This window comes from Carcharhinus amblyrhynchos, chromosome 14 (genome assembly GCF_965287045.1).
Source record: "Carcharhinus amblyrhynchos chromosome 14, sCarAmb.v2.hapA, whole genome shotgun sequence".
In the NCBI taxonomy this organism is placed as follows: domain Eukaryota; kingdom Metazoa; phylum Chordata; class Chondrichthyes; order Carcharhiniformes; family Carcharhinidae; genus Carcharhinus; species Carcharhinus amblyrhynchos.
This window is the reverse complement of record NC_137337.1, coordinates 34,140,795-34,261,243: the sequence shown is the minus strand read 5'-3', so window position 1 is coordinate 34,261,243 and position 120,449 is coordinate 34,140,795. Positions and strand designations below refer to the sequence as shown.

The 120,449-nt window shown below is 41.5% G+C and overlaps 1 protein-coding gene and 1 pseudogene across 6 annotated transcripts; one reads left to right on the top strand and one right to left on the bottom strand.

Annotated features, from left to right (window-relative positions):
- Nucleotides 1-4,653: 4,653 nt before the first annotated feature.
- On the bottom strand, nucleotides 4,654-95,860 carry cep170ba (centrosomal protein 170Ba). 6 transcript variants are annotated; one of them, XM_080202621.1, is made up of 20 exons: nucleotides 94,963-95,860; nucleotides 88,328-88,471; nucleotides 81,910-81,999; nucleotides 81,026-81,104; nucleotides 78,776-78,834; nucleotides 78,542-78,692; nucleotides 65,564-65,680; nucleotides 52,694-53,176; nucleotides 47,025-47,839; nucleotides 43,673-43,870; nucleotides 36,291-36,411; nucleotides 34,317-36,203; nucleotides 28,718-28,934; nucleotides 21,896-22,028; nucleotides 20,005-20,043; nucleotides 19,743-19,883; nucleotides 13,696-13,784; nucleotides 11,418-11,511; nucleotides 8,328-8,379; nucleotides 4,654-8,094 (listed from the first exon to the last, which is right to left on the bottom strand). In XM_080202621.1, the coding sequence occupies exons 2-20, from the start codon at nucleotides 88,430-88,432 to the stop codon at nucleotides 7,805-7,807; spliced, it is 5,160 nt and encodes a 1,719-aa protein (XP_080058747.1). In that variant the 5' UTR covers nucleotides 88,433-88,471; nucleotides 94,963-95,860; the 3' UTR covers nucleotides 4,654-7,804. The 6 variants fall into 6 exon arrangements, with proteins under 6 accessions (XP_080058747.1, XP_080058746.1, XP_080058749.1 ...); XM_080202620.1 differs by lacking the exon at nucleotides 94,963-95,860 and adding an exon at nucleotides 89,736-90,062; XM_080202623.1 differs by lacking the exon at nucleotides 94,963-95,860 and adding an exon at nucleotides 89,736-90,062 and having other exon boundaries at nucleotides 28,718-28,829.
- A 12,104-nt stretch (nucleotides 95,861-107,964) lies between these two features.
- LOC145352846 (U2 spliceosomal RNA) lies at nucleotides 107,965-108,167 on the top strand (annotated as a pseudogene).
- Nucleotides 108,168-120,449: the final 12,282 nt, after the last annotated feature.

Here is a 120,449-nt window from a genome sequence, read left to right as displayed (position 1 = left end):
TCAAAAACCCATCAACCCGCGTCTTAAAAATATTTAGCGAGGCAGCCTCCACCACTTCAACGGGCAGAGAATTCCAGAGATTCACCACCCTTTGAGTGAAGAAGTTCCTCCTCAACTCCGTTCTAAACCGCCCCCCCTTTTATCTTGAGGCTGTGCCCCCTAGTCCTATTGTCTTTTTTGAACGGGAAGAGTCTTTCCACCTCTATCCTATCCATCCCATTCATCATCTTATACGTCTCAATGAGATCTCCTCTCATTCTTCTAAACTCTAACGAGTACAAGCCCAGTTTATTCAGCCTCTCCTCATAGCTCAACCCCCTCAACTCCGGTATCAGCCTAGTAAACCTCCTCTGCACTCCCTCCAAGGCCAAAATATCTTTGCGCAGGTGCGGCGCCCAAAAATGCACACAGTACTCCAGTTGCGGCCTCAACAATGCCCTATACAGCTGCAGCAAGACCTCCCTACTTTTATATTCAATCCCCCTCGCTATGAAGGCCAGCATCCCATTCGCCTTCCTGACCACCTGCTGCACCTGCAAGCTGGGTTTTTGCAACTCATGCACAAGGACCCCGAGGTCCCTCTGCACCGTCGCCTGCTGCAGTTTTTCGCCTCGTAAGTAATAGTCCTTTCTACCATTTTTCCTACCAAAGTGGACCACCTCACACTTGCCAACATTAAATTCCATTTGCCATTTCCTGGCCCATTCGCCCAGCCTATCTAGATCCTTCTGCAGACTCTCCACACCCTCCGCACAATTTGCCGTTCCCCCAATCTTGGTGTCATCAGCAAATTTCGACACTCTACACTAGGTTCCCTCCTCCAGATCATCTATATAAATGGTAAAAAGCTGAGGCCCCAGCACCGACCCCTGGGGCACTCCACTAGTCACCATCCGCCAATCCGAATAGCACCCGTTGACCCCCACTCGCTGCCTCCTATTTGACAACCAATCCTCTATCCACGCTAACACCCTACTCCCAACTCCATGTCCCTCGACCTTCTGCAATAACCTCTTGTGAGGCACTTTGTCAAACACCTTCTGAAAATCTAGAAAGACCACATCCACCGGCTCTCCTCTATCCACCGCCCTAGACACATCCTCATAGAACTCCAGTAAATTTGTCAGACACAACTTCCCTTTAATGAAACCGTGCCGCGTCTGCTCTATCAAGCAATTCCCTTCAAGATGCCTCGCAATTTCCTCCTTAATGACAGATTCTAACATTTTACCTACCACAGACGTTAAACTAACCGGCCTATAATTCCCCGCCTTTTGCCTGGCACCCTTCTTAAACAACGGCGTAACATTAGCCGTTTTCCAATCATCCGGCACTTCCCCGGAATCCAGCGACGTCTGGAAAATAACCACCAAGGCATCCACTATCACCTCCGCCATTTCTTTCAGAACCCTCGGATGCATTCCATCCGGTCCTGGGGACTTGTCCACAATCAGCCCCTCCAGTCTGTCGAGCACCGCCTTTCTAGTAACAGTAATGTCATTAAGACCCTCCAGTCCTACCACCTTTCTATCGCTAACACCCGGCAAATTATTCACGTCCTCCTCCGTGAAGACAGAAACAAAAAAGTTATTCAATACCTTAGCCATATCCCCATCCCCTACCACTAGGTCCCCTTTCTCATCCTCTAAAGGACCAACATTCACCCTAGCCAGCCTCTTCCTTTTTATATATTTATAAAAACTCTTGCTATCCTTTTTTATATTAAGCGCTAGCCCAGCTTCATAGTTTCTCCTACCCTTCCTTATCAACTTCTTTGTCAATCTTTGTTGACATTTAAACCTCTCCCAATCCTCTTCTCGCCCACTACTCTTAGCTACTCTAAATTCCTCCGCTTTTAGTTTAACACTTTCCTTCAACTCCTTTGTTATCCACGGCTTATTACCTCTCCTCCTACTATCCTTTTTGACCATCGGAATAAATTTCCGTTGAGCACCAAGAAAGATCTCCTTAAAGATCCTCCACTGCTCCTCAACAGACCCTCCCTCCAACGCGCTCTCCCAGTCCACATTTGCCAATTCTTCTCTCATCCTACCGTATTTCCCTCTATTCAAACAAAGGACGCGTGTCCGGGAACCCACTTTCTCCTCCTCCTCCATCTGCACCAGAAACTCCACCATACAATGATCACTCTCCCCAAGAGGATCTTTACTCAGTGATTCTGCATTGTTGTGCATCAAGAAGGCTGCCTTGGAGAACACTTACCCAAAGATCAGAGGCTGAATGTCCGTGATTGCTTAAGTGTTCCCCAACTGGAAGGGAACACTGCTGCCTGGTGATTGTTATGCAGCATATCAGGTAGATAACGTTGGCCAAGTCGCAAGAGTACATACCGTGTACCTGGTGGATGGGGTTCTCACGTGAGAAGACAGCATCTGTGTCAATGATCTGCCATGCCTTGCAGAGGTTGCCATGGCAGAGTTGAGGCTGCAGGAAAGGCTGTCCTGCGACATGGTACATTGGGGAGACTATGCAGACACTACAACAACAAATGAACACTGCTCAACAATCACTAGGCAGGAGTGTTCCCTTCCAGTCGGGGAACAGTTCAGTAGTCACAAGCATTCAGCCTCTGATCTTCGGGTAAGACAACACAGAATCGCTGAGCATAAACTGATAGCCAAGTTCCACACGAGGACAGCTTCAACCAGGATCTTGGGTTTATGTTACACTATCTGTAACCCCCACGATCTGCCTGGTTTTGCAAAATCTCACTAACTGTCCTGGCTGGAGACAATACGCATCTCTTTAACCTGTGCTTAACACTCTCTCCACTCACACTGTCTATACCTTTAAGACTTGATTACCTATAAAGACTTGCATTCCAACCATTATCTTGTAAACTGATTTTGTGCCTTTACATGCCATTTGTGAACACAAATCCTCACTCACTTGAAGGATCTTGAGGCTCTGAAAGCTAGTGCTGCCAAATAAACCTGTTGGACTTTAACCTGGTGTTGAGAGTTCTTACTGTGCTTACCTCAGTCCAACACCAGCATCTCCACATCATAACATTTATCCCCCAAATGACATCACAAAAATGGATGTGAATTATCACATTCATATTTGTGGGAGCTTGGCATCCTCATTTCTTACATTACACAACAGCAACAAGAGTACTTCTTCATTGGCTGTAAAGCAGTTTGGGGCATCCTTCAGTCACAAAAGTTGCTTTAGAAATGCAAGTCTTTCTTTTCATTAATTTCTAGGCTTTCCTGTATTATTAGTAACATGAAGAGTTGTACAATAAAATCAGAAATCAGAGTCTAGCAAATAGTGCATACATTGGTTAGCACAGCTGCCCTCAGCACTAGAGACCCAGGCTCGATTCCTGTTTGGGTCACTGTGTGGAGTTTGCATGTTCTCCCCGTGTCTGCATGGGTTTCCTCTGGGTGCTCCAGTTTCCTCCCACAGTCCAGAGATGTGCAGGTTAGGTGGATTGGCTAAGCTAAATCGCCCCTTAGTGTCAGGGGGACTAGAATCATAGAAAGCCTACAGTACAGAAAAACAGGCCACTCGGCCCATTAAGTCTGCACTGACCACAATCCCACCCAGGCCCCCTCATATCCCTATATATTTTACCCATTAATCCCTCTAAACTATGCACCTGAGAACACTAAGGGGCAATTTTTTTAGCACGACCAATCAACCTAACTCACACATCTTCGACTGAGAGGGGAAACCAGACCACTTGGAGGAAACCCACACAGACACGAGGCGAATGTGCAAACTCCACAGTGACCCAAGCCAGGAATCAAAACCAGGCTCCTGGAGCTGTGAAGTAGCAGAAACTAGCTAGGGTAAATGCATGAGGTTGTGAGGATAGGGCCTGGGTGGGATTGTGGTCAGTGCAGACTTGATGCACCCTCCTGCACTAAGATTCTGTGATCTAAATGTACCTTTTTTAAAAATAATTTAGAAAACATGAATATTTAACATGCCACTTTCAACTTGGATGGGAAAATAAGCCAAGTTTTGTCCCATGTTCAAAAATATCTGGGTTAAGTTGATTGGCTATGCTAAACTGCCCCTTTGTGTCAGGGTGATAATAGGGTAACTACGTGGGATTACCAGCTTAAGGACTGGGTGGCATTGTTGTTAGTTAGGTTTGATGGGCCAAATGGCCTCCTTCTCACTGTAATGTTCTACGGTACTGAATGATGCCAATATCTAGGCTTGCAGCTGACATAAACCTTCTAAAAAGGCCATTTTTAAACACCCCATGGTGCAACTTTCCACTATCTCCTGCTTCATCCAACATCCTTGGTTGTCCAAAGGTTGCTAGTCATGGCTCTCTACACATCTTCATGACTGGGGCAAACAGAATCAGCAGATCCAAGGAAACCTTAGCAGGTACGGGGACCAAACCCACAATTTTAGAGTTGGTTATTCTACATAACATCAACCAAATGAGCTGCGTGGACTACTTTCTCTACCTGCTGACTGCAAATGGATGTGGATGCACACGCATTACAGTTGAGATATTGAAAATATATGCAAATAGGGCCAAGTTCTCAGGCAGGGGCAAGTTATTGCATTAATAAAACTAACATGGGACAGTTATTTTATAACTGCAAAGTTTTTCCTTGTGTAGTATTTGCAGTTAATATTTATTGCCATGACACAGACATTTCACTGCTATGAAGAATGGTTTATTATAATCAACTTCCATGGAAAAATTAAATAGTAATTCAAAATTATATCATGATGTGCAAAACAATTTAAAAATCAGGAGTACTTTCATCCGAACAAAATTTACACGTCGTTCATTATAAGGCAATGAAATAAATTACAACTTTGAAACCAGCCAAAAATGGAAGAAAGCTCATTATATATTCAGCTCTGTGTAACTGCAAAAAGTGAAATATACACCATGTTGAAAGCTGGACAGTGTACAGAAATACAATAGTATAAAAATGGCATGTTCCAGCTGGAAATAAAAAAGCTGTACGCTTTGTATTTCCCACACAAATACGGTTTGTTACAAGCAAAATAATAAATGAGCCACTGAAGGAAGAAAACAGCATCAGCAGGCTAGCTACAAGTGTTTCGACAATTCAGCACTGGACACCACTTGTGAACAGAGTACAGTAATAGTGAAGGAATTACATTTTCCTGCATTTGTGGAAAATCTAGCGTAAGCAGACTACTTTAAAATTTAACTAATCATTTCAGGTATCTGCTTCGCACTCAAGTTCGTTCAGGTTGCTTGGCAACATTATTATCAGTCAACCATTAAAAGAGCAAAGTCCTCAAAAATTTAAATTATGAACTTACAAGAGGCTTTTTTTTTAGCAACATACATTGAACGTGTTCAGAAACTGCTGCAATAGATTTGTAATACTAGTAGCAATATTAACTTCTCACTTTAAAGCAGCTGACAATCATCTATTCATATAGATCATGTGTTTACTGTGAGTATTCAGGCAAGTCAGGTTCAAGCCAAAGAGGCCACAATTTGTTTTCATTTCAGTCTAATGGGAAAGCATCAAAATATCTGTTGCACATAAAAATCAAAAACGAACCAAGGCCTGAACAATAAACTTCCACAAGGTAATCACTATTTAACGTAAAATAAAAAATGGAAAATACAAAAGGCAGCATCACCCATTTTAATGCAACACCCTCAACATGATGACTTCTTGTATTTATAAACTCATGCCTCACAACATAAAAGGTAATATTGGTAATACAGGATATACACTGAGGAGAGATGGGGAAGAATCCACATCATACGTATAGTAGCTATACGAACGTAAAATGTTAGACCTGAATAAGTATTGTCCTCCATGCCACCCAAAATAACTTGCTCCTACTCTCAAGTACCAGCTCCTATGCCATGATAGGGACACAAAGTTGTTTTGATGCAGTATATGTGCAGCATACATATATAAGAATTGACAGAGGCATACACAAAGATGCCATATATATGTTCATATTTCTATGTTCTGCACTATAGGTAGTCTCACATTCTTTATTCAGTTAGTGTTAGAAACTGGTATATGAAGATGCATAATTACTGCAAGGACTATTCCATAAACCTCTGGAAGTCAAGTTAAGTCAACTGATTTGAGAGGCAGACTGATTTAAAAAAAAACAGATGGAAAGCTAAGAGCACGTCATTTGATCTTTGGCTCTAGTACTGTCTCAGGTGGATTGATCAGCTGTAATGACAATCCTTCGTAAGAACCAAACATTTGAAATAATTGTGCCATAGTAACAATCAATGTACGTACAAATTATCATTCAAATTATCACATTTTTTGCTGCAGTTTACACAATATATTAATACCAGGCATTGTTAAAGACATCCTGAGATATTTGTATCCAATTATACTGTACCTTTCTCCAGCACAAAAAACAATGCATTCGTTTCATTTTTTCTTTAAACAATAAACACAAAAGACATTTTCATATGCTCTGCACAGTTCAGCAGCTTGAAGATAGCACACTGATTTCCTGAAGTTCACCAACACAAATGTTAAATGTTAATTCAAACTTGTGTGCTTCTGCCCATGAAAGGAAATGTTTCCATAGCATAATTTAAAAAATAAAACTTATCCAAGGTATATATCAATTGTTACTTCCCAAACATGATACTTTGGAACAGTAAGTTAGCTCTCATATGCCAGCACTACATTTTCATGTGAGGTTACCCCCAACTTCAAATGTCATTCAAGCAAACTCTTCCCAAGAGTTGAGAGGGAGTCCTGTGATTGTAGGCATGGGAATTAGCAGAGAAGCCATGTTGTGCAATAAAGCAAGTTACCAGTTAAGCAAAGATAGTGCAAAGCAGTAATGGCGAAGTTCGTAGACCAATGCGCGGGCTCTCCTAGCTGAAGGAAAAAGTAGTACAAGGTGACAAAACTAGTGGGAAAAAAAAAATTGACTTTTTTTGTCACACACAAATGTTAGGGCATTTTGTTAGTTATACATTGACATTTCAAAATGTGATCTATATATGTGTGCATCACTATTTCTAGTTGGGATGTGTCTATTTTTCTCTCTTTTAGAATTGATTGGCTGCATAAGTCATGCTTGTTTGAACTGGTTACATTTCACTGTGAAGAATGGGGTGGAAGGTTTAAAATTGAAGAGATGCTGGTGGGTTTCATTTCTCAAAACTGAAGCCAATTTGCCATCATAAAGGGTTACAAAAACCTTAAGCATGCATAGTACTGGTTTGACAAAAGAATACCACAGACTTGACCTGAATACAGCTAGTCATCTATTATATAAATACTGAAGTAAATAGATAAAAGTTTTGATAAGAGGAAAATGACTAATTTCTCCATCCCAGAATATTTAACCAATATTTAAGTCACCCATGGAGTTAAATATTAGGCTGTCCCTGTCATAACATTGATATTTAAAGAAAAGCAAAAAACTAAGAATGCAACCACTTGCTAAATATGCAGCCATTGTTCAATCATTAAGTTTGTGCTGAAACCCGGCATGCAAAATTACAACCTGTGCAACTAGTATATTCAATCAGTGCATGACGCGATTATAGTATTCAAATGGCACAGCTTGGCCTAAAACTGAAATGTTCTTCTCAGTTTAAACTGATTTTAACTTGCCTCTATGCTGAACGGATGTTGTGAAAGTGTTATGGAGCTTTACTAAAATAAGTTTTTCTTGCTAACTTCCATTTTTTCAATAAGCCATTCTGTACAATACATCAGTCACCTACAGCATTATTTTATACAGCTTTTTCACAATCACCCTCACATAACAACTATAACAATGCACATTGGTCTATTATGGCTAAAAATAAATAATTCTTTCAAAGCATAGTGACTGTATTTTCCATTTTTGGCTCAATCATGGTACACTGAGTATTGCACTCAGAGTCAGAGTCAATGCTGTCTGCATCTGAAGACAACTGGGATGGTTTGGAGCTTAGGTGGGCACATTCATTCAATAACTGTGCTGACGATTTTGGCAAATCTTTTGAGGAGACTACAGCATTAGTAGTCCTTTCTTTCATGTTCATTGTTGAAGTGGAAATTGGCGAGATTTGATTACCAGTCAAGGCATCCAGAGATCCATCGGGATCTATGATTGTATTGATTGCTGTGAAAAGAAACACATTTTAGTGCATCTACACCTCTTGAAAGATATAAAATTTGTGTCTGAAGTCAATCAAGTACTCTTGGTATGCATAACTCTGTGCATCAGACTGAATATTTTTAAGGCAGTTTTCAAACTAGCTAAGTAGCTTCTCCATGAATGCCAATTAATGGAAGAAAATCAGTTAATGTAGCAAACCATCAATTACATCAAGAACTTCCATTAATTTTACTAACCGTCTAATTGTTTCTGAACTCTTCTCAAGTCTTTAAAAATTGAGGATATTTCCTGGAGTAGGAATTCAAATTAACAATTAGAACATTTGTTACAAACAACAATATTTTCATAATACTTTTGATTTAGCAAAGTTTTTTTTAAAGAGGTATCATTCATTATAATCTACATTCCAACTGTACAGGTTATTAAATTGGATCAGTTTTGTTTGTGACACATGCAAGCTCTCACAATATACATTTGAAAAACACAGCAATGATATGCAAGTTTAATGCATTAATGATGAAAAATGATCCTGATCAAAATACGTGACTGATCAAACAAAACACTACCAATCCTAACAAACAAAGAGGTGACAACAGTAGAAGTCAAGAGAGATATTACAAGTGCGAATAGAAAGAAGTTAGATTAAATGTTAGAATGGTTACTGCAGAGATGATCATTCAGCCTTATTCTTATACCAAAGTGAATAACCTCACTTCCCCACATTATACTCCATTTGCCACTTTGGCCCCATTTAATTAACCTATTTGTATCTCTTAGCAGTCTCCTCTTGAAATTTGTCACTATCCTCTTCTCAGTCCCCTACATTTCCAAGGTTTATGTTATCTGAAAATTTTAAAATTGTACAGTGTACACCCAAAGCCAAATCATTGATATAGATTAAAAAATGATGTAGAGACACTGGCATTGGACTAGGGTAAACACAGCAAGAAGGCTCACAACACCAGGCTAGAGTCCAACCAGTTTATTGAAAATAATCTCACAAGCTTACGGAAACAGTGTTCCTTCATCACACACCTGACGAAGGAACACCATTTCCGAAAGCTTGAGATTACTATCAAATAAACTGGTTGGACTCTAACCTGGTGTTGTGAGACTTCTTACATAGATTAAAAAAAGCAGTGGTCCAAACACAGATCCCAGGGAACACACCGTACATCTTCCTCCCATCTGAAAAACAACGTTTCAATACTGTTTCCTGCCATTCAGCCCACCTCAGTTCTATGTTGCCACTTTCTCTTTTACTCCACAAGCTATAAAATTTGCTGACAAGCAACTTTATCAAGTACACTCTGGAAGTCCATGTAGACCACATCAACAGCATTAACTCCACCAACATTCTTTATTACCTCATCAAAAAACTAGACTAACTGTTTGAGCACATGGACAAAATCATGGATCAGATGAATCGGACCTGTGGATATGTAAGGAAGCTAAAGAGGATATGACAGAGACCAATGCCTCTGCTTTCTCAGAAGACTAAGGAAATTTGGTTTGCTCTCACTAACCTTCATAAATCTACTACAGAAAGCATTTTTTTCTTTTAATATTACAGCTTGGTACGACCCTTGCTCTATCCAAGAAACTACAAAGGGTCATGAACGAAGCCCAGTCCACCACTCAAACCAGCCTACCACTCACTGACATTATCTACACTTCCCGCTGCCTTGGAAAAGCAGCCAGCATAATTAAGGACCCCGGACATAATCTCTTCCACCTTCTTCTGTTGGGAAAAAGATACAAAAATCTGAGGACAAGTAAATACTGACTCAAGAACAGCTTCTTCCCTGCTGCCATCAGACTTTTGAATGGATGTACTTCGCTTTAAGTTGATCTTTTTCTACATCCTAGTTATGACTGTATAGTCATTCTGCATTCTCTCGTTTCATTCTCTATGAATGTATGCTTTGTCTAAATAGCACACAAACAATACTTTACACTGTATACCAATACATGTGAAAAATATAGGATACATCATGTGGAACAAAAGACTGCATTAACTAATTGGGCTGAATAGCTAGTTTCTGTGCTACAGATTTTATATATTTCAACGTAACAATGATGTCCGCAAATTGGACACTAATAAAACAGTTCCAGTATTTTTGTGAAGCATTTTATCTTCAATTGTCAAAAAATACTCCAACCCTTATGACACCACGAGGACTCGGTGGCATGGGGTAATGCCACTGGACCAGTAATCCAGAGGCACAGGCTAATACCCTGCAAATAGGGGTTCACATCCCACCATGGCAGCTGGCGAAATTTGAATTCAAATAAAGTCTAGAATCAAAAGCAATCATTAAAAACTCATTTGGTTCATTAATGTCTTTTAGTGAAGGAAGTCTGTTATCCTTACCCAGCCTGGCCTACATGTGACGACAGACCCACTGCAATGTGGCTGACTCTTACTTCCCTCTTAAATGGCTTAGAATTAGAAACTCAGATCATGAAAAGGCTTGAAATTCTGACATGGACCAAGTTCTTGGCAATTAGGGATGGGCAATATATACTGGCCTTGCCAACAATGCTAATATCCCATGAAAGAAGAAAGAAAATAAATAATGAGACATTAGTCTAATGAAACATGAAATCTACTCACATTAAAGAAATATTTAATCTCAAACTGTTCATTATAAACTAGTCTTTTAATGAATAATTGTTTAAAATAGCTTACCCAGCCTATTCACGCCTTTACCTGTGCCATTCCAATTTGCTATTCCATGTATATATATTCTAGCGTACAACAAATTAAATGGCTACATCTATTCTTTAAAAGCAGGTAACAGTGTTGGAGCGAAACCGCCCTTTGCTCTGATTCTTTACTGATTTTAATTAATATAATATACACCAGTCCTTTAATATGCAATATTTGGAGTTCTCCTAATGGTTAATTGATTAAAGGAGCAAGAAACTAGATCTGACAGAACAGAAAGGCCACAGGTTTGATCATCATTTTGTGCTTGGTTAGCTGAACTCAGCCACAGTGGAGGTTGGTGTGCTCGCTGAGAATGGAACATGTCAGTTGAGGAAAGGATCAAGTACAGCTTTAACAGCATTGACATTTGTGGGATGTATCAGAGTTAGCCAGTGCGCCAGTGGAATAACAGAAAAAGTCAGCCCCTTCTCAAAAGGGAGTACGAGGGCACAAATGCAGTATTAGAAAATGAATTTAGAAACCAGATCATGAGAAGGCTTGCAACTTTGATGTGAACCAAGATCTTGCTTCAGCTGCTCCTCTGAATAGCGTATAAACATGAAATAGACATGAGCAAACGTGGAAACAGAACATTACATGTTTGTGAGATTACCTTATTTGATGTTTTGAGAATTGGCACTTCATTTTCAGAATTTATTTTGGCCTCAATTTCGTCCCAATTTCGATCCTTGTTTTGGAACAGAATTCTAAAAGTAAACAGAATCATCTTTTACACAAGACATTAATGATACCAATATTAAGACATTTACAATCAGCATATACACAATAATTTACGACACTCCAGCACTAAAACGTATCCCTTGTAAAATGCCTTTCAAATGGATGTGTAAGGAAATTTAACTAGTTCATCCAGCAGTGGATATCAAACTGAAGTTTTTTACTGGGCTATTAACTACAATCAAAAAGAAAATTGAACTGCATCTGAAGTCAAATTTCATCTTTCAAATCTTACCCTTTTTAAAAACTAGCCACTCAAGTGGAGGAGGGGAAAGGAGAAAAATTACCTGCCTCAATGTGGTCTACAGAGAGGCAAGAACTGGTAGAGAGAATGACCATATTCTGCTTCACTTGGTGTTTCTCCTAAAACTTACATGGAAACAACTGACGTTTAGAAAATCGGAAAAAAATGCAAAACATGTGTTGCCAAGGGGCCCACAGCCTGAATAGCTAGGCCAAATACAGAATTGGATAATTCAAATTAAATAGAAGCCATAAGAAGTTTCAGTTTCATCAGCAGCATCCGAAAGCTTGTGATTCCAAATAAATATGTTGGACTTTAACTTGATGTTGTGAAATTTCTTACTGTGCCCACCCCAGTCCAATGCTGGCATCTCCATATCATAAATAGAAGCCAACACTGTACACTACCAGGGTTGATGGGAATCTGAACAGGCCAAATTGAAACCCAAAGAAAGGTCAGAGGCGAGCAAGGGCAAGTCTGGATTTCCCTGGAAGGCTGGAACCAAAGGTGCTCAGCCCTGACCAAACAATGGACAGTGTGCTTACGTATTCCTCAGATCAGGCCAGGCTCTAGGTGGCACAGTGATTAGCACTGCTTCCTTGCAGTGCCAGGGACCTCGGTTCAATTTCCGGCTTTGGTCATTGTCTATGTGAAATTTGCTCATTCTCCCCTTGTCTGCTCCGGTTTCCTCCCACAGTCTGAAAGATGTGCTGGTTAGGTGCATTGGCAAATTCTCCCTCTGTGTACACCCAAACAGGCGCCAGTGTATGGTGACTAGGGGACACTAATTAATAAACTTTAAAAAACTATGTGCACTTTCTGCACCTGAGGATGGACACCTAGGGGGCTCTGGTATCTCCTCTATATGGAATCAACAATTCCACTGGGTGCTTCAAACCTGTCCGATTAACACACTGGCTGGAAGCCAGAGAATCTTTCAGAAAATAGTGAAAAGGGGGAGAAGATTGTGTTGGCAGTGGAGACGCAGTGAGGAAGCAGAAAAGACCCAAGTCAACCTTTGCCAGATGGAGTTCAGAACTCAGCGAAGATCCAAGATCAAAATTCACACTTGGTTGAACTGGCCAGGTTCATTCCATCTCACAGGTAGTATTCAGGTCTTGGATAAATTAAGATCAAACTGCTTATTTGAGTTAAGAGTGTGTGGTAAGAAGTTCGGTCCCAAAAGTATTGTAATAAAGATGAAGTTTATTTAAGTATAATCGCAAATCAATTCTTGTCCTTTGTCTCATGAGTTATGGGCATCCAGGTAAACCAGTTTTAGTGCAAATTAATCAAAATGTCTAATTTCCAGACAACACATGTAAAATTAAATATCTAATAAGTATCAATTTCCAGCTTGAATCATTGTCTGTGTGAAGTCTGCACATGCTCCCTGTGTCTGCTTCAATTTCCTCCCCCAGTCTAAATGACGTGCTGGCTAGGTGCGTTGGCAAATTCTCCCTCTATGTACCCAAACAGGCGCCAAATATCCAATTGAAAAGTCAAATGTGTGCTAGTGAAGGATCAGCTTCTGATACTAGGTCCAGGAGTTACTGAACTATTCAGACACGGTTACATTATGTAAGCTTCAGGAACTCACGGTGTAACTTTGTAAGGGAATAGCTATGAATAACAATTGAAGAACAGTCTGTAATTTTTGGCTTGTGGAACAACCTTCCATCCTCTCAATTTTCTATCATAGAAGTTAGTTTAAAAGAAAGCACACTTGTCAGATATGCGAACGTGGTAATAACTGCTTCACCCAGAATCATCTCAATGCTGCCTATAAGATTATGTTATCAAGCTAAGAAGTTTGGAGTATAATTACCTGTAAACATATAAAGCTTAAAATCTTTAAAATTCCTCATCATAAAGAATAAATTGCCAAACATGGCAGTAAATTACTCACTTTATCTTTGCTGCAGTTTGCTCCATATTTTCTCGTATGAACTGTGACAGTTGGGATACAGAGTTCCACATCAAGTTATCTAGTATGACCTAAAATGTGACACATGCTTAGTATGTCTCAAACTAAAATATTCAATATCCGTCAAATAACAGAGAAAAAAACTGCAATTACTAAGAACTATAGTTTAGTTTGATAGGGGTTTTATATATTCAGAATACCTTCTTATAACACCATGTAGCTTTCATCATACCTAACAAGGATATTACAAGGACAGATTCAACCATAAATACACAGTTAACACCTGCAACTGAACATATACAGGCTAGCTCAAGAGAATACACACAGAATACTGTACCCTTCAGGTGTTTTACAGTCTTCTCTGAGAGGAATGGTGGCCAGTCATACAAATTATTGCCTGCATTTTGGTCTTGATTTAACATTCTAAAATGCAGTTGAAGATACAGTCAGCGTGGGGCACCTCAACTTCTGATGAACCCAGGCATATGCCAGCAGGGCCTGATTACTGAAGTGTGAATCCCTTCTGCAATGCACATGTTAGCACAACCGCTAGCTGCAATTTGCATTTTTACTCATAACAGACAGATGGTGAAAAGTATGAATTTTGGCAATGAGTCAAAAATGGATTCAACTTTGAACTCAAACGATATCCGAAAGTGTGCAACCACTTCCCAACAGTTTACACAACTAGAACAGAACGGAATGGCAAATTATTGATTCCTTCTCGACAATCCTCAACCAGCAGCAACACTGCCTTGCAGGTAGGCAGGAATTCCTGATATTCCCTGAGTCAGCCAAATTTCCGGGATTCTTCAAGTTACAGACACCCTATAAAATATTAAGTTCCCAGTAAGTGTAACTAAAAGCAATAATCCTAAATGTGTTCACCTGAACGTACAGTGCGTCAAAATATACAATTAACCCCCATAGTATCTCCCTCTTTCAGAAGGTTGAGGGAATAATTCAAAATCTGCAAAATATAATTTGAAAATAGTCAATTTCTAATGCTCTTTTTACACAGCGGCACAGTGGTTAGCTTTGCTGCCTCAGTGCCAGGGACCAGGATTTGATTCCGGCCTTGGGTCACTATCCGTGCGGAATCTGCACGTTCTCCCCATATCTGCATGGGTTTCCTATGGGTGCTCTGTTTCCTCCCACAGCCCAAAAGATGTACTGGTTAGGTGCACTGGCTATGTTAAATTCTCCTTCAGTGTACCCAAACAGGCGGCGGAGTGTGGCAACTAGGGCATTTTCACAGTAACTTCATTGCAGTATTAATGTAAGCCTACTGTGACATTAAAAATAAACTTTAAAGGTAGTGGACATTAAATATAGTGGTACAGATGTGCTCTCGTCTGGGTTCTGTTTGTAAGCCATTCTCAAATCTGTGCTTTGCACTATTTTATAGAAGAGGATTCATTCTCACATTTTTATTTGCTATTAATACTTCTCAACCAGAGAGAAGAAAACTTAACCACAGTTTGATCATATATAGGTGGTATTAAACTGTACCTTCAAAATATAAAAGGTACTTCAATTGCTCAGATAAGGAATTCCTAACTACAAAAAGTCTAAAGACTAATAGTTTTAGTCATGACGGATATTTTAAAATGGGAAATACCAGCATGAAGTTTAATTAACATTTAGTCAATTAAATTTGAGCAATTAAAAAGGTATATTATTCAGATGGAAGTTCCAAAACATAATCTGCTTTTCTTCAGTGACATATGCAAATTGAAATAAATGTGCACAGTTCTAATATTAAACTGAAATTTAAAATTAGACAGTGACAATCCACAAAACATTTCTCATATTGATAAATTAATCATAAGCATTTTCCATTCTGGCACAGAAATCCTGAAACATTCACCAATGATTAGAAACACAAGTACAAGTAATATTTGGCATACTTCCTTATTGGAAAGTAATCATAGCACTAACTCTTTGCTATGTTAATAACCACATTCAGGAATGACCTGGTCTTTACCACAGTCATGATGCTAAGTCCTAATTTGCTGGGATAAAATAGTCACTCATGTCAGTTTGCAAACAAAGTTTATCTTGCCTGATTTGGAATCAATCTTCAAAATGGATGATGGGACCTCAGATGACTCAAAATATAAAAATTATGAGCCATATTTTATTGAAAAAAGATGGCATTGGAACAATGCATGCCATCATTAATGGTCAGATTGACAAATAATTTGTGGTGAGGAACAGCAACCTCGCAAACTGTGAATCATAATTGATTGCTAATTGATTTGCTCTGCATCACCACTAACTCTTAAAAACTCGCTCTCAAGCTTAAATCCCCATGATTATCATGAAATTTGGACATTAATTACACATTAAACTTGCCATAGGAAGTAACTCTCTCTCTTTTTTGTCACTTGTAATCTTTGTTTCCCACTCTTCCTTTATCATTCTAACTCATATTTGGCATAAAATTCACCTGCTCTAATTAGTTGCTCCTCATAATCCTTTTTCTGCTTACTTCTCAATCATTTAATTTTATGATTAAAGACAGACATTGTTGGTCCCACTGTCGCCAGGGTACCTAGATACATCTACCCTAATGTACCATTATCAGTTCACAACTCCAGTGACTTTACGTGCAAAGGCTTTTTTTTAAAGCAAACTAAACAAGCAAATTAAGTCCAACTAACAGGAAATATGGTGAGATTTCTTGCAAAATCTGGGCCTAGTGTGAAGGTCTAGAATAGACAGTAAAGAGACATCAGACAGAAAAAGTAGTTAAAATAAACAGAGAATGGAAACAGAAAAGATATAGAAAAAACGTTAATTCAAAGTGGTACATATTGTGTGCATATTTGTATTATTACAATAATGTTATTATCCCATTTACATAACCGAGGTTAAAATCTAGTCCAACTTTTTGGAATTTAAACACACGCTGCCTATTGCTTATTACAGCCTTTCAAGTTAGGAGGCTGGACAACCTCAATCCATGATGGCCATGGGCCGATAACAACAAACTGCCTCGGATTTGGCAACAATTGGCTCTTGGTGGTCACCAGATGGTTGGTGCAACAAATAGAAAGTGCTGTTCTGAGATCAAGGCTAACTCAATTTTATTTTACATTTGTTCTTGGGATGTGGGTGTCATAGCAAAGCTTTCATTTATTTCCCACTCCAATTTGGGAGTACAGTAAACAGGGAGGGAGATAGTAATAGGCTCAAAGAGAACACTGGCAAGTTAATCAAATGGGAAGACATATGACAGATGATAAACAACGCAGAGAAGTGTGAGGTAATATATTTTGGTAGGAAGAATGAGGATAGACAATACAAATTAAATGGTATAATTTGAAAGCAGGTGCAACAAACACTGTTTCTGTAAACAGATTTTCGAAGGTGGCAGAAATGATTAAGAAAGCAGTTAACATATAGAATTCTAGATTTTATAAATAATGGCATGGAGTATAAGAACATAAGAAATAGGAGCAGGAGTAGGCCAACTAGCCCCTCGAGCCTGCCCCGCCATTCAATAAGATCATGGCTGATCTGTCGTGGCTCAGTTCCACATTCCCACCCTCTCCCCATGACCCCTAATCCCCTCTCCCATCAAAAACCCATCAACCCGCGTCTTAAAAATATTTAGCAAGGTAGCCTCCACCACTTCAACGGGCAGAGAATTCCAGAGATTCACCACCCTTTGAGTGAAGAAGTTCCTCCTCAACTCCGTTCTAAACCGCGCCCCCCTTTATCTCGAGGCTGTGCCCCCTAGTCCTACTATCCTTTGAGCAGGAAGAGTCTCTCCACCTCTATCCTATCCATCCCATTCACCATCTTATACGTCTCAATGAGATCTCCCCTCATTCTTCTAAACTCCAACGAGTACAAGCCCAATTTATTCAGCCTCTCCTCATAGCTCAACCCCCTCAACTCCAGCATCAGCCTAGTAAACCTCCTCTGCACTCCCTCCAAGGCCAAAATATCCTTGCGTAAGTACGGCGCCCAAAACTGCACACAGTACTCCAGCTGCGGCCTCACCAATGCCCTACACAGCCGCAGCAAGACCTCCCTACTTTTATATTCAATCCCCCTCGTGATGAAGGCCAGCATCCCATTCGCCTTCCTGACCACCTGCTGCACCTGCAAGCTGGGTTTTTGCGACTCATGCACAAGGACCCCGAGGTCCCTCTGCACCGTCGCCTGCTGCAGTTTTTCTCCACGTAAGTAATAATCCTTCCTACCATTATTCCTACCAAAGTGGACCACCTCACACTTGCCAACATTAAATTCCATTTGCCATTTCCTGGCCCATTCGCCCAGCCTATCTAGATCCTTCTGTAGGCTCTCCCCACCCTCCGCACAATTTGCCTTTCCACCAATTTTGGTGTCATCAGCAAATTTCGACACCCAACACTTGGTTCCCTCCTCCAGATCATCTTTATAAATGGTAAATAGCTGAGGCCCCAGCACCGACCCCTGGGGCACTCCACTAGTCACCATCCGCCAATCCGAATAGCACCCATTGACCCCCACTCTCTGCCTCCTATTTGACAACCAGTCCTCTAACCACGCTAACACCCTACCCCCAACTCCATGCCCCCTTACTTCTGCAATAACCTCTTGTGAGGTACCTTGTCAAACGCCTTCTGAAAATCCAGAAAGACCACATCCACCGGCTCTTCTCTATCCACCGCCCTAGACACATCCTCATAGAACTCCAGTAAATTTGTCAGACACGACTTCCCTTTAATGAAACCGTGCTGCGTCTGCTCTATCAAGCAGTTCCCCTCAAGATGCCTCGCTATTTCCTCCTTGATGACAGATTCTAACAAGGCTACAAAGGCTAATAAGGCTACAAAGTTACATTAAACCTACATGAAACACTTGTTCAGCCCTAGCTGAAGTGTTGCGTCGAATTGTAGGCACTTTTAGAGGGCATGAAAGCTTTGGAGAGGACACAGAAGAGGTCAACTAGAACTATAATACTGAAATGAGGATTACAGTTACATAAATAAACTGCAAAAACAGAAAATAAGGGAATGCTTCACAGGTCAGGCAGCATCTACAGAGAGAGAAACAGACCCAAGTTCACTGGCCTGAAACATTTGGCAGGATTTTACAGCCTCGCTTATCCCAAAACTGTAAAATCTCACCTGAGGTCAACAGACCTTCTGACGTTTTGCCCCTCGCCCTCCGATTCCCATGGCAGGCTGGGTAGGGCGGTAAAATTCCAGCCATTGACTGTTTCTCCCTTCACTGGGGTTGCCTGAGCTGTTGAATATTTCCATCATTTTCTGTTTTTATTTCAGATTTCCAGCGTCCTGGAGAAAGTGATGTTGTATTCCTTAGAATAGAGGAGGCTAAGGCAAGATCCAATAGAGGTGTTTTAAAATCATGAAGGACTTGAATAAAAAGGGAACTATTATAATGGCTGAAGAGTCAATAGCCAGAGGGAACTGACTGGCAAAAGAACCAGAGGAGGCAAGAGAAAGAAAAAAACATTTTTATGCAATGAGTAGTTGGGATTTGGAATGCCTAATAGAATGTTGGAAAGAGATTTCATTGTAGCTTTCAAAATGGAATACTTGCAAGAGAAAGAAGGGAGGAAAAAACAGTGAGCAGAATGAACTAGGCTGTCTTTGGAGCGAGGCTGGCTGAGTGTATAGCCTCCTGCTGTGCTATACTATTTTTTAATTTGATGCTACAATTTTCCACAAGGTATAGATATATCTATATACTCAAAACAAATCTAAACAGTTGTATCTATAGCTACACATTATTCTACATTTCTCTAGCATATTTCATGATTAATTGCATGTGTTCCATTAAGCTAGAACTCGTATCAGACGTCTACACTTATAAAACATTCAAGTTTCATGTAACATACATTTTATTAAGACACATTCTCTTGTAATAAACATTATAACTAGCTTTACAGTGCCTTGCAAATTTATCCCATCACTACAGCAGCGAATATAAAAAGATGCACCCACACTTCTGAAAAACAAAGGCAACTCATGGCATTTCTCAAATAGAAAGAAAATATAGATAACCTCTTCTCTGTTCCAGCTTCTTCTTTTTGAATCTGGATCTTTGCTATCATTCATATTTTGATCCAAATCTCTCTTAACTCCTGAAGATTCTGGGGGAACCTTCTGGAAATTCAGACTTGCTTCAGGAATGTGCTGCACCAACTAAAAAAATGTGTAAACTACATTTAAAATCTTAGTTTAATGATGTGTGTCTAAAGTGCGTAAACATATGCATAAAATCACATGTTTGATAATAATGAAAGATGGAATCTGAATGATGCACCTGTGATTTATGGGATGTCCGTGGTGATAATTTTGGAATCTGAGTTTAAGAAAAATTAAATAAAAGACAACAACATTATTTAGTGAGAACTTCTATTAAAATTCAACAGTAAAAACACTCAAAATGAACCAAAATACCTCAAAATTTGAAACGTACATTCAAAACAGAGACTGACTATAAAGAAGCTTTCATTCTTCAAATGGGAAGAAATTCAACAGTAAAGCAAACAAGACAAACATCTAATAAATAAAAGTCACCCATATGCTTTTTCACATTTAGAAATTATATAAAAACAGCCCGTACTTAAAGATTTTTAATGTCAACAAAATACTGGCAAACGCTTCACTTAAAAAGATTAAAATGCTTCTATATCAGAGTTGTTTTGTGGGTTGCAGGTTTAATTCAACTTCATTATTAATTTGATTTTTATTGCAAAAAAATTTCCATAGCTTCAACGGGCAATGTCTCAATTTGTTTATTTCCCTATATAACGAAAAAAAAACCAGTCGATATTGAGTATTACAAAAAGATAATGTCACACAATGTTTCTCAGTGAAAAGTATAGTTGATGCATTATCAGGTGAAAATTAGTAAGCAACACTTTGCATAATTTAGGTTTCACTTAATTTTTGAAAGATGTCTTGAGAATTTGGGCTTGGTTTTCATGGAGTTGAGATGACTCCGGAGTCTTTAAAAAAAATGGTGGCACGACCTAACTCTAGTGTTCCTGGTGCTGGCAATTTTCACTGGCACCGGATAACAGTTCAGGTAATGAATCGACTTCCTGCACTCCCAATTTGGTTGGTTCCATTGCAGAGTCAGAACAGATTCTCCATTGTCTGGATTTGGGTACCTTTCAAACGGCGCAAGTTCAAAAGATCCTACCCATGCTCCCTAGCCATTTTCCACAGCTCCTCATACTCTCCACACCAATTCAATGTCAACTCACGTCACTTCCAGTCCCAGTCACCCAGTATGCACTATGTACAAAAGCAGTCAGAATGCAAGGCTGAGAGCCAAGACAAGTTAAAAACACAAGCTCAGCACAGATTCTGTTTTGACAAATCAAGTTAATTGTTGACTTTGCTTGATTGACATCTTTACATGGTCATAATAAGTTGTTCTGTGATTGAATTTCTCAGTATTTATTTGGCCCTATTAAATGTTGAAAGCCTCTGATATTTTTACGGTCTCGGATTTAGAAGGTTATTGGGGCAACAGTTCTTTCTCAAAGAACATTTATGAATGGATTTTTCTCCCCTCAGCAATTCCCCACTTGCCATTTTTATTATGTGGCTCACTGCTTAAGTACTGGATAAATGGGTGTGGGCTGGGAGTGAGTTGCCATGATGAGCGTGAGATGCCAGAGGGGGCACAAATTGGTGTTGCTTTGGCATGAGGAACCTTGGAGAGCAAATGGTAGGTGGGGGAAAGAGTGGCAGTAGGACAGCTTCATGACTGGTACAAAATCCCAGAAAATCAAGCTACATCTCATCAGATGTCTCAGCACATGCCTGACTCCATGGCCACCTCGGATCTGTCTGTAGGGTCACCTCACTGACTCGCAACCTCTCTGCCGCTAAAAAGTGCGATTCAGGACCTTTTAAATCAAGGCAGGCCTGCCTATTTGCTGGTTAGAACTACCACCCTTAGTTGCAAAAATCCTGCCCTTTGTATCATGTTTCTGGAATCCTTGCACCAAATACTTTTGTATCTGTGCTTTACAAATCTTCCTTTCATCTTACTTCCAAATTTAGCATCTCTCCAATAATGACTATCCTTTAATATACAAAATACAGGCACTTTATTTTTATTATGGCTTATATTTGTAATATACTTATCTGCATCGCTGCTAGAGAATATTGCAAGTAGTCTAAAACTGATTGTTTACCTCTTCCCGGGCTGAAATTGTGGAGCCAAGGGTTGAAGTCGGTGGTAAAGGACTAAAAGAATCTCCATCTCCTGCCACATCGTGAATCTCCCTCGCAAGGATAGCCAAATCTTTGGCTAAATCTTGGCTGAGTCTGAAATGAATGATAATGATACTTAATACTGATGTAAAATTTTAAGTAAATATCAGATTATGAATCTATCAAAGAAAAACAAAAGCTTATATTTGTAATGTGCCTTTAACATAATAAAATGTCCCAAGATGCTTTAATTCACAAGAGTATTATAATACAAACTTTGACACTGAATTAAATTAGACAGTCAAACATGTGTTGAAAAAAAAGGTTTTAAGGAGTATCTTAATGGAGAAAAGTGAGGTAGAAAGGATGAGAGGTGTAGATAGTGAATTCTACAGCTTAGAGCGTAGCAGCTGAAAACATAGTCACTACTGATGAAGCCATTAAAATCAGAGCTGCTCAAGAGTCCAGAATTAAAATGAGCCCAGATATCTCAGAGGGCTGTGGGCTGGAGGAGATGAAACAGATAGGTAGGCCCAAGACCAAGGCAGGACTTGAAAATAAGGATGAGAATTTCAAAATCATGACATTGCTTGACTGGGAGCCAATGTAAACCAGCGAGCACAGGAGTGATAAGGGAACAGACTTGGTGCAAATTAAGGCATGTGCAGAGTTTTGCATGACCTTAAGTTTATGGAAAGTAGAGGTGGGAGACCAGCCAGGAGTGCGTTTGAGCATCCAAGGCTAGAGGTAACAAAGGCATAAATGGGGGTTTCAGATCATATTAGCTATGACAAGGGGTAAAGTCAGGCAGTGTTACAAAGGTGGAAGTAAGGGGTCTTGGTAATGGCATGAATATGTGATTAGAATCTCATCTCAGGGTCACATATAACAAAGATTGTGAACAAAGTTGTTTAGTCTTAGACTTTTGCCAGGAAGAGGGATTGAGTAGGTAGCTAGGGAATTGAATTTGGAGTAGGGACTGGGAACAATGGACAAAGAAAAGTACTTGCATTTTTACAGTTTTTGCACGACCATTGCATATTTCAAAAGCACTTTGCAGCCACTGAAATACTTTTGAAGTGTAGTCAACCTTGTGATGTAGCATTGTAGCTAATATGCACACATCTTCGTACTTTCTAGTATTTAATTGGAAGACGTTTCTGCTCGTTCAGTTCTGGATTTCTGATAAGCAGTTTGATAATTTAGTGACAGTATAGGAGTTAAGAGAGATAGAGGTGGGTCTCATCAGCAAATATGTGAGAACTGATGCTGTGCTTTTGGATAATGATGTCAGGGGCAGCATGTAGTTGAGAAATAGAATGGGGTCATGGATCGTTGAGGACACCAGAACTAACAGTGCGTGTGTCAGAAAAGAAGCCAAGTGATAGCAGAGAGCAGTCTCACCCAGCTGAACCTTTGTCAGTCACACTGGATACTATTTGAGATTTAAACGCCTTTTTGGTGCTGTGGCAAGACAAAACCTAACTGGAGGGATTCAAACATGGATTTCTGGAAAGATGGGAACAGATTTGGAAGGTGACAATACGTTCAGTGATTTAAGTAGAGGTTGGAGATAGATAGTTTGCAAGTGGGCCAAGGGTTAATTTTTTTCAGCAGAGGAATGGTGAAAGCAGATTTAAAGGAGAGGGGGTAGCAGCTGAAGGGACAGAACCGTTAACAGTATCAATTAACATGGGGGCCAGAAAGGAAGTTGGGTGGTCAGCATTATAGCAGGAATAGGGCCGAGTGAGCAGAAGGTGGGTCTCATGGAGTAGATGAACCCAGATGACATGAGAGTTAATAGGAAAGAAACTAGAGAAAAATGAATGTGCAGGGCTAGGATAGCTGGGGAACTTTAGAGGTCATTTGGCCTAGTGGGTGGGCTAGTGGAAGGGAGGCATAGCAGAGGCAGCTGCTCAAGTGGGGTTTCAATTTTAGTGACAAAGAAGTCAATGAGCTCCTCACATTTATCATTGATGAGGGTGGAGGAAAGATTTAATTGGTTAGAAGTTGAGAAAATAAAACATGGGTTATCTTTGTGTTCCAGGTGATCTACAATATCGAGCATTTGAAGCAAATGATCTGACAACGCTGCATGCTATCTAATCAAATGTGGCAAACGATGGCTAACTCATATGCCAGACATACCCTTTCAAGCCCTCATTCATTAAAATTAAAAGAGCTGAGATGAGGTCTACTGAGGAGAGAAATGTCCAGGTTGAAAGACAACGATAGTTTTATTGGGAGTTTGGTCATCAAAGGTAAAGATAAAAATGCAGTTAAACAAATCAATAGCTATAAAAATACTGGGTGAACAGAGAACCAAAAACTAGCCATTTGGGCTGATGGAAGTGCTACTGTAGGTGAATTGGTGGAACAGTTTTGTCAGGGGTGGATTTTGAAGGAAATCAGGTTGAGACATGGAATGGGGTGTCGGTGGTGAGTGATACAAGGAAGGGATCAGAAATGGCCATTTTTGTGTTTGTTAATATGGGACTAGCAAGACCAAGTGAGATGCTAAGGCCAAGGATGTGACCTTGAATAAGAGCAGTTTACATGGAAGGACAGATTTTGGGAGGATAAGAGGGCAGTGAACTCAGAGGAGAAATGGCATGAGGAGTTGAGATCAGGGTTGAAATCACCAAGGATGAGAATTAATTTGGTGTGGAGGCTGAAGGAGAAATACAGTGAAGATATCCCAGGGATATAGTGTACTTGAGAACATAAGATGGGATATTCAAAGGAGGAGAAAGTGCCAGAAGTGTAAAAACTCTGAGGTTTGGTGATAAGTGCCACAAGATCACCCTGGAGAAAATGGCAGAGGAGCCAGTTGGGGGGAATTCATTAAGGGAAAAGGTGTCATCCCAATTCAGCCAAGTTTCTGTTAAGGTCATGATATTGATACAATCATCCACAATAAATTCATGGATGGCAAAAGTTTCTGTCCGTGAGTGAACAGATATTCTGAGGGGAGATGTGGCGTGGGGCAGAGAGAGAAGCACTGGCAAGGTCCACGCGCTGAGAGCGGCAGAGTTCAGTTGGACAAAGGAGACTGGTGCCTGCGTAGGAATGCTAACAAGAGTGAAATGGGAAAATCGGGAATACCGATCATAATGAGACAGCAATGAATACCCGATGAACCCTTCAGAGGTGCCAAGGGCACAGGGAAAAGTCAGGTTATTTAAAAGGAAGTTAAGCCTGGGACTGCAGTTAGAGAGCCAGAGACCAAAGAGTATTAAAAGTCTGGGGTAGGGAAATGGGAAAGCAAAGCACCTGAGTGCGAAGAAGTGAAAGGAGGCATGACAATAATGAAGAGAGGGGTCTTGATGGGATTAAAAAAGTAATGAGGAATAAAGGGAGCAAAAATGTAAATAGAGTGATGGGTTAAGGTACTAAGCAACAACCAAAATGCACACGCAAATGGACTCAAAAAATCAGAAATCACAATGAAACTTAAATAATGTTTCAAAATTATTATTAATTCCAAGGTCATTACTAAAGCCAGATTGTGACAGGCACTTGTTCAAATCAGGTTCCAGGGGTTCAGGTTCCTAGACTGGCTCCCAGTGTTTATATTACTAAATCTGGATTAATTCTTCCATCAGCAAAATCAATTTTGCGTCATCTTACAGTTCTGACGTTGGATAAAGGAGTTGGATTTAGTGATGCATATAGTGGGAGCTGCTCACAATGTTGGTTTCCTGGAATCCAAATGAAGAAAACTGCAGTATGAAAGCAACAAGGGCTTATTGCCAGGTTTCCCAAATACTTCAAAACTCAATTCTCTCTTGAGATGTAGCCCAAGTTCAAAAGTCTGAAATCAGATTTGGTATTGCTGCATTTTTTTTTTAAACACTGTACATAAGCAGCAAATGACTGCTTGCATCTCTATAGTGGCATTTTAAGTCAGAAGGTGCTTCAATGCAAGGAAAAATGGATACCAAGCCAGCATGAGGAAGGGTTATCAAAACTTTAATTAAAGAGACTGGTTTTTCTTAAAAGTACATGAAATAGATGTAATAAGGAGAGATTTCAGAGTGTAGAGCCTAAGCAGGTTGAAAGTATGGATGTCTATAGTGGGGTGAAAAGGAATAGTAATGCACAAGAAACCAGTTAGGCAGGAACAGCGAGTTCTCGGACTGTTATAGAGCTGGAGGAGGTAACAGTAATAGGGAGGCTTTTTGTCTTGTTACCACGTTACAAAATATGCAGCCAGGCTTAAGCCTGATGCAGCACAAAATGGTTTGGACTTTTGAAACAATGCCAGGGCTGCAGTAATTTGAAATTCAGCTGTCCCTCTCCTGGAACAACTTGTTTCCCCTATTTCATAAAACAGCCAATAGTACTGATCATTGCATTGTGGCAAATTAAATTTCTTTGTGGTTAAAAATAATATTGATAAACATGTCATCATTTATTAAACTGGATTGTCAGCCATGCATTATATTCATTTCTGAAATCAAGTTATAATTGGCATGAGTCCAGAAATTAGGTTACAACAAGAAAAAGATCACTGTATACCTGTTTCTCTAGTACAAAAGTTAGCCCAACATGACCAATAATTATTTTTCACACTTCACAAAAGGCCATCTCATTAATGAAATGATCTTTTCTTTATGTTTAATTTTTAAAAAATGTCCACATATATAGCATCTTCAAAACGTATCAGAAAATGGATTAACTGATCCTAATTGTGTTCCAATGGATATCTCTCATCAGAAAATCCCTGAAAAAGGATTTATATTCCATTTGAAGTTCTGACCTTAACTTGCATGTTATCTACAAATCCCACTTGTGAAGTATTAGGAGCCATTTTAATACAACTGTACAAAAGAGCACAATGCCTGAATTATTTCTGAAAGTATGAATAATGTCAAATATGTCAAAAAACAGTTGACTGGATAGCTGGTTAGTGATACAAAGCGACACCAACAGCGTAGCTTCAAGTCCCATATTAGCTGAGGTTCTTAATGAAGGTCTGCTCTTTCTCAACCTTGTCCCTTGCCTGAGGTATGGTGATCCTCAGATTAAATCACCACCAGTCAGCTCCCCCTTCAAAGGGGAGAGCAGCCTGTGGTCATCTAGAACTATGGCGACTTTACCTTTACTGTCCACTACCTGACGTCAATAGGAATGTCTCCAGTGGCCAAAACAAGACATTAGAACAGAGCTTATTTTCTGATGTCACAAACCAGAGGATAATACGACAGATGATTTTTTCCCCTCCCTTTTATAAATATATTTCAAACTACACCATTTAATATTATTCTCCAACCTCTGCAGGGAAAGCCTTCAAAGCCTGGGAAAATAAATTTGGGAAAAGAATTGAGGCAGAGAGATTCTTTCCGCTTAGAAAGGAAAACAGAACTAGAGGACACAGCCTCAAAATAAGGGGGGGATGCAGTTTAGAACGGAGTTGAGGAGGAACTTCTTCACTCAAAGGATGGTGAATCTCTGGAATTCTCTGCCCATTGAAGTGGTGGAGGCTACCTCGTTGAATATATTTAAGTCACGGCTGGATAGATTTCTGATAGACAAGGGAATTAAGGGTTATGGGGAGAAAGTGGAACTGATCCACTTCAGATCAGCCATGATCTTATTGAATGGTGGGGCAAGCTCGAAGGGCTAGATGGCCTACTCCTATTTCTAACGTTCCTTTGTTCTTAATTTGAACCACCATTGACTGAACTTCATTCAAGGGTTCTGCAACAACTTACATGGCAAGTTCCACCCAGGGTCAGCTGACCCTAAGAATACACCAAGAGCTAGAGACAAACCATGCTCCAGTCCAAATCTAAAGCATTAGTGACTATCCAGAAAAGATTACGGGTTGTCTGCTTTCCTGATCAGACTCTTAATAGGAGACACATTTCGAGGGTGGGAATATTTTTTGTTCAAAGTACTCCCTTTATAACTGAAATCACTTATATAGAGAAAATGTCTGAGAGGCACCAATAAAACAAAGGTCACAACTTCAAATAGGCATGATAATCAAGAGTTCTGACATCCCACAAGAAACCACTCTATTGACCAGTGCAGGTAAAGTCATTTTCAGTCATGTTCAAAATTACAGCCTTTGGCTTTTATAACACAGCTGTCCCAGGACATCTTCTGTAACTGACACTGCCAAAAAGGCCGTGCACTTAAGGGTCTCAATACCAGCAATAAAATTGTTAAAAAATCTGTTTCACAGCCAATTGTCACAAATTTTCACCTCAACTCTTAGGATTTTCCTATCTTTTGGGACCACCTGTGACAATCAAAGGGACACAATATATATCCAAATGAAAGGAACTCACCCCATAAGCATTGTGCTCTTTTGTACAATTGTTAAAAACTATATTAAAAAGTCTACTATTACTTTTTTTCTATAAAATGAATGTTTTAAACAATAAGTACCAAACTTAGCCTTTCCTTGCCTTTGAAGTAGGTATGGTTTGTAAGTACATATAATTATATTTGTACCGTGTTCCTACTTTTATCTACAGTTCCTGAAGTTGAGCTTCTGATGTTAGCCTCGTTACTGGAGGAAGAGATCAAGGAGGTTGACATTTTCTCAAAGAGGGGGATATCAAAAAGCAAGGCACCGTGCACATCTCTTAGAAACTGAATCAACAGCAATGTTAGCAGCAAGTTCAGAACAGGTCATTAATCTGCAGTCTTGACTTCAGTCTGGTGCACAATAATGATCAAGACAATAAAAAAAGGGAGAAAAACACATCTAGTATGAAATCAAAGTTGTCTGTTTTACTGCTTGCTTTTCAGTTTTACGGTTTATGGTACAAAGTACGTTTCTACAATACCTTGCAATTTCTGCGCTGTGTGTCGTCCAGTTTTCATACGGATCTTCATCATCATCCACATTTTGTCTTGTTTTTCCTGAACTGGAAGACTGGGTTCTACTGCTCTGTGTGGCTGTTGAAGTATGCAAGCGGTTGTGTTTAGGAGAGGTGTGATTTGAGTTATACTCCTCCTCTGAAGTAGAAGTGTAATCTGAAGTTTGTTGCCTCCATCTCGAGTCTTGTAAAAGAATTAGTTTCAAACAAAGAGAAAGGTAATAACAGCAAAAAGGTAGACAGCCAAGGTTTAAGACAAAGTTTCTGATTCCTACAAAGGGAGATTGCTCAGAGCCTTGGAACAGAGGTCACTGCGCACATTCTTGGAGTTGCATTCTGACCTTCTATAAAAATAGAAAGTAATTATGCTTCTTTCTGAATGTTCTGTAAAATGAATTTTCCTATTCAGAAACACATGATATGCCTGGACTTGTGAAAGAAGCCTGAAACCCTGGTCTTAAAGACTGCATCAGAAAAAGACTAAATCAGGCTGTGTGTTCCTTACATGATGAAAAGCTGGGCACAGTTTAGGTCCAAAGAACATAGGAAACAAGAACTAGGTGCAAGTTTAAGTAATGCAGCACCTCCAGACTTCTCCACCGTTCGGATCAACATTGATCTGATCATCTCCTACTTGTTCTCAATGGTCCTCTACTCCCTTCTAGTTCAAGATTTCAAAGAGAGAGTTCTAAGTCCATGCATACAGATCACTAAAAGGTAACAGTCATATCCAGAAATAATCAAAATAGCCAATGGAACATTGCCCATTATAACAAGAGGGTTAGAATAGGATAGTGATTTAATTGTTGCTACATCTATGCAAACTTTGGCTAGACTAATCTAAAGTATCTGTTACAGTTATGGACATTGCCTTTTAAAAAGGATATGCTAGCTTTGGAAGGAGTCCACCACAGATTCAACAGAATGTTACCAGGAAAGAGAGATTCCATAAACAAGGCTTGTATCTCCTAGACATAGAAGGTGAAGGAATTTGCAGTTTCTAAAAATTTGAAATGAATTGATGGGGTTGATGTTGACAGGGGAGTCAATGACAAGGGAGAAGCTTTAAAGTCGGGTGAAGCCATTCTGGAGGGAAATTAGGAAACACGTATTCATGCAAAGGAAGGTCAAACTGCAGAATTTTTCTTCCACAAGAATGAATAGATGCCTGCTCAATTAGTAATTTCAGATCTCAGACCAGTAGATCTTTGTCAGCCTTGGGTAACAAGGGATAGGAAACTAAGCAGGATGATGTAGTAAAGATATTTAACCATGACCTAACTTATGACAGAACAGGCTTTGAGGGTTTAAATGACCTACTTCTATTGTGTTCCAAGCTAGCATTTCACTGCCACATGTCACTTTCTGCCAAAGCAGAGGATAAATTATCACAATGACATTCACAGAATCATAGAAGAGCACAAAAGCAAAGGTGGTCATTCAATCCATCAAGTCAATGCCAGTTCTTCCAAACAGCAATCCCTAATCTTTCCTCACACCATTGCATATTTACACTTTCATATTTTTAATCCAATTCCTTTTGAAAGTCACAGTTGAATTTGTATTTGGCCTCCTATCAGACACTTAATTTCAAATCCTAACCTTGAGTAAAAACTATTTTCCTTCATGCTGCCTCTGGTTCTTTTGTCTTTTGCCAAGCACTTGTGCACCCTCTTGGAAATACTTCTCTTCTACAAGGAAAAATAACCAACTTCTTCAAACTATCCAGCCAACTGTAATTCCTTATCCCTGTAACTATCCTATAAAATATGTTCTGTATCCTCTCCAAAACTTTCATACCTTTCCTTAGGTGTGTTGGCCAAACTGGACACAATCCTCCAGCTGGGACTGCACTCAAGTTCCATATAGATTCTGCATAACTCCTGCCTCCTATGCTCCATGCCTCAGTCCAGGATTCTATAAGCTTTGTTAACTGTTTTGTTAGCTTGACTCATCAAGGATTTCAGCACAAGCACCTGCAATAATCTCTCTTTTTGCATTCCCTTTAAAATTACAGGAAACACACATGAATATTTACTCCCAATGCTTACAAAAATACATACGAACTAACTGATGTTCATTAGCCATGAAGCAGGGCAGTAATGGTTCTTTTTATGGTAGTCCATAGAAATACAATTCTTCCTCCTTCCCCCAACTGCACCCATGATGTGGAGATGCTGGCGTTTGATTAGGGTGGGCACAGTTAGAAGTCTCGCAACACCAGGTTAAAGTCCAACAGGTTTATTTGGAATCACGAGCTTTCAGAGCACTGCTCCTTCATCAGGTCACTCACTTGATGAAGGAGCAACACTCTGAAAGCTCGTGATTCCAAATAAACCTGTTGGACTTTAACCTGGTGTTGTGAGACTTCTAACTGCGCCCAGATCAATGAGGTGTCATTTCTCAAGCATCTGACCAGCGTTTTAAGCCGGCCAAGAAGTAAAACTGCATTTAGCAATACGGCTTTGTTTTTGAAGCACAAGACCAATCTCCGTTTTGTAGGAATTTGGTATAAAATAGCCAGAGGAGGTAAGACATTAGTGTAAGAGAAAGCAAAATATAACGTTCATCATGCTCATTAAAATTCCCACACTGAGGTTCATTAGTAAGAGAATCCCATGAACTCACCACTGAAAGTGTTCATAATAAACATAGATTTTGTGACAATTAATCTGCTTCTTGTTAGTATTCCAGAGATATTAAATTTTGTTATATGGCACCATAGTTAGATTAGGAGTAAAACAGAAAGCTAACTCTTCAACAAGACAACTTCTAACAATAACCTTTTTCCAACTACTTTAAGGCCAACGTAAAGATGGAACCCATGACTGTGTACATTTATGAAGGTTTCATGCTGTTCTATAGATTACAAGGCTGGAAAATATCAAATTATTATAGATTTCAAAATATATTTATTTCCTCCTTTAAATGCATTTTCTTTGGTTGAGAGCTCTATTAAGACAACCTTTCCAAAAGCCTCTTTGAACTGTACACTGGAACTGAGTAAAGGATTTAGTCAGCTTTCAGTCATCTCTTGCCCTGTAAGCAGATATCTAAGACTACTCCTCTTAAAAAAAAGTCGTTACGTGACCAGTACGTAATTGTATCCTAGCACTTAAGACACTGCATAGGACCTCTCACAAAAACTGTGTTAAGATTTAGTGCAACTTTCATCAAAAGTTGTGTTATATACGTTATGCCTTACATTGGGATAGATTATTGAGCATGAAACCAAAAAAAAAAACCTCATTTGTTAAACAATGTTTAACTTATCACAAGGTGACTGGTTGGTTTGGTTTATAATTTCAGCTATATTTTAAGGTTAGATCCTGAAACACAGCAGATCAACATGTCTTTGCAGCAATCGATAAGTGATCAGGAATAATGGCACCCTGAGGCAAGTAAAGGCACTGTGTATAGGGTTCTCTCCTCCCAACTGGGAGGAAGGAGGAGGCTCTAAGTGGGTCGCAAAGTTTTCTAGAGGGAAGTGGCAGCAGCTGGCATCTCCACCACTCCAAATTCTGCTCAACAATGCAGGAAGAGGTACTTTGAGTTTGTGTATGACAAGGTGTCAATCCATGATCGCAACCAACATTCAGACACATTGCTCTAAACACCTCTCTTGCTCAGAGCTTCCAAGATTACAGTAGGAATATGCAATTTGTAAAGCTATCAACTAGCAGCATCATTGAGCCTGTACCCAACAGTAGCGCATTCCAAGAAATGGTCAGACATGTCACTGCTTTTCTAGAGAATAGCGCTGAGCTCATTTGGTTAAGGTGCCCCCTGAAGCACACACAAGGGAACTTCAGATATCAATCAAGTACTCCGTGCCATTTCAGGAGAAAGGCTGCTGAAAGCTAGTTCTCAGATAAGAATCACCTCAGACCTCTAAGGTTCCAATGGTACCATTGTTGTAACCCATGACTAAACAACATCTGAACTACAAAACAGCCCATAGAAATAATGGATTAGGAGCTCAAGCAAGCAAGTTAATTGACATTACAGCCAAAAACAATTATTGAGTGGTTATTGTTATGGAAAGCAAATATGACTTGCTTATATGATGTTGTAAGTTAATTTTTTGCACATGCTTGCAATCTTTTGAGAGAAGGATGATGGAGGGGACCAATAGATTGCTGCTTTATGTAGAAATCTGGCAGGAGTCTTTGATAATGAGGGTCTCCGTAAGGGTGTTAAATAAGAACTTAGAGCAGACAGGTGCCAAATGCCTTCATTTGATATTTCAACACTTGTTCACAAAGCACTGTTAAATTTAGCACTCTGTTCTTTGGTTCCTGGCTGTTTTGAGATACTTCACTTTCTTTTTAATGTTCTTCATGTAACAGAGACACTTTCTACACTACACACACAGCCCAGACTCTTCATAAACCCCTTTAACTTCTACAATAAGCAAGCATTTTATCATTGTAAAATATTGTCAAATATCACAATGTTGTTGTAGATCCTCACTGGGCTATATTGCATGAGACAAATTGTCCATAACATTGCCATATAGGGCTTTAAATTTCAGTTTGGTCTGTTAATTGATCTGGTGATGTGGCTGGGGGAGCGGGTTCTGAAAAAGGGGAAAAGGAGTTTTAGTGATGTTGGTGGCGGGATAATATGCAGAGAATATTGGGAGAATTTGAAGTTGTGCATTGGGATCGTTACTACTGGAGAAGGCAGAAGGGGCTGGATTTAAAGTTTCATGTAAAAGAAAGCACCTTTAATTATGCAGCACTCAGTCAACACTAAGCTGGAGAGTCAGCTTAGATTGTGTGCCCACATCTCTCGAGTGAAACTTGAGCTCAACTTCCTGATTCAGAAGTGAGGGTGCTATCACTTAAACACAATTAACACCAATAAATACCCAGCAATGATTTGGTGATAAGGATTACTGGGACAAATTGGACAGGGTACGCACTTGAAATTACAGCCAGACACCAAGGCTTTAGCAGGACGAAGGTTTTGATCCATGTGTTGTTATAATCATCCTAATTACCTTGTGGACAGCCTCGTTCCCAAATGGATCAATATTCTGGAGGGAAATGTAGAGAGGGGCATTGGTTGCTAATTGCTGGCAAAGTCAAGGGGTCAGAGCACGATGGGAAGGAGATTACCTTGGAAGGATCAGGTGACTAAGAGAGGAGAGTGGAACAGTTAAGCAGTGGCCAATACCTCATTAAGTCCTTTAAGAGGCACAGAAGCTTGGGCTTACTTAAAAGGATACTAGAAGAATAGGAGGCAAAGAAATAATGATTGTATTGGGAGGGAGGAAATGCACCAACAGTCACTGGATGACAAAGGGCTGAAGTGAGAAAATGGCTACGAGGGACTGGGGAAAATAAAATGGAGACAGAGGAAATAAGCTGAGACCCAGATTGGGAGTCACTACCAACGGACACTGATGGTGCATGAAGGAAAACTCGTACATTAAACGTTCTAAACCTTGCTTTTTGTAAACTTAAGTTTTCATTAACAAGCTTCTACAACAATTAACACATTTTTGTTGGTCTCACTTTTGAAATGTAATATACTAGATGTTCTTTTGATGTATACTCACTGGAAGATTTTGCAGCACTAGTACGGACTCGTGATGTCTGCTTCACTGAACCTCCAGTACTTTTTCTAGATGTAGCTTTAGCATCAATACTAGATGACTTTCGACTGGTAGTAGTTGTATCAATACTTCGAGTACTAAAACTGCTTCTTATCACTGAAGTTTCTGTGTCACTGTTTACAGTGAGTGACCCTGCTCGTTTCCGCGGCAAGGCTAGTAGATCAAGCCGTGATAGCTTCTTATCTGTTGGCTGCTTGGAAGAAGTTGAACTCGTCGCGGAGAGCTCTGAAGCCAAAGAAGCCTTGTCCACATCAGCACTTTCGTTATCCGATGCATCTCCGAGGCGAGCTCGGCGCAGCAGAGATGCTCTGGTTGGCCTAGGTGTTGAAAGGCTGTTTGAACGGGTCAGTGTTGTTTGTACAGAAGACTTCGTGACCTTGCTCAAATCCTCTTTGGTGCGCATAGAGCCAGAAACCTTTTTACGTAACAGTGATTTACTGGTCTGAGTGTGCTCCTGATCAGATGAGCCTACATCGGTGATCGGTAAATATGGAAGGCTGGAGGATCTCTCATCATCTGTAAAGTCTGTGGAGCCACGAGAACCTGTACTGCGTTTCAACTGAAAGCGCCTGCTGTAATCTGGCTTGCTGCTCGTGTCTGAAAGCTGGGCTCTGCGCTTCTCGGTCAGTCTTTCCCGAGCATTCCCTGGCTGTGGATGGTCTTGAGCTGATGGAGTTGCCTTTCCTTTGTGTATACTACTTACGCTGTTCTGTCTCCGTGCAGAACTTGTAACATTTTTACTTTTCAAACTGACAGAACTTGTTGTGTCATTATCTGATTCTCCAGAGAAGGAATCTCCTTGAGCATAGGAATTAATTTCTTGTTGACCAATATGATAATCTTGAGACTGGAGTTTGGCTGCTAAGGCTGCCATTGCAGCTTCAGTATCTTTCAGAATGAGATGTGTATCCTCAGTGTAGTCCCTACTGTAGGAACCTCTTGCATGATCTTTAAAAGGCGGCAGGCTTGAAATATTAGGAACCTTGTTTGCATTGTCAATACTTGGTCTGTCTTTAGTGAAACTTTCACGCCTGATAACAGGTGTACGAGAATCTTTTGTAGGAGTCTTTTTTCTTTCTTGTGAGGGGCTCCTATGAGCTACTGGACCCATTTTACTAGCAGAATAGATCGCATCTGTGGTTCCTGAAATAGATTGGATTGTATCTGGGACAGATGACCACCTTGCGCAGGATGTAACAATTGCTGCTTTTGAGTCTACCTCCTGTTCTTTTTGCTTTCTCTCAAAGTTTGCTGGCATTACTTTAGTTACCAAAGCTTGTTTTGAAGGGCTTTCTAACTCCTTCTTTTCTTTTGCACTGTTATAGGAAGTCGATTTCAGATCATATTCTGGAGAGCCTCTACTGCTACTTGGAGCTAGCAACTCCTTGGTTGCATTTTGTGTATTTGTATCTGTTACCCATTGCCAAGTCTCAGATCCGTCATGATCATTCCATGTCTGCTCTTGATGTAATCTTCTGGTGACCTTGGAAATTCTACATTTTTTACCCTTCACTTTTATAACATGTGATGAATCATCTGACTTATCACTTAAACTGTCAGGCTCCAAGTCTCTGTCTTCATGTATATACAATTTTTCATGACTCTGTGGATAAGAATGCAATTCCAATTCCAACTTCTTTTTCGATTCGGTGCTGGGAAAAGAACGTTGTTGAAGGAACTCTTTTGATTTTGGACTATCAAGCTTTTCACTTGCCGGCAATTGGGGAAGCGTCCGACGTTTTCGCGATGACTGGCTTGTTGTTGATGCTGCATCTGAATCTAGAGTTTCTATACTCTTCACATAATTTCCAATATCAATCATAGCTCCGGCTTTCAGGGAAAAAGTAAAAATGGTGAACTGTCAGCAAAACAGAGCATCATAATTTTATTAAAGACACCATTGAATTTAATACTCACTCCCTTGTTGAAGGTCATGCAATCCACTGACTGGCCCAGCACCATTATAGCCATCCGCAAGACTTGCCCATCTAGAGACCCATTTTTGCGTTCCATGAGATATTGGACCCACTGGTCGCATCTAGATGTTTGACCCAGGGGAAGAGAACACAAAACATACAAAGTTTAGTATAGATACATTATGTGCAAGAAAAATACATTTCAAATTACATCCAATTCTCAACCACATTGGGCTCAGAATTTATTGGTTTGGAATAACTGGCAAGTATCACTAAAATTCATGGTGACCTTTCTTTTGGCAAGATTGAAGAATTTCTTAACATTTAGTATACGTTAGAATGCAAAAAACATAAAATAAGCAGAAATCGCATTACCAATTGAGATTCGTGGGAAGTATGAATCTTGAATATTGACAAAATATCAATTTTCAGCAATGCTTTTTGTCTTGCGCTCATCAGGACAACTGCAAGAATGCCAAAATAAGGGGAAGAACAACTTCACACCGTGAGAAGAGAGTGCTCATTAGTAGACAAGTGGACTCTGATTTGGTAGGGGCATTGAAATGGAGAATGCACCAGTTAATAGTAACTGACAGTCAACTGCCAAGCATTGTTTGATTGGTCAAGGCATTGCCCTGAGGAATGAACCAAACAATGGCCATCATTTATTTAGTTTAGCTGAAAAGGGTGTGGTGTGTGTACATGTTCTTTTTGTCTGTAAAGAACAGGGCTCTGTGTATTAATATGTAGCTTTCAGTACATGCAAACGCACCAAACTGTGGGCCCAACTAACAATCCTAAATTGGTTGTCAGCACAGTTTTTAAAACAGAGGATCAATTAGCAAATGTTGTCCAATGCAGACTCACATTTAACGTTGGACAGTGTTTTGAGTTTTGCAAGCAAGGGTTGTTATACTGGGTACCTTGCCCATTGCGAATCATGGAAGAGACAAGGTTTGATACGATCTTTGGGTCATATGGCCTACATACCTGATATCACACTGGCAATGAAATTTATGTGCCACATTAGTCGTGTGTGATAGATTGAATGTCTTTTTGGTTTGATGGCAGCATCCTTTAAGGTGAATACCACATCCTTTAGTGTGTTGTATAGTAACAGTGCAAAACAGCTAGCTTCACCTGTTGTTCAAATATTTGAGGTACTTTGCCTTTCCCGGGTATTTGAGATAGACTGGGCACTTTTCAGGGCCTAAAGTGGCAGCCTCAGGCCTATTCAAGAGTTTGCACTATATACGTCATGAAATGATCTGACCAGGGTATCCATTTTAGCACAGAATGCCTTTGACGTGTCCTGTTTCAGTATCAAGCTTGTATAGTGAGCAAATGTCTTGGACCCTATTAACAAGGTTGCTGATAAAACCAACCTTATAGCATGTGGAATTGCAAAAATCCCAACGTGTGTATTGACCAGTGAAGACAGGCTAGTGGTGGATAATGGTAGAGAAACCCGCCCAATTTCTCAGCCAGATCATCAAGGAAGGAGAGATCATTTGATTGCTCCATTTTGAAGGTAAATTTGAGCACAGGATGGAATCTGGGAAGACATGCAAGGAAATTATTACATGCTGCTACAGATCTAAATATAGCAAAAATGCTGACCACATATTGGAAATATGCAAGGGGTAACAAGGGGCAAGAGATGAGTGATGGCCATTTGCTGTTTCATTTTCCAGGGCAATGCCTTGGACAGAGTCAAAATGCCTGGTTTAAATTTTCAAACAACGCTTGGCAGTTAACCTTCAATTACCATGGATGCATTCTCCATAGTAACATCTCTACCAGAGTCCACTTGCCAACCAATGAGCACTCTCTTCTCACACAGCATAAATTTGTTGTTTCCCCTGACATGGTATTCTTGCAATTTAAGTTGATTTATTAGTTACAAGTAGGTTTACATTAACACTGCAACAAAGCAACTGTGAAAATTCCCTAGTTGCCACATTCCAGCGCCCGTTCAGGTACACCGAGGGAGAATTTAGCAAGGCCTTTTGGACTGTGGGAAGAAACCGAAGCACTTGGAGGAAACCCACACAGACAGAGACCAAAGCCAGGAATCAAACCCAGGTCTCTGGCGCTGTGAGGCAGTAGTGCTAACCACTGCGTCACAATTGTCCTAAGAAATGCAGAATGAAAAGCTTCAACAAAATGCCTTTTTCCCCTGCAATATGCAAATTCTGTACTACCAAATGACTATATGAAAGTATGAAATACATATTCCTGCTTACAGTCCTCAATGCAAGAAAATTAAAATTTAAAGTTAGAGATCATTAATGCACATTATGCATAATATTTTTAACCAAATGCAGTTGTAAAATCTTTTATTACACCAATGACTCAGACGCCACAAGCAAACATTCAAGAATATAAGAAATACACTGAGACCGAAGGGATATTTTAAAATGCATATACGAACACCAAAATTGCCATAAAACTGAAGAAGTGCACTTTTGGATCCTGTTGCACTTTAAATTTTAGACATAACTTCACAGCTTTTCAAAACTGAGACGACCACAAGGCGCACAAGAAATTTGCATGATCCACACTTTCCCAGGTTGCTGACAACAGGAGGCTTTGCTGGAAGTTAAATGGCATGAACAAGTCGCATTTGGCCTAAGCACTGAAAATGCACAAACATTCGAGGCAAATGAGAGTCAATGGGTAGCCGTCAGTGAGAATGAAGAGTGTATATTCTGAAACAAGGGTAGCAAGTAGTAGTTTCAGTGCTTTGGAGGTAACAAGATGGAGTAGGCAAGTGGGCAGATCACATCTTTAAGTAATGAGCACTAGTTAAAGAAACAGGGATGTGACGAGAACAAATGGCAGTAGACTAAGAGCAGAAGAATGAGGTGGGTGACTATAAGGTTTGTAGATGCAAACAAATCCGAAGCTGGGTGTATTAAAAGAAGTGCAACTTAAAAATGTAAGAAATAAACTTCATCAGAGGATAAAGAAAGAGAAAGGGTGAAAGGGAAAGGAGGTACATAAGAACAGGAACAGGTAATTCAGCCCATCGAGCCTGCTCTACCATTTAATATGATCATGGCTGAACGGACATTTCAATGCCTTTTACATCCACTATCCCCATCGCCCCTTACATTGTCAATCAGAAATCTATCACTCTCTGCTTTGAGCACAAGGACTGAGCTTCCACAGCTCTCTGGGGCAGAGAATTCCAAAGGTTCACAACTCTCGGTGTAGAGAAATGTCTTCACATCTCGGACCAAAGTGGCATCTTTCTCATTTTGAAATTGTGCACCCTAGTTCCAGATTCCCCAGCCAAGGGGAATATCTTAGCTGTATCTACTCTATTTTTTCCTTTAAGTATTTGGTCGGTTTCAATGAGACCATTCTCATTCTTTGAGACTCTAGAAATACAGGCCCACTTTGTCCAATCTTTCTCCATAAGACAGTCCTGCCATCCAGGACCAAGTCTGGTGAACCTTCATTGTACTCCTTTTAACAGGACCAAAACTGCCCAGAATACTCCAGGTGCAGTCTAACCAAGCTTCAATGCAATTGAGACAAGATGTCACTACTGCTGTATTCAAGAGAGGGAGGAGATGGGAAAGGTGGGGATAAGGCAAGAGGCGGAAGGAAAGGGCGAAGAAAGGGAGGAAAAAGAGACTGAGCAAGAAAGGGATAAATGGGAGACGGCAGGAAAGGGGATGAGATAGCAGGAAATAGAGAAAGGGAGAGAGCAAACAAGAGGACACATGGGAGGGGGAAACCAGCAGACCCTCATAAAAGGAGGGGGTGTGGCCTCAAATGGGAAGGGTATGTGGCTTCGCAATAGGGGGTGTGGAGGTATGCAAGTGCCAAAATGGGGAAGAGCAGGCAAAAATGGATGGAGAGAGATTTGGAAAGGAAATAGTTTTATTTTGTTTTACAGCAAGTTAATCACAGTAGAACTATATTCACTGCTGTGAACCAGACTGTTCAGTGCCAGTATGTACTAAGACAGTTGCAGACTTTCCATATGTTCCATATCTTCTCCTCTCCAAAGGTCACCTACTTCCAGCTCTGTATCATCACCATTTGCAATTTTACCTCACCCGATCTCTTGCTGAAGCCTTCATTCATAACTTTTTAAATCGCCAAACATGATTATTCAAATGCTAGTGGACATCCTCCCTTCATCTACACTCCTTTTGCATCAAATAGTCCCAAAATCTGCAACCATATACAATCCCATATCAACCCATGATCACCCATCTCTCTTTGTTGACCTGTATTATTTTCTGTTCTCTCAGAACACTGTACAACTGGTCCTGAAGTCTTGCACATTGCTCCCTCACATTCGTCCCATTTCTGGAGGTTATGCAGATCCAGTTCTGGAATTCCCTCCCTAAACCCCTCTCTGCCCTTCCACCAAGAAAACCCTTAAAATCCAACTCTCCCAGAAAGCTTTTATTTTCTTGTTAATTGTATTTTTATGGTGTACCTTGAGATCGTGTTCTACATTAAAGGCCAATGTAAATGTTGGCTGCTGTTATTTCGTAAGCAAACAGCCTTTCAATTATCACAGAGGATTCCAAATACAGTAAATGTGATAAATGTATTTTGATGGTCAGAATTGAGGAACAAGTGTTGTCCAGACAGCCCAATGCTCAAGCCTAACAACACCCTTTCATAATAACAGCATTCTGTAAACATAGTAAATATTTACAATAGGGCATACATTTGCCATGCTATAGGTGGATTGATACAATGACTCTGAAATCAATGTAAGTAGTCTCACAACACCAGGTTAAATTCCAACAGGTTTATTTGGCACAAAAGCCACTAGCTTTTGGAGTGCTTGCTGCTCGTTTGTCAGGTGAGTGGGAGTTCTGTTCACAAACAGGGCATATAAAGACACAAACTCAATTTACAAAACAATGGATAGAATGCGAGTTTTTACAGGTAATCAAGTCTCAAAAGTACAGACAAACGTGAGTGGACAGAGTGTTAAGCACAGTTGAAAGGAGATGTGTATTGTCTCCAGACAGGACAGTTAGAGAGATTTTAGAAGACCAGGCAAGTTGTGGGGGTTACAGATAGTGTGACATAAACCCAAGGTCCTGGTTGATGCCGTCCTCACGTGTGCGGAACTTGGATATCAGTCTCTACTCAGCGAATCTGCACTGTTGTGTGTCGTGAAGGCCACCTTGGAGAACGCTTACTTGAAGATCAGAGGCCAAATGCCCATGACTGCTGAAACGTTCTCCAACAGGAAGAGAACACTCTTGCTTGGTGATTGTCGAGCAGCGTTCATTCATCCGCAATGTACCATGCCTCGGGACATCCTTTCCTACAGTGTATCAACGTTGGCCGAATTGCAAGAGTATGTACCGTGTACCTGGTGGATGGTGTTCTCATGCGAGATGATGGCATCCGTGCCGATGATCCGGCATGTCTTGCAGAGGTTGCTGTGACAGTGTTGTGTTCTCCTGAAGGCTGGATAGTTTGCTGCCAACAATGGTCTGTTTGAGGTTGTGCAGTTGTTTGAAGGCAAGAAGTGGGGGTGTGGGGATGGCGTTGGCGAGATGTTCGTCTTCAATGACGTGCTGAAGGCTCTGGAGAAGATGTCATCACTTCTCCGTTCCGGGAAAGTGCTGGACGACAAAGGATACTCTGTCTGCCGTGTTTGTCTTCAGAGGAGGTCGGTGCGGCTTTTCCACTGTGGCACTTCAGAACTGTCAATCAATGAGTCGAGCTCCATATCCTGTTCTCATGAGGGCGTCTTTCGGTGTCCAGAGGTGTCTGTTGCAATCCTCCTCATCTGAGCAGATCCTGTGTATACGGAGGGCTTGTTCGTAGGGGATGGCTTCTTTAACATGTTTAGAGTGGAAGCTGGAGAAGCAGAGCATTGTGAGGTTATCAGTAGGCTTGCAGTACAGTGAAGTGCTGAGGTGACCATCCTTGATGGAGATGCGTGCGTCCTTGAACGCAACTGATTCCAGAGAGTAGTCCATGGTGGAATATAACTTGATGATGTCATCATACAGTTGTTTCAATGATTGTCCACCATGAGTCCAAAGGAAGAAAATGTCATCAGTGTATAGCATCGACTGAAGGTCCTGTGCAGTGAAAATGTCTTGAGGAGGTCTATGGACAAGCCCTCCATATACACGGCCCTCCCTATGAACAAGCCCTCCGTATACACAGGATCTACTCAGATGAGGAGGATCACAGCAGACACTTCCAGACACTGAAAGATGCCTTCATAAGAACAGAATATGGCATTCAACTCACTCATCGACAGTTCCGATGCCCCACGGTGAAAAACTTCACCGACCGCAGAAGACAAACAAACAAACACGGAACACGGCGGACAGAGTATCAATGACATGTTGTCCGGTATCTTCTCCGGAGCCTTCAACATGTCATTGATGAAGACGAACATCTTGCCAACGCCATCCCCACACCCCCAGTTCTTGCCTTCAAGCTACTGCACAACTTCAAAACAGACCATTGTTGGCAGCAAACTACGCAGCTTTCAGGACAACAGTGACCATGACACCACAGAACTCTGTCACAGCACCTCTGTAAGATGTACCGGATCATCAACATGGGCGCTGTCCCCTCATGTGATAATACCAACCACCAGGTACATACTCTTGCAACTCAGCCAACATTGTCTACCTGACATAGGTAGGAAAGGGTGTCCCGAAGCATGGCACATTGGGGAATCCATGCAGACACTATGACAGCCGATGAATGAACATTGCTCGACAATCACCAGGCAAGAGCATTCTCTTCCTGTTGGGGAACACTTCAGCGATCATGGGCATTCGGCCTCTGATCTTCGGGTAAGCGTTCTCCAAGGTGACCATCACGACACACGACAGTGCAGAGTTGCTGAGCGGAGACTGATAGCCAAGTTTCGCACACGAGGATGGCCTGAACCGGGATCCTGGATTCATGTCACACTATCTGTAACCCCCACAACTTGCCTGGGCTTCTAAAATCTCTCTAACTGTCTTATCTGGAGACAATACACATCTCTTTAAACTGTGCTTAATGCTCCCTCCACTCACGTTGCCTGTACCTTTGAGACGTGATTACCTGTAAAGACTCACATTCCAGCCATTATTTTGTAAATTGAGTTTGTGTCTTTATATACCCTGTTTGTGAACAGAACTCTCAATTACCTGATGAAGGAGCAGCAAGGGCTCCGAAAGCTAGAGGCTTTTGCTGCCAAATAAACCTGTTGGGCTTTAACCTGGTGTCGTGAGACTTCTTACTGTGTTTACCCCAGTCCAATGCCAGCATCTCCACATCTGAAATCATTGCCATTGTCCTATCCAATTGTTACATAGTAACCATGAGTATAATGGCTAGATATCAAAAAAACTAAATATTAGTGATTTTATCAATTACCTGCGCCACTGTATCTGAGCCACTAATAGTTGTGTGATATGCCTGTAACGAAGGTGTTTGCTGGTAAAAAGTGTTAGTGCTCTTGTTACCCACACAATGTTCATTCCGTAGCGTAGGAGAACTTTCATCGTTTATCACAGGTCTATAAATTTCAGCGTTAATCCGAGAAAAGTCCGGTGATTCAAAAACACCAAACACCTGGTTAAAATTAATAAATTAATGTGAATTAGTAAGCTGTCCATATCATTTACTTTAATATTGACTTTAAAGTTTAAATTGAAATACATGCTCATGTTACTGCTCAGAGCAACATCTTGAGATTGGAAAGATGATAAAATGCTCATCCAGTCTGACTAACAAGCTGTTTCAGAATCAGCAATTACATGTCTCAAAATTTACAATGTCTCAAGTTCTGTGGCTAAAATTTTCATAACATTTCCAACAATCTTCTTGCTTTTGAAATAAAGGCAAAATACTGTGGGTACTGGAAATCTGTAATAACGAAAAATACTGGATAAATTCAGCAGATCTGGCAGCACCTGTGGAGAGAGAAACAATATACCTATCTGGATTACTTTACTGTGTAATGGCAATCCACCAGTAAGTTCGCAGACATGCACCCACTATTCCTCTGCTGATCGAAAAGTTTGCATTACGTGGCTAACTGTGTTTAACTTTGTGTTCAGCAGACGAATATTTTCGCAAATTTTGGCTTGTATGGTTATCATAGCCATGGGTTTTGAAACATCATTGTAAGCATAATTCAGGACTACAGTCTTGATAAGATGCTGCAACTGCTTTTAAAGTAACTTTTTCGGCTTGTTGCATTCAGGATATAAAACAACAGCATTACTCAGCCCACTATAATGAAACATGACCAGAAATAGAAACCTTGCCAATTTTCTGCATTCATGCTTGGTTATGAATCACCACTCCACTTACACTGCCTGATAAATTATCTCACAGCAATATTCATCTTAATATTTTTCTTTTTTGTACAGCTTTTTTGGGAGAGGTGTTTTAAAATCAAAATTTAAAAATTGGGTGTGTACTCCACAGCTGAAAACAAGAACAAATTAAACTTCTTGTGGAACAAATAGTAGACAGACAGACACTGTTTAGCTTTGCTGTATGAAGTCACAGAGATAGCAGGATCATCGCCTGTTACCCAAGTGGCACACATCATCCTGACTCAAATAAATTATGATCTGTGTTTCATTATTGCCAAGAGAAAACTCTGCCTTCTCTACTCAACACTATTATGGAAGTGCCACAACCACAAGGACTGCAGCAGTTGAAGGATGCTGCCCATCTGGAACTGAGGGTAAAAATCGGTAATCCAAGTATAAGAACATAAGAACACAAGAAATAGGAGCAGGAGTAGGCCAACTAGCCCTTCGAGCCTGCCCCGCCATTCAATAAGATCATGGCTGATCTGTCGTGGCTCAGTTCCACATTCCCACCCTCTCCCCATAAGTCTTAATCCCCTCTCATATCGAAAACCCATCAACCCGCTTCTTAAAAATATTTAGCGAGGTAGCCTACACCACTTCAACGGGCAGAAAATTCCAGAGATTCACCACCCTTTGAGTGAAGAAATTCTTCCTCAACTCCGTTCTAAACCGCCCCCCCTTTATCTTGAGGCTGTGCCCCCTAGTCCTACTGTCCTTTCTGAGCGGGAAGAGTCTCTCCACCTCTATCCAATCCATCCCATTCATCATCTTATACGTCTCAATGAGATCTCCCCTCATTCTTCTAAACTCTAACGAGTACAAGCCTAATTTATTCAGCCTCTCCTCATAGCTCAACCCCCTCAACTCCGGCATCAGCCTAGTAAACCTCCTCTGCACTCCCTCCAAGGCCAAAATATCCTTGCGTAAGTACAGCGCCCAAAACTGCACACAGTACTCCAGCTGCGGCCTCACCAATGCCCTATACAGCCGCAGCAAGACCTCCCTACTTTTATATTCAATCCCCCTCGTGATGAAGGCCAGCATCCCATTCGCCTTCCTGACCACCTGCTGCACCTGCAAGCTGGGTTTTTGCGACTCATGCACAAGGACCCCGAGGTCCCTCTGCACCGTCGCCTGCTGCAGTTTTTTGCCACGTAAGTAATAATCCTTCCTACCATTATTCCTACCAAAGTGGACCACCTCACACTTGCCAACATTAAATTCCATTTGCCATTTCCTGGCCCATTCGCCCAGCCTATCTAGATCCTTCTGCAGACTCTCCACACCCTCCGCACAATTTGCCTTTCCACCAATCTTGGTGTCATCAGCAAATTTTGACACCATACACTCGGTTCCCTCCTCCAGATCATCTTTATAAATGATAAATAGCTGAGGTCCCAGCACCGACCCCTGGGGCACTCCACTAGTCACCATCCGCCAATCCGAATAGCACCCATTGACCCCCACTCTCTGCCTCCTATTTGACAACCAATCCTCTATCCACGCTAACACCTTACCCCCAACTCCATGTCCCTCGACCTTCTGCAATAACCTCTTGTGAGGCACTTTGTCAAACGCCTTCTGAAAATCTAGAAAGACCACTTCCACCAGCTCTCCTCTATCCACCGCCCTAGACACATCCTCATAGAACTCCAGTAAATCTGTCAGACACGACTTCCCTTTAACGAAACCGTGCTGCGTCTGCTCTATCAAGCAATTCCCCTCAAGATGCCTCGCTATTTCCTCCTTGATGGCGGATTCTAACATTTTACCTATAACAGACGTTAAACTAACCAGCCTATAATTCCCTGCCTTTTGCCTGGCACCCTTCTTAAACAATGGCGTAACATTAGCCGTTTTCCAATCTTCCGGCGCTTCCCCGGAATCCAGTGACGTTTGGAAAATAACCACCAAGGCATCCACTATCACCTCCGCCATTTCTTTCAGAACCCTCGAATGCATTCCATCCGGTCCTGGGGACTTGTCCACAATCAGCCTCTCCATTTCTACCATTATTCCTATCCAGTGAGCAAACAAAAAAAAGCAAAGTGCTCACACTCCCCATGAACTTGAAGCAGTTTCTAGCCATTTTGTAAGTTGGTATGATGTACAGCACAACTGGCAATTGATCAGATTTCTCTGGTGAGTCTAAAAAATAGACCAAAGGTAGTATCATTCACTGGTTACATCACCAAAGTGCAACATCATCAAGCTACAGAAGATGGAGTTTTATGACAAATGCCAACATCCAAATGCTTTCACTCAATTCCAAAACACACAACAGGATAACCAGGAATAAAAGTTACATTGGTGTAAATATACTCTAACATATTCTGTTACAAATAAGCCAGTACATATATTTCCTTGAAGAAACATTTATTAGCATTTACACTTCTTACCTGGTCAATCATTTTACGAGCTTCTTCAACCTCTTTGTCCTGTGTATCTGTTTCAATGGTGTATGTACCTGTATCACTCAGACTGTCTTGATCCCCTTGTTTAGTAGTTGGCTTTGCTGGATCACCAGGTTTGGTGGTTGGTTTGGCTAAAGTTGTTGGGGAAGATAGAAGTGGTGGTGGTGGTGCCTCTGGTACAGTGGGTGCCGTTGTCACACATGCAACAGTCACAGGCAGAGCATCTGGAGATTTTTCTACGTCAGTAATCATTTTTGTAGTTTCTTTTAGCAGTTCAGCAGCAAACTCCTGGCTGAGCTTGCTCTTTCGTCCCACACTCCCAAAACTCCGAAGTAAACCTTTGGAGCTTGAAGCAGAGGAAGTGCTTAATCGCTCTTCGGTCTTTTCTCTCTTTAGTGAATTGGACCTTTGGGGTGCTGATGAACTAATAGTAGATTTGTTCACTTGCACCAAAGATTGGGTCTGCTGCACCGTGCCCTTTTCACATGCTGAGATGCCTTTACGTTTTTCTAGTTTAGCTCTAAGAGCGACATAAGAATCAGTCTGCATGGCATTTGCACTTTGAGTGAAAGAATGTGCTCTACGTTTACGAGGGTGATCGTCAAAGAATTCAATAACAAAAGCTTGTTGGCCCACAGGCATATCTTGTGGGTCATGCGGGAGCTTACATGGTTTGGGTTCATCACTGCAAATCTTGAATTGCCCTGGGTGGGAATCCAGAGGAGAGTCTGTTTTCTCTTGCTGCTTAGATGCAACTTGATCCTCTGAGTCACTCTGTGTACCATCTTCATGTCTACAACCTAATAAACGTGCAGAAAAACAATTCAATTTCCAATTAATACAAGGACATATTTTAATAGATTTAAATGTTTTGCCTTTCAAATAAAAAGGAAACCCTCAGTTCATAATAAATCAACTTGAAAGTGAGTAATCTTAAATAAAGTAAACTATAACAGTGTTGTACTGGAGAATTTCTTGTTTCCCGAGTTGTGATAGCAAAGCTTAGTTTGCTTTAAAAAAAAAAGCTTTTATTATCACAAAACTGCATGCAGTACATAGCCGAATCTTGGAAACAGAGAACAGTCCGCGCTAACTGCTGATTCTATCCCAAGACTGCGCCCAAGACTACAAGGATCAATTCAATAATTATACCTTTTTTAAAATCAGCTTACATGGTTTTAGTAATACAAGCAGTGGTACATCGAATAAAACAAACTGTGATTCCCTCATCCCCGACCTTGGTTCTGTGAATCCTTTATGCCTTGTTTTCTGTAATAAACAAATTCTGTGACTCCCTCCTCCCCGAACTTATCTAATGTCTCGTATGTTATCTCGCGGTATATGGAGTCAACCTTGTTAAGGCAGGCTTTCCTGGTGTTAATCATGTCTCACTCATGCTGTGCAAAGTCAACCTTATCAAAACAGACTGAGGCCAAGCATTTGGTCTTCTCTGGTCGTAGTCATTTCTTTGTTCAGAGTCAGTCAGTTTTACAGGTGTCTGGCATTTTGAAATGGCTTGGTCTGCTGTCCTTATTTCATACTAAGTACTTGACCATTTTTCCCATCATGCCACTGCTTCATTCGTACACTATCACAACAGCTACAAAAATGAAACTTACTAAGACTACAAGAAAAGGGATTATTTTATGTACATTCAGTGTAGATGACAGCCCAAAAAGGAAAAGGGTGAGACAACTAGTATGTTGAGAAATAAATCTTTTGTGAATTGTGCCTTTTTCTTCAATTATTCTCCTCCACTATATACTCAGACGCAGATTTTCTCCAGGTTTCTGCCCAGAAAACAGCTGAATCTGACAAGGATAAAATAAATAGCACAACAGCCCACAAACACTTCCATTTAAGTGACTTTTGATGCCTTTTCTTAAAAAAAGTTCCTTCACCACAACAGCCTTCAGCCACAAAACTGACCACTTCTCCAGGTCTGAGATTCTATCGATTGTTCTCACTCGAGGTTGAACGTGACCATGTGCCCAGAATCTCAGACACCACTTACCATTAATCCATCATTTTTATTTTAATTTCCGTTAAAATTAATTTGTAAATTATCAAATTATCCAGTCAATCTATCTGCCCTTGGTACACAAGGCTAGCAGGCAATTGTAGTCACACAGGAGCATTCTACGCTATTGCAATGAACAGTCAATAGAAGTCAAGCAAAAGATAAAATCAGTCGGCTGCAGAATGGTTCATTGTCTGGCAATTCCTCCCCTCTTCATATTCCTGAAGAATGTTCTATTCCAGTCATTAATCGATGATGGGTGTATCAGGGATGTACTTCTGAGGCTGGATAAGGCTCAGGTCAGATTCCATTTGGAGTATTCTGAGCAGTTTTGGGCCTCATATGTAAGGAAGGATGTGCTGACCTTGGAAAGGGTCCAGAGGAGGTTCAGAAGAATGATCCCTGTAATGAAAAGCTTGCCGTATGAGGGAATGGTTGAAAATTCTGCGTCTATACTTGTTGGAGTTGAGGAGGATGAGAGGGGATCTTACTGAAACTTTCAGGATACTGTGATACCTGGATTGACAGGATGTTTCCACTCGTAGGAAAACTAAAACCAGAGGGCACAACCTCAGGCTAAAGGGATGATCCTTTAAAACAGATGAGGAGGAATTTCTTCAGCCAGGGAGAGCGCTGAATCTGCGGAACTCTTCGCCGCAGAAGGCTGTGGAGGTCAGGTCATTGAATGTCTTTAAGACAGAGATAGATAAGTTCTTGATTAATAAGGGGATCAGGAGTTATGGGGAAAGGCAGGAGATTGGGAATGAGAAAAATATCAGCCATGATTGAATAACGGAGCAGACTCGACAGACCAGATTTGTCAGACTAAATGGCCTAATTCTGCTCTTATATCTTTTGGTCTATTTTGTGCCCTATATGGTAGCAGTTTAAAAGTAGACCAATTTAATTAGGATTCAGAGCTGGCTATGAAAAGCTCTGTTAAATCCAAATAATGCTTCTGTCCTTGTACCATATTAGACAAGAGTGACCAATGACTAAATGACAATCAATAAACAATTACAATGTTTTAAATCAGGAATTTGTTATCAGGAGATCCAACTGGCTGAACAGAACTTACATTAAATACAACTTTCGACTTGAAATAGCTTTCTCTATGGGACAAGCGTATTTATCACACTTCTGTGATGAATCTGATCACTCAAAAGCATTGATCTTACAGAGCCAACTTTATTGGGAATGCATAATTCAGCTAAAATAACTAAATATACTCCAAAAAAACTTGACTAAACAAGGGGAAAAGGTAGGAAAGATTTCTGAAGACAAAGTCAAACTGACAAATAAAAATGCTACTTGTTTCATATTTGGTGCTGGGTTTCTGTTGCAATTCTTGGACATTTAAATTAAATACTGAGCAAGAACAACTATCAATCGTATGGACAGCAGAGACTATCTGAATCCCTAATCCCAGATAGTCACTAGTTACCTTATTTAACATGCTATAAGAACAGGCTTAGTAACATTTGGCCTCAACTGTAGCTTTTTTGCAGAGTGAGAAATTGTGCACCTGCTCTGCTGCAGAACATCCACATAAGTGCTATTTTCTTGTCGAGCCACTTTCTTCGTGTGTTTTAATTTAAGAATAGCCACTAATACCTGACAAACTAACTTTGGACTAACAAATCCACTACCACTAAACAACAACATTAGGAAAATGTGTTAGACTTTGTATCTTTTTAAAACTAATTTGATAAATTTCTCTTCTAAAAATAGCAGTTGCATTTCTGCAGGCATGTAAAATTGCCAGCTCCAATACACCCCTCCCTGATGAGCTCAATGCATTCTATGCCTGTTTTGAGCAAGAGGTCAGCAAAAGCATGCCCTCCACCCTGGATGAACCTGTATCTGCAGTCACTATTGCAGATGTCAGAGCAGCTTAAATCAAAGGTAAACCCACGAAAAGCGACTGACCCGGATGGGGTACCCAGACGAGCACTCAGATCCTGTCTGGATCAGCTCGCAGGGTTATTCGCAAACATCTTCAACCTCTCTTTACAACAATCTGAGATCCCTATCTGTTTTAAGATGATGACCATCATCCTGATAGCTAAGAAAAACCAAGCAGCGTGCCCTAATGATGATCGTCCAGTGGCTTTGACATCCATCATCATGAAGTGCTTCAAAGGGCTAATCATGACACGAATGAGTTCCAGCCTCCCGAACTACCTGGATTCGCTACAGTTTGCCTAGTGCTGCAACAAGTCCATAGCGGACGCCATCTCCTGGCCCTGTACTCATCCCTGGAACGCTGAGATAACAAAGACACCTATTTGTTGACAACAGCTCAGCCTTCAACACCATTATTCCCATGAAACTCATCTCCAAAAACTGTGGCCTTGGCACCTCCCTCTGCGACTGGATCCTGAACTTCCTAACTCACAGACCACAATCAGTAAGGATAGGCAACAACACATCCTCCACGATCATCCTCAACTCTGGTGCCCCACAAGGCTGTGTTCTCAGTCCCTTACTATACTCGTTATATATCCATGACTGGGTGGCCAAATTCCCCTCCAGTTTGATTTTTAAGTTTGCTGACAACACCACTGTAGTGGGTCAGATCTCAAACAATGATGAGACGGGGTAGAGAGGAATGAAAGAGAGAATCTGGTGTGGTGACAATAATCTTTCCCTCAGTGTCAACAAATCAAAGGAGATTGTCATAGAATTCAGGAAGCGTCGAGAAGCACATGCCCCTGTCTACGTCAGCGGGGACGAAGTAGAAAAGGGTCGAGATCTTCAAGTTTTTAGGTGCCCAGATCACCAATCTGTCTTGATCCCTCATGCCGACACTATAGTTAAGAAAGCCCGCTAACACCTCTACTTATTCAGAAAACTAAGGAAATTTGGCATGTCAGCTACAACTCTCATCAACTTCTACAGATGTACCATAGAAAGCATTCTTTCTGATTGCATCACAGCTTGGTATGGCTCCTGCTCTGCCCAAGACCGCAAGAACCTACAGAAGATGATGAACGTAGCTCAATCCATCACGTAAACCAACCTCCCATCCATTGGCTCTATCTATACTTCCCACTGCCTCAGTATAATTAAGGATCCCACACACCCCAGACATTCTCTCTTCCACCTTTTTCTGTCAGGAAAAAGATACAAAAGTCTGAGGTCACTTACCAACTGACTTAAGAACAGCTTCTTCCCTGCTGTCAGACTTTTGAATGGACCTACCTTGCGTTAAGTTGATCTTTCTTTACAACCTAGCTATGACTGTAACACTGCATTCTGCACACACTCCTTTCCTTCTCTATGAACAGTTTGCTTTGTCTGTGTTGTGTGCAAGAAATAATACTTTTCACTGTATGCTAATACATGTGACAATAATAAATCAAAATTCTACAGGGATTCTGCAGGGTTTGCAGAAAAATTGGACAGCGTGAACAGCCATTTGTGCAACTTCTCTGCAGATTCTGCCAAGTTTCTATCAAAGTTACCACAGACAACTAAGGAGGACACCTGTGCTCGGAGTGGTCATTGAGTAGCCCACTTTCAGTTAAAAAAAATTATGAATTATTATAAAAACTGAATTCCAGTTGGTATTTGAAAACAAGACAAATGGAATTTTAATCTCCAAAGAGGGTCAACATAAGAAATACAATACCTTTAAGAGTCTTTATGTGAATCTGGTGATCACTCTTGGTGCTGTATACATCCCTTTGGGCTTGCCTTTTTAACATCAGGCTCGGATCGTTCTGAACCAGCCAGTCAACAACTTTATTCTCTGCTGATAGTACATCCCCTTGTACGGGTAATTTTTCTACCTGCTGAGCTTTCCGCTGTCTCAAGGGAAATTTGGTCACATGATCCTTTATCTTAATTTTGCCTGGGGTGCAGTCATCAAATTCAATAGTAAAAGAAGCATGACTCTGAACTCGAGGGGACTGTATTATATCTGTATCCTTTGTTGGAATTTCATGAACCTCGCAGTCTGGAGGCTTGGACGGCTGTTGAAATTCTTTCGTTGGAATTTCAAAGTAGCTGGGCTCTCTTCGAAACGAATAGACAGATTTTTCCCCAAAGTCTTTATAATCTGAAATGTTTCCATTAATTTCCTGGTCACTTCTTGGTACATCTTTGGAATTATCTGAGTAGAATAAATGCAACAAAATTAATTTCCTGAACAAGGATTTTTAATCAAGGTTTCCCATCTCTCACCCCTACCGTGTTCCTATTTTCTGGATTTTAACTCCTCCAGTCTCTTTGATAAAAACTTATAAATACTACTGCTGAATACCCTCATGAAATGGATCAATACAGAGACACAACAGATACATTACAACTTGGTGCACCACCAGTTTCTCAAGTAAAGTGAATCCAAAATTAAAAAGAATACCACTTACATTAATAATGTCAAAATACTTTGCAGGGGGGCAAGAGAAAAGAATGGCAGTGTGACAAATTTCCCATAATAATACAGGCACAAGTTAATTTAACACCATTTGTGTTCTTTAAATCTAACCCTCCAACAAGTTTCCAGTACTTTGTTTCACTTTTTAAATGGCCTTATTAATCCCCATCACTACACTTAGTGATGTTGATTAGAACTTTTTACTATCCCAAAATGTAAAACATCACACTTAACTATTTTAAAATGTAGATAAATCTAAAGATTGAGGCACATATTATGAAAATTCATCTGATTATTGACATTAATACCACCAAACATACATTCAGAAGTATACAACACAGAATTTACCTTTGGAAAGATGAAGCAAACACTTCTAAGATTGGTAATCTTACTATTTCATGTAAATTTTCCAAAATAGACAAAACATTTTTAACTCGTGCCTGTATTATTATTGGAAATCTGTCACACTGCCACTTTTCAAGTACTTGAAAAGCATTTCTAACATTTAGGAACTTCCTTTTGTAAAATGATTTTATTTCAAATACATGCTTAACAATTTCACTAATATGCCTTATTGGTCAGACCTGTATGGATAACGTGGCAGGGCTATCAAATGTCAAGCTCCAAAGCAAAATTTATTTCTTTTTGTAATTAGTGACCTAGAACATTTTGATACCCCTCAGCAAGGAAGCGGATTTTAATAACAAGAAAGCAAAATGCTGGAGATGCTGGAATAGAAACAAGAAATGCTGGAAATACTCAACAGGTTGGGCAGCATCTGTGGAAACAGAGAAACATTTTGAGTCAACAATGACTCTTCTGAAGAAGTCATATTCGTCTCGAAACATGAATCCGGTTTCTCACTCACCAGATCTGCTGGTTGTTTCTGGTATTTTATTTTCATAAGCAGTTTTTAATAACAATAATGTAGAAAATAATTGTCCTTTGATGTTACAGCAATAAAACAGGCAAGGAAAATTCCAAAATAAAGTTTTCTACAGTAAAGTTAATCTTTGGCTTATAGCCTCTTTTTATTTTAAATAAAACCCACAAATCACTCCTTGCCCTAAAAACATTTAAATAACATAAAACCACACCATTGCAAGCAAAAACAGTTCTGCAATAAATTAAGAAAAGCCAAATGGAAATAAACTTTCCAAACATTTGCACAGATTAATTTGTGAAATTAGAATAGTTATTTTTGAATCCTAATTGATTTGTCATTCAAAAATAATTTCTGGTAGATTTGCTTCAAAACAAAAAGTGTGTTCCCATTGTAAATTATGGCCCGATCTTTCCAGTCATTCACTGCTGTTGCAGGAACTCACTATCCTCATTTTGGCACGCAGTCAAATCTCATTGCAGGAGGACCGGAGAATTTCACTGGTGTGAACGGCTGAAAATTTCAGCCTATATGTGGTGGTAGTAAAATATCTTAGAATCCTACAGTGCAGGAGGCGGCTGTTCGGCTCATCGAGTCAGCACCAACCACAATCCCACCCAGGCCCTACTTCTATAACCCCACGTATTTACCTTAAGCTATTCCCCCGACACTAAGGGGCAATTTGGCATGGCCAATCCACCTAACCTGCACACCTTTGGGAAGAAACCAAAGTACCTAGAGGAAACGCACGCAGACACAGGGAGAATGTGCAAACTCCAAACAATGACCCAAGTTGAGAATTGAACCCGGGTCCCTGGCACTGTGAGGCAGCAGTGCTAACCACTGTGCCGCCTTGAATTTACACTGAACCAAATAATGAAACTTGCACATGGAAGTTGAAATGTGAATGACTGGTATTAAATTGACTAGTGATGATAAGTAAACATTTCAATGGGTTAATCAGCCTTTCAGGTCAACTGTAACATCAAAGGACAATTATTTTCTACATTATTGTTATTAAAAACTGCTTATGAAAATAAAATACCAGAAACAACCAGCAGATCTGGTGAGTGAGAAACCGGATTCATGTTTCGAGTCGAATATGACTTCTTCAGAAGAGTCATTGTTGACTCAAAATGTTTCTCTGTTTCCACAGATGCTGCCCGACCTGTTGAGTATTTCCAGCATTTCTTGTTTCTATTCCAGCATCTCCAGCATTTTGCTTTCTTGTTATTAAAATCCGCTTCCTTGCTGAGGGGTATCAAAATGTTCTAGGTCACTAATTAAAAAAAGAAATAAATTTTGCTTTGGAGCTTGACATTTGATAGCCCTGCCATGTTATCCATACAGGTCTGACCAATAAGGCATATTAGTGAAATTGTTAAGCATGTATTTGAAATAAAATCATTTTACAAAAGGAAGTTCCTAAATGTTAGAAATGCTTTTCAAGTACTTGAAAAGTGGCAGTGTGACAGATTTCCAATAATAATACAGGCACGAGTTGAAAATGTTTTGTCTATTTTGGAAAATTTACATGAAATAGTAAGATTACCAATCTTAGAAGTGTTTGCTTCTAAGCAAACACAGGCTCCACGACAGCGGGAGCAATAACCTATTAGGCAATCCAGAATTGAGATTGACATTTCCATGCAGACCAGAAGGTCTAATTAATTTTGATAGATTAGAAAAAATTGTACAAAGTCAAGTAAGTTAAGATAATGTCTATCACTGGAAAAGTAAATAGGAACCTTCCACATAGGTAATCTTTATTTGTTCATTCTTCAGCTACTTAGACCAAAGGAGGATACAAGAACACAGCAATGGCAGAAAGCAGAGGGGAGCAGGAAGAGCAGGAGGAGCAGCGCTGTGTAAAAGTCATAATAAGAAGTCTCACAACACCAGGTTTATTTGGTAGCACAAGCCACTAGCTTTCAGAGTGCTGCCCCTTCATCAGGTGAGTGGGAGTTCTGTTCACAAAAGGGCATATAAAAGACAAACTCGATTTACAAAATAATGGTTGGAAATTGAGTCTTTATACGGAATCAAGTCTTAAAAGGTACAATGAGTGGAGAGAGGGTTAAGCACAGGTTAAAAGAGATGTGTATTGTCTCCAGCCAGTTAGTGAGATTTTGCAAGCCCAGGCAAGTTGTGGGAGTTACATATAATATGACATGAATCCAAGATCCTGGTTGAGGCCATCCTCATGCGCAGAACTTGGCTATCAGTCTCTGCTCAGCGACTTTGTGCTGTCATGTGTCGTGAAGGCCACCTTGGAGAACGCTTACCCGAAGATCAGAGGCCAAACGCCCATGACTGCTGAAGTGTTCGCCAACAGGAAGAGAACACTCTTGCCTGCTAATTGTCGAGTAGTATTCATTCATCCATTGTCGTAGCTTCTGCAGTCTCCCCAATGTACCATGCCTTGGGACATCCTTTCCTGCAGCGAGCTTATCAGGTAGACAATGTTGGCCGAGTTGCAAGGGTATGTACTGTGGATCGTGTTCTCAAGTGAGATGATGGCAGCCGTGTCAATGATCTGACACGTCTTGCAGAGGTTGCTGTGGCAGGGTTGTGTGGTGTCATGAACACTGTTCTCCTGAAGGCTCAGTAGTCTGCTGCTGACAATGGTTGTTTGAAGGAAAGAAGTGGGATGGCCTTGACGAGATGTTTATCTTCATCAATGACACGTTGAAGGCTCCAGAAAAGATGTCATAGCTTCTCTGCTCTGGGAAAGTACTGGACCATGAAGGGTACTCTGTCCACCATGTCCCATGTCTGTCTTCTGAGGAGGTCGCTGCGGTTTTTTTGCTGTGGTGCGTCAGAACTGTCGATCGATGATTTGAGTGTCATATGAGGGCATCTTTCAGTGTCTGGAGGCGTCTGTTGTGATCCTCCTGATCTGAGCAGATCCTGTGTATACGGACGGCTTGTCCGTAGGGGGTGGAAGCTGGAGAAGGAGCATTGTGACGTTATCCGTGGGCTTGCAGTACAGTGAAGTGCTGGGGTGACCGTCCTTGATGGAGATGCAACCGATTCCGGAGAGTAGTCATAAGAACATAAGAAATAGGAGCAGGAGTAGGCCATCTAGCCCTTTGAGCCGGCCCTGCCATTCAATAAGATCATGGCTGATCTGAAGTGGATCAGTTCCACTTACCCGCCTGCTCCCCATAACCCGTAATCCCCTTATTGATCAGAAATCTATCTACCCATGACTTAAACATATTCAACGAGGTAGCCTCCACCACTTCAATGGGCAGAGCATTCCAGAGATTCACCACCCTCAGAGAAGAAGTTCCCCCTCAACTCTGTTCTAAACTGCCCTGCCGGCTCCCCCCTCCAATATTTTGAGGCTGTGCCCTCTACTTCTGGTTTCCTTTCTAAGTGGAAAGGATCTCTCTACCTCTACCCTATCTAGCCCTTCCTTATCTTGTAAGTCTCTATAAGATCCCCCCTCAGCCTTCTAAATGCCAACGAGTGCAGGCCCAGTCTATTTAATCTCTCCTCATAAGCTAACCCCTCATCTCCGGTATCAGTCTGGTGAACCTTCTCTGTACTCCCTCCAAGGCCAATATATCCTTTTGCAAATAAGGGGACTAAAACTGCACACAGTACTCCAGTTGCAGCCTCACCAGTGCCTTGTACAGTTGCAGCAAGACCTCCCTGCTTTTATATTCTATCCCCCTCGCTATAAAGGCCAACATTCCATTCACCTTCTTGATCACCTGCTGCTGAGTTTTTGCGATTCGTGCACAAGGACCCCCAGGTCCCTCTGCACAGTCCATAGTGAGTCTGATGGTGGGATGGAACAGTTGAACCAGGAGTACTCCTCATCACAATGGATGTCTCGGCACTCTGCACCAGCATCCCTCACGACAATGGTATTGCTGCAACTGCGTCAATACTCAATGCCGATAACCGCCAATCTCCAGATGCAATTTTACAACTCATCCGCTTCATCCTGGACCACAACGTCTTCACCTTCGACAACCAGTCTTCATCCAGACACACTGAACAGCCACGAGTACTAAATTCACACTTCAATATGCCAACATCTTCATGCACAGGTTTGAACAAGACCGCTTCAATGCGCAGGACCTTCAACCGATGCTATACATTAGATACATCAATGACATTTTCTTCCTTTGGACTCATGGTGAACAATCACTGAAACAACTATGATTACATCAACAAGTTCCATCCCACTATCAGACTCACTATGGAATACTCTCCGAAATCGGTTGCATTCTTGGACACAAGCATCTCCATCAAGGACAGTTACCTCAGCACTTCACTGTACCGCAAGCCTCTGGATAACCTCGCAACGCTCCACTTCTCCAGCTTCCACCCTAAACATGTTAAAGAAGCCATTCCCTACAGACAAACCGTCTGTATACACAGAGGCCTCCAGACGCTGAAAGATGCCCTCATAAGAGCAGGATATGGCACTCATCGATCGACAGTTCCAACGTGCCACAGCAAAAAAACGCACCAAACTCTTCAGAAGACAAACAGGGACATGGCGGACAGAGTACCCTTCGTGGTTCAGTACTTCCCCGAAGCGGAGAAGCTATGACATCTTCTCCAGAGCCTTCAACATGTCATTGATGAAGACGAACACCTCGCCAAGGACATCCCCACTTTTTGCCTTCAAACAACCACACAACCTCAAACAAACCACTGTCTGCAGCAAACTCCTCAGCCTTCAGGAGAACAGTGACCACGACACCACACAACCCTGCCACAGCAACCTCGGCAAGACATGCCGAATCATCGGCACAGATAACATCACCTCACATAAGAACACCATCCACCAGGTACTCAGTACATACGTTTGCAACTCGGCCAAAATTGTCAACCTGATACATAAGAACATAAGAAATAGGAGCAGGAGTAGGCCATCTAGCCCTTCGAGCCTGCCCCGCCATTCAATAAGATCATGGCTGATCTGTCGTGGCTCAGTTCCACTTTCCCGCCCTCTCCCCATAACCCTCAATCCCTTCTCTTATCAAAAACCCATCAACCCGCTTCTTAAAAATATTTAGCGAGGCAGCCTCCACCACTTCAACGGGCAGAGAATTCCAGAGATTCACCACCCTTTGAGTGAAGAAGTTCCTCCTCAACTCCGTTCTAAACCGCCTCCCCTTTATCTTGAGGCTGTGCCCCCTAGTCCTACTGTCTTTTTTGAGCGGGAAGAGTCTCTCCACCTCTATCCTATCCATCCCATTCATCATCTTATACGTCTCAATGAGATCTCCCCTCATTCTTCTAAACTCTAACGAGTACAAGCCTAGTTTATTCAGCCTCTCCTCATAGCTCAATCCCCTCAACTCCGGTATCAGCCTAGTAAACCTCCTCTGCACTCCCTCCAGGGCCAAAATATCCTTGCGCAGGTGCGGCGCCCAAAACTGCACACAGTACTCCAGCTGCGGCCTCACCAATGCCCTATACAGCTGCAGCAAGACCTCCCTACTTTTATATTCAATCCCCCTCGCTATGAAGGCCAGCATCCCATTCGCCTTCCTGACCACCTGCTGCACCTGCAAGCTGGGTTTTTGGAAAGGATACCCTGAGGCATGGTACATTGGGGAGACCATGCAGGTGCTACGGCAACAGATGAATGAACACCGCTCGACAATCACCAGGCAAAAGTGTTCTCTTCCTGTTGGGGGAACACTTCAGCAGTCGTGGGCATTCGGCCTCTGATCCTTGAGTAAGCATTCTTCAAGGCAGCCTTCACGACACACGACAAGAGTTGCTGAGCAGAGACTGATAGCCAAGTTCCACACACGAGACTGGTCTCAATCGGGATCTTGGGTTCACGTCACACTACCTGTAACCCCACAACTTGCTTGGGCTTGCAAAATCTCACTAACTGTCCTGGCTGGAGACAATACACATCTCTTTAACCTGTGCTTAATCCTCTCTCCACTCACATTGTTTGTACCTTTAAGACTTGATTAGCTGTAAAGACTCACAATCCAACCATTATTTTGTAAATTGAATTTGCGTCTCCAAATGCCCTGTTTGTGAACTGAGCTCCCACTCATCTGAAGAAGGGGCAGCCCTCCAAAAGCTAATGGCTTGTGCTACCAAATAAACCTGTTGGGCTTTAACCCGGTGTAGCGAGACTTCTTACTGCGTTTACCCCAGTCCAACGCTGACATCTCCACATAAAAGTCATAATAACAGCTGTGAAAGGAATGCTCATGTGTTGCAGTTAAATTTATGCAATAATGTTTGGTAAATGTTGAGAATCACCTTTAGCCTTGGTGGCCACATAGAATCTAAACATCCAAATAGTTTGCATTCATGTGAGTTTGGATCAGAATATATAAGACCATAAGAAATAGGAGCAGGAGTAGGCCATCTAGCCCTTCGAGCCTGCCCCGCCATTCAATAAGATCATGGCTGATCTGTCGCTGCTCAGTTCCACTTTCCCGCCCTCTCCCCATAACCCTTAATCCCCTCTCTTATCAAAAACCCATCAACCCGCGTCTTAAAAACATTTAGCGAGGCAGCCTCCACCACTTCAACGGGCAGAGAATTCCAGAGATTCACCACCCTTTGAGTGAAGAAGTTCCTCCTCAACTCCGTTCTAAACCGCCCCCCCCCCTCCTTTATCTTGAGGCTGTGCCCCCTAGTCCTACTGTCTTTTTTGAGCGGGAAGAGTCTCTCCACCTCTATCCTATCCATCCCATTCATCATCTTATATGTCTCAATGAGATCTCCCCTCATTCTTCTAAACTCTAACGAGTACAAGCCCAGTTTATTCAGCCTCTCCTCATAGCTCAACCCCCTCAACTCCAGTATCAGCCTAGTAAACCTCCTCTGCACTCCCTCCAAGGCCAAAATATCTTTGCGCAGGTGCGGCGCCCAAAACTGCACACAGTACTCCAGCTGCGGCCTCACCAATGCCCTGTACAGCCGCAGCAAGACCTCCCTACTTTTATATTCAATCCCCCTCGCTATGAAGGCCAGCATCCCATTCGCCTTCCTGACCACGCTGCACCTGCAAGCTGGGTTTTTGCGACTCATGCACAAGGACCCTGAGGTCCCTCTGCACCGTCGCCTGCTGCAGTTTTTCGCCCCGTAAGTAATAGTCCTTCCTACCATTCTTCCTACCAAAGTGGACCACCTCACACTTGCCAACATTAAATTCCATTTGCCATTTCCTGGCCCATTCGCCCAGCCTATCTAAATCCTTCTGCAGACTCTCCACACCCTCCGCACAATTTGCCGTTCCCCCAATCTTGGTGTCATCAGCAAATTTCGACACCCTACACTCGGTTCCCTCCTCCAGATCATCTATATAAATGGTAAAAAGCTGAGGCCCCAGCACCGACCCCTGGGGCACTCCACTAGTCACCTTCCGCCAATCCGAATAGCACCCGTTGACCCCCACTCTCTGCCTCCTATTTGACAACCAATCCTCTATCCACGCTAACACCCTACCCCCAACTCCATGTCCCTCGACCTTCTGCAATAACCTCGTGAGGTACTTTGTCAAACACCTTCTGAAAATCTAGAAAGACCACATCCACCGGCTCTCCTCTATCCACCGCCCTAGACACATCCTCATAGAACTCCAGTAAATTTGTCAGACACGACTTCCCTTTAATGAAACAGTGCTGCGTCTGCTCTATCAAGCAATTCCCTTCAAGATGCCTCGCAATTTCCTCCTTAATGAGATTCTAACATTTTACCTACCACAGACGTTAAACTAACCGGCCTATAATTCCCCGCCTTTTGCCTGGCACCCTTCTTAAACAACGGCGTAACATTAGCCATTTTCCAATCATCCGGCACTTCCCCGGAATCCAGCGACGTCTGGAAAATAACCAAGGCATCCACTATCACCTCCGCCATTTCTTTCAGAACCCTCGGATGCATTCCATCCGGTCCTGGGGACTTGTCCACAATCAGCCCCTCCAGTCTGTCGAGCACCGCCTCTCTAGTAACAGTAATGTCATTAAGACCCTCCAGTCCTACCACCTTTCCATCGCTAACACCCGGCAAATTATTCACGTCCTCCTCCGTGAAGACAGAAACAAAAAAGTTATTCAATACCTTAGCCATATCCTCATCCCCTACCACTAGGTCCCCTTTCTCATCCTCTAAAGGACGAACATTCACCCTAGCCAGCCTCTTCCTTTTTATAGATTTATAAAAACTCTTGCTATCCTTTTTTATATTAAGCGCTAGCCCAGCTTCATAGTTTCTCCTACCCTTCTTTATCAACTTCTTTGTTGACATTTAAACCTCTCCCAATCCTCTTCTCGCCCACTACTCTTAGCTACTCTAAATTCCTCCGCTTTTAATTTAACACTTTCCTTCACCTCCTTCGTTATCCACGGCTTATTACCTCTCCTCCTACTATCCTTTTTGACCATCAGAATAAATTTCCGCTGAGCACCAAGAAAGATCTCCTTAAAGATCCTCCACTGCTCCTCAACAGACCCTCCCTCCAACGCGCTCCCCCAGTCCACATTCGCCAATTCTTCTCTCATCCTACCGTACTCCCCTCTATTCAAACAGAGGACGCGTGTCCGGGAACCCACTTTCTCCTCCTCCATCTGCACCAGAAACTCCACCATACAATGATCACTCTCCCCAAGAGGATCCTTCACCACAAGGTCCCTAATTCTACCCGCCTCATTACATAGCACCAGATCCAAGATAGCTCGCTCCCTCGTCGGCTCCAACACACACTGTTCGAGGAAACTATCCCGGCAGCATTAAGTTCACACTTCACTCAAGGGAACTGAACGCATAATCTCGGCTAATGCTTAACTATAGTACTAATTGCAGTATCGCCAGAGCTGCTGTGCTCTGGAAGAGAATTCTTCTTGTGGTGGATGTAAAAGATTCAACGGTACTCGTGAAAGCAAAGTAGCATGTTGCCTGGGCACCCTGCCAAACAACACCTATCAGACACTATCAAAGAGACATTATCTGCTCATTCATTTGCTTTTCTTGTGCAATGTTGATGTGCATAAATTGACTGCTGTGTTTGCCAAGGTGACAGTAACACTATTGCAAAAGCATTCTATTGACTACTCAGTACATGTACAGATACACAGTAGTTGTCCCTGACAATTATGTTAAAGGGATGATTTCTTTGGGTGGAAAGATTAAAAAATAATTTGAAAATTTAGAAATTTGTTTTTAAATTATGTTATACAGTCCACACCTGTACAATTATTCTCCACTAGAAATATTTACTGGATTTGAACATAACACATGTTTAGACTCATATTTATACAGATACAGAGAATGATGGAAGATCTGTTTAATATACACAGGATTACCTATTAACTGAAAAGGACATGATACAAGGGCAGTCTTGAAACGGATAGCTCAAGCAGGTGACATTACAATACTCAAGACAGATTAGCTTCTCTAAAGGTTCCAAATTGTATTTTAACTGGAGGCGGGTTGGTTGGCGATGCTGCTTTTTGAGGGTGGGGAGTTAAGCAAGAGAAAGAGGCTTCTTTTAAAGAAGAAATGCTGCAAGATACAACGGGAACCTACTTATTCCTATGGGATGTCTAAGGAATGTACACATAATACACAAATCTTAAGTTCCTACAGAGAAAGATCAGAGTTTACAATGCAATGTGGAACCTGGCTGAAAAATTGCTCAAAACACTACTCCTAATAATTTTCTGTTGGTTGTTCCCAGTTGCAGTTTGTATCTGATTGTGGTTTTGTTTCAAGTGGAGTTTATATAGCATTGGCAGCTACTAGTTTCAAGATAATGCCTATCTGCAGCAGCATCAGACAGAAACAGAGATAGAACCAGTGAGTTAGAATATCACACAGGAGGAAGAGCTCCTCTGAGCCGGAATGGGAGACGAAGATCTTTTACAGGTATCTTTCTGAAGTAGAAAGAAGTTGTTGCAGCTGGAGGACCCTGGTCAAAAAGTGCCTCTGAATTGAAAGATTATGGTAGGGAGGGAGGAAGAGTAGACAGTAACTCTGTGGGAGGAAGGAAGAATACCACTGTGAAATTGGATAGGAAGAGCATGTAGCTGACAGACAGTTTTTGGGGAAGTGACTGACTATTTGTTGATCTGTTGAATATGCTTAAGCTCAAATGTATTGCTGTCTTATAATTTCTTTAATATTAAAAATGAAACAAGCATCTTTTAATATTCCTACACGTAGACCAGAATTGTGTTCAGTACACGGAGCTGGGAAAATTCTTGGTACCACAAACCCGACTCCTGGAAAAGAGCCCTGTGGTTCAGATTTTCATTCTAGGGAAACTGGGTTTAATGAGAGCCATGCCCACTGCCACCAAAAGAGTTTGTGGGCTGCCAGCCGTGGAGGCAAACTGGGTGAAAAGCTCCGTTACTTTGTCCCAGCTGTGAAGAATGAAACATAAAAAGCCCCCCATCATTCATCCCTCACACTCCCAATGTTCCCCCCCTCCCCCCCAAGCAACTGCATGCCAATTTGTGTCCCTCCACCCATCCCTGCATGGCTCTTTATGGCCCCAATGCCAACTTGCTGCTGAGTACCCCATCCACCACTCTGGCCTTATACCCTCAATGCCCAACATGAGCAGACAAACACTGAAGATAGTTTTGATTTGCAAAAATTTAAAGGGCAGGGATTTAGATGCCTTGGCAGCTTAACAACTCTCTTTGATAGTTCCACTGGGTTTATCCACTTCTTATGCACATTTAGGGCTACTTTTAACAATCCCAATCTCACCTCTCCCAAAGATGTCCCAGGGCCATATCCAAAAAAAGGTACCCTACCTCACTAAAGAACCCTGGTAAGTTCAGAGCTTCTCCTATCAGGTCTAATGCGCACAAGTCATATTTCTCATTCCCTCCTTGTCAAAATCAGATCAGACTCAAGATAGCTGAATTTTACTCATACAGCTGCCCCAGTGAACAATGGATGTCCAAAGTTCAACCTGCCCCTATTCTCTACCCCTTGAAAATGGTGGGCTCAGAGTTTGGGACTTCCAGATTCAGGCCTCCGTCATCACTCGGAGATGCTCTCCGCCTGCAAGAAAATTCAGGCCTTAGTGCCTGCAATGAAAGTTAATTGAAAGCTTCTCCTCCTCAGACTGATCGGTGATCTCAATCATTACACATCAGAAATGGCTACTAAACAGATTCTCAATAATCAGTTTATGGAGCTGGAATTTACAAAGTTTAGACTGGCACTTTAAAGGATCATAATCTGTGTTAACTTTATTAGCATTAATTTTATTAGCCAAATACCATTGCTGGGATCTCCTGGTTTTTTGGGTCCATCTCTTTCTCCTTTGTTATCCATGTCATCATCACCCCACCACGATGGTTGGCCATACAGAGGAGTGGGTCTAAATGTGGCACTGTCTAAGGCAGAAAAAGATGAACAAAAGCACATAAGCAAAAGGTTTTAGCAATCACAAAACAAGAAACCATGAGAGATACTAGGCCAAAACCAAATAGCTCTGTACTGCAGGCCTTTAACTTTTCCAACTTACACTTGTTAAATGTTAAAGGTTTCTCTACCCTGGAAATGAGGTGTTTCAGTTCCTATATTCTGCCTGTGCAGCCCCAATAAGTTGAAATATTACCAGAAATTAGTATATGAATAAGCAATTACGATTTTTAACTCAAAAACGCTGTTGTTTTTAATTATATTTCCTTATGCCATAAATACAAAGATTTTTTAAATAAAACCACAAACAAAGTTATTAAAATTACAAATGCTTTGAACTGACAGTAGTATCACACACACCTAGGATTAAACACCTCTGGGCTAATTTAGGTTTAAACAATGTCAGCACATTAAAATAATGAAAGAAGAGCTAACTTGCAACAGTGAGACAATCTCAGACCTAGAGTTGGGTGAATCTTGTGATCTGAATTAGATACCTCCCTTAACTGGCTTGCTGCATATTTGGTTCATGTATTTCCACTGGCAAGAAATTGTATTATAATGTAAGAGTGCAGGCACATAGCACCAGCTCCACATTAATTTTCAGTCACCTGCAAATTCCCAACCAGCCCACTCCAATTTGTAAGCTAAATGTTTTGGCCTTGTGCTATATTTGATTTAAAAAGAATCAATCTGCTATTCAACATACAGGAAAGTGATTTCCATTTTATGAACTGGCTTTACAGAGACACTGGCAGCAAAAATAGTTGCATCATTATATAAACCAGGGGCTAGGACGTGGAGATCATTCCCAATCTTCCACAATCCTGGATAGTGTCAAGCTTCTTGAATGTGGCTGATGCTGCACTTATCCAAAAAAAGAATATTTTTAAAGCAGAAATAACAGGCATGAAACAAACAAGTTTACATTCTTTTCTGAATTGCAGAAAATGCCTAAAATACACCTCAGGTCAATGTCTGACAAAGATGGCAAAGAAATCTGGGCACACACACGGAGGAAACAATCCCGGCACTGAATTGCAAGGTTCAAGGCACACTTAACAATGAGTTTCATTTCCGCTGAGCATAGCATGATGGATTTAAGGGATAAGGCAGTGCAGTCAGGAAGGAGATAGGAGGTAACAATGACAACTGAGCTGTGATATGTTAGTAGTATTAAAGGTCAAGACTATATAAGTGGAGTGTGTCGATCAAGTACCAATCTTTTTGGCAAACAAAATAAACTAACTCAAATTAACGAGGGGATAAGTTAAAAGGGGCAGCTCCCAGAAAGGAGGGGAACCACTGAAAACAAAAGTCAAAGTGGAAAGGAAACGTGAAACCATCAAATCACAATGTAATTGAAGGGGTCAATAATGCACCCCAGTCCCTGCAGTGCCCAGCAGGCACAGAAGGCATTAACAATACCCTTGAACACCACATGCCCCCTCTCCAGGGACACCCAGCAGCAAATATAGCCGCAGTAGAGGTAGACAGTTGGTCAGACAGCCCCTTCGGTTGCCCGCTGCCTGGACTTGTAGATGGCAAGCTTTGCCAAGCCCAGGAGCAGGTTTACAAGGAAGTCCTTCTCCTTCCCTGCTCCCCTCTGTGTTGGGTGTCCATAGATCAGGTGCATAGGACTGAAGTGAAAACAAAACATGAGCAAAAGATTTTTGAGGAAACTGGAAAGGGAGTGCAGCTGATAACATTCAGAAATGTGGCTCATGAACTCCACAAGGTTGCAAAAAGGGCAGGTCACTTGGGAGTCCGTGAATCAATTTAACCTTTTATTGTATGGAACTGGTGAATGCACCACCCTCCACCCCAGGTCCCGAAGGATCCCTCCATAGAGGGACCTCTGCCACCGGATGGCAACAGGGCCCACCAAGGTGTATCCAGGTGTCAGGCGATAGTGGAAGGTGCGCAGCAGCAGCCTGTACAAGAAACACCTCCGTGCAGTAACAAAGAGCATTGAGGGCAGTGGCTCAAGCTGTGGGGCGCCTGACCCAGAAGGAGTGGGGGTCGTCTAGGCTTGGGGCCAATGTGAAATTCCATCCGAGCAGGAGTACGCTCGGGCGAGATCCCACCACACAGTTGCTCCTCCAAGACCACATGTGCCCTCAGGTCTGAACACAACTACTCTAAGGTCTTGGATGGCATTGGCTGTGCACCACACACCCACACATAGAATGGGAGACTGAAAGTATACCTTTAAGGGGCAACAGGGCCTTGGTTAATTTGCTAATTAGTCATTTTTATTGATATACTCAAAAGGAGTAAAATGAGAGACTGCTCCCATGGCCAGTGGATGCAACAGCTATCCCAGTAACATGATTTTAATTTGATAAGTTTCTTTTAAAACTTTGTCTTTTGCTGGAACTATTAAACCTTTCAAAAATGAGACAAATAAATCTTTATTGGGTGAAAGCATCCAATGGATGAAACACAGGCAAAAGGAAGCTTGGAATTGTGGTGATTAACTCACTGCCCGATTTCCCAAAACCTGTCCTCCACCTTAAGGTGTAAGTCAGGAATGTGATACAATGCTCTCCATCTTCCTGGATGAATGCACCTCCAATAACTTGACACAAACCAGAACAACACAGCCCACTTGATTGGCACCCCATTCACCACTTCAACATCCACTCCTTGCAACAGCAGAGTGATGGCAGTTTGTACCATCTACAAAGTGTATTGCAGCAATTCACCTAGGTTTCTTCAAAAGCACTTCTCAAATCTGCAACTTCTATCATCTACAGCAGCAAATGTACAGGAACCTGCAAGTCCCCGACAAGTCACCCACCTTCCTCACTTGGAACTACATCGCCATTCCTTGATTGTTGCTAGGTCAACATCCTGGCACCCCTCCCAAACAGCACTGTGGTTGTGCCTACACCACATGGACTGCAACAGTTCAAGAAGGTGGCTTATGACGACCTTTAAGGTGGGTGAGGGATGGGCAATAAAAACGGTAGGCTAGCCAGCAAGGCCCACATCCCATGAAAGAATACGAAAACAGCTTTGATCTAACTGAACAGTAGAACAGGATTGAAGGACAGAATGATCCATTCATCTTCCTATTTTTGCATCAAGGTTTAACTTCATTGTTTCTGCTGCTCTCGCCATTAACTCATCCCTAAATTTATTACCCTTCACTCTTAAATCCTCATTGAATTTTAAATCTTGCCATAAGTGCATACACTCCCTTCCCTGCAAACTACTCCAGTTCTTTCCCAGTTCTCAACCTTCAATCACTTGAACATGGATTTAATGACACTCACCATGTCCACCATCATGACGTTACACTCAAATTTTCTTCATCAACCACTTTATACTTGGGTTATAGTAGTAATTTAGTTATTGAATTGGTCAATTCAAACGATGCAGTTCAAAAGACGCAATTTAAAACCTTGTCAAGTGCAGGATTCAGTGCATGACTCTCTCTCAAATGTAAAAGGGCAAGACAAGTTTCAGAACAAAGATTTAATTTTCTATATTTGTTCAAGAAAAATTTGCCCACCATTTAATTTCTTCACATTCTTGTTATTCAAAGCTGAGTAAAAATTACTACACTTGAAAACAAAATACAAAGCTCATCTTTCATTAGTCCTCAATTTTTTATGTCAGCTATATTTTTAAAAAATGGATCAATGACAATGATAAATGTTATAAAATGTAAGATACAAGATCTATATAACATTTGGGTCATATACTTGATATTTATATAGCTAAGCTTTTATAAAGATTTCCAATAGTTTGTTCCTGAAACACTAGAGCGAGATAAAATGCTTTCTGACCTAACTGAGGTTTTGTTTTCCATTCTGCAAAACAGAAATGTGTCATCAAATGTGATAAAAGATCTTTGTTTATCTTCTTCATCAAAGTCCAAGAGGAGGGCAGCTATTTGCTTGCTGACAATTGGACAACGGGACACCTTTTATCTCAACATTACTTTCATAAAAATCACTTCATAATTCATCACACATGGAAACATTTTTCATCAGCATTATTTAATCAAACTGAATCAAAATCTTCAAATATTGATGTCATAACTCAAGAAAAATCTTCCGAGTTGAATAAACTCAAAGTAAATGCAACACCACCTTACTGTGGATTTTGTCAATGTGCAGCAAGTCAGGCTCAATCTAGGAGGAAAGTGTGCTAATATCTCAAGCATGATCCTTTTTTAGTTCCGATAGGCTATGGCAGAAAAATTAACATTCTTCCCTTGAGTGTTCACAAAATTAACTCCAATATATTCTGCATTCTAAAACCATTTTGTTTATTTCTGCAAACATTGAAATTATCAATAACTATATATTTTTACAAGATTGGATCTATTTACTTTTCTATACCATAAATGGGTTAAATTATATGAAGCAAGGTGCATTGAAAATTAGGAAGACAAAGAGGAAGAGAGTACAAGAGCTGGGAAATCAAGTTGCAGCTGTATAAAATCTTGGTTAGGCCACATTTGGAGCACTTCATGCAGCTCTGGTCACACTACCAGAAAGGCATGGAAGCTTTGGAGAACACGTAAAGGTGGTTCACCGGGATGTTGCCTGGTCTCGAGGGTGTTGGCTATGGGGAGAGGTTTGGATGAACTAGGAATATTTTCAGTGGAAAGGTGGAGTCTGAAGGAAGACCTGATAAAGCTCTACAAAATTATGAGAGGCACAGACAGGGTGAATAGTCAGAGGCTTTTTCCAAGGGTGGAATTGTCAATTACAAGAGATCAAGGGCTTAAAGTGAAAGGGGGAGTTTAAGGGAGATGTGCGGGGCAAGTTTTTCATGCAGAGAGTGGCGGGTGCCTGAAATATGCTGTCAGAGGAGGTGGTGGAAGCAGACACATTAGCAACAATTAAGAGGCATATGGATGTAGATGAATAGGGAGGGAATAGAGCGATATGGACTGAGTAAGGGCAGAAGGTTTTTTTTTTAGTTAGGACATTATGATTGACTGGCACAAGCTTGAGGGCATAAGGGCCTGTTCCTGTACTGTACTTTTATTTGTTTAGAACAAAAAGAGCAAGAATTAGGTGGAAAAATGCAAAGACTGAGGGTGGTCAGCCTATGGAATTCATTATCACAGGAAGTGGTTGAGGCCAAAACACTGAACATTTTCAAGAAGCAGTTAGATATAGCACTTGAGGGAAAGGGGATGAAAGCAGAATCAGGATATTGAGTTGGATGATCAGCCATAATCATAATGACTGGTGGAGCAGGCTCAAGGGGCCGAATGGCTCCTTCTGCCCCTATTTTCTATGTAACAAAGAAGGTTGACAAAGTTCAGGAGCAAGCTGCCTCAAAGTTGTTACAAGAGAGATTTGGTTTAAACACAGCAGGATTGGGAACTAAAACTATTCCTTTCTACAATAAAGTATTCGGGAGAGATAGGAAAGAAAAGAGGATGAAAGAAAGATATGGGATATGGTGGTTGCAACATTAATCAAGAATATTATTACAGTTTTGCTGAGGGAAGATAAATAAATGGTTTAAAGGTTTAATCCATGTGGCCGTCACTGAGGAACAGAAAGGTGCTATTAGTTTGATAAGTATTTAGTTTAGCCCCCCTGCAAACAGTAAAATGAAGATAGAGCAACAAGTCTATCGGCAGATTTCAGAGAAACATAAAAATAATAGAGCAGTGTAAGTCGAACACTTCAATTACCCTATACACACCGGGGAAGAAAACAGCAAAGGGCAAGATGGATAAAGAATTCCTAATATTTTCCATGGAGAACTTTCTTAAATGGTATGTTTTGACACCAACAAGAAAAAATACATTGTTAAATCTAGCTCTGGAGAATTAAGTCAGGTAAATGTAGTTAGGTTGTAGTAGCAGAAAGCCTGGGTAATGGTGATCATAATATATTTATTTTTAAAGTAATCATTGAAAGGGACAAAGAAAAATAAAAAGGTGAAATACTGAACTTGAAAGCAGCTAATGTCTGTCAATCGAGAAGAGAATTAGTACAGGTAGACTGGAAATAAAGATTGGCCCATACAATAGTAACTGAGCAATGCCAAGCCTCAAAGTGGAAATAGTTTTGGTACAAATATTCCTTCAGGGAGGAAAGATGGGAAATTCAAAGCTAGAGCATCCTGGATGACAAACTAAAGAAGGAAGAGTCAGGACTGCAGTAGAAATCCAGGCAGAATACAGACAGTGCAAGGGAAATTTTAAACAAGAGATACAAGGTGCAAACAGCAAACATGAGAAAAGATTAGTGGGTAGCATAAAAGGGAACCCAAAAATTCTGTATAAACTAAAAATGTAAAAAGATAGTTAAAGGAATGGTCAGGGACAAAAAAGTGAAGCCTTCTTGCAGAGGCAAAGAGACTGACTAAAGCAATGAATGAGGGCTGTGCATCTACTTTCATAGATCAATGGGCATGGGTGGCAAGGGGGGGGACAAACTGAGGACTGCTGAAGAGACATCCTCTCAAAGCTTTTTGTCTTTAGCTCATTGGGACAGTTACGCAAGATAAACTAATGCCAAAGAGAAGCAATTTAAACTGCAGGAGAAAGGAGCGCCGATTGATTGGCAAAGTGGGCTCTGGTAGAGGTTTTGCCATAGAGAATGCAGCAGAGAACAGTTAGCCTCAAACTATTGGTTCAAATTCAAACCAAGCAGGTTTACTCTGATTGGTCAAGGCATGGGGAATGATCCATGAAATGGTTGTTCCTCAAGCTTTTGTTTAGTTGGAAATGGTGTAAAGAGTAGACGACATGTTCCTTCTGTCTGCAAAGTACAAGGCCACGTGAACATATATGGCTTCTAACATGCACAAGTGAGCAATAGTGTGAGCCTAACTGATAAGATTATTTGTTTTTAGTGTAATTCTTAGCGTAATTGGGATTGTTAGACAAGTGTTGCCCAATTGTGGAATGACATCTAATGTCAGTCACTTCAGCCAGAACTTTATCACCTTGCCCGCTCGCTTATAGAGCGGAGTCCTCCTTTGGACTCGGGCAGATTTTATGAGCCTCACCCGAGCAAGATCGTAAAATCCCACCCTATGTTTTGAGTTTTGCAAGCAGGCTCGTTCGGTGTGGTCAGTACTTTGCTTGTTGCAAACACCGGACATCTTGGATGCGGTTGTAGTTCCAGAATACTAAAGATTTACAAATCTTGCACTCCATTCTAAAAAAAAGATGAATAAACTTGGACTACAAGTTAATGATAGAAAAACTGAGGCCACTGTCAAGAGCAAAGTTAATTGTCTTTTGGGGAAGCATGGCTTAGTCAGGGATAGTCAGCATAGATTTCCTGAAGGCAAACTAATCTAATTCAGTCTTTGATGGAGCAGGTTAATGAAAGTATTGCAACGGTTGTTTTATTTGTATCTACGTACGGCCTCCGCAGTCCAAAGATGTGCGGGCTAGGTGGATTGATCATGGTACATTGGCCATCGGTGTCAGAAGGCTTAGCAGGGTAAATATACGGGGATGGGGTCTGGGTGGAATTGTCGTCAATGCAGGCTTAATGGGGCTAAATGGCCTCCTTCTACAATGTAAGGATTCTATGTGGACAAAACTAACTTTTAAAAGACTCACTTGGAAAAAGGTGAAATACATGGTATTAAAAAGGGACTGTGGTGACTTAGGTACAAAATTGGCCAGGAGGTAGGAGGTAGAGTATAGTGGTGAATAGTTGTTCTTCTAATGAGAGAAATCAACAGTGGATTCCCCCATGGATTGTCAGGACATTGTTTATTATTGCTGCATAAGGCCCTATATGTATTGGCTAAAGGAATTTGGTACAAGAATTTGCAAAGAATGTAAATTAGCCATGCAGTAAACGGTGGGGCATGAGAATAACAGAATTCAGGAGAAAATGGACAGGCTTGTAAAAGGGGAAATCTGGTTTACTAAACGCTCTTCCAAGGAGCCAGCATGGGCTGAATAGCCTCTTTCTCCACTGTAAGATTCTATGATTGTAGCCATCTATCATCCTGGCCACTGCCTGAGACTGAACTTAAAAAATGATTATTCAGAGCTAGAGCCATTTAAATCACTGTACAATAAAATACAACCAATTGTCAAAGTCAGCCCTAATAACAGTAGTTTGGATTTAATTTGAGTTAAACAAGACAAACTAGTTGGTTGAGATCCTTCTCAGTTGTACTTTGCAGTCTTTTCAGTGTATCCCTTGTAGTTGTACCCTAATCCTCAATCACCATGGTTGCATTCAGATTTCTGTTGACATTCTTATCTATGGGGGTTCACGTTTTGTCTCTATATCCTTTGCAGCTTTTTCAAAATCTTACTTTAAATCATAATGACCAAGTTTATATTTCATATGGTCTTTGAAATGCAATCCGCAAAGCCAATCCAGAGTAAGTACTTGCACAATAAACTCTAATCATCTTGGCGCAAACATAAAAGGCCACTTCAAAAACCACCGGTAAGGTGTCTTGGAAGAGACATTAAGTAATTAAAAAGCAAAGGTAAGAATGGATATCTGAAACAATTTTTCAAAAGCTGAAGATTAATTGCACCCAAAATTGCACCTATTCCATTTTGATAAGTGCAAAAAATTTCCGATATTTTTTGTTTACCCAAAGATTGCTCCAAATGTGTTTTGGGAAGAATCTTTAGCCCCCAGTGGGGGTGAGCATGGAGATGGATAAACATGAAAACTTGTGCACCTGGCCGGTGCGCTGCTTCTATCCTCCCCCGGATAATTTTCCCAGAGACAGGATTGGAAATGTCAGGGTTACCTGCCCACAAGTGATCGATAACCAACGAAGGCTAATCAATGCCAGTCCTGAGAGGCTAACTGCAATTTTCTAGTTGACCTCCAGGCCCTCAGAGGCGTTGGAGCACAGGTCAGGCAGACTTCTGACAGTGAACCACTGCTCCAGGTAGGCTTGGAGGTCCTCCCCATCTGCCTGGTTTCAGCTAAAGCTACACGCTGCACTGTTTCCTTTCCACAACTGTGACCCGACTGAGGGGAATTTTTTTTTAAACATTTTAAATGGGTTCCTCTAGCTTGAGGTGACTTCTTTCTCTCTTACCTGAAAAGGTAGCCTACTGCACCTTCAGTGGAGGGCCTTCTATTGGGCTGCTAGCTTTGAGAACCTTCCTGCCATCCTTAATTGGATGCAAAGCTCACCTGCTAGCTAATTTGGAGAAAATCACTGCTGGATGACCAGTTCCCACACAATGCAGACTTCTGTTGTCCTTTTCACCCTCATGTTGGATCCCCAAAGCTGGTGGGGAAATCCTGTCCTTTGGTGCTGATTAATTACATGTTGTTAAGTGTTTTCAACGTTTGGGCCATTATATTTCCCTCGCAAGCTATGCTTAGTAGCTGGAAAAAGCTTCACTTATTCCTTCCTAATATGCATCAGGCAAGATAGAGAAACAAAGATGATAACCCAACATGAAATGACAGTAGCCATTCTGATGACAGTATCTTTTCTAATTGAATATGATGTTCAAACTACAAGGTCCACGGGAGAGGTCTACGGTTAAAACCATTCCTTTGCCATCCTGAACGTAATTGGAGTTGCATTTATACTCTCCATAGCACATGAATGAGTACAGGAAATTTCAATATAATAGAAGAGTTTGACTTCATTAGCACCTTTCACAACTTGCAGACAACCTAAAATGTTATGCTGCAATCAAGTATTTTTAAAGAATTGTTACTATTATAACGTAGGTTAACATGGCAACCAATCTGCCTACAGTAAATGACAACAAACAGCAACGTGATATTAACCCAAAAGTACGTTTGGTGATGTTGCCTGACGGATAAACATTGACCAGGACACCGGAGATAACTCCGTTTTTCTTTGAAATAGTGCCATGGGATCTTTAATGGCCACTTGAAAAGGTAGACAGACTGCACCACTGAGTACAACACTCCTTCAGCACAGCACTGGAACATCAGCCTAGATTTTGTGCTCAAATCCTGGAGTGGAACTTGAACCCACAACTGAGGTAAGATTGCTGCCAACTGAGGAATTGTTTACAGACAATTGGAAGCTGGCACTGTTTACATCTAATTCTAGTTAGCACCGACCATCTCTAGATAGAATACTGGATATTAAGAATTCTAATTCTGATCAGACATTGTTGGCCTGAAACGTCAGCTCTGCTTCCTCGCTCCAGATGCTGTCTGACCTCCCGAATACTTTCAGCATATTCTGTTGTTTCCATTGTCAAGCATTTTTTTCACGTTTTTCCTAATCCAAGGCAAAAACATTATCACATGCAATCGCTTTTCATGAAGCTTAGAGTTTCAACTAAACTACGCTAATACACTTTAGCACCTTGTATTGAAAATGGCCGTCAATAAATGGGCTCTGAATTTGTGTTCTTTACAGGATCCCTTCAAGGGCAACAGTTTTACAAGGACTGCACCAAACTAACTGCAGAAATTACAATTCTGTAATGCCAAATTTGCTACATTTTTTACTGAGATGACATTGAATCTGATGAAACCTGAAACATTAACTCTATTCCTCTCTACTGCCAACCTTGAGTATTTTCCAGCCTTTTCTGTTTCTAACATCTGCATTGATTTGCTCGTGTGACATATTATGGGGAAAAAAATGAAGACAACTTTATTCCTATATTTAGTCTTAATTATTTTAGACTTATGGAACATTTTTGTACTTGATGAGAGTCAAGGCAGCTTAATAAATAGAAAGCATAATTGCTTTTAGATATTCTAAAACCAAACAGGATGAATACTCCAAGAGTTAAAAAAAGTAAAATTAGAACAAGGTCAAAAATTCTTTTGTTCATTTTACTGTCTGAGTTAAACAGAAATCTTTTGTGGCAGGGAAAGCTAAACTATTAGTTTTGTCAGAACGCCTAGATCAGCAACTCCAAATCACACTCCTACGTGTAAAATTAAAACCAGCAGTTAGAACAGAGGTGCCTTTATATTGTAATCTTACAATGTGCACTACAGTATTAGACCAGCAAGGACATTATAAACCCCAGGATAACTAAGCTGTCTGACCTGATTTTCTAACTATTTACTCATACATTTTTTTCAAGTGCACCCTTTGCAATGCTGACAGTGAGCAGACAAATGTGGATGTTCCTTTGAACAGAAGATCAAATGCCAATGACCACTTTTAGTATGAAGGTTATCCAAATTAAACGTTAAATAGTGACAGATGTCCGGATACAATCTCAATTTTGAAAAGGGCAAGGAGGTTTTCCATTATTTTAATTCAGTGTAAATATTACTTGTAAATTTAACACTAACTTGTAGATTTTAACAAACGTTTTTTACTCTTTAGCTATGATATGCAAGCAATCAATAAAGTACAAATGTGGTATTCAACCAAATTTATCATTCAAAATAATGGTGAATGGATGTCTATAGGCAACAAAACATAATAAAATTTCAGTATATACACAAGTGAGTCTTTCTAAACGGAAAGCCAAGACTGAGCAGCAATTTCTGAATCTCTGCTAAAACACAAAATGGGAGAACATCCAGAGAAGCAAAGAAAACAAAAGGAAGTGGCTGGCTACCTCATGCTGCTGTTTTTGTTTATAATATGGAATAGATTCAGCTACGATGGAATGACTCTGGCAGCAGCACAATCATGGGGCCATGCCCATCATTCTGGCTATTGTTTCCTGACACTGGGGAAGGCCAATGTTAAAACTGGATTGCTGGCACGTGCAAATGAGCTGAGAGCTCAGTCTGTCTGTGGTTCAAATAAAATGTTCTCTTCATCTAAATACAGCTGCAGCACAAATGGGCTATCATATACTGCACAGACACACATAATGCAGTGCTTAGTCAGTTAACAGAACTTTTGCTTGTACTCTGTTTATGTTACAAAAATTGTTTCCAAAAGAAGCGATTTGTATTATACGTTGACTTCCAGAGTGTCATATTTTCCCCAGTTGTATTGCAACATTAGTATAACAATTCATGTGCAAGGTCTGTAAAAGCAGATTTGCACAGGACAGCTGCAGCAAAATTACGATTACAACTTTAAAACAAGTGCACAAGCACAAAGATTCTTTCTCCATGACTGAAGAGTTTTGCTTCCATTTAATGTAAAGTGCATGGCAACAGAATGAAAAGAGGGTGGGGACAAACACAGTCTAACAAAATTTATTGCCAAGATGGTTGGGGGAAGATTAACCAGGCAGCATCTAACTGACGAATGTGTTCAGCTGCTGTGTTGGGGAGAAAGGGTGATGGCACCAAAAGGGGATCCAAAGTGGGAGTGGTTCCCATTTTACTGAGTTGCAGATAAAGATGGGCCTGTCTTTCTCTGACCCAAAACTTCAACCTCGAGATTTAGGCACAAGAAAGATTTGATGCTGCATGAAGGAGAGGGTCTGTGATTTGCTCATCAGGGAAACCCTAATGAAACTTTGAGAGTTAGAAGTGTATTACATACTGGCAGCTGACACTCCCTTGTGTTCAGGGTATATGGAGGTTTAAATTGGCAGCATTCCTAAAGCTATTAAGAGTTTTATATAAAGATTTAATCTACACTGCCACCCAGTGAATGGGCAATGCAGCAGCACGCTGACACATCTGTCAACTTTGAAGATTAAACTACAGCTCCAGCGCTGGATTTGTAACTACTGACAGATCCGTTATAAATAATAATCACAATTCCATCTACAGACATAACAGGTACTGCAGGCAAATTTTGACAAAATGAGATTTCCCAATACGAAAGCTGATATTCTCAGTGTGCTTTAAGGCGGACTGTTGTAGCCACTCAATATTTTTAATGCAACAGATTTAATATTCCTGCACCAATGACCGTTGAATAAAGGAATGGTGACATAAACCAAACACAACATACTAACAAAGCATAATGAATACCTGTAGTTCCTTTCTTTTCAACCTTTTCAAGGTTTGCTTTGGGTGATTCCAATTTTGTACTTGACTGATTGAGAGCCATATCAGACTGTTCTATCTTCTTATCTTCTGCTGCTTTCACATGTATTTGAAACTGACTAGTGTATTTCTCATGCTGACAAGACAAAACAGAAATACAAGGTGAAGTAGTATTTTTTGCAATTTTCTTTAAGTTCATGATAGCCAAACTCCACTTACCTTTAGGGCCTCTTCAGGAACCGTGTGCGTACTTTTTTCCATTATATACATGTTGGAATTTGAAGATTTTGTTAAGAAAGCAAAATAATGAGAACTTTAAGAACAGGCTTAATTAAAAACCACACTGATTGAAACCTGGCACCTAGTAGCCAAGAATTAATTATCCACACTCTCCAAATCTGGGATCCCTTCTGGGTGAATTAAATATTGATTGCATTAAAAAAAATCCCTAATATGGATAGGACAATTCTCCCAACCAAGCATATGATATTTTAAGGCGGCCTGCAGCCCCCCCACTCCACCCCCACTCTCTGCCAGCTCCCTCAGGAAAAGAGAGATAATGAGGCAGAAATCCTTGCAATGGAGTGGTTTGGCACTGAATAACATTAATAAAACAGCTACACTCACTATTCACATCACACATGTGACACACCGATATGACAATAGTATTGGGACCACGCAAACGTCAAATAAACTTAATAGTTTATCTCTTTGTCTAAGAAAAGAAACAATGAAAGACCGAAGGATATAGACTAAAAAAACGCAGAGAAATATGGAGAGAAAAGGAGACTAGGCTGAGAGAAAAAGGAGACTAGGCTGAGAGAAAAAGGAGAGAAAAATGCCACAGGATATCTAGTGCATTACACCGTTATTTCCTTTCAGTTCTCCTTTAAACTTGAAGCGTTAAAAAAGTTTCCTGAGATCCAAAAATATGACATTCAAACAGAATGTGTTCTTACATAAAATTAATTTTTAAGAAACTTAAGAAAGGTGTGGTGCCTCACACAAATGCTTTTGTTGGGAGTTGTTAAAAACAAATTCTGGTGTTTCATATTACCCCAAATAATTTTGCATTCCTTCATGAGACATGGAAAGATACTAACAATACAAATTTAAAAACAAAAGCAAGCATGGAAATCAGTTTTGATATAAACCCCCAAAAAATACACAATTCATTTTACTTGAATGCAATTTAATGTGAAGATTGCACCCTGGAATACCATATTACAGAGATATGAATCACACCAGGGTTACTGTTGAAAAGGTATTCATTCAAAATTTATCAAATCAAATGGGTTTTTGTTATTTTCCTGTGAACAAAGACTATCCAACAGCGCCAGAGCTCAGTCATACAAAAGCCATTTCCATTATTGCTTCCTGAAGCCACATAAATCATTCATTTAGATCAAAACCTCTGCCTCACAGACAGAGATTTCAATAAGATGAATGGCAGTTCTCAGTACTACCCAGCTGCCCCGCAAACCCCTAATCTCCTAAATTGTCACCAACATTTGCAATAGGGGTAAATGAAACCTTCCGCACGGTGAGTAATTTTCCAGGATCAACTTTGTTATTTTCCATCAAAATCATGAAGACTTCAATTAGCTCACCTCAAAGTCTTTAAAAAGACACAAACATCCCAAGCTTCTCTCATAAACACAGGGCTTTGATATTTAAATATCCATCAAGCGGCGTTCCACAGAGTCCAACCAATCTCTTGCACAAGACCTATATAATTTCTATTGATTCGCATCCCACCCCTCTCATTATGCAACTTATTTGCATTTTATGTTGCAGCCAAGCGCTAGATTGACAATTTCATGGATATTTGCCCTCGAGGCTGTTTTTAAAAGTTGGTGAATTCATTTGTGATCAAAAGCTGAGAAGAAGGGAGCACATTTCAGCTTTAGTTCCCACATTCTGTAAATATGAGGGTAGAATTTCCATGGAGGTTCTCCTGATTTCATATCAGAAACAGCCTTTGCTTTGTAGCTAACATTGCAAAAACAAACCAACAGCAGCAACTTAATGTGAAATACAATAGTGATTGATCATAAATAAGTCCATTGGCAAAATACTCAATTATAAAATGTCCCTGTCAGAAATGTAATTATACGCCAGTTACAGAATGTCAAATTACTGGCAGGTTTAATCTGATAGTGACTTTATGAAAAAGGTAACAATAAGCATAGTAGACAAACAAGTAAAACATATTCAGATCTGCAGCTGAATACAAGAATATCCTATAAGGATTCTAAAACACTGTAAAGATCAATCTGCTCTATGTTACAACCTAAAGAATGATGCCTAATGCAAAATAGTGAATTTCTTCTCCATTAAATGGTATTTTACATTGTTTCACTACTAGTCTGGGAAAGAATTGGTTTATAAAACATTGAAAGGGCACAAACTAATGATAAACACAACAAAGGCATCAAATAGATCAATGAAATTAAAATGAAAGGATATCATATCCAAAGCGAACAGTGTCATTTACTTTTAGTGTTATGTACATCTGGTCAGGAATCCTTACATCATTCACAAATGTCTGCAGGAAGAGAAATGCAGATATAAAACTTAAAACACATTTGAAAGTTTTTAAATTCAAAAGAAAATTCAAGTCACCTCCAACTTGTTCAGTTAATCAAAACACGCAATGGTCACAGAATTATACAGTGCAAAAGAGGCCCTTTGGTCCACTGAGTCTGCACTGACATGTGAGAACAACTTATGTACCCAATCTGATTTACCAGCACTTGGCCCATAGCCTTGAATGTTATGACGTGCCAAGGGCTCATCCAGGTTCTTTTTAAAGGAGGTGAAGCCACCCACCTCCATCAGCCTCCCAGGCAGCGCATTTCAGACCAATACCACATTGAGTAAAAAAAGCTTTCCCTCACATCCCCCTAAACCTCCTGCCCTGCACCTCGAACTTGCGTCCTCTTGTGACCTATCCTATCACTAAGGGGAACAACTGCTCCCTACCCATCCTGTCCATGCCCCTCGATCCTTTATACTTCAATTAGATTGCCCCTCAGAATTCTCTGTTCCAAAAGTAAGCCAAGCCCATCCAACCTCCCTTCATGTTCCATCCCAGGCAGCATGCTGGTGAATCTCCTTTGCACTCCCTCCACTGCAATTATATCCTTCTAATGATGGAAAGCACAAATGATTAATTTTTTAAAAAAAATAAACCTTTTACAACTTAAAATTAGTTGTAAATTTAAGTTTCTGAATTAACGAAAACAAAAACCAATCTAGCCAAATGAAATTTTCTTTTCAAATCCAGTGAACTGTAATAACATGAAAATGTGTACAGTGTAAAACAGTAGCTTTATTGTTTCTCCACATACCCCATTTAGACTTCCAAGGTCCTTTACCCGGTGTTCATCTGTAGCTGTATCATAGTTGATTACTGCATGCTGCTTGTCTACGCTGCGAGACTAGGAGAACACATATAATGAATACTAAACTTTTCAGGAGACAATTGCCTTTAACACATTGCTAATTGGTTCCAATCGCACATAGCTATTCTCCATAGATTATAAGTGACCACAATTTAAAAATGTAGTAGTGGTGTGTGCATCTTATGCACAGAGAACATACATTTGTTATACTTTTGCCACTTAACACGATGGGTCATAAATTACATTAACATTAAAACGCAATATTAAAATGCAATGGAATCACAGATTTGCATATGAATTTAATCCATCAATACTTGATTGTTAGATGTATTGTCTACACAATGCTGAAGGTCACCTTGTGACAATAAAAGTAAAATATACAGAGGTCAGAGAGAAAGACAAGTTAACTTTTTAAAGTGGGGCTTTTATCAAAATCTGTAATGTCAACTATTAATTTTTCTTTCAGGCTAAATGGTTTGTTAGTATTTTCTATGTATATTTTATCTCTAACAGTCACACCATTTCTTTTTACATCTGCAAATCAAATTCAGTCCCAATTTATAATTGCTAATACCCAGCCTCCAGGATACAAAGTTATTATTTCCAGTATAAACAGTTATATAATAATGTTTTCAATGGGACAGTCATTTGGCATTAAGGATGTGCAGCCCAAAATGTGAGAGGTCAAAACCCGTGTCAGGAAGCTTTGAAAGATTAATAGACAGCAAAACCTATCCTTACTATTGATACTCTAATGCAAAACTGAAGGTATGTCACACTATCAAGAAGTGCCACGTTTTGGATGAGACATCAAATCAAGACTCCTTCGACCCTCACAGATGGATAGAAAATATCCTACAGCACTATTTTAAAGAGCAGAGGAGTTCTCCTCGTGTCATTGCCAATCTTTGTCCCTCATCTAACACCAAAACTGTATCCCACTATATTGCTAAATCTAGGACCTTCCTTTGAACAAATTATCTGCAGTATGTTCTATGTTTGAACAGTTATTAGTTTAAAACATTCTCTACAAATGCAAGTTCTTCCTTTTCCTTCCCTCCCTTTCTCTTTCACCATTTTCCTCTGGCATCTTCCAAACTCCTTCATACACCTCAGTCAGATCCACTCCTCTCACTAGGAGGCAGACAGACCAAAGGAGGAAGGGGGCGGGGCGGGGCGGGGGGGGGGGGGGGGCGGGGGGCAGCAGCAGCAGCAGGGTGGAAGCAAGAGATAGTGTGTGTGGAGGGGAGAGGGAGGGAGCAGGATAAGGGGGATAGACAGTTGCAGGGTGACAGAGATTAGTTAGAAATAGAGATAGAAACTAAGTGAAAAAGTGACAGAAATATTATTAACACCACAGCTATTTTCTAAGAAAATCAGAATAAGCTGAAAATATAGTTCAAATAATTTCTGTAGAAAGAACATAAAGCAAACATTTTGGATTCATACTCTTCTTCAAATATAGTTATAAACAGTTATCCTAAAATCCTGATCTAATTTCAAGCTTAAGTTATTCCCCAGATCTACTGGTAATGGAACACCAAAACCATTTTATGCTGTTAGTATTTTACCTGCCATGCTATCCATAATTAGTTATTACTTCAAGGAGACAGTGACCATAAAGTTCAACTAAAGATGAAATTAAAGCTGCACTTTTGCTTTGTTTATATTTTCAATATTTTTGTTATAAACTAGGTGCACTTCTTAGACTTGCAGAACTGGATTGGAGACATTGCTACCCTGATGGTGAGGAAATCTTGCATACATAACTAAAACATACAGCATTGTGTCAGATGCTTATTCATCAATCACCCTTACATTTGCTCCCAAAGCTGTCCCATATTAAGATCATCCGCACTTACTACTTAAGTGTAAAATATTCAACTGAAGAGACAAAGACCAACAATAAATCAGTTAATATTTAAAATCTCTAAGTGGTGATGTATGCAATTATCCATACATATGACAAGTGAGAGGCTACCAAAGAAATAACTAGCACTTAAGAGATGGAGAGAATAGAACATAAAAGTCAACAATATATTCTGTAGGCAATATCAGCAACAACATCACTTTTGCAAAATCATAAACCAGAACATTTTCTGGAGAAAAGTTTCTGCATTTTACTCAATACAAAAAAAACTCTTTTACTGGTGAAATTTAAGTTACATCAATTAACAGCCACAATAGGTTATTTTACACCTATTGATAGTTAAAATCTCAGTTTGCTATAGAGGCATCGTAAGTATCATGTCTGGCTAGGATTCAGACTTGGTAGCTTGTAGAAAACTTTGCATCTACTCACTACATTTTAAAGTATGCCAAGTTAGAAACTGATAGTTTCTCAAGAGTGTAGATGGGTATTCCTGCTTTCAATTATAAACTTAAGTACAGCTTATTTAAACCATCCCAGAGCTAGAGATCCAATCTCAACTCCCAGAAAGTGTTTAAAATTTGGCTCAACCACACTGAAATTATACTCCTTATGTTGTCAAACTAACAATTACCAGTTGGCTTCGACTGGACTTCTAAGAAGCCTACAAACCGGATGGCAGACCTGACTTAACAGTCACTTCCATTTTTCTGAGAATTTGAAACTACTTGGCAATGGTAGATTAACTACTGCTAAAGAACCATTTTTGTATCTCTTGGTACAATTCTTCAATGTAAAAGGATTAGGACTTGGGTTGTTCTCCATGTGAGCTCCCAAATAACAAGCATCACAATAGAAGGAATTACTTATTCTACTACTTTGATGGTAGTGCTTAGCAAGCCTCAAACTATAAATCAATTAGATGTGCATTAAAACATAATTGTAAATTAAAATTGCTGAATGCTGTAACTAAATGTTTGATTAAATTGAACTGAACTTAAACATGGCCCAGATTTGCTGGATAACTTTCTCACTTCCAGTGTATTGTACCTAGGATTCTTACTCTGCTGAGCAATTTATTGATGCTAAGTTATTACAAATCATTGACTTGGAACTTCTCTAATCTTGCTAATTTAATTGTCTCCTACCATTCACTTACATCATGACCAATTTGAGAGTGTACTAAAATACTTCTATAGTTAAACTTTTAAGAAACATAAAAGAAACGCTATTATTTGTTTGTACAGCAATAAGGAATTTATAGTAGATTAAAATGGAAGGTAGACTCTAGGGTTTTGATGTCTTCTCTTGAGGGATAACATATATGTTTGAATGTTTACATTATCACTTAGTATTTTGGATGTATGTTTAATTTACTATTAAAATACAGCAATGGGCTTAAGAACTCATGAGCATCAGAATGCCATTTAGAGTCACAGAATCATAGAGGATTAGAGCATGGAAACAGGCCCTTCAGCCTAGTTTGTCCACGCCACCCAGTTTTTAATCACTAAGCTAGTCCCAATCGCCCGCATTTGGCCCATATCCGCCTAGACCATGTAACTGTCTAAATGCTTCTTAAAAGACAAAATTGTACCTGCCTCTACTACTGCCTCTGGCAGCTCGTCCCAGACACTCACCATCCTCTGAGTGAAAAGACTGCCCCACTGGACCCTTTGTATCTCTCTCCCCTCTAACTCATGCCCTCTAGTTTTAGACTCTCCTACCTTTGGGAAAACATGTTGACCATCTATCTTGTATATACCCCTCATTATTTTATAGACCTCTATAAGATCACCCCTAAGCCTCCTACCCTCCAGAAAAGAAGTCCAAGTCTATCCAACCTCCTCTTATAACTCAAACCATCAAGTCCCAGCAGCATCTTAGTAAATCTTTTCTGCACTCTTTCTAGTTTAATAATATCCTTTCTATAATAGGGTGACCAGAACTGTACACAATATTCCAAGTGTAGCCTTACCAATGTCTTGTACAACTTCAACAAGACGTCCCAGCTCCTGTATTCGATGCTCTGACCAATGAAACCAAGCATGCCAAATGCCTTCTTCACCACTCTGTCCACCTGTGACTCCATTTTCAAGGAGCTATGAACCTGTACCCCTAGATCTCTTTGTTCTATAACTCTCCCCAACGCCTTCCCATTAACTGAGTAAGTCCTGCCCTGGTTCAATCTACCGAAATGCATCACCTCACATTTATTTAAATTAAACTCCATCTGCTATTCATCGACCCATTGGCCCAATTGATCAAGATCATTTTGCAATCCTAGAAAACCTTCTTCACTGTCCCCTATGCCACCAATTTTGGTGTCATCTGCAAACTTATTAACCATGCCTCCTAAATCCTCATCCAAATCATTAAGATAAGTAACAAATAACAGTGGACCCAGCAAATTTACTCCTGGGATGTCTAATCAAATTTGACCCAAACTAATGGAATTGAAATTTGATGTCTCTCTGAAAAAGTCTGATAGAATTCAGTTTGAGCAGGTCTCAATCCAGTTTCTAAGAGAAGTGTCTCAACTGCAAAAGAAAAAGCAATCTCAAACAAGATCACAAGGATGGCTGGGGTGGAAAATAAAATGGCGCTGAGGAGTATACTCTGCTGAGGCTGACATGTAATTAAGTAGAGCAATCCACATTCTTAGTACAGATTACATTTCTATCCTTACTGTGCACCACTAAGGGACATTCCACATTTTTTTTACTCTTTGCCATTTACTTGAAAAATCATTCAACAAACATTACTTTCCCCTTGTAGCTTCACTATAAATTTCTGGAACATTACAAAACAAACAGTAAATGACTTGTGGTGCAGTTCATGCTGAACAGGAGAGTATGCTTTTAAATATGTACAATTGTGCAGAGCTTTGTATGTCCATTTTAGATCCTAATAGGTAGCTTATGAATGTTTGCAAACTTAGTTTCTAGTTGGTCAAGGCAGGTCCTCAAGTCAATTTAATTTTATAAACTAAAAAGGTGGCCCCTGAAGTCAGTCAGAAGGTATTTTCTGTTAGTGTGCAGTTCCTCTGAACTATGGAAACAATTGCTTTTGTTTTGATGTTTTAAGTTTCATTTGTGGTTTGTTTTTGTTTAAGGCAGCTAAAGGGCTGCTCTTTTTACTTTGTCCCTCAGTTTATTTGATTTAGTTTAATTGTTTTGTTTCAATAAAAGAGTTGGAAACAAAATTGCTCTTTTTATACATACAGAAGGCAAGACAGGAAGCTTGCACGTGATTTACCTGAAGCGGAATGGACATATCAGGTGTTTGCCTAAAGCTACATGAGGCTGTAGAGATGAAAGATTTTAAAAAACTAAAAACAAATGTTCAAAAATGGTTCCCATAATTAACACGTTCCACCCTTAGTACTTGGTACTCTTTGTTACAGATGAAAGACAACTTAATGGTTTTTAGTTGCCCTTTTCCAAAAACACACTGGTCATACAACACATTACAAGAATTCAGAGAAATTACACGTTTATGGACTTGGAGCACCACGTACCTACAATCTACTTCACAAGGCATACAATTCTTATAAAAGAGCACTCATCCTACCTTGCTATCAGCAGAAGATTCATTGTTTTAATCAACATAAATACATTTTGGTCAGGGCATGTACACTATGCTACATAGAGACTTTCAAGTGGAAATTCCATGTTTACTTGACATGGAGTTTCTCAATGCCAGCAACTGATATGAAAACTGAACAGAAAGCTACTTATATCCCACAATTCATCACCATGGAAACACACAACTCAATTATAATGCTAATTTTGAAACATTGAGAGAGAGGAAGGGCAGGTAGTCATGTTCCATTAAACCAGCACAGCAAGCTCAGCCAACATTTTTAATTTTGGTAAATAACAGACCTCACTCTAGCATTCAAAGATATGCTAGCATTGGGCCATTATTATTATTTGATATTTCTGCCAATATAAACATTCATGAAGAGTCAATGATATTCTTTTTGATTTCAAACCAGCAGATGTTCTATTAAATCTGTTAAAATGGTACACAACCATTCTTGATCAGAATTTTGACGGGTGCAAATTCATTTGGAAGCGTACATTCTCTCACCTTACATTGAAAAAAGTTTTAAAGAACCAACATTGCTACAATATTATTTTATTAAACAGAACTTTAATGTAAACGGCAATCACTATTCATGTGCAGCAGTATGGCTAAGTCTTAAGCGATTAAAAAAGGAGGAAACAAAAAAAAAGGCAAAGGTCAGGCTAAGCAAATAGATGCACTTCTTTGTCGTTTTGGTGAAGACATGTCAAGTGAGTCTCCATCCAACCTATACTTCCGCAGGTTAGTGGCAAAGGAAAATCCAAAAAAAAGTAATTGCAGAAAACAGCATCAGACATAATAGTCAATTTCTAAATGAGCATGACATTGTGTGTGTTTGCACAGTGTTTATTTGTGCTCTGCAGATTTGTTGCAATAAGCCAACTGATGACTAAAATGATTCACCTGAAGCATTAGTTCACAATCTTCTCGTCCAACAAAAATCATCTCTTTAGGGAGTCGGTGGCGAGAGCCACAGCTGCTCACCAGGAACCAAGATGTCACGCTCATGCTTGCTGCTTCAGACACTAATTCCCACAATTTAACATTCTAAACAAAGAGCAAAAGACAACAGATCATATTAGTAATTTGCCATCTTTATTTCTTAGAGCTCATGGTTTAAAATAATAATTGAAGCAAAGGAAGAAAGAGGAAACTATTGTCCCACTGAAATGCAGAAATAATGAGCACCAGGAACTAATTGCAGTTAATGCTTCATTCAAGATTTCCTATTTACCCTGTTCACAGCACTAAACATGTTGGTCAAAATATTAGCATACAATAATTATAAAACAGTCTTTGCAAACTGATTAAAGGAAATCCTTGTATTGTTCTAAACTTCTAATTACTATTTCAATCATTTATATAAAATTGTGATCAGATGTTTTATATTTGATATCTGATAATGATTACATGCAGAACATTATCTTCGGGGGTTCAGGTAGGGCTTTTGATGCTAGTAGTCTTGAAATTACTGTCATAGAATCTTTACAATGCACAGGAGGCCATTCGGCCCATCGAGTCTGCACCAACCACAATCCCACCCAGACCTGATCCCCATAACCCCATGCATTTACCCCTGACCCTAAGGGGCAATTTAGCATGACCAATCCACTTAACCTGCACATCTTTGGACTATGGGAGGAAATCCTCACAGGCACGGTCACATAGTATATATTTTTCATGCAAGTTTTGAGGTAATTTTCAGCACTTTTTGCAAGTAGCTAATGTGATCACTCAGTACTGGAAACCTTTGTGCTTTAACTACTGACTATACACAGCACATGCAAGTACTGTATTCATAGCATTAAAGTAGGTCACCCTCTTCTGTTCCCAACCACCCAGTTTTTTTTTCATTCCAGCTATTTGCCACATGCATCTAAAATAAAACGAGTCATAGCAGATGGAAAACTGCAGCTCACCACTAAATTATTCAAAGCTTCAAAGAAAATGCAATGCTGGTATTTGGTTTTATAATTTTTTTAAAAATCTCTTATTTGGAGCAATTTTAGATGTTTTTGATTTTTTTTTTAAATGTGGGGTTGAAAATTAAGCTTGTAAACAAAAATCGAGAAATCTGTCAGTGGATGAACCTTGTTGCGTTTGTATCAAATCTAAAAAGAGATATCTGAATGGATAAAACTGCAAAGTGCATGAATTAATCTGAAAATCCTCCGGCAAAATATAACTCTCGCGAGAATGTTGCTAAATTAATGTTTTATTTCATACATTAATGCATTAAAAAAATCGCAGATGTGCCTTTTTCAGAAATACAAAAGAACAATAATACAACCCCTCTGAACAAACCGCATACCTGCGAATCTCAGGCTCTCTGTCGCCTTTTCTTCACGACGATGTTTCATTAAACGTTGAATTAGATGTTAGAAGGGAACAATAAATGGCCTTTAGCGTTCAGGCAATAATAACAAGAATTCACCACCACCCAACAAGAGACAGACACAGACAGACACACACACACATAGGGAGACAGGGCAGGGTGACAGAGACACAGAGGCAGACAGGGATGGAGACACACAGGGACAGACAGAGAGGGACAGAGAGACAGAAACACAGGGACAGACAAGGCAGAGAGGGATGGAGACACACAGTGGCAGACAGAGGGGGACAAACGGGGGGGGGGGGGGGGGAGAACACAGATAGGGATAGGCAGACAGAGACAAGAGAGACACACAGAGACAGACACACACTCACAGAGACAGAGACACAGCCGTTTCAGCCAGGCCGAGCCCGGCTCTGAACGGAGGATGGGCCGGGCCGGGCTGACAGGTGATGCCGGATCCCAGGCCCCGGGAACGGGGCAGCTCTCGCCTGGCGGCTCCCCTCCCCCGGCAACGGTGCTAGGCCGAAGCTGCGGCACCGGCTGAGGGTGACAGCGGGGAGCGGAGCGGGCTGGGCTCCAGGAGCAGCCGCACCAACTCTCACCTTCACACCGACTGCAGCGGCACACTGAGCTGAGCGGAGCCCGGCCGCCGCCGCCGCCTCACACACCCCCCTCCCCGGGCCCAGCCCGCTCCCTGACGTCAGCCCGCGCGGCGCCGCACCTGCCCCCACCCCCCCCCGCCAAAAAAAATCCACCCCCCCTCCCTGCAGAAATCTACCCCTTCCCAAAACAACATCAAAGCACCTGACAAACCCCAAAATCCACCCCCCTGCAAATATCCACCCCCTCCCAAAACAACATCAAAGCACCTGACAAACCCCAAAATCCACCCCCCTGCAAATATCCACCCCCCCAAAACAACATCAAAGCACCTGACAAACCCCAAAATCCACCCCCCTGCAAATATCCACCCCCTCCCAAAACAACATCCAAGCACCTGACAAACCCCAAAATCCACCCCCTGCAAATATCCACCCCCTCCCAAAACAACATCCAAGCACCTGACAAACCCCAAAATCCACCCCCCTGCAAATATCCACCCCCTCCCAAAACAACATCAAAGCACCTGACAAACCCCAAAATCCACCCCCCAAAATCCAACCCCTGCAAAAACCCACCCCTCCCAAAACAACATCAAAGCACCTGACAAACCCCAAAATCCACCCCCCCAAAATCCAACCCCTGCAAAATCCACCCCCTCCCAAAACAACATCAAAGCACCTGACAAACCCCAAAATCCACCCCCCTGCAAATATCCACCCCCTCCCAAAACAACATCAAAGCACCTGACAAACCCCCAAAATCCACCCCCCTGCAAATATCCACCCCCTCCCAAAACAACATCAAAGCACCTGACAAACCCCAAAATCCACCCCCCCAAAATGCAACCCCTGCAAAAATCCACCCCCTCCCAAAAATATCCACCTCCTTCCAAAACAGCACCAAGCACTTGACACTCCAAAAAATCCAGCCCCTAAAAAAATCCACCCCTCCCCCCTAAAATCTATCCCCCATAACAAAACCACACACCTACATACACACCCCCTTCCCATCCCCCATCCAACAGATCCACCCCCCCACATACCTGACACCCCCCCAAAAAAACCCACCCCCCAAAAATCCACCCTCTCCCCCAAATCCACAGCCCCCAAAATCCACCCCCTCCCAACACAGCACCAAGCACCTGACACCCCCACAACAAAACTACAAACCCACATACATAGCCCCTTCCCAACCCCCACCCCATAGATCCACCCCCAACACACACCTGATATCCTCCCCTCCAGAAGCTGACCACCCCCAACCCCTAACATCTCCGCCCACACATACATTCCACTGCCCCAAGCACCTGATTCCCCCTCCCACACACCCAACCCACCTTCCAGGGATTTAACACCCCCTTCGCAACCCCCACCCCCAGATGCACCCCCCCGACACACACACACCTGATTACCCCCCCCCCCGAGGACCTTACAGCCCCCCCCCCCCAATAAAACATACATCCATACACACATCCCTTTCCCATTCCTCTGCCCCAAAGACCCACCCACCAACACTCCTACCCATACACACACAACACCCAGTAGCTAAAAACCCCGAAAACACAACACCTGATACCTCCCATCCACACCCCCCAGAAAAGCTGACACACCCCCAACTCAACATCCCCCCACACGTTCCACTGATCCCACCTGATTCCCCCCACTCACCACCCCCACACACACCCTGCCCCAAAGATTTGACACCCTCTTTGCACCCCCACTTCCCAGATCGAACCCCCCCCACACACATACCTGATTCCCCTTCCCATCGGAGAACCTGACATCCCCCACACACAGATCCACCCCACATACTCCCCCCACATTCCACTGACCCCCACACCGCACCTGATCCCCCCCACACACACCCACATACACACCCGCAACCCATTCTCCCACCCCACAGATCCACTCCACATATTCCCCCACATACAACACCTAACACCCTCCCCATGAACCTGACACACTCTCAATCCCAACATTCACCCCCACACATTACAGCTCCCCCTCACACCTGATCCCCGCCCCCCCACACACACACTCGGTCGCTAGGACTTAACACCCCTTTGCAACCCCCCATGCCCAGATCCATTCCTCCCCCCAAACACATACACATAACACCTGATACCCCCCAAATAAACACCACCAACATCACAGACTGGGGGCGGGGGGGAGAGGGGACCAGCCGCACAGTTACTCACAGCCTGGTGGGGGGGAGGGGGGAACCAGCCCCGCATTACTCAGACTGGCAAGGATCAGTCCCACATTTACTCACAAACGGGGAGGGGAAATATTACAAACATTTACTCAGACTGGGGAGGAATCAGCCCCACATTTACACATAGACAGGGGGAATCAGCCTCTCATTTACTCACAGACTGGGAGGGGGGCAATACAGCCTCACATTTACTCACAGACTTGGGGGGGTGCAATCCAACACCACATTTACTCAGTCTGGGAGAATGAGATCCACATTTGCACACAGACTGAGGTGGGAATCAGCCCCACATTTACTCACTGAAGGGAAGTATTACCCCATATTTATGCACAGACTGGGGAGAATCAGTCCCACATTTACTCACAGACTCGCGGGGGGGGGGGATCAGCCCCCACATTTACTCACTGTCTGAGGGGGGGGTAATCAGCCCCACCTTTACTCATGGACTGAGGGGATCAGCCCCACATTTACTCACAGACTGGGGGAGGTGGCGTCAGCCAAGCTGCCCGTCCTCTCTGCTGTGGTGCAAACGCTGAGCCCGGATACTGTGAACATTTACCTGCTGTGTAAGGTTCAGGGAAGTATCAGGCAGCACCTGACTGAGCAGGCCTGATTAGTGAGTGAAGTTTATATGACGCTTGCTTTGTTATTGGACTTCGCACCTCCCTCCCCCCCCCCCCCCCGCCCTCACTGTGCTCATGTACGCATCATTACACTGATTAACATCAAATACAATACAGTGAACACTCCTGGGAATATTTTCCCGCTGAGCAGTCCCCGAAGTTAACATTGGCAATGAGAGGAGGTCTGTCCAAAGGCATTTTCTGTTTGAGTGCGAGCGCTCACAACCAAGACAGCGAATGATGTTGGAACGGCGATAGTATAATCGTTAAACTAAAACCAAAGCAACATTGCTAACGGTGCACACCTGCAATCAACATTCAAATACCCTTCAGGCCCAACAGCACCTGAAAGGGTGAAGTGTTTCTGTGGTTGACTGGTTAAATAAAGAGACCGATTTGACTTGTCTGGTTTGTGCCGCCTTCATTGAGCAAGCCACTTCTTGGGAATTGTGACAAAGAGTGTGCTGATCACTGATTATATTTTCTCTGATCAGAAAAAATACTGTCCTCGTGTTGCTTTTTTATACATTCTATCATCCATTGAATGCACTGGAAATCGGAGAGTAAAAACTACCAGTTGGTCTTGTTTTTCTGCCTCAGTGCTCCAAGCTCGTCTTGTCTCATTGTGACTCATGCCCAGTACAGCGACTAACCGAACTCAAGTTGGATAAATTGGAAATCTAAAGTCTGTTAAGATTGATTTATTTTGGCTTTAATTGCCAGAGTGGTTTCTGTCTATGCTACAGCTTGATAACTAACTTTCTTTCCGATACCGTACGTATAGTGTGTGTGTGTGTGTGTGTGTGTGTACGTCCCATGGGACGTGTATTATATAAGTGAGGCGTTATATAAAGTAGGCTGGCACAGTGGTATCTCACAGCGCCAGGGACCCGAGTTCGATTCCTGCCTTGGGTAGAATTTGCACATTCTCTCTGGGTTTAGGTGGGTTTCGCCCGGGGTGGGATGCTCTTCCGAGCTGGTGCAGACTCGATGGGCCGAGTGGTCTCATTCTATCGGGATTCTATATCAAAACTTCAAAAAATATGGAATCACTTAAACTATTCTTAATAAACTGCATCAGGCCCCAAGTTGACCACAATAATGCCTTTCCTCCCACCTCCGCATCCTCATGTGAAATCAGTGTATTAACTCTTCCAAGTAACAATAAAAACAGAAAATGCTGGAAAAACTTCACAGGTCTGACATCGCCCATGGACAGAGAAAATCAGAGAGAACATTTCAGAAGGACTCGAAACAAGAATTTTTTTTCTCTCTCCGCAGATACTGCTAAGTTTCTCCAGCATTTATTTTAGATTTCCAGCACCCATCACCGCAGAATTTTAACAGTTGCAGCACAATGTTTCCTAGAGAGCACCAAATGAGTTTTCCCGTGTGAAATATTGAGCAGGCACATCTTGTTTCGCAGAACACGGTTGGTTGTCTTAAAATAGACTTCAGCCTGAAATTAAGGTTTTACAAAAGTGCATCTTAACGCTTCGGAGGGCAGAAAATTGCACTTTTGGCGCAGACGCTGGCTTCACATGCGCTATTACTCTGCAATCAATGGTGTGCGTAGTGACAGGAAGTGTTGGTTAAGAAAACGATGTAGGCATGTACCTATCCTGTAACAAACCCCCAAGTAAACTTAAACCAGGCGCAGGGGAGTAACATTTATTCATCGAATCGCGGGGGCGTAATGTACATGTAATGTAACGTGCATATCTTCGTAGAGTGTTAGGTTTACAAACGGATACACTTACCAGCCCCAAAGATCGGCATTCATTTATATCTGCTCGCCTGGGAATTACTGTCTAACCATAGCCAGTTTCCTTGCGGTGATGTAATGAAGTTCCACCCAGTTAAAAAGGGAGCGGCATAGGTCACAGGCAGAGAAAAGGAGAGAGAGAGTGAAATGTGAACAGTATTCTCATTAAAGACTTCAGCAAAGGCTGCCCTCTGTGGAAACTTCCAACCTGGAAGCAGAATTTGGCAGTTTTGGAGCCCAGTGTAGCTTTACTTTAATGGCATTTACCCCAGATACTTCGATTTCCAAAACTTTCCCCTGAGGTGGGAATCCTTCCTCTAGAATGTAACTGCATTGTTTAAAGAAAGGGAGGGAGAAACCAGGAAATTATAGACGTCTGTTGTGGGGAAATTATTGGAATATGTAATTAAAAAGGTTAATTAAGAGGTTCACTTAGACTGAACTAGCGCAAAAACAAACACGGAAAATCAGGCGTAACGTGTATTATCGCATAAATTGCGATCTTTGACCCTAGTCCAAAAATCCTTTAACCCGAGGTTGGTGCCATCCACAAAATGGCCACATTCCCCGTATTAAAATAATAAGGAATGGTAATGTTATACATTGCAGCCATAACAGGAGGAGCTTCAGGTTAATTCATTTTACTCAGCACATACAGGCATATTTTAAAGCCTATACATATTAAAACGGTTAATTTACTAAGAAACTGGCCAGTGCGCATCAATGAAACTAGTAAATGGTTCAGCATAGCTTTTAAACCATTTTGGGAGACGTTTAAATCAGGTTCATTACAATTGGAGGATTAAGCACTCATTATTTTGGTGATAAACCTGTTTTTAACAGTATTGAATGGCACTGGAGTACCACTCCTAAATGATTCACCTGACAAAGGGGCAAACCCTGAAAGCTTGTGAATTTACTACCAAATAAATTGGTTGGACTTAAACCTGGTGTTGTCAGACTTCTTACTGTGTTTACCCCAGTCCAATGCCGGCATCTCCACATCATGACTATTACAATGACATATTGGACTGCCGCAGGGAAGATTTTATGGGCCAAATCTTCTCACCTCTGGGTTGTCAGAGCTTGGACCATGCTAAGATGTTGGTCAAGATGCTGCAAAAGTCCTGATACACAGAACTACATAGGAATTTTGTCCAGGAAGTTTAAACTAACAATGGGAAATTCCCTGCTACTCTGATACTCTGATACTCTGCACCAATGCCTCCAACTCTGATCTAGAGTCAAGCTTGGGCTAGATCCATATAACTTACTTCCATGGTTACCTCAGAAATGTTAGCCATTTTAAACAGATTCATTTCACCTTCCCACCTCACCTATCCAACCACTTCATCCACCTACCCACCACAATCACCCACCCACACACTCACTTACTTACTTACCCACTTCACCCACCAACATATGTACTCCCTCATCCACCCACCTGCTTCACCTACTGACTCCCCAGTGCCTGTCCACCATCTGCAAGGCACAAGTCAGGAGTGTGATAGCATACTCTCCCCTTGTCTAGATGAGTGCTACTCCAACAACATTCTAGACTCTGAGCACCATCCAGTACAAAGCAGCCCATTTGATTAGCATTCCATCCATAAACATTCACCACATCCACCATCGACGCACAGTGCTGCAGTGTGTACCATCTACAAGATGCGCTGCAGGAACTGACCTAGGTTCCTTAGGCAAATCTTTCAAACCCATGACCATTACCATCTAGAAGGACAAGGGAACTAGAGACATGGGAACACCACCTCTTGGGCATTCTTCTCCAAGCCACTCATCACCCTGACTAAGAAATATATCATCATTCCTCTACTACTGGATCAAAATCCTGGAACTCCCTCCCTAATAGCACTGTGGATGTATCTGCAACAGTTCAAGAAGGCAGCTAACCACCACCTTCTCAAAGGCAATTAGGAATGGGCAATAAATGCTGGCCTAACCAGCCATGTCCATATCCTATGAATGAATTTTTAAAAAGTAAATGCTATCATTCTTTGCTATTGGATCCAGTAATGGGGGATGAACAAACACAGGTAAGACAAGTAAAAATAGGAAACATCTCGGCAATAGTGCTCATAATTTTTAAGATGATGATAGCATAAGTGCAGGTTGCTGGAGGAGCTCCAGCTTAAGGAGGATGAGCTGGCCTCTGAGCTACAGACACTGAGGCTCATCAGGGGGAGAGAGGGTGCCATTGTCAATGGGGTGCAAGTGACATCCACCCCCTCTAGACTGTCTAAATCTAAGGGTCAGGAACAAAAGGGGGCTGCTGGGAGGAGGAAGGGGGGTGAGGAGCGGAGGCCTCAGCCTCTTAATCTGCATAACAGGTTTGAGGTTCTTGCTTCCACTCTGGAAGAGGACGAGGCAGGTGAGGTTGGTGAGCAAACTGCACACGGTACAGTGATGCAGCAGGACATAGGCAAAGAGAAGGGGAAAAGGAACGTAGTAGTGATTGGGGATAGTGGGGTGAAGGGTATTGACACTGTCCTTTGTCACAATGACAAAGTGCACAGAAGGGTGTGTTGTCTGCCTGGTGCTCGGGTACAGGATGTCGCAGCTGGGCTGCAGAGGAATCTGGAGTGGGAGGGTGAGAACCCGGTTGTGGTGGTACATGTGGGTGCCAGCGATGTAGGCAAAGTGCGGACTGAGGATCTGGGGAGGGAGTATGAGAAGCTGGGAATGGAATTAAAAAGTAGAACCGACAAGGTGGTCTTCTCTGGGCTACTGCCTGAACCGAGTGCAGACGGGCGTAGGGTTGACAGGATAAAGGAAGTGAATGGGTGGCTCAGAGATTGGTGTGGGAGGAATGGGATCGAATTTGTGGGGCATTGGCACCAGTATTGGGGTAGGTGGGACTTGTTCGGGCGGGATGGGGTTGGTCTGAATCGTGCTGGGACCAGAGTGCTGGCGAATCGAGTAAAGAGGACTGTAGACAGGGCTTTAAACTAATTAGGGGGGGGGAGGGTGCGAGGGTAGGTGATGTTAGGAGGTCTACAGTTAAGGATAGGGTACAGGTAAGGGAAGAGGCTGAGGATGTCCCAAGTGGTGGCATTACGGCAAATAGGGTCCAGAAGAAGGCTGGGATGAAAGCGCTTTATCTGAATGCACGAAGCATTCGGAATAAAGTGGATGAGCTGGTGGCGCAGATCGACACAAATGGATACGATCTGGTGGCCATTACAGAGACGTGGCTGCAAGGTGACAGGGACTGGGAGATGAATGTACAGGGCTATCAAGTGTTTAGGAAGGATAGGCAGGAGGAAAGAGGGGGTGGCGTAGCTCTGCTGATTAAGGACAGCATCAAGGTGGTAGCAAGGGATGATATCGGAGCCAAAGAGCAGAAAGTGGAATCGTTGTGGGTGGAGATTAGGAACAGCAAAGGGAGGAAGATGCTGGTGGGTGTCGTCTATAGGCCCCCGAATAATGATCTGGAGGTGGGGCGGGCTGTTAACGCGCAAATAAGTGCGGCGTGCAGGAATGGGACGGCAGTAGTTATGGGGGATTTCAATCTGCATATTGATTGGTCGACCCATGTTGGACGAGGTGGGCTCGAGGAGGAGTTCTTGGAATGCTGCCGGGATAGTTTCCTGGAACAGTGTGTGTTGGAGCCGACGAGGGAGCGAGCTATCTTGGATCTGGTGCTATGTAATGAGGCGGGTAGAATTAGGGACCTTGCGGTGAAGGATCCTCTTGGAGAGAGTGATCATTGTATGGTGGAGTTTCTGTTGCAGATGGAGGGGGAGAAAGTGGGTTCCCGGACACGCGTCCTTTGTTTGAATAGAGGGGAGTATGGTAGGATGAGAGAAGAATTGGCGAATGTGGACTGGGGGAGCGCGTTGGAAGGTAGGTCTGCTGAGGAGCAGTGGAGGATCTTTAAGGAGATCTTTCTTGGTGCTCAGCAGAAATTTATTCCGATGGTTAAAAAGGACAGTAGGAAGAGAGGTAATAAGCCGTGGATAACGAAGGAGGTGAAGGAAAGTGTTAAATTAAAAGCGGAGGAATTTAGAGTAGCTAAGAGCAGTGGGTGAGAAGAGGATTGGGAAAGGTTTAAATGTCAACAAAGATTGACAAAAAAGTTGATAAAGGAGGGTAGAAGAAGCTATGAAGCTGGGCTAGCGCTTAATATAAAAAAGGATAGCAAGAGTTTTTATAAATATATAAAAAGGAAGAGGCTGGCTAGGGTGAACGTTGGTCCCTTAGAGGATGAGAAAGGGGACCTAGTGGTAGGGGATGGGGATATGGCTAAGGTCTTGAATAACTTTTTTGTTTCTGTCTTCACGGAGGAGGACGTGAATAATTTGCCGGGTGTCAGCGATGGAAAGGTGGTAGGACTGGAGGGTCTTAATGACATTACTGTTACTAGAGAGGTGGTGCGCGACAGACTGGAGGGGCTGATTGTGGACAAGTCCCCAGGACTGGATGGAATGCATCCGAGGGTTCTGAAAGAAATGGCGGAGGTTATAGTGGATGCCTTGGTGGTTATTTTCCAGACGTCGCTGGATTCCGGGGAAGTGCCGGAAGATTGGAAAACGGCTAATGTTACGCCGTTGTTTAAGAAGGGTGCCAGGCAAAAGGCGGGGAATTATAGGCCGGTTAGTTTAACGTCTGCGGTAGCTAAAATGTTAGAATCTGTCATTAAGGAGGAAATTGCGAGGCATCTTGAAGGGAATTGCTTGATAGGGCAGACGCAACACGGTTTCATTAAAGGGAAGTCGTGTCTGACAAATTTACTGGAGTTCTATGAGGATGTGTCTAGGGCGGTGGATAGAGGAGAGCCGGTGGATGTGGTCTTTCTGGATTTTCAGAAGGCATTTGATAAGGTACCTCACAAGAGGTTATTGCAGAAGGTCAGAGGACATGGAGTTGGGGGTAGGGTGTTAGCGTGGATAGAGGACTGGTTGTCAAATAGGAGGCAGAGAGTGGGGGTCAATGGGTGCTATTCGGATTGGCGGTTGGTGACTAGTGGGGTGCCCCAGGGGTCGGTGCTGGGGCCTCAGCTATTTACCATTTATATAGATGATCTGGAGGAGGGAACCGAGTGTAGGGTGTCGAAATTTGCTGATGACACCAAGATTGGGGGAAAGGCAAATTGTGCGGAGGGTGTGGAGAGTCTGCAGAAGGATCTGGATAGGCTGGGCGAATGGGCCAGGAAATGGCAAATGGAATTTAATGTTGGCAAGTGTGAGGTGGTCCACTTTGGTAGGAAGAATGGTAGGAAGGACTATTACTTACGTGGCGAAAAACTGCAGCAGGCGACGGTGCAGAGGGACCTCGGGGTCCTTGTGCATGAGTCGCAAAAACCCAGCCTGCAGGTGCAGCAGGTGGTCAGGAAGGCGAATGGGATGCTGGCCTTCATAGCGAGGGGGATTGAATATAAAAGTAGGGAGGTCTTGCTGCAGCTGTATAGGGCATTGGTGAGGCCGCAGCTGGAGTACTGTGTGCAGTTTTGGGCGCTGCACCTGCGCAAGGATATTTTGGCCTTGGAGGGAGTGCAGAGGAGGTTTATTAGGCTGATACCGGAGTTGAGGGGGTTGAGCTATGAGGAGAGGCTGAATAAACTAGGCTTGTACTCGTTAGAGTTTAGAAGAATGAGGGGAGATCTCATTGAGACGTATAAGATGATGAATGGGATGGATAGGATAGAGGTGGAGAGACTCTTCCCGCTCAAAAAAGACAGTAGGACTAGGGGGCACAGCCTCAAGATAAAGGGGGGGCGGTTTAGAACGGAGTTGAGGAGGAACTTCTTCACTCAAAGGGTGGTGAATATCTGGAATTCTCTGCCCGTTGAAGTGGTGGAGGCTGCCTCGCTAAATATTTTTAAGAAGCGGGTTGATGGGTTTTTGATAAGAGAGGGGATTAAGGGTTATGGGGAGAGGGCAGGAAAGTGGAACTGAGCCACGACAGATCAGCCATGATCTTATTGAATGGCGGGGCAGGCTCGAAGGGCCAGATGGCCTACTCCTGCTCCTATTTCTTATGTTCTTATGTTCTTATGTAAGTATGATAAAAAAAAGTCGTAAATTTATTGGCAAGAAGTTGATTGTGTGAGGCTGAGAATGGAATTTGGGGAAAACAAAATAGGCAAATATATTGGCAAGCAGGAATGTAGGAAACAATGGGAAACATTTAAAATGGTATTCAACAGAGTGCAGGAAAAACATGTCCTGGTAAAAGGAAAGAACAAACTAAACACTAGAGGAACTCCATGGATGAATACAAATATAAGGGAACAATTGATGGTTTGGAAAGAGTCAGATGTTAAATATTGTCAAATAAATAGGTTGGACTAAAACCTGGTGTTGTCAGACTTTTCACTGTAAATACATAAGACAACAGAGATGTACATCCTAAAACAGAATAGGGAGAGATTAGGAGAGAAATTAAAAAATACACAATTAGAAAATCAAAGAGGAACAATTAAATTAAATTATCAAGGAACATAAAACAAAATAGTAAAATATTTTACAGGCAAATCAATAAAAAAGGTAGATCATGATGGGAATTGGACCACTTGGATAGGCAAGATAATACCACAAAGAAAAATAGCGAGATGGCAAAAATATGAAATAATTCACTTTGGTAGTTAGTCAGGAAATAGAAAAGATATACATGACATTGAAAGATGAGGTGAGTAATGAGGTAAGTGAATTTAAAATAATAAGGAAATATATTGAATAAACTAAACAAACTCTAAAAACTCCTAATCTGGATGGATTGCATCCATATATTTTTAAATAATCTAGAGTAGAGATAATAGAAGCATTACTACATGTTTTTTAATAATTTGTTTGAGATGAATGGCTTACTCCTGTTTCTATGTTCCCAGCTTTCAACTGAAAATGTCAACCACCTGAGAGGAATAGTGTCATAATTTATTTTTATTTATGGACAAAACATCCCAGATAGTGAAAAAAAAACACATGGAATCTGATAAGTGGCAAATAGAAACCTGGAGCTTGATGTTACTGTGATCTTGCCAGGTGTTTTTCAGTTGGGGGTGGGTACATAATATAGGGCAGGTGCCCAAGCCAGCACCTTCCTACCCACCCCCAAGCTCACGTCTATAACATGGTGGGTGGGTGGGTAGCAAAGTTGACAGCAGCCACCCGCCATATTTAAATAAATAAGTAAGGCCCAGGTGAGCCCAATAATATATTGTCCAAGCGAAATTATGGTTGGCGTGTGAAGGCAGGCTGTTTTGGTAATAAAAAGTTTTTAAAAGGTTGGGAGGAAAATGAAGGGTAGTATCTTGTGGGATACTCTTTGCAGATTGGGGCAGCCCCCTAACATAGTACTCTCTCTTTCTTCCCACCTGCCTGTTGTCCAAAACCATGCATTCCACACCCCCCCTCCGCCCCGCACCTCATCCCCCTCCACCTGGCCAAACCCTCCTTTCCAATATCTTGGATTTAACTCACTCTGGGATCCACTGGGTGATCTGTTAGAACTGACTGCATGCCTGGCTGTGCCCATTACTGAGATCTTGGTGTTGCTGGGGTTTCTGGAGCTGCACCCCAATCTGATTGGCCTGCAGTTCCTGCAGGTGGGGCTTCCTCCCCAGTGAGGGGCTGAAGTCCCACTGTCAGCCAATTTAGCCTTCCCGTGTCAGTGTGTTACGGTTATGAAGCGGGCTGGTATGAAACAAGTGGTGGGGGCCACGTGTGGAATCTAATTTCTTCAGGTTTGAATTGCTGTTAAAAAAGTAACACTTATAATTTCACAATTCTTCAATCTCATTGGTTAAGGAGAGGCACAGTTGCTTGCCCTGTTCAGTCAGGTCAGATGCTCTGTTCCCCTTGATCTCAGCATTACCTGGCCATACTTTCAATCATTGCCATGCAAAAAGTTGAAAAACTTAAATGTGTGAAAGATCAAGCCTAAGTAATGGCAGATGCTACAGGAAATTATGGGGCCATGTTTTTGGTACATGCTTATTATCCAAACTCCCTCTGTCCTTGTTTCCATAGGTAACGTCATAACAAATATATCATATGTCTTTATGTAGTGCACAACTGATTTGTTAAAGATTGTGGATCCTTTAAGTTATTTGCACAAGCATGCATTCATGATAACTTAAAAGGAACAACTTGTGTGCCACTTGGTTAGGAGTCTTTGGATTCTGCAGCTTCTCATAGAATCCCTACAGTGCAGAAGGAGGCAATTCGTCCCATTGAGTCCACACCGACTTTACCCAGGTTCATCCCTTAACCCCACGTATTTAACCCACTAACCTATATACAGATATATATATATATAAGGACACTAAGGAGCGATTTAGCATGGCCAATCAACCTAACCTGCACATCTTTCGGACTGTGGGAGGAAACCGGAGCACCGGGAGGAAACTCACGCAGACATGGGGAGAACCCATGCAGACGCACGTACAGATTCCATACAGTCACCAAAGGCCGGAATTGAACCTAGGTCCCTGGCACTGTGAGGCAGCAGCACTAATCACTATGCCACCACGCCAACCAGTTTAGAGGGAACATATGTCTTAACTTTGAAAATTGCAAAACATCATTACATTGATTATATTGTTCTTTCCCTACATTACCACAGTAACTAACATAATCTCAAAAGTATTTCATTAGCTGTGAAGTACTTTGGGACAACCTGAAAGGAAATGTTAATCATTATTTTGTACTGTTTTGATTAAAGACCAGACTATAATGTGCTTGGGCCATTGAAAGATCTCATATTCCTGTCGAGGTCTATAACTGAGAACTTTGTCTATAACTGAGAAGATATGAAGGCAGCATCTCTGATTAGAAGTTTAACTTCTGTATTGTAATTGGTAATATATATTGCTGAATGTTAATTTAATTTGTAACTCTTGAACAATGAGTTCTGCCAAGATATTTCTGGGGTACAAAATATTGCACATATCCCCCAACAACTCCCCCTCTTTGTTTCTTCCAAAACTGGTTTTATTTTTAATACTAGTTCTCAAAAAGAATCTGGATTAGGATTCTCCAGGACATAATGACCCTTCACTGGCACGCTGCCATGTTAGTTACATTGAGTTTATGTTACAGTAACAGAGATGCGTCTGACATCTGAGGAGTTTTATTACTTCTCTAATGGACCTCCAATGATCTCGCTCATAGTGGATCCACTGTTTCACACCACTGTTTATACAATGCAGATTAGTATTATGGACATAGATTTAAAGCAAGTGACTCACTCAAATCCTGTTATCATTTATTATTATTTTGGGATTGTATTGATGCTTTGAGAATTAATTTTCACAGCCCTCTCTTATTCTCCGGGTTTTACTTTTATTAATTGACCTACATATTTAGTTTTACTGCCTTATCATTTTTAACAGCAAGTAATGCAAACAAAATATATGCCAGATTGTTATTTGAGATTAGATAGCTGGTATTTTGCAGTATTAGGTAGGAAGAATGAGTTATTTGGGGCACCACTGTGTTCTGGTGGCAATGTTAACACTCTGAGAAGTTTCTGGAGTTTGGAGTGAGGCCTAGAAATTTTGGAAGACTGCGGAGTAATTGCCCGACTATTGTAGCATTGAGAGTCCAAGGTTCTTATTCTTCTGAAGAGATGAACGGAAGTTTGACGGAACAATTGAGAATGAACCTGAAGTTTGGCAGGACTCGGAGTAGGATCTGAGATTTGGCTCAATGATCCCAGATCGCTGTCCACAGAAGACACAACACAAATCATTGGATGAAAAAGATTCTATGTTTGGCAATACTGATTTGTGACTTTCGAAGGGTTCCTTTGGTATTCTGAAATTGATCCTTCCAGGTGTGTCCCTCTGTCTATTTGTCTCATTCCCACTTTTTGCTTTACGCTATAACAAAATGTAAATCCAATTATTAATAATAAAAAAGAAACCCTTTACCTTTTGAAGATTCAACTAATCTTTTAAAATTTACAAATCTGTTTAAAGCTTATTTATCAGTGTCACAAGTAGGCTTACATTAGGAAGCTGGAGTACTTGGAGGAAACCCACTCAGAACGTGCAAATTCCACAAAATCACCTGAGACCAGAATTGAACCCGGGTCCCTGGCGCTAATCACTGTACCACCATGCCATCTGAAATTAGAATAGAATCACATACTATTTCCCTCTCACTGGCTCTCTGTATCACAACTGTCCGGAATTAGAGTGTTAACTATCAAAAAAATACATGTGGTGATCCAGTGATAATTAATAATTATTTCCTTCAACATTCAATTTTTTTGATGGAGATTTAACTCAAATCACAACAAAATAGTATTTTCCTCATTCTACTGCCCTTTCTGATGTGCATAGAGTACAGATATGAGCTACTGTAGGGTGAGGAATCAGAGGTAGTTTATTTCTTTCAAAATAAACATTATGAACTTTGTCGCAATAAAGTCTTTGTTGGTTGTAATTTGGATTTTCTTTAGATGATCTGGAAAGTGATCAAACCCAGATTTCTGGAACCCGAAAGAACCATTCCAGCAGTTTGGTTTGTGAATAATACTAATGTATCATGGGAAATATTGCATATAGCTGGATCGACCACGAGCTAATATTTCACAGATTGGAAACAAAATATCAAGTCCAAGCTTAAGCTTTTGCAAGAGCTTCATGTAAAAATTTTAATGAATGTATTAAAGGGCATAACAAAAATTTAATAGATAAAGTTTGACATGTTACTGTGAAAAAATGTATCTGCTGAATGTTTTATTTTATCCACAACTTTATTTTACGCTTTAGAAATTAATGAGAAAAATGGGCAGATGAAATACTTGCAGCAAATATTTTGTGTGCATGTGATTGGAGCTGTGGCAACAATGTCACAAAGCTAACATTAAAATGTCACACAACAGAGGCAATGTTTACATAGCAATTTTTAAATTCAGCCTGTGACCCATTTACAAATTTAATTCAATATGCATTGGCCAGAAGCGTAAGTGGCCCAGCCATTGAAATATTGTAGCTCTAAGAGCCAGTCAGAGGCTGGATATTTTGCAGTGAGAAACTCACTTCCTGACTCCCCAAAGCCTGTCCACAAAGGTAAACTGTGATGGAATACTCTCCATATGCTTGGATGAATCTAGCACCAACTGGTTCAACATCATCCAGGACAAAGCTGCCTCCTTGATTAGCAATCCGTGCGCCACCTTAAACTGGGCAGCACGGTGGACGGTGGTTAGCACTGCTGCCTCACAGCTCCAGGGACCTGGGTTCAATTCCCGGCTTGGGTCTCTGTGTGGAGTTTGCACATTCTTCTCATGTCTGCATGGGTTTCCTCCGGTTGCTCTGGTTCCCTCCCGTTGTTCAAAGATGTGCAGGTTAGGTGCATTGGTCATGCTAAATTAATTAGTGTCCCGAGGAGCATGGGTTAGGGGGATTAGCGGAATAAATGCGTGGGATTGGGCCTGAGTGGGATTGTTGTCGGTGCAGACTGAATGGGCCGAATGGCCTCCTCCTGCACTAGTGTAGGGATTCTATGATGTTTCACGCTCTCCACCACCAGCGTACAGTGGCAGCTGTGTACCATCTACAAGTTGTGCTAGAGCAAATCTCCAAGCTTTCTTCAACAGCTTGTTCCAAATCTGCGACCTTGATTACCCACAAGGACAAAGTGAGCAGATGTATGGGAACACCACCACCTGCAGGACTGTCACATACCATCCTGACTTGGAACAATATCACTGTTCCTTCACCGGCTGTGGGTCATGAACTTGAACTCCCTTCCTGTCTGGTCAGAGGGTGTTCGCACATCACATAGACTGCAACATTTCAAGAATGTGGCCCACCAACACCCACTCAAGGGCAATTAGGGATGGGCAGCAAATGCTGGTCTTGCAAAATTGCTCACATCCCATGACAGAATAAAAATAAAGTTATTAAATTGTTTCGGAGTGCATAACCTGAAAAGCTTAAAAACTGGTTAATCAGTAGTTTTCTTGGACCAATCAACATTCTAAAGATTAATGCAAAATAGCATGGTAGAATTGTCCCCTAAGAACCTTTAGGTCAAACATTCATCAATCTATAAGACATCAACCATGTTCTTTTCAGCATTTAATCACCAGCTAGCTGTCAGTCATCAGAGACAAAGAGTAGCTCTGACTGGCTAAAATAATCAATTTGTAAACAGCCAATTAGACAGGGGATTAGCATGATATTAGCATGACATGTTTCCCAATTTTATTTGCAGAGCAGAACATGTAAAATTAATGTTTAATGGATCAAATATATCAAGTTGTTGCGTTCGTCCCTTTTTCATAAAGCGATGAATGGATCAACAGTTAGGGCACAATAATTAAAAATGCTTGAGCTACTAAGGACAAGATTTTCTGGCCACGCTCGCCCTGAAAAATCCCACACAAGGTCACAACGGACCTTTCTATGGTCCAGCCCCACCCCCGGCTGCTCCTGTGGCAGGCGAAATGGGAAAATTCACCCCTCTGCCTGCCTTTTGTGAAAGCGTGATAAATATGACAAGAAATAGAATTAACACTGAAAGAAAGGAAAATGCAACTTAGCTGAAAAAGTAAACAACTTCTAAACCTGCTAATTATTTACCCACAAAGTTTCATTTAACTTTGACAGCTGCTTTGAAATCTATTTTTCAGTGTCCCCATGTGCTAAATGAGCAGACTATGGAGATTGTAACATCAAAAGTACAATATGTTCTATTGATTGTTACATTTGTTCCTGTCTAGTAACAAGGACGATGCCCTCTCAGAGTGTTTTGATCGGTCACCAGTTTAAATGTCAATGAGCAGTCAGTTCTTCAGCCAGCCAGCCAGCAAGTGTTCCAGGTGAGGGGCACTGACAAGGGATAGCATTAGGCCCCAGGTAATTTAACAGCAAAGAGCATAGAAACTGGCTTCAAGTTAGAGAAAGGGTTGCGGAGAGCAGACTTTAAGGGAGTGGGCTCGACAGAAGCCCGGAAGATCCACACAGGCAGCCAAGGCTTAGTGACTCTGTGCTGCGGGCCTTTGGAGCATTGAAACATAGGAACGGGCTTCTCGGTCTTTTGGCTTAGATCAAGTGCAATATCTGTTCTCATGCTGTGCTTGGTTGAAATCGTTAGGTTGCATTTTAGCTTCATTTGAAGCAATTTTTTAAAGTGGCACCTCAGCATTTTGACTAAGATGCAAATAAGATCAAGCCTTGGAGGAGGAGCTATGTCTACTCCACTCAGCTTGGATCATGTAGATCAAGCCCAAGACAGGAGGTGAGAGCCCTGTCTTGTCAGCTTGGATCGGGAATGTCCCAACTTGTTGAGACTCTGAATTGGACTTGATTGGATTGAATTGGACCAAAAACAAAAAAAAATTGGAACATAGGAACAGGAGTAGGCCACTCAACCTCTCTAGCCTGCTCCACCTTTCATGGTTGGTCTGTGGCCTAACTCCATATAACTGCCCATATCGCTTAATACCTTTGCTAAACAAAAAATTATCTTTCTTAGATTTAAAATTAGCCACTAATCTAGCCATTTGTGGAAGAGAGTTCCAATCTCTATCACCTTTTGTGTGTAGAAGTGCTTCCTAACATCTCTCCTGAATGATCTAGCTCTAATTTTTAGACTATGCCACCTGTTCTTGAGTCTCTAAGCAGTGGAATTAGTTTATCTACCATATGTTTCTCACTTAATATCTTGAAGACTGTGGACCATTAATGTTCTCCTTGGCATGGTTGAAGATTTGAAAATGTGCTTGTGAATTGATGCTTGAGTGTACTTGGGAATCCAGGGAGGTGGAATCTTGGAAAGCGAGATTGAAACCATGTGAAGTTGGCCATCGTTGAATCATTCCAAGTTGGAGCAACCTTTGGAGAGAATTCCAAGGCAAGGTCGTCAAAGATGAGGATTTGAAATTCTCTTCAGAAAGACAGAGTTTCAATGAGATTGGTTGACTCACTTAATGGAATATTCCTGGAAATCAGCAAAGGCCAGTGATGGGTGGGAAAAGTGGTATGGAAGCTGCCGGAAGCAATAATGGCTTTCTCCACTACACAGTCCTGCACAGGGGTGGCTCCCATGACATCATGCTGGCAGTTCAGTGCCTGGTTCGCCTACTCCATCAACAACTTAGTCCCTCGAAGATCAGGACACCACATTAAAGGCTGCCCCAGTTCAAAGAAGTTCACCTGCAACCCCGGCATTGCCTCATAGCACTGCTCAGACTCTGCTCCTGGCACTGATCTGACAGCACTCCTGGAGGCAATGCCTGGGCATTTCTTAACATGGCCTCTGTCCCCTGAGCTCTACACTCACCTGAGCTCCCAAGGATGGTCTGCTCACCAAGTGCATGTCTTGGGAGACCAGTTGAGATTCGTGCCCTCATGCGACGTGAATGAAACTTCTGATGGGGAGGATGATTTAGGTATAGAGACCTGATAAATAGATTCTAAGGCATTCAATTGATGTTGTCAATATCACTGCTCGGGGAACGGGACAATCATGTCATGTGTTTATGTCGGTGTCAAATGAGATTTTGGCATTTTTGCAAGATTTTCCACTACTTTCACCAACTCGCCCGATGAAAGTGGGAGTGGAAAATTCCAGCTACTGTGTGAATAACATTTGGGTGGGTTGCTGAGAAATCCATGGAATCCATTTTGGTTTCATCTGTTATTTATTGTGTGATGTGGTGCATTTGTTTGTAGTGGGCTTGTTAATTCACATGTACCTCATACTTACACTGAGTGCTAGAGTGTGAGATAATTACTATAAATTGCTTTATCTTTTTGACCTTGTAGGGTAAAGTGTATTTTTGTTTGTTCAATACCCTTTGAATCTTGTGCCATTTTATTCTGAGCAAGTGTCTTGAATCTCAAATCTTTTTCAACATTAAACAAAATCTTATTGTTCCATAACCTGTTCTTACCAATAAAAAGGGGTTGGGCCAAGGATTATAACATTGTAAGCATCACCACAGCCTTGCATTTGCTTGTTCATAATGATTACCTTTGAGATTTCAAGTGTAATGTGATTGGGAAAGTTGAATTAAAACGCTTATTGAAATATGTGGCTTCTCAACCCTGTGAAGCAAAATTATGATGGATTTTTGCATGAAAGAGTCAAGGGATTCAGTTACATTATTCAAAATAGTTCCTAATTGAAATGACTCAATGCAGAGAAGTTTCTAAAGGAAGTAGGGAGGATGGGTTGTATGCAACACATGAAAGTCCAAATCATGGCAGAAAGCTATAGCTATAAGTAACTATCAGTTCCAGTTCATTTGCACAGAAAATGCTAAGAAACAAAACAGTGTGCGTGAGTCTGAAAAATTTGAAGAGCAGCTAAAAGTCCGTTGATTTTGAGCAGGTCTTTGCAGTCTTGCTGTTGTCGAGACAATAACCATTTCCTTATTGGTGAAAGGTTTACTAAATCTTTCTAAATTTTTTTTTAATGTGTGCTAACAGTACATTTATCACTTGTGGACTTGAATTTAATTTGGGGGAGTGGATGGGAGGGGGACAGAGACCCTGCTGCCCGGTGTAGATGTTGGTGGTGGCCCAGCTGTTCTTTGCCTGCTTGGCGATTAATACTTTGTTGTGCGATGGTGTCGAGACAGGGGTTTCAGGAATTGTCTATTCTGCTCTATGCAGTTTCTCAAAGCCATTACTTTTTACAGCAAATATTTGCACATTTGGAGGTCTATACATAGTTGGAGTTTCTCCTCTTTCTAGCTCTGTCTTGCTTCTCAGTCATGTGATCTAACATCATTATCACCTCAGCGTCATGTATACTTCTGATCGTGTTGTATAAGGAGCACTTCATCTTTCAATGGGGCCCTTTACAGCCATCCGGACCCAACACTGAGTTCAACAATTTCAGATCATAACCTTTGTATCAACTGCAGCCCCACCCTTCCATTCCTCTCTCCCACAAGCCCCCATCCCCACTCCACACCACCCACAATCCTCCCACAAGCCCCTACCTTCACTCCACTCACCCCACAATGGTCCAACCCCACCACCCCACCCTCCAGTTCTCTTCCCCCACAACTCCTCCTCCATCACCTCACATTCCTCACAATAGTCCACTCCCACCACCACACTCCCTCCCTCTGAAAACAGCCCCCCTTCGACCACCTCACCCCCTGCCTGCTATCCCAACAACCATCAACACACTTATTTTGCTTTTTTGTTTCCTTTTGCTTTTGGATAGCAGCTGTGGGTAATGATTCTGCTTTTCCCTTTTACACCTCTCACCAGAACCATTCTTTGGTTTTTGACTTGCACCTTTATGATCTCGTTTTGCCTTGCACCATCATCCCTTTTGACATTTAATTTTTTCTCAGTCCTATCACCTACCTTCTCCTTTTCCCTAGTCTGTTGTGTGGAATTGTATCAAATACTCTTTTGGAAGTCTACGTACACTACATCAACAGCATCATCCTCATTAACCCTCATTGCTATCTCTTTAAAAATCTCTAGTGAGTTAAATATGATTTTCTTTTCAGAAATCCATATAGGCTTTCCTCAGTGAGCCCACATTTGTCCATGTGACTGTTAATTTGATCCCAAATGATTGTTTCTAGAAGTTTCCCATCACTGAAGTTAAATCAGTAGTTGTTGGACTAATTTTTACCTCCTTTTTTAAACAAAGGTGTAACATTTGCAATTCTCCAGACCTCAGGCACCAGCCTGAGTCTAAAGAAGGCTGAAAATCTGTGGTCAGTCCCTCTGAAATTACCATTTTCATTTCTTTGGTGACTGTCTGTGTGGAGTTTGCATGTTCTCCCCATGTCTGCATGGATTTCCTTTGGGCTCTTCAAAGATGTGTGGGTTAGGTGGATTGACCATGCTAAATTGCCCCTTAGTGTCGGGGGACTAGCAGACTAAATGGTGGCACAGTGGTTAGCACTGCTGCCTCACAGTTCCAGGGACTGGGTTTGCTTCCCGGCTGGGGTCACTGTCTGTGTGGAGTTTGCATGTTCTCCCCATCTCTGTGTGGGTTTCCTCTGGTGCTCTGGTTTCCTCCCACAGTCCAAAGATGTGCGGATTAGGTGGATTGGCCATGCATCCTTAGTATCCCAGGTTGCATAGGCTAGTGGGATTAGCGGGGTAAACATATGGGGTTATGGGGATAGTGCCTGGGTGGGATTGTGGTCGGTGCAGACCCAATGGGCCGAATGGCTTCCTCTGCACTGTAGGGATTCTATGATTATTTCTATAAATACATGGGTTTACAGGGATATGGCCTGGATGGGATTGTTGCCAGTGTAGGCTCGATGAACTGAATGGCCTCCTCTGCACTGTAGGGATTCTATAATTCTCTCAGTCTCCTTCAATGTGTCTCTCTCAGTCATGGTGCCCTGTCAACTTTAAATGCAGATAGCCTCTCCAATACCTCCTCCTTATTAATTTTAAACTCTCTTCGTGTTTGAATTAACTACTCTTTCACCATGGCTGAGACAGTATTCTCTTCCTTGGTAAAGACAGATGCAAAATATTTATTTCATGCCTCAATTATGCCCTCTGCCTCCACTCATAAATTTGGTCCCTAATCAGCTCTACTCCTTTTACCACACTTTTTACTATTCATATGCCCATAGAAGACTTTAGGATTCCCTTTTATGTTAGCTGCCAATCTCTTTTCATACTTCCTCCTTGCTTCTCTTAATTGCTTTTTCATCTCTCCTCTGAAGCTTCTATATTCAGCCTGTTTTCAATTGTATTACCTCCTGAGAGACTTGATTTCTGAATAGAGTTAAACCTCACATGTGTTCTCACAAGGGGGCTCTAAAACTTCAGGATTTTTCATCAGTCATTCTGCCCACGGGCGCCCGATCAGTGGCACTTGTGCCGGGACTCTGGAGATCTGACTGTAATGGAAACCATGCCCGAGGCCTACTGATTGACGTTACCTTAATCAGGAGCACAAAGTGGTTCTGCTTTTCCTGCCGGGAGCCTGAAGCTGTCTGCTGCCTGCAGCATGTGAAACCTGAGGCCCGATGTTGTTTGCTGTCTGGATCTTGGTACCTTTGGCTTTGCTTTGTAGCTAACGTCAGTAGTAATTTGTAGTGTTGTAAATCGCTGCTTTAATTGATAACCTCATAGCCGTGGCACTGGGGATCAGCCTTTCTGCTTAATTTCTGGATTAATTGTTACTTTAATCACAATAGCATTTTGTGAATTGATACGAGTTGCATGTTAACCTCAGTAGTAATCCATGATGATAGCTACTAGTACAATTGGTGACTTGTTTGCTTGCGCATATGGAGTCCATTGTGGATTGATTGTCCCTTATTAATCACAGTAGTGATTCATGGCTTTCTAATGGTTGGAATACAGTGAGAAGTCTCACAACACCAGGTTATAGTCCAACAGGTTTATTTGGTAACAAACGCCACTAGCTTTTGGAACGTTGCTCCTTTGTCAGGTGAGTGGACTCCCTACTCATCTGACAAAGCAGCAGCACTCTGAAAGCTAGTGGCATTTGTTACCAAATAAACCTGTTGGACTTTAACCTGGTGTTGTGAGACTTCTTACTGTGTTTACCCCAGTCCAACGTTGGCATCTCCACGTCTGGAATACAGTGATCCAGACAAGGCAGGCAGCAAATAGGCCCCAAGCCCAGCAAAGCAATGCTTTAGCAGGCCCCCATTCTGATTTCCTCTGCAGCTGGATTTCCAGAGTCTGGGTACACCCATCAGCACATAGGTATACAATTCAACCCTTCGAGCCTGCTCTGCCATTCAATCAGATCAAGGCTGATCTCTTCCTGCTCTCAAATCCACCTCTCTACCTGTTCCCCATATCCTTTTAACCCATCCTTTTATTAGAAAAATGTCTATCTCCTTCTTAAAACCATTTTAATGATTCAGACTCCACCGCACTATGGGGTTCTGACTTCCACAAATTCACCACTCTCTGTGAGAAGTAGTTCCTCCTCATCTTGGTTTTATATCTACCCTCTCTCAACCTGTAGGTTGCCCCACAAGGGGAAATATTTGGTTTACTTTATCAATCCATTTTTAGTATTTTATATACCTCTATCAGATCCCCTCTCATCCTTCCAAACTCCAGCGAGTATAAGAGTTTAATCTCTCCTCAGACGTCAATTTTTTCATCCCTGGCATCAATCTGGTGAACCTCCTCTGAACTGCCTCCAATGCCACCATATCCTTCCTCAAATAAGGAGACCAAAACTGGACACGATACTCCAGATGTGGTCTCAACAACACCCTATACAATTGCAACAACACTTCTCTACTTTTACAGTCTGGTCCTTTTGCAATAAATGCACAAGTGACCAAATGTAAGCACACAGTCCCAGAACAAGTGGGCATGCGGAGAAAGACTGATATGACCTGTAGTCAATCATTCCTCCCAGTCCTAGGAAGTTTTTGGCTCCAGGATTGTCAATCAAATTTGAAAGTCCCACAGAAAGCCACCTCATTCACCAACTCCACAGATCAGAGATATCAAAGGCTGGTAAACATGACCCTCTTGTCTGTTGACACAGAATTCACAATTGATAACCCACAAGAACTTGAAAAAATTATTGTGTGAAGAACTTTCAGATGCAGTAATTTTTTTTGGTAGAATTTTGACTTGCTGGAGATTAAGCACATAGCTACTGAGTTTCATAAACCATGACAATCTGTATTGGTGAAATTTTGAAGAAAAGTAGCAACTCATAATTTTTATAACAAATCTCTTTGATTTTTGGGAGTTGTGTCTCGACTAATGGGACAGTGGCATGGCTGCCTGTAAGAGTATAACGTATGCTTGACTTTTCAGCTGCAGGGTTTTATTTTTAATTATTAATGTCACAGGTCAGCTTACATTAACACTGCAATGAAGTAATTGTGAAAATCCCTGTGTCACCATACTCCGGCCCCTGTTCGTGCACACTGAGGGAAACTTTATCATGGCCAATGCACCTAACCAACTATGGGAGGAACCCGGAACACGCGGAGGAAACCCACACAGACATGGGGAGAACATGCAGTCTGCACACAGACAACGACACAAGCCGGGAATCAAATTCAGGTCCCTGACACTGTGAAGCAGCAGTGCCAACCACTGTGCTGCCCAGGAGTTGCAACATGGGAATAAATGGTGAATGATAATGTAAATCTAGCAGTATTAAAGAGAATAAAAATACTTTTTCAAAGAATCTTAGGAGTATCTAACGTCGTTGACAAATGCTTGTGACTATATGCGCATCACAATAGCACAGTTTGTTGCTGTACAATGCACTATGATATAAATTCACATGTATATTCCACAAAGAGCAAGAGACAGGAAAAGACCAATTACTTCTCCACAGGGAGGGAAATAAGATGAAAAGGAAGGTCACCGCATGCTACTTTCTTAACAGGCTCTAATTCACATTGATGAAACCTGTTTTTTAGGTTTTTCTTTCAACCAGGGAATGTGTGTGGGGTTGGGGGGGGGGGGGGGGGGGTGGGGTGGGGGGGGGGGGAAGGGTGGTGGGGAGGAGGGGAGTAGAAAGAAAGACTTGCATTTATATAGGATGCATCACAACTATGTCCAAAAATGCTTTGCAGCCAATGAAACACTTTGAAGGGCTGTCACTGTTATAATGTCGGAAACACGGCAACTGACTTGCACATAGCAAGTTCCCATCAACACCACTGTGGTAATGGCCAGCTGATCTGTTTTTGTGATGTTAATTAATGGATAAATATTGGCCAGGACACCAGGATAATGCCTCTGCTTCTCTGCCAACTGGCACCATGAGAGCTACCTGAGACGGTAGGCAGGGTCTCACCTTAACATTCAAAAGCTGGCTCCTTGTGACAACAATAAGAAGTCTCACAATACCAGATTAAAGTCCAACAGTTTTGTGTTAATGGCTTGTGGCAATGCAGCATAGGTGTACAGGCTTAGCTTTTGTGCTCAAGTCCAAGAATGAGACTTGAATCTTCTGACTCAGAGGCAAGACTGCTACCAACTGAGCCATAGTTTGACAAAAAAAGGAGAATAAATACTGACAGCAAGATTACAAGATTAAATTCAAATTAATAATGGGCAAAAGATTTGACAAATACATTTAATTTTTGCAGTAAGATTTTGGGAACATGTTATATTTTTAAAACAATAATATACTTCACTTGGGTTTAGTTTCAAAATCTATGACTTTGAAGCCTTAAGTGTTGCCAGTAAATCAAGGCACAGTTTTCAGTCCACAGCCTCTATTATTGATAAATCTTGGTGCACCTTGATACATAAGAACATAAGAACATAAGAAATAGGAGCAGGAGTAGGCCATCTAGCCCTTCGAGCCTGCCCCGCCATTCAATAAGATCATGGCTGATCTGTCGTGGCTCAGTTCCACTTTCCCGCCCTCTCCCCATAACCCTTAATCCCTTCTCTTATCAAAAACCCATCAACCCGCTTCTTAAAAATATTTAGCGAGGCAGCCTCCACCACTTCAACGGGCAGAGAATTCCAGAGATTCACCACCCTTTGAGTGAAGAAGTTCCTCCTCAACTCCGTTCTAAACCGCCTCCCCTTTATCTTGAGGCTGTGCCCCCTAGTCCTACTGTCTTTTTTGAGCGGGAAGAGTCTCTCCACCTCTATCCTATCCATCCCATTCATCATCTTATACGTCTCAATGAGATCTCCCCTCATTCTTCTAAACTCTAACGAGTACAAGCCTAGTTTATTCAGCCTCTCCTCATAGCTCAATCCCCTCAACTCCGGTATCAGCCTAGTAAACCTCCTCTGCACTCCCTCCAGGGCCAAAATATCCTTGCGCAGGTGCGGCGCCCAAAACTGCACACATACCTTGTCATGCTCTACATCTGTCAACACCTAGGTATCAGGGATATTTACGCTTACACAAAGGATAACCTCCACAACCACAAAAACACCATATTTACTTGTAATCATCCAACCGGTTCACATTACTGATGAGACAAGGCCTATTAGTCTTCAAGGGTACTCCACCTAAGGGGATAAAGCACCTGCACCTCTCACCATTGTGGGATGCATGACTTTATATGGGGAAACTGTATCACTCGCATGTCTTTAGCCTTCTGTTCCTCTGCCTCCAAAAAATAAGCTGGGAAACATTCATTGTTGGTAGTGTTAGCTTTCTCAAGCTTTTATATTACTGAAAGCGCTTAGGCTCTGATTTTGCCCACCAGCTGGGAATGGGATGGGTGAGCCATTAAAATCGAGAGAACAGTCTATTGTCCAATTGCACTAGAAGTGGGTTAACAACCATGTTGACTCTGCAGCTGACCAAATTTGTAAATACCCCCACCGGAAAGAGGTGGGTATCTCGTGAGTATATTCAAATTGGGATCCAACAATATCATATGACCCTTGATGAGATTTTGACCAGGTGGGTGGGAAGTCCCACCCAGCATGCCAAACCACTGTGTAAAGTGTTTACTAGTTGGCTAACATGACTGGCAGCTGTATTGGAAAAGTATCCATGCTCTATCATTTGGATCAGTTTGCATGTCCAAGCCAGTTTAAGCATCCAGTTTAACTTATCCCTGTTTTTTTTTGCTTTTGTATTTTCTCTGATTAAGCACTCACTGCTAAATGGATCCACTCTCTTGGATGGGTGAACAGTTAGATGAAGAAGAGCAGGAGCCTGAAGAACCAGAGCAGACACCAGCTGGAACGATTAGAATACCCAGTAAATGGCTTGTGGGGTTAGATGTGGCTAAATAGATACTAGACTCTAAATAATTGTACTTCTGATGAGGAAATTAAAAACGAGTAAAAGGCATTGTTGTACATGTGATCTCAATACTCATTCACATGGAATATGCATGTGTTCTTTAACATTTATTGGTAAGATGGTAAAATGAAAAGAGAATATGCAATTCTTTTTGAGTGTCGTCTGTGCTTTTGTTTCTTGGTTCATGAATGGATGGTGGATGTTTGTTGGCTAAGGTAGCATGGTCAGTGCAGGCTTGGAGGGCCGAAGGGCCTGTTCCTGTGCTGTAATTTTCTTTGTTCTTTAAGGTACAGTTAATGGTATTATGTCAGTGCATGTGAGGCATTTTCTCCTAAAGTTAATGCATATAATTACATAAGAACATAAGAAATAGGAGCAGGAGTAGGCCATCTAGCCCCTCGAGCCTGCCCCGCCATTCAGTAAGATCATGGCTGATCTGTTGTGGCTCAGTTCCACATTCCCGCCCTCTCCCCATAACCCTTAATCCTCTTGCCTATCAAAAACCTATCAACCCGCGTCTTAAAAATATTGAGCGAGGCAGCCTCCACCGCTTCAACGGGCAGAGAATTCCAGAGATTCATCACCCTTTGAGTGAAGAAGTTCCTCCTCAGCTCCATTCTAAACCGCCCCCCCTTTATCCTGAGGCTGTGCCCTCTAGTCCTACTGTCCTTTCTGAGCGGGAAGAGCCTCTCCACCTCTGTCCTATCCATCCCATTCAACATCTTATACGTCTCAATGAGATCTCCCCTCATTCTTCTAAACTCTAATGAGTACAAGCCTAGTTTATTCAGCCTCTCCTCATAGTTCAACCCCCTCAACTCCGGAATCAGCTTAGTAAACCTCCTCTGCACTCCCTCCAAGGCCAAAGCCAAGGCCAAACTATCCTTGCCAAAATATCCAAAATATCCTATGTAATATAATTACATAGAGCCGTATATATACTACATCAAAACGTGGTGGAGAGCCAGAAACATTTGTCTTCCACTCGAACCTCCACCCATCCTCCCTCGCCAAACCTCCTTTGACAGCATGAGCTCAAATTTTAACCAGCTGTTAGGGATCCTGACACTGGGAGAAAAGTGGCTCCCAAGCCCACAATTGTTGGCAGTTAGACCCACTCGCTTCCTAATTAGCCACCCAATTAAAGGCAGTGGGAAGGCAAGCTGTCAGGCCACTGCCAGCTCAATCGCTGTCGGCAGCAGTGAAGCCTCAGGAGTGCCGCTGGGAGATTTGGTCACTGCTAAGGTATGTAAGAAACATTGGGACAGCAAATAGGCATGTTTTTTAAAAAATTAAAAATTCACAGGCCATGGATTGGAAGTCGGGGAAGTCACCGGGGCCCAAGATGTTGCCTCCCCTGCCTGCCTGTGATCCCTTCTTTGTCCCATGAGGCCTCCCTTATGGGCTGCTATTGAAAAGACACCTCCATTTAGCTGGAGACCTCCTCATGTGGCTCAATTTGTCTTTCGTGAGGTAAATTTGACTGACCTCAGAATCTCCAGTGAGCCCGGGTCACTTATTAACTGCAAAACATGTACAAAGCTCCGCAATTTTTCCAACACAGGTATTTGGCTCCAGATAATAAACACGGACGTCATGGATTTGTACAAAATTTTGTTCATATTCTTGCATGTGACTAAGAGGATTAGAGAGTCATTGATTCATTGAATATAATCCTGGTTTATTCACTGCTTTGTGTATGTAGCATTTCTAATTTTTTGCTCTACTATTTGGGTCCCGATTATTTAGAATGAGTTTTAACTCCAGAACCAGGGAACAGATTCTATACATTTCTTTACCCAGGGCATGACACAGATACAGAATGATGGAAACCATAGCGTGTATTTGTGCTTTAATTAAAAAATTCAAATAATTGTCTCTTGAGATCTTTCCAGAAACACCATAGCACAGAGGACAATGTGAATATAAATTGGTATTGTAGAATGCAGGATCAGTATCCCAATGTCTTTAAAACATGATTACAATATCATAACATACACAGGAAATAAAACCCATTACACATTGTAAAGATACCATGAAATTTGCTGTTTCAATAAATAGCTGAAAGATCAACATTTAGGCAAACAATGTGGCTTTATATTAACTATTAAGTAAAATCAAAGCACACATGAAATCACCTTAATCTTTGATTTTCTTTTTACAGAGTTAAAATTGTAACCTGCTGTCTATCCCAAGAAATCATAAATCAAAAGTTACACTTTATCTTATAAAATACCATAATTAAAATACTGAGCTCCTTAATATTTTCCTATTTGCAGCATTCATTAAACACACAAGTCATAGACTTGTATTATTTGCTCCAAAGGATAAATCGGAGGGACTTATTAGCACTTCATTAATCACTATATTTTACAATTCTAAATGCATTTCGTATGTCATCTCCTGATTGACAATTCATGTCAAGTGTTTTTTATTATGATAATTTCTTACCAGCAGTTAGTTCCTCTATCTCAGGTTAGATTATTAACTGTTAACCAAATGGGTTTAGAAACAGCTGTGACCATTTGGTTTTTAATTCCCAAGATGCACTGTGACTGGTTTTTGCCTCTGCGCTGCTGAACTGCCTTGAAAAATAAATAAGGTCCATGTGTGCCATTTGCAGTACACCATTCACTTCTTAATAAGTATTGGCTAAATTTTCCCCATTGCTGGAAGCAATAGGCCCTGACCATGCCTGTTCAGTGTCAGTTATTAAAATTGTAAATTCTAATTGCTGATTAGGTCACACTTGTATAATAGAACATGACTTATTAATTTGCCATAGGCAGGATTTTCAGACCCCAAAACTAGAAAATCC

Bases quoted from the DNA above. Each gene is read 5' to 3' on its own strand.
- cep170ba (XM_080202621.1), bottom strand. From the start codon at position 88,432: ATGAGCGTGACATCTTGGTTCCTGGTGAGCAGCTGTGGCTCTCGCCAC. The intron at 43,871-47,024 runs GTAAGAAGTGTA...AATTTTAACCAG, and splicing joins CTCGTAAAATGATTGACCAG to GTGTTTGGTGTTTTTGAATC. The intron at 20,044-21,895 runs GTAAACAATCAG...TCTTAAACTCAG, and splicing joins CAATTTCAGCCCGGGAAGAG to ATTCCAAAATTATCACCACG.